General features: G+C 41.6%; 3 protein-coding genes across 3 annotated transcripts; all 3 read right to left on the bottom strand.

Moving 5' to 3' along the window:
• Positions 1-20,257: 20,257 nt before the first annotated feature.
• Positions 20,258-32,928, bottom strand: alkbh5.L (alkB homolog 5, RNA demethylase L homeolog). Its single transcript, XM_018234326.2, has 4 exons — positions 31,670-32,928; positions 25,424-25,504; positions 21,986-22,126; positions 20,258-20,947 (listed from the first exon to the last, which is right to left on the bottom strand). The coding sequence occupies exons 1-4, from the start codon at positions 32,341-32,343 to the stop codon at positions 20,761-20,763; spliced, it is 1,083 nt and encodes a 360-aa protein (XP_018089815.1). The 5' UTR covers positions 32,344-32,928; the 3' UTR covers positions 20,258-20,760.
• A 4,615-nt stretch (positions 32,929-37,543) lies between these two features.
• Positions 37,544-100,357, bottom strand: myo15a.L (myosin 15a L homeolog). Its single transcript, XM_041576677.1, has 62 exons — positions 100,254-100,357; positions 98,603-98,677; positions 97,606-97,696; positions 97,475-97,480; positions 97,207-97,310; positions 96,407-96,470; positions 96,054-96,167; positions 95,505-95,666; positions 93,113-93,226; positions 92,481-92,539; positions 92,098-92,221; positions 89,743-89,838; positions 88,459-88,590; positions 87,001-87,126; positions 86,742-86,819; positions 86,172-86,326; positions 84,866-84,911; positions 83,617-83,741; positions 81,693-81,813; positions 77,984-78,159; positions 76,349-76,433; positions 75,881-75,934; positions 73,685-73,763; positions 71,052-71,182; positions 70,435-70,530; positions 68,175-68,410; positions 67,177-67,355; positions 66,879-66,951; positions 63,786-63,974; positions 63,361-63,464; positions 63,072-63,166; positions 61,682-61,802; positions 61,346-61,407; positions 61,013-61,192; positions 60,794-60,866; positions 59,767-59,914; positions 59,202-59,334; positions 58,868-58,976; positions 57,743-57,864; positions 57,469-57,528; positions 56,238-56,313; positions 55,026-55,141; positions 54,824-54,942; positions 54,470-54,611; positions 54,121-54,232; positions 53,246-53,320; positions 51,366-51,571; positions 50,231-50,409; positions 49,030-49,102; positions 48,614-48,686; positions 47,590-47,663; positions 46,605-46,687; positions 46,371-46,501; positions 45,961-46,055; positions 45,621-45,698; positions 45,148-45,244; positions 44,198-44,358; positions 43,941-44,074; positions 42,887-43,020; positions 41,484-41,617; positions 40,131-40,271; positions 37,544-38,020 (listed from the first exon to the last, which is right to left on the bottom strand). Exons 1-62 carry the CDS (start codon positions 100,334-100,336, stop codon positions 37,919-37,921), a joined length of 6,915 nt encoding a protein of 2,304 aa, XP_041432611.1. The 5' UTR covers positions 100,337-100,357; the 3' UTR covers positions 37,544-37,918.
• Positions 100,358-100,783: 426 nt separating this feature from the next.
• On the bottom strand, positions 100,784-113,818 carry LOC121397979 (unconventional myosin-XV-like). The gene is made up of 3 exons (XM_041576303.1): positions 110,549-113,818; positions 102,971-103,053; positions 100,784-100,871 (listed from the first exon to the last, which is right to left on the bottom strand). Exons 1-3 carry the CDS (start codon positions 113,774-113,776, stop codon positions 100,784-100,786), a joined length of 3,399 nt encoding a protein of 1,132 aa, XP_041432237.1. The 5' UTR covers positions 113,777-113,818.
• Between the last annotated feature and the right edge of the window lie 11,658 nt (positions 113,819-125,476).

The raw sequence follows: 125,476 nt of genomic DNA, 5'->3' as shown, positions 1-125,476 counted from the left end.
AGGCACAAGGCTGCAGGCTGAGTTATACAGGGAACTCTGAGTATCACTCATGTATTATAAGGGATAATGTACCCCCTACTGTAAATGATAAGGATATTAGAAGTCACTGAGGGGTTGTTCTGTGACCATATAAAGGCACAAGGCTGCAGGCTGAGTTATACAGGGAACTCTGAGTATCACTCATGTATTATAAGGGATAATGTACCCCCTACTGTAAATGATAAGGATATTAGAAGTCACTGAGGGGTTCTGTGACCAATTAAAGGCACAAGGCTGCAGGCTGAGTTATACAGGGAACTCTGAGTATCACCAGGCGCGTTTCTGAAATCAACGCCGCCCCCAGGCTTACCATAAGATCTCCGACGGGATATCCGGTGAGGGGCGCCTTGCTAGCGCAGAGTGCGAAATATCGCTCTCAGCGCTAGAAAAACCGAATTTCCGGTTTAATAACCGGAAATTCGGCTCTTAAAGTTACCAGGAGCGGCTTTTTGCCGCCCCTGGTAACTTCTGGGGCGCTGCCGCCTGAGGCAAGGTACTCACCTTGCCTCATGGCAGAAACGCCCCTGAGTATCACTCATGTATTATAAGGGATAATGTACCCCCTACTGTAAATGATAAGGATATTAGAAGTCACTGAGGGGTTCTGTGACCATAAAAAGGCACAAGGCTGCAGGCTGAGTTATACAGGGAACTCTATGAGTATCACTCATGTATTATAAGGTATAATGTACCCCCTACTGTAAATGATAAGGATATTAGAAGTCACTGAGGGGTTCTGTGACCATATAAAGGCACAAGGCTGCAGGCTGAGTTATACAGGGAACTCTGAGTATCACTCATGTATTATAAGTGATAATGTACCCCCTACTGTAAATGATAAGGATATTAGAAGTCACTGAGGGGTTGTTCTGTGCCCATATAAAGGCACAAGGCTGCAGGCTGAGTTATACAGGGAACTCTGAGTATCACTCATGTATTATAAGGGATAATGTACCCCCTACTGTAAATGATAAGGATATTAGAAGTCACTGAAGGGTTCTGTGACCATATAAAGGCACAAGGCTGCAGGCTTGTCAAGGTCTAAAGCATAAAGGAGCCATTCTCCTTATTGGAGACAATTTTATGGGATATTTGGGGTGTAAATGTGATTAGATTCCTTTGCTTTTACTCAACTGTCCGTTTCCAGTCCCAGGTCATGATGGGAGCGAGACAATAGTCTGGCTTTTCAGATGACATACGGCAGGACTGGATTCCAGAATAACAAGTATAACAAAGGCAAAACTGATGGATTCAGTACATGTGAGAGCACAGGGTATCTGTTAGATAACTGACATATAAATCACCTATAAATCACAAATTCTCACATTTTTAGGTTTCATGCTCACAGACATTTTACAATGTGCTTTGGGACCAGTGCAGGGCCAACAGAGCCACAGGTGGGGCTACAAAGAAGTTTTTCATAAAACAGTTCAATCTATATACATGTGAGATATCCAGGGCCCAGCAACTGCCAATAAATAGGGCAGGCTCTGGGCAGGCTAGTAGTCTCCAATACATTTCTCTTGGACTCTCTAGGGGACCAGTGTGCAAACAGGAGAGACTGCTCTGGGATCTGCTCCTTGTACAGAAACTACATGGAAAGATACAGAGTAATGAAACACATCTGCGATCCACCCATTTCTCTTATTTTCTGGGAATGGGATGGAACTGCAGGATAGTGTGTATAGTAAGGCTCCCAGCATTGTGCTCCAAATAAAACAATGTGTTGGATGGAGTCAGCATAACAGTCCAGTTCATTTAATGAGATCAGTATGGCAACACATTACATCCTCACAGCTGGAAACGTATGAAAGCCAGACGGACATGCAATGTAACCCTACTGATAAACTCCTGCACCCCTGGCCGGCTGTTGGGGTTTGTGGCACAGGGCGGGGAGAAATAAGTGGTTGCCTTGTGTGAGAGGGAGAACTGACATTGCTGGATGTTGGGGAGAGTCTCAGTGAGGGTAGGAATTCCAGAGGGAAGGGCGAAGCTCCAGAGGCATCCGATGCACGGAATTTTAGTTTCAAAGGAGTGTATTTTGAGTAATAGATACAAGTTCTACATTATCTCTCTCTCTCTCTCTCTCTCTCTCTCTCTCTCTCTCTCTCTCTCTCTCTCTCTATATATAGTGAGGGATAAAGTACCCCCTCCTGTAAATTATAAGGATATTATAAATTACTGAGGAGTTTCATGACCATATAAAAACACAAGGCCGAAGGTAACTTCTAATATCCTCATATTTTGCAACGGGGGTACTTTATTTATTATATTAAACAAGTTTTAATGAGTCATGTGACAAATGACATCACTGCTCACCGTTTATAACTGATGACATCAGTACTCACCGTTTATAAGGCTATCATTTACAAGATATTCATGGCCCTTTGTGTATTCTATATATATAATACACAAGAGCCATGAATATCCTGTAAATTATATCCTTATAAATAGTGCTTAGTGATGTCATTGTTTATAATTGGAGCTTAGTGATGTAATTTCACATGACTCCCTGAAAGTTGTTTATTATAAAAAATAAAGTACCCCCTGTTGCCAGGGCTGTATTTAGGTCTGATGCCGCCCTAGGCACACAAGTTTTAATGAGTCATGTGAGACAAATGACATCACTGCTCACCATTTATAACTGATGACATCAGTACTCACCGTTTATAAGGATATCATTTACAAGATATTCATGGCCCTTTGTGTATTCTATATATATAATACACAAGAGCCATGAATATCCTGTAAATTATATCCTTATAAATAGTGCTTAATGATGTCATTGGTTATAATTGGAGCTTAGTGATGTAATTACACATGACTCACTGAAAGTTGTGTATTATAATAAATAAAGTACCCTCTATTGCCAGGGCTGTATTTATGTCCGATGCCGCCCTAGGCATCGAACCTAAAGACGGGCCTTACGCTGTTCGCGTGATGTCATACTGCGTGTTGTGCGCGTGACGTCACTTCCGCACAATTCTTCGGGCCCCCCTACCCCTCACCACCCCAGCTCCGTCACCGGATTTCCTATGGAAATCTGTGGCGATGGGTGGGGGGGATTTAAAAAAACCCGTAAAAAATAGGCCCCCGGGGGCCGGCCCCAAAACCGTGCCGCCCTAGGCACAGGCCTTGATATAAATACACCCCTGCCTGTTGCAAAAATAAGGATGTTAGCAGTCACCTTGGAGTTCCACGACCTGTATAAAAACACTCTGCCTCAGTAACTTACAATATCCTTATAGTTTACAAGAGAGGGTACTTTACTCACTAAATATTTATCTACATCTATATATATATCTGTATATTATATAACTGCAGTCCATTAAAACATGGTTGCAAATACCATGCTACAGACCTCCTATATTTTTATCTTTCTGCCCTTATAATAGCATTCCAAGAAAAATATCAGGATTGCACACTCAGGGGCAAATTTACTTATGGTCGAATATCGAGGGTTAATTAACCCTCAATATTCGACTGCCGGATTTACCGCAAATAGTTCGATCGAACGATTAAATCCTTCGAATCGTTCGATTCGAAGGATTTTAATCCATCGATCGAACGATTTTTCTTCGACCTAAAAATTGTTCCAAAGCCTATGGGGACCTTCCCCATAGGCTAACATTGACTTCGATAGGTTTTAGGTGGCGAACTAGGGGGTCGAAGTTTTTTTTAAAGACTGTGTTCTTTTGTTGTAGGGAAACCCTTTTGAAATAAAAAAATAACAAAAGTGGTATAAAGGTGATTCCTTTATTGGCTAACTAATATAATCATAGCAAGCTTTCAGAACATTACCTTGGATCAGCTTGTAAAAGGAACTACAATGTTCTGAAAGCTTGCTATGATTAAACGAAGGCCAGTTGAACAGTTGCTTAGAATTAGCCATTCTATAACACACTAAAAGTTAACTGAAATGGGAACCTTCCCTTTAAGAGCTAAACACATGAATCTGAATTCAAGGGATGAGCATGTATTCTTTGTGCAAGGAGATCCCCGGAGACTGCCCTGACCTCTCACATATTTGCACAGTGTAACTGTGTCCTTGTTTGCACTTAAGCAATCTCTCCCTTTTTTTTCTTCCTATCAGGTCTTGTCCCGAGCAGAGCTGCATATTCAGGAAAACACAATGCAAGCTTCAACCAACATGGCATCTCCTGGGAGGCCAAAATGAAGTAACAGAAAAGTCCCTGGGTGTTCAAGTTTCATGTTGTTACACAAGTAGGTTGACTTCAGGAGAGTCGTTTTGGTAGATAAGTCTTTACAATGGCCTGTGATGGCTCCACGGTATAGAATGTCAGATTCAATCATCTCTGTGCACCAGGGTTGCTGTAATGAACAACAGGGTCCCATATACCCACCTGGCCACTCCTTGGACCCACCCAAACCCAATCTCTTTCGCAATCGTCTTCGGTACCTTCTATTACGGCATCCCAGCCCCCTATAATGGTAGCCCAGCTTGCACAGTGACAATCTGTATTATAATCTCACAACAAGCTCAGAGGAGAGCTCCGCGTGAGAAATTCAGCTGATGCCACAGGTTGATAATGGCCACTAACTCATCAGGAAAGTATTTTGGTTGTATTTATGCAGCAATTAGTTGTTTTGAGAAAACCACCAGCCTGCCCTTGGCCCAATGTTTTTGCTTTGCTCTACAAGTTTTGTAGCACTTGTGTTCTTTTGCACCCCACCAGCAGTTGTTGGACATTTCTAGTTCAAGCCCCCACTTAGACATTGGGTCAGATCCGCTTTAGTTCATAACAAGGTGACAGGCACAGGGAATTATTAGTGTTTTCAGCCCTAGTTACTCAAATATCTAGATGAGCAAAAACGTATTCACCCCAAATCTCACCCCTACTGGCCTTCAGGCTGAGACTTTATTATGATTATTATTATTAACATGTATTTATAGAGCGCCAACATATCGCGGAGTGCTGATACTTCTTTTATTGTTCCTGGCCCCACAGTTTGGAAACCATTGCTTTATACTACACCAACTTGCTCTATACCTTACCGAAACCATCTCTATACTCAACCACAAACCAGCTCTATACCCTACCCAAACCATCTCTATACCCAACCACCAACCAGCGTTATAGATTACCCCTCAACCAGCTCTGTACCCTACCTCCAACCAGCTCTATACCCTACCCCGAACCAGCTCTATACCCTACCCGCAACCAGCTCTATACCCTACCCCCAACCATCTCTATACCCAACTACCAACCAGAATTATACATTACCCCCAACCAGCTGTATACCCTACCCTCAACCAGCTCAATACCCTACCCTCAACAAGCTCTATACCCTACCCCCAACCAGCTCTATACCCTACCCTTAACTGGCTATGTACCCTACCTCAAACCAGCTCTATACCCTACCCCAAACCATCTCTATACCCAACCACCAACCAGCGTTATACATTACCCCCAACCAGCTGTATACCTTACCCTCAACCAGCTCAATACCCTACCCTCCAACTAGCTCTATACCCTACCCTTAACCGGCTCTGTACCCTACTTCAAACCAGCTCTATACTGTACCCCCAACCAGCCCTATACCCTACCCCTAACCAGCTCTATACTCTGGCTCCAACAAGCTCTATACCCTACCTCTATCCGGCTCTATATCCTTCCCCCAAAACAGCTCTATACCCTACCCCCAACAAGCTCTTTACCCAACAACCAACCAGCTCTATACTCTACCCCCAACAAGCTCTATACCCAACCACCAACCAACTCGGTATCTAGGGCCCACTTAGACTCCCAGTGTCTGGGTACTGACCACCCAAGTGTGTTCATGCCCACCCGCCCCAATTCTAACAACATTTTTCCCAACATAGACCCATCCCAGTGGGCCAATCTGACACTGATTTCAGGAAGATTGCAGGGATGGGACCAAGCAGCAGTGATGAGTGGTAGGAGAGCAAGTTGTGTAGGTGGCAGGTAGATATGGGCACAGGGTAAATAGTATTGCTTTCAGCACCAATTCTATTTGGCCCAGCGCTGCCAACCAGATAGCACCTATCCTTTATTATCTATCAGTGTGCAGATGGGAACCAGCACATCTATAAGCACCAGGCAAAACCTACCACATAAACATTCCTTATCAGAGATCTGCAATTTGCTTCTAGGAAACAGTCAGTTAAATAACAATGGTCTTATGATTTCCTTGCACTCGGGGTGTGAATCAGTAGCACGATGGACTGGGTGCAGAAGCAGCAGAAGCAGCAGCAGGCGCGTGACATGACAATGATAAAGAACAATGTCTGGGAAAGCAGCGCCAGGAAGTGCTACTGTGCCAATCCCCCCCCCCCCGAAACCGAAGATGATTAGGAAGTCATTCTGCAATTCTATGATCGTTACAGTGATGTTAAAGGGAAATCTCAAATCTAGATGTTTAAATGGACAGCAATGGAAATTCCACATCTAAATGTTATTTCTATTGTCTGGCTGATTCTATTCTCTGCGCTGCTGGCTCTGACACCTGAAACAATGTAGCAGAAGCCAGCTGATTAACAGGCCTGGAGGAGAAGTAGTGACTTCTGCTGTATTGTTTCAGGAGTCAGAACAGGGACGTAACTAGATGTTGCTGGGCCTCACAGCACATTAATTTGAGGGCCCCCAACATATCCAGAGGTTGTCCTGTTTTACAGACAGAAACTGCTTATTATTTGGGCATCATGGGGCCCCTTATACCTCCCGGGACCCCCTGCAGCTACAGGGTCTGCTTCCTCTGTAGTTACGCCCCTGAGTCAGGACCTGCTTTCAGTAGAATGTTCATTCGCAAACAACTTTCAAATGAATTGAACTGGATTAAAATTGTTTCAGAAAGTCTGAAATGACACTGCAGAGCAATAGTGTAGCTTTTAGTTCCTACCTTGCTCTTAGTTCTGTTGCAGCAAGAGCTGCCTAAAGATACAATCAGAACTCCCCGCACCCCTGTTGATGCAAAGGACTGCAACATTCCAGGCGTCGTCTAGGCAACCGGGGATCGAAAAAAGGTCTCGGTTTAGTGTATCCATGTCAACGTCGCCGGCCAATGACATTGCTGCGTTTCTTAAAGTTCTGACGTTTCTGCAACGCGCCAGACGAGCGGCCATTACTGCAAGCGATATGGATTCTGATTGGCTGCGTTATTTTAATACTGAATTCGGAGTATGAGATCCATGGAGCCATTCTGCTTACTGGAAGCTGACTTGGCTGAGGTCAACATCTGCATCCGATTGTAGAAGCAGAGAGTTTACGAGCTCTGAGGATTCTTTGTGGCACCGTTTCAATTCCACATTGGCCACTGCGGCTTCACGACGGCCAGACGTCCCCCCCATGTTTGCATTTTTAATGGCAATAACATTTCGAAATCAATTTTTTCCTCTGTCCTGTAATCAATGTAAGCCGAGCCGCTCGAGCACGTGAATTATGTAAAAAGTAGGACAATTTAACCCCTATGTAATGAGACCACTCCCAGTTAGGTTGCTATGGGTTACTAGACCTGATGCAAACTGAGTCTACATGAATCTCAAGGCTTGTTTTTAGGGTAAAAAAAAATACGATACTCCGGTGTTGTAGCGCTCGCATGTAAATATATGAAAGTAACAGAAAGTTAATACAGGTATGGGACCTGTTATCCAAAATGCTCGGGACCTGGGGTTTTTCCGGATAACGGATCTCTCCGTAATTTGGACCTTCATATATCAAGTCTACTAGAAAACATTAAAGGCAGAGACATACGCTCAGATTCTGGGAGATTTAGTCGCCTGGCGATAAATTGTCTCTTCTTCGGGCAACTAGTCTCCCCGAACTGCCGTCTAGAATGTAAATCGCAGGTGGGATGACACTCAGAGTGCGTTTTCCGAAGTTGCCCGAAGTTTCCTCATGAGGCAACTTCGGAAAACAAATCGTTCCGATTACCATCCCGCCGATGATTTACACTCTGGCCGGCGGGGAGGCAGTTTGTGAAGATTAGTCGCCCGAAGAAGAAGCAATTTGTCGCTGGCCGACTAATCTCCCCACGTAGCTTTGTGTGCCCCTGCCCTAAATGAACCCAATAGGCTGGTGTTGCCTCCAATAAGGATTAATTATATCTTAGTTTGGATCAAAAACAAGCTACTGTTTTATTACTACAGAGAAAAAGAAAATCATCATTTAAAATTTGGATGATATTGAATAAAATGTAGTCTATGGGAAATGGCCTTTCTGTAAATCTGAGCTTTCTGGATAACGGGTTTCCGGATAACGGATAACTGTGCTCGCAATTGACTACACACTTGGAACCCCAGTTGTAGGGAGAATTGCTATTGGAAATAGTGAAGAGTTTGTGCAGACCTCCATAAAGTAGAGCAACAAAAATAATCTTCTGTATTTCCGGTTGCTTTTTCGTTTTGATCAGGCCCCAACCTAAGAGGGGCTTGAGGCTTCTGTAGAATGCTGGGAGTTGTAGTTCAGGAGTAGTTGAGGTATATCCCCAAATTGCATACTTTCCCTCCCTTTAGAATGGGGTTGCAGCTTCATGAGCCTCATATCTCAGCCTGTGGCCCTCTAGCAGCAATAGTGGCATAGTGTCATTGGTTGTTCATATAATAACACCCTGCACGTGTTGTTAAACTAGAAGTCTCACTGTACCACTAACAATTAAAGCAGTGCAGGGAATCTTTGAGGCTGCAGATTGTTTAACTCATTAAAGGGGTGGTTCACCGTTACGCAAACTTTTAGTATGTTATAGAATGGCTTATGCTAAGCAACTTTTTTATTGGCCTTCATTTTGTATTTTTTTTTATAGTTTTTAAATGATTTGCTTTCTTCTTTGGACTCTTCTAAGCTCTCAAATGGGGGTCACTGGCCCAATTTAAAAAAAACAAATACCCTGTAAAGTTATAGATTTATTGTTTTTGCTACTTTTTATTACTCATCTTGCTATTCAGGCATTTCCCTATTCATATTTAAGTCTCTTATTCAAATCAAGGCATTGTTGCTAGGGTAATCTGGACCCTAGCAACCAGATTGCTGAAATTGCAAACTGGAGAGCTGCTTATTAAAAAGCGAATTAACTCAAAAACCTTAGATAATAAAAAATGAAAACCAATTGCAAATTGTCTCAGAATATCACTCTCTACATCATACTAAAAGTTAATTTAAAGGTGAACAACGCACACAAAGCACATACATCGGAATACAAATGCACTCACATACTATTCTGGGCCGTCTGGAAACAACTCTGAATAGTGCACCATATACAATGTATACACAGCACCATCTGCTGGCTAAAGGTAGGGTTGCAGCAGATAAAGTTGTCCTATTTTATTTAACTAAACCTCAATATTATCCCATGTATTGTGTAGGATAGAGATATTGGGTTAGGGTGGGACAAAGCTCTGGGCACCTCCATAGCTTTAGGGAGCCTCCTCAAACAAATATCTCACGCTCCTCTGTGGGGACCCTACACCATGGGGGTGGGGGGTGGCGGCATATCCAAAATCACTAAGAACATGTTAGTTGCTAAATTATGTAAATAGATAGTGCCATTCACTTTTGAGTTTGTGCTATTATGAAGTACCTTCAGGTCAACATTGACAACTAGAGCCTATAATAGTTTTTCCCCTTCTGTTTGGGTCTTCCGACTTCTCAATAGCAGGTTGAGCTGAAGCCCCATATTTACACTCTGTACCTTTACAACTTTGGGGCTATCTATAGCCTCATCTTTACTCTGTTCCTTAATTTCTTTGTGGTCCAGCTGTAACCCCATTTTTGCACAATGTTCTTTAATATGCTTTGCAAGGGTCTTCAAGTCGAGCTGGAGCCTCATCTTTGCACTATGTTCCTTAACATTTCTTTTGAGGTTCTTCAGGTCTTGCTGTAACCCTATCTTTCTACTCTGCTTCTTAATGTCCTTTGTGAGGGTCTTCAGGTCTAGCTGTAGCTCCATTATTTCACTCTGTTCCTTAATGACCTTTGTGAGGGTGTTCAGGTCTAGCTGTAGCTCCATCATTTCACTCTGTTCTTTAATGTTCATTGTGAGGGTCTTCAGGTCTAGCTGTAGCTCCTTCATTTCACTCTGTTCTTTAATTTTCTTTGTGAGGGTCTTCAGGTCTAGCTGTAGCTCCATCATTTCTAAATGTTCCTTATGAGGGTCTTTAGATCTTTTAGCCATAGCCCAATCTTTGCATTCTGTTTCTTAATGTTCTTTGTGAAGGTTTTCAGGTCTAGACGTAGCCCCACCTTTGCACTCTGTTCCTTAATGTCCTTTGTAAGGGTCTTCAGTTCTAGCCGTAGCCCCATCTTTACACTCTGTTTCTTATGGTTCTTTGTGAAGGTCTTCAGGTCTAGCCGCAACCCCGTCTTTGCACTTTGTGGCTTAATGTTCTTTGTGAAGGTCTCCAGGTCTATCTGAAGTCCTATCTTTGCACTCTGTTCCTAAACATTCTTTGTGAGGATCTTCAGGTCTAGCTGTAGTCCCATCTTTGCACTCTGTTCCTAAACATTCTTTTATTTCACTGTTTCCTAATGTTCTTTGTGAGGGTCTTCACGTCTAGCTGTAGCTCCATTAATTCAGTCTGTTCCTTAATGACCTTTCTGAGGGTCTTCAGGTCTAGATGTAGCTCCATCATTTCTAAATGTTCCTTATGAGGGTCTTTAGATCTTCCTTTTCTATTTAGAGGAGAGCTTGGTGTTTTGAACCTCTACCGGCCCACCAGTTCCACCATGTTCTGGATGAGTTATTTGTCTGATTTTGACACTCGGTACAGAATAAGTACAAACCAGCAGGATTCTGGAGGAGGATTCTACATTCCCTGACAATGCAGGAGGTCTGTGGATGCCCTACATGTGTACCTGTGTATAGTGTGTGCTATAATCCAGAGGGGATTTGCCCTCCACTCCCTCCTGAGGAAACAGATTTTATTTCTTCACCTGTTCAACCGTGTCCTGGAGCAATTTCACTTCTAACTTACATGGTTTTGGGTCAGGATTTCATCTTTCATTCTGATACATTAGCATCTGCCTGGTTGTTAGGGCCAATCAGCATAGCAACCAAGGAGCAGTGTAAAGGCCATAATGAGGAGCTGCAGATGAGAACAAATAAATATACAGTCTACAATCACTGTAACCTTGTGTGAGTGCCCCTTAAAGGCGAACTAAACTGTAAAAATTTCATAATTTATATACTGAACTTATTGCACAAGGCTAAAGTTTCAGCTTGTCAATAGCAGCAATGATCCAGGACTTCAAACTTGTCACAGGGGGTCACCATCTTGGAAAGTGTCTGTGACACTCACATGCTCAGTGGGCTCTGATTGGCTGTTGAGAAGCTAAGCTTAGGGCTCGTCACTAATTATCCAGCAGAAAATGAGCTTCCCCTGTAATATAAGCTGATGCTACAGGTTTGCTGATTATTAAATTCTGATGCTAATTGCACTGGTTTCTGTGCTGCCATGTAGTAATTATCTGTATTAATTACTAATCAGCCTTATATTGTGACATTTCTATTCTATGTGTACTGTATATTGTGAGTGGGTCCCTAAGCTCAGTAAGTGACAGCAGCACAGAGCATGTGCAGTGAATCAGCAGAAAAGAAGATGGGGAGCTACTGGGGCATCTTTGGAGACACAGATCTTTACTGCTAAAGGGCTGTGGTTGCCTTGGGCTGATGCAGAAGCACAAAACGAATGTGCAACATTTCTACCTCCTTAAAGGAGAAAGTTGATGCCATCACGAGAGCGAGCTGTGTATAACCTTCAGGGCACTTTATACAAGTTTCTGAGCCCTGGCCTCATATTCGCCTTGATGAAGGCAATGAGTGAGCCATTGTGTGCTGCTCGTCACTGTGAATGGCACAAGGGGGGATTGGGATTAGGTCACCTGACCTCTGGGGTGCGTGGGAAGCAATTAGCGGCAGTCTGACAGCTCCCGAGAGTGGTACTGCTGGGTAATTTCCTTTTTTAGACCTCAATTTCACTGGATATGTGGGTCTCGCTGCCAGGTTAACTCCTTATTGGCAGGCCAGGCTTGTAGGTTTAATATATTCAGTGTTTGGGGGGTGCAGGGAGAAAAATGTAGGTCCCTTACGAGGTTGTTGTTGGACTACCACTCCCAGAATCCCTCTGTAGTTTAAAGGGTTGGTTCACTTTAAGTTAACTCTGTTATAGAATTATAGACTAATTTCAAGCAACTTTTAAACTGGTCTTCATTATATTTATTTTTTAATTATTGGCCTTCTACAGATTTCTTCCAGCGTTCAAATGGGGGGGTCACTGACCCCATCTAAAAAACATATGCTCTGTAAGGCTACACATTTATTGTTATTTCTACTTTTTATTACTCATCTTTCTATTCAGGGCCTCTCCTATTTATAGTCCAGTCTCTTATTCAAATCAATGCATGGTTGCTAGGGGAATTTGGACCCAACACTGTTTAGTGTGGTTGGACGCTTCATTTCAGTGGGGTGTTGGTGCTTGGTATAGATGAGCAGCTCACTGAACACTAACACCCATCCCAGGGGCGCTCCGCCAATGAGGCGAGCTGAGCCGCTCGCCTCAGGCGGCAGCGCCAGACAGGATTCCAGGGGCGGCAAAAAGTCGCTCCTGCACCTTTAAGAGCCGAATTTCCGGTTCCGCAATCGTGTTCCTGCCTCCCCTCGCCGACAGGTAAGTCGGTGCGGGGGGGCGGCATTGCAGGCGGCTCCTTCCCCAGAAACGGCGCTGACCCATCCGTATCGTTAATTACAGATGCAAAGTGCATGCCTGGTATTATTATCGAACAAGTGATAATTACTCCTGATATACCATTACCCAGGAGCCCCAGTGCTACCGGTAACTCCGAGATCTGTAGTGCTTTGGTGAAAGGTGGGGGTATCAGCATTTGGCACTGTTAAAGCAGCTGTCAGAACATTCACAACAAGACACAAACATGTTTCAGCAAACTTGGCAAAGGTGTAACGATTTATATTTAGGATAATTAGGTTTCTGGAAATACAAGTTTCCCTTTAAAGGACTATTATACCTTAACTAGGAAAATGCTGCTTGCGGGAACTCTAACACTTCATATTGGATGTGCTTTTACTTGGATATTGTGAGCAATCATTGCTGAAATAATCCAGCGCCACCTAGTGATCCGATATTTTGCAGCAAATAGGGAGATTGACATTATTTTGCTGTTATAGCACCACACAGGGGCCAAGTTGTTTCAAAATAATATATTAGATGACTTATTCTTTAAAGGAGAACTAAAGCCTAAAGAAGGAGGTAGAAATGTTGTACATGATGTTTTGTGCTTCTGTACCAGCCCAAGGCAACCACAGCCCTTTAGCAGTAAAGATCTGTGTCTCCAAAGATGCCCCAGTAGCTCCCCATCTTCTTTTCTGCTGATTCACTGCACATGCTCTGTGCTGCTGTCACTTACTGAGCTTAGGGACCCACTCACAATATACAGTACACATAGAATAGAAATGTCACAATATAAGGCTGATTAGTAATTAATACAGATAATTACTACATGGCAGCACAGAAATCAGTGCAATTAGCATCAGAATTTAATAATCAGCAAACCTGTAGCATCAGCTTATATTACAGGGGAAGCTCATTTTCTGCTGGATAATTAGTGACGAGCCCTAAGCTTAGCTTCTCAACAGCCAATCAGAGCCCACTGAGCATGTGAGTGTCACAGACACTTTCCAAGATGGTGACCCCCTGTGACAAGTTTGAAGTCCTGGATCATTGCTGCTATTGACAAGCTAAAACTTTAGGCTGGTGCAATAAGTTCACTATATAAAATATGGCATTTTAGCCATATTAAATTTTAGGGTTTAGTTCTCCTTTAAAGGATAAGTAAACCTATAAAATAAGTGAATGTAAATAAGTGGTCATTTTCCCACCAGTCTGACCACCAAGTAGTCAAGGACATTGTCAGGAGAAAGAAAGAGGCTGCTCTGATGTTCTTCTGCTTAGGAATAAAATTAGAAATCTTTCTCAAATCTTTCCTAAGCAGAATAACATCAGAGCAGCCTCTTTCTTTCTCCTGACAACTTCCTTGACTACTTGGTGGTCAGGCTGGTGGGAAAATGACCAGCAGGTGGCGCTGTTGTAACAAAATTCATTCATATTAACAGTACGTGTATCCCTTAATATCTTGGAATGAAAAGAAAATAAATAATGAATGCAAATCACAAAAGTGCTTATTAATTTTACATTCACTTTTTAAAGGTTTTCTTATCTTTCAGCCATATGGCAGCACCCACCAACAGAACATGGCGTCAGGGTGATATATGTAGTATATAAAGTGTCTGAATGCACTGCTCCACCTTGTGTGGGAATATAAGTGCCCCTCTCTTTAGCCCAAATAAATTTATACTCGCAGCTGCCTTTCCATGTCTTATGTTATCGGGCAAAGCTGTTCCATGGACTCATGTCAGTCATTGAATCATTCATGTTGGCAGGGAATCTTGTGTTTACTTAAAGACAATACTAACCCCCAAATGAATGTCAAATTGTACTAAGTGCCCTCCCCCCCAAGATATTATGAGTTTTTACACTGCTAATAAAATGAATGTGATACAACAGCGCCACCTGCTGGTGATTTCGGTTGACTGTCTACCTGAGAATGAATTTGTGAGAAAAGCAAAGTCTTGTGATGGAAAGTGTATGGAGGCAGCAAAGTGTCCATCACTGTCAGAGCTGTTCTTACAAGCGGAGATGAACCTGTATTTATTACTAGTGATGATGATGATGATGATGAAGTAGCTCTGATAGTGAACGTCCATAGTAGTGATGTGTGGTCTGGCCTGAAGCCCACGGGCGAGTTCAAACGGACTAAATTATTCGGGCCCCACCCCCATTGTCACGGAGGGGGCGGCCACAGATATATAAAAGAAAACATGGAGCAGCAGGTTGGGTGCAGGTTGAAAATTTGTTGACCCCACATCACTAGTCCAATGCATTGGCTTATCATTTAGAAGCACAGCTGCACATGTCTGTTTACAGGGGTGGTTCACCTTCAAACAACTAGTTGTTTTCAGATAGATCATCAGAAATAACGACTTTTTCCAATGACTTTCTATTTTCTATGTGTCACCATTTTTCTAATATTAAAGGAGGGGGGGTCGACGACCCTGTAAAAAAATGGATACATTTAGTTGATACATTTCTTATCTTTGTCCCTGCTGAGCAGAATCTCTGGGTTTCATTACAGGCAGCTGTTAGAATTGATACAATAGTTGCTAATACTCCAGAGATGCTGCTGAGAAATGGATCAACTAAATGTTGCAAAATTGTAACAGTTTTGCACCTGGATCACTGAGCTGCCAGACTCAGACACCAACATTCAACTTTACACTTAGATTTTGGAAAAATGGTAAAAAATAAATAATGGAAAGTAATTGAAAAAATGGTGAACAATCTAAAAACAACTAGGGATGCACTGAATCCAGGATCAGTTTCGGGATTCGGCCAGGATTCCGCCTTTTTCAGCAGGATTTGTCTGAATCCTTCTGCCCGGCCGAAACGAATTTGCATATGCAAATTAGTGGTGGGGAGATAAATCACATGACATTTTGTCACAAAACAAGGAAGTAAAAAATGTTTTCCCCTTCCCACCCCTAATTTCCATATGCAAATTAGCATTCGGTTTGGTATTTGGCCGAATCTTTCGCAAAGGATTCAGGGGTTCGGCCGAATCCAAAATAGTGAATTCGGTGCATCCCTAAAAACAACTGAACTGAAAAAAGTGTTTGGACGATGAACAACCCCTTTAAAGTAACAGTTCAGTATAAATATAAAAACTGGGTAAATAGATAGGCTGTGCAAAATAAAAAAATGTTTCTAATATAGTTAGTTAGCCAAAAATCTAATGTATAAAGGCTGGAGTGACTGGATGTGTAACATAATAGCCAGAACACTACTTCCTGCTTTTCAGCTCTCTTGGTTTACACTGATTGGTTACCAGGCAGTAACCAATCCGTGACTTGAGGGGGGGACACATGGGTCATATCTGTTGCTTTTGAATCAGAGCTGAATGCTGAGGATCAATTGCAAACTCACTGAACAGATATGTCCCACGTGGCCCCCCTTAAAGTTGCTGACTAACTCAGAGTTAGAGAACTGAAAAGCAGGAAGTAGTGTTCTGGCTATTATGTTACACATCCAGTCACTCCAGCCTTTATACATTACATTTTTGCCTAACTATATTAGGAAACATTTTTTATTTTGCACAGCCTATCTATTTATCTGTTTTTTATTTTTACACTAAACTGTTCCTTTAAGACAGAGACTGCAACTGTCTGGCAAGGGACAGCACACACAAAGCAATGGCGCCATTGATAAATATGAATAAGCCGCCGTATTGCTTACTGGGGCGGATGTCATCTCCCCAAATCTGTACACACACGACTGTAGCCAAAGGAGAGGAAGAAACAGACGCTCACCTTTGTAATGACGCAGATGCCAGACACAAGGGGGGGGGAGAATGTAAAACTTGGCAACTGCAGCCTGGGCACAGAGATGAGCCAACTCCAAATATGTCTCAAAGGAAAAGCAAAGCTAAAATGGAACTTGCTGCCATACAGCGATAGAAGGGCCTTGGTTCCAGATTAAACATACCTCCCAACATTTTGGAAATAAAAAGAGGGACAAAAAAGTTGCCGCACGTAGCTGTTCAGGGAAGAGAAAATTGGGACTTTCCAGTACAAATGAGGGACTGCAGGTTGGGCTATCAAAAGAGGGACTGTCCCTCTGAAAATGAGACAGCTGAGAGGTATGATTTAAACAAGCCTTACATGGTGCACAGATCCTGTAAGGGCTATTTGGGGGGTGGGGGGGAGGTTCACAACAGCTTGGCAGCACATGGGTTAAAGGAAAACTGTAGCCCAGAATAATATGTATAGAACTGTTGTATTTTATATACTGAACTTACTGTACCAGCTCAGATGTTCAGCAGCCCTATAACCGTAATGATCCAGGCCTTCAATGTTAACGCCAGCAGCTCCCCATCTTGAATCTGTTTAGGCATCTTTTGTGAGTCAGTGGCACTGCACATGCTGTGTGCTCTGGGCTGCTACTGAGAAGGTAAGCTTATGTGTTGTGGGAAATAGATAATATATTAGCAGAAAGTCCAACTAAAATCAGTCTAGAAGCTGATGCAGATGCACTGATTTATATGCTGCCAGGTCATGTGAATTTGAATTAGTAATCTGTTTTATATTGAATATACACTGTATATTGCAAGTGAGTCCCTAAACTAGAGTGACAGCAGCCCAGAGCATGTGCTGGGAATCAGCAGAATAGATGGGGAGCTACTGAGAGCAGCTTGGGGGGCACAGATCTTCCCTGTAGAAACCTCGGCCTGATATAAAAGGCAATGACAATAAAGGGCAGCATTTGTAGCCTATCACTTTGTTAAGCTTTACTTTTCCTTTAACTCATCAGTGTCTGTGTGTCTGTCTGTCTGTCTGTCTGTCTGTCTGTCTGTCTGTCTGTCTGTGTGTGTGTGTGTCTGTGTCTGTCTGTCTGTGTGTGTCTGTGTGTGTGTCTGATGTTATTTAAGAACACATGAAGTCTACCCTCTTCCTTGATTTCCCAGCAGAACAATGTTGCTTTATGGCCAAATACAAAAATACCTTCAGATGTTTGTGGCATACAAAGATCTAATAAAGAGGCAAAGGTCAACAGCAATATAAAAAAAGGACAGGACCGTAGGTGCTGCTGTTCCGCAAGGTGTGAAAAACAGAATTTATTGGAACTTGTCAGCTCATGTGCCAAAAGTAGAGAGAACAGGAAAAGATCTGTACAGGAAATAAACGTCCTCGTCCTGCCGCTGCTACAAGACCGTAACCCTCGAGTTCTGTCAAGTTATGGAAACCTTTAAACTCAGTGACATCAAATTTGTTTTTATACAAACCTAATTTACATTTTAGTGCTAGTCCTGAGCTGACGGAAGTGCAAATATGATTACTAACCATAATGGGAGAAACCAAGTCTAAACAGAAATAGAAAAAAAACTGCTGATATCTCATGAACATTGCACAGAATGGAATCATCCAGCCTGGAGTAGGGATATTCCCACAACCATTGTTTAATTACAGTTTAAAGGGGTTTGGCTGAATATTGTACATCTCAGCGGTAGGCGGGGGGAGGGGAGGTGTTTTTAAATGCCACCATTAGGTACCTGTCCTGCGGGCGTCAAGCTTTAGAGGGTCTGTCCACCAAAGAAAAATGCAAAGGATAAAGACTTTGAGGGCAGAGACACACGTGGAGATTAGTTGCCCGGTGACAAATTGCCTCTTCTTCGGACGACTAATTTCCCAGAACTGCCTTCCCGTCGGCTAAAATCAGAATCGCCACGGGATGGCACTATAAGCGCTTCTCTTTCCGAAGTTGTCTCACAAGGAAGCTTTAGAATCGAAACCGCCGGCGATTTAGCCTCTAGCCGACGGGAAGGCAGTTCTAGGAGATTAGTAGCCCGAAGAAGAAGCGATTTATCTCCGGGCGACCAAATCTTCCCGAATCTCCACATGTGTCTCTGACCCAATAGTACTGAATTATTTCTAGGGCTGCACCAAATCCACTACTTTAGGATTCTGCCGAATCCCAAAGCCTTTGCGAAAAATTTAGCCAAATATGAAACCCAAATTTGCGTATATAAATTAGGGAATGAGGCAGAAAGAGAACCATGTGCACCGCACACTGTTAAAAAAACAAAATAAACATTGACTTCCTCGTTTGTGTTTCCAAACGTCACATGATTTTTCAGATTTGGTTCGGCCAGGCACCTGGATTTGGCCGAATCCTGCTGAAAAAGGCAGAATCCTGGATTGGGTGCATCCCTAATTATTTCCGAAGCCTTTAAGACGTTGCTAGCATACTGTAAAAAGAAGGCCATAAGTATGGAAACCTGCACATAGGCTCGGGAAGCAGTGGCGGCTTCTATACTGTAATTAGTAGGAGAGAGGTGGGTGAGCAATTAAATATGCTCAAACTGTGTGCTGCTTAAAAACAGGGGCAGCATGGGTTACAAGTCAAATATAAAGGAATAGTTCAGTGTAACAATAAAAACTGGGTAAATAAATAGGCTGTGCAAAATAAATAATGTTTCTAATGTAGTTAGTTAGCCAAAAATGTAATGTATAAAGTCTGGAGTGAGTGGATGTCTAATAGAACAGAACACTACTTCCTGCTTTTCAGCTCTCGTACACCGAGTTAGTCAGTGACTGTAAGGGAGGCCACATGGGACATAACTGATCAATGAGTTTGAAATTGATCCTCAGCATTCAGCTCAGATTCAAAAGCAACAGTTATGTCCCATGTGGTCTCCCTCAAGTCACTGATTGGTTACTGCCTAGTAACCAATCAGTGGAAAGCAAGGGCGCTGCAAAGCAGGAAGTAGTGTTCTGGCTATTATGTTACACATCCAGTCACTCCAGCCTTTATACATTACATTTTTGCCTAACTATATTAGATACATTTTTTATTTTGCAGAGACTTTCCATTTACCCAGTTTTGATTTTTATACTGAACAATTCCATTAAAGGTTATTCCCATATAAAATATCACCTGCCAGGGACCACATACAGTGTACACAAGGCAGGGAGTGCTCCTTCATATGAGGAACGTGTAGTTTCCATTTAAAGCACGGGAGAAGAGAGTGAGTGACTTGGTCAGCTGCATTCCCAAGTCAGCAAGATGATCCATAACCTCCCTGGCATCTTGATACAACCAAACACATGGTCTGACTGGGGAGGGGGGTGTTAAAGGAGAAGGAAAGGTTAAAACTAAGTAAGCTTTATCAGAAAGGTCTAGATAAATACACCCTCAAAATAATGCTGCTCTGAGTCCTCTGTCAATAGAAACACAGCATTTCTTTCCTTCTATTGTGTACTCATGGGCTTCTGTATCAGACTTCCTGTTTTCAGCTTAAACTTCCAGGGCTAGGGCTTGAGCATGCTCAGTTTGCCCCTCCCTGCTGTAATCTGAGCCCAAAGCAGGGAGCAGGGAGAGACTATGGCAGGAAGTGATGTCACAGCAAGCTAATATGGCAGCTGCTATCCTAAACAAACAGTGTTTACTCGGGTATGGTAAAGCATTCTGAAGAATAAAAATGGCGTTCTAGCTTGCACTGTTGTGGCTAATCTATTGCCAATAAAATGCCTTGGTAACTTCCCTTCTCCTTTAACACACAGGGTCTGGCTAAGCAGAGTTGTAGCGCAGCCGCCAAATAATTCTGGGTTGTTCCCCTGATTCGTGATTAGAATAGTTGCTTTTATTTGGGGGAAACAGAAGAAAAGGGTGCAGGTTGGAGAAACTGCGCTGAACAAAATATTGAAACCACAACCAACTATTCCCACGGGAGCCTTTGTATATTGTACTCCGACGCGTTCCGATCCCTCGTTTGCAGCTGCCGCACGAGCAACAGGAATCCTTATTATACGCCAATGTGCAGCGATAACTGCAGCGCTGAGACTTCCTGGAATCACCCATTGCAACAGTATTCAGGGTGACTAATCCCTCGCAGCCTCCCCCTCAAACAGTGTTCATGGTAGCCACCGGCTTTTACTCCAATTCTAGAATGTGAAGGGTGGAATAAACATGAGCAGCAGGGGGAACCATCATTTCCGTTGCGTCCCCATAGCCGCCGGGCAAAAATCACAGAGAAACGGTGGAGAGCCAAGTGGGAGAAAAAAATTAGAAAGTCTGAAGAAAAAAAAAAAGTCAGGACTTCTTGGGATGAGAAAGTGGCCGCCTCAGTGTCGTCTCATTTTAACTTTACGGACTGGGCTGCCCTCGTCTTCTCCCGTTTCTGTGTAGGTGTCCACATGGTCATGTGACCTTCGCCAATAGTTCTCGGAGCTGAAGTGGCTCCGCCTCCTCTGTTTTGGTAAAAGTACCGACCTTCTGTTCTCCTCTTTGTCCATTTCGAGGATGCGAGGTCTGTGGACAAACACAGCCAGTTTAAAGGAAAACTTTACCCCAAAAATTTATAGTTAAAGGGGTAGGTAACTTAATATGTTATAGAACTGCCAATTCTAAGCAACTTTTCAATTGGTTTTCATTATTTCTTTTTTATAGTTATTTGCCTTTTTCTTCTGACTCTTTGCAGCTTTCAAATGGGCGTCGCTGACCCCTTCTATAAAGCAAACGCTCTGTAAGGCTACACATGTATTGTTACTTTTTATTACTCATCTTTCTATTCAGGGCTCTCTCGGTCTCTTATTCAAATCAATGCTTGGTGGCTAAGGTCATTTGGAACTTAGCTACCAGATTGCTTAAAATGCAAATTTAAGAACTGCTGAATAAAAAGCTAAATAACGCAAAAACCTTTAATAATAAAAAATGAAAACCAATTGCAAATTGTCTCGGAATATCACTCTCTACATCCTACTAAGAGTTATCTCAAAAGGTGAACAACCCCTTTAAGCAACAGATTAAGTGACTTATTAAAGAATCTTACCAAACTGGAATATACAGTATATTTAAGTAAATATTGCCATTTTACATCTCTTGCCTTGAACCCCTATTTAATTATGGTCTGTGTGCTGCCTCAGAGATCACCTGATCAGAAATACTGCAGCTCTAACTGTAACAGGAAGAAGTGTGGAAGCAAAAGACACAACTCTGTCTGTTAATTGGCTCATGTGACCTAACATATATGGTTTGTATGTGTGCACCGTGAATCCTACAATCACAGGGGGCGGCCCTTATTTTTTTTAAATTTATGATTACCCAATGGCACATACTACTAAAAAAGTATATTATTAAAAAAATGGTTTATTTACATGAAGCAGAGTTTAACATATGAGCTGTTTTATGCAAATATATTTTTTATAGAGACCTACATTGTTTGGGGGCAGTTTTCCTTTAAATAGATTATCCTTCTCTACATATTACATAACCTCCCCAAGAGAGTTTAGGCAGGAGTGGGTACAGTTCCAATGGAGCTCTCAGGATGATTTACAAATGGCTTCTTACCTGTGAGCAGCATCTGGGTCAGCCTTGCGATGGGAGCGCTTTGGTTTTAGGATATGTTGCCTGTTGCTGCCCTGCAGGCGCTCAGGTTGGTAACTGCTGCTCAGGGATTTCATTTCCAGTCGAGGAGCCTCTGTTCTTGTTCTGTTGGGAGAGAAAAGATAAATGAAGAAAAAAATTCTGAAAAATGTATCGGTTAAAGGGGTGGTTCACCCAGTTAAGTTAACTTTTAGTATGTTATAGAATAGCCATAGGCAATTTTTCAATTCTATAATCTTCTGACTCTGTCTAGCTTTCAATTGGGGGTCACTGACCGCATCTAAAAAACAAATGCTCCGTAAGCCTACCCATTTATTGTCACTTTTTATTACTGATCTGTCTAGTCAGGCCTCTCCTATTCATATTCCGTCTCTTATTCAAATCAATGCATGGTTGCTAGGGTGATTTGGAACCTAGCAACCAGATGGCTGAAATTGCTAACTTTAGAACACAATTAATAAAAAATGAAGACCATTTGGAAATTAGAATATCATGGTCTACACCATAGTAAAAGTTAATTTAACAACCCCTTTAAAGGAATAGTTTAGTATAAAAATAAAAACTGGGCAAATAGATCGGCTGTGCAAAATAAAACATGTTTCTAATATAGTTAGTTAGCCAAAAATGTAATGTATAAAGGCTGGAGTGACTGGATGTCTAACATAATAGCCAGAACACTACTTCCTGCTTTCCAGTTCTCTTGGTTTCCACTGATTGGTTACCAGACAGTAACCAATCAGAGATTTATGGGGGGGGGGGGGCACATGGGCCATAAATGTTGCTTTTGAATCTGAGCTGAATACTGAGGATCAATTGCAAACTCACTGAACAGTTATGTCCCATGTGGGCCCCCTTCAAGTCACTGACTAACTCAGAGTTAGAAAAGCAGGAAGTAGTGTTCTGGCTATTATGTTAGACATCCAGTCACTCCAGCCTTTATACATTACATTTTTGGCTAACTAACTATTTTAGAAACATTTTTTATTTTGCACAGCCTATCTATTTACCCAGTTTTTATTTTCACACTGAGCTGTTCCTTTAAGAGAAACAAGCAGAGAGCTCACGTGTGATTGCTTGGAGTGGGTGCACCCATAAAAATGCCATATACAGTGCACCAAGTTGACTACGGTGCATGCAGCAACCGAACATCTGCCTTGAACAGGTGATAAATACAGTAAATAATAAAGTAAAGTAATGCTGCTCTGTGTCCTCTGTCAAAAGAAACAACATTTCTTTCCTTCTATTATGTACTCATGGGCTTTTGGATCAGACTTCCAGTTTTCGGCTTAAACCTCATTGCCCTCGGCGTGAGCATGCTCAGTTTGCTCCTCTCTTCCCCTCCCTGCTGTAATCTGAGCAGGGAGAGACAGACAGGAAGTGATGTCACCGCAAGCTAATATGGCAGCTGCTATCCTACACAAAGAGAGCTTCTAGAGCTTTTTACTCAGGTATGGTAAAGCATTCTGCAGAATAAATATAGTGTTATAGCTTGCACTATTGAGGCTAATCTATTGGCAATAAACTGCTTTGGTAGCTTTCCTTCTTCAGTGAGCCCATAATAGGTAACCATATTGTTCAACAACCTTTCAGTGCCATAGGATGATCTGCATATAGTTCTTGTGCTGTGGCACCAACAATGTTAATAAATAGGGCTCGGGGGGGGGGCATGAGTAACATTGCAGCAGTAAAACATTTTTTGCTAGGAAGCAGGAGGCACATACTACATTCTGTCCTGTCCTGGGGCAATGGTTTCTTGTTCAGCCTTGCTGTAAATCAAGAAAAACTGCTGTAAATCAAGAAACAAAACTGCTGTAAATCAAGCCATGGGGCATGTTGGATCTTGGCTGGGATGTACAGGTGTGAGGACTCAGCTTGCACAGGCAAAATGAAAAGCAGTGAAGCAGAAAGGGAAATTGCTCAGCTATGTGCTATGGAAATAAAGCAGGGAAAGCAAATAAAACAGCTGCAGGGACTGCAACATGAAAGGGGAATTTAATGTCAGCAAATGAAGTTGTTGTTGTTGTGCAAGTATAAAACATAGGAGAGTATTCAGATCAGGGATAGGCTGGTTGTCCATGTGCAAAAACACAAGAGGAGGCTGTGGGGAAAGCAGTTATATAACAGATCAGTCACGTTCTATCACCTCTGACATTGTTCTGGGATAGAGATGTGGTGAATTCATCCCTCCATGAGCCCCGGATTTTCTCAAATGTGTCTGGCCAGCCTCAGTTTCGGTGGGTCAGCTGACAGAGGGAAGGCCGTGTTTATTAAACATGTCCAACATTAAGGTGGCTGCTATGGGCAGTTTCCGGGACAGGACGATTGTTTTCCTGGAAGTGTAGAAGCTTCAGAAGGGGGCGCTGGTGTCTGTAAGGGGCTGTGCTCTTAACCAATCCCAAGTGGCACGCCTCCAGCGATTGTACATTCCGCATGTTGAGCTAGAGGCCTGCATCTAGGGTTGCCACCTTTTCTGGAAAAAAATACCGGCCTTCCTATATATTTATCTTTTTTCCCTATTAATAACATTGGGATCAAACATCATTTTTACCGGCCAGGTGGCAACCCTAGCTGCATGGGGTCGGGAATACCCAGAATGTGAACTGCAGTTCTGCACACTGCCTGCACAACAGATGGGGAGTGGTTGGTTATGTATATGGCTCGGAGCATTTCTTTTACGAGAGATTTTCAATAAAAGGCAACTTTTAATGGTGCATTATATTTTAGAGTGCACAATGGCAAAATATTGATCCCAACACCAAATTTCCTCTTTAAAGTAAAGTTTTTAAGCATTGCTACAATGTCAGCCATGTTTCCTATTCTGTTGATAAAACGGAGACAAGTCTAACTACAGCTCCTTTCTTTTCCCTTACAGGACACACATTAAAGGGGTGGTTCACCTTTATGTTGTTTTTTTTTATGTTATAGAACGGCCAGTTCTAAGCAACTTTTCAAACGGTCTTTTAAACCGGGGTCACTGACCCCATCTAAAAAACAAACGCCCTGTAAGGCTACACAAATCACTGCATGGTTGCTATGGTAATTTGGACCCTAGCAACCAGATAGCTGAAACTGCAAACTGAAGAGCTGCTGAATAAAAAGCTAAATAACTCAAAACACACAAATAATAAACAATTAAAACCAATTGCAAATTGTCTCAGAATATCCCTCTCTACATTATACTAAATGTTAATTTAAAGGTGAACTGGAACGGCACAGAGTTATGCAAAAAATGTCAGTGATGGCTCCCCTCCCTCTCTCCATCTCATGAAATTCCCTAGTGACATCCCTGGCTCCTGGCACAAAGAAACCATTATTATGAGTCCTGAGATAAGAGCTGACATGGGAGGGTGCAATACTGACGCTCAAATAGAAGGATTTAAAGAGACACTCGTTAAAACTTACTTCCTAAGTATGACAACGGCTCGTCTTTCCTTGATGTCCTGTGGTCGGATGCAATGAGTGATTTCATCGGCCGCGTAGCCACTGTAAGGGAACAACAAAGTGAGTAAAATCAATCATCAGTTAAATATCGGACTCGTCTCTTCATTGCTGGCAGGCAATAGGAAAGCAATGCAAGAAATGTTGCGCATGTCCTTAAGTAAGGATTAAAGTCCGTTTGCCATTCCTCCCCCCCACCCGGTAATAAACTCAGTTAAAGTCTATATGGAAAAACCCCTTTTAAAGCAAGGAGTGGTTCACCTTTAAGTTAATTTTTAGTATGTTATAGAATAGCCAATTCTAAGCAACTTTTCAATTGGTCTTCATTATTTGCCTTTTACTTCTGACTCTTTCCAGCTTTCAAACGAGGGGGGGGGTACGGTGTCACTGACACTCTGCTCTGTAAGGATAAGGCCACATTGGGCATTTTGGAGAGATTTGGTCGCCTGGCGACTAATCGCCTCGTCTTTGCGGCGACCAATCTCCCCAAAGCCTTCCCTGACTCTGCGCCGGCTAAAATTTAAAAAAACAAACAAAACCCTGTCGCTAATCACATGCGGCAATTTGTTTTCCAAAGCCGCCTGAAGTATTGCAGCGTGTGATTAGCGCCGGCGGTTTTTAATTTTATCTGCCGCAGTCAGGGAAGGCGTTTGGGGAGATTGCTCGCCGCAAAGACGAGTCCATTAGTCGCCAGGCGACAAGATCTCCCCAAAACGCCCAGTGTGTCCTAACCCTAAGGCTACAAATTTATTGTTATTGCTACTTTTTATTACTCCTCTTTCTACTCAGGCCTCTCTTATTCATATTCCATCTCTTATGGAACTCAGTGCAGGGTCGCTAAGGTAATTTTGACCCTAGCAATCAGATGGCTGAAACTGCAAACTGGATAGCTGCTGAATAAAAAGCTAAATAAGTCAAAAACCACAAATAATAAAAAATGAAAACCAATTGCAAATTGTCTCAGAATATCCCTCTCATAATCCTGCTAAAAGTTAATGTAAAGGTGAACAACCCCTTTAAGTACCTTGTACTGTAATATCAAGCCCTTAATAGGCATTTTAAACAGAATTATATCCTATACGGCACTGCAGTAACGGAGACAAACAAAACAAGTTCTAGATCCTCTTATTCAAATCAGTGCATGGTTGCTAGGGTAACATGGACCCTAGCAATCAGGGTGCTGAAATTGCTGATTAACAAGCTAAATAACTCAAAACCACATATAATAAAAACCAATTGCAAATCGTCTCAAAATATCACTCTCTACATCATACTAAATGTTAATTTAAAGGGGAACCACCCCTTCATGGTGCGCCACCTGTCTGCATACATTGCCACAAAGGGTTAAGAGCTAGAAGTAGCAGAGGTGCTGAAAGAGATACCCAGTTCTATTTTGTCCTCCCTGCTAAATGATATTCTGCTTGGAACCCGGAGCTGACCCCGAGCCGCTGACTCCTACAGGTGGTGAGATAATAAATCAGTCCCCCCCCCACACACTAATGAATGAATAAGCCACAAAGTCAGCCAAAAAGAACAAAAGTGGAAGTTTCACAAGGAACAAAGTGAGATATTTCGGTTCTCCTCTGTTCCGGTATGGAGGGCGGCATTTAGAAGACTTGTGCCTCCAGCTTGATGGATCACGTGCAGAACCAAATGCTGAACTTCTCAGATCCAATTTCACTGAGTTAACGTTCCTATTCTAAGTTACAGAGATGAGGAGGCAGAAGCCTGATCGTGTTAACATTGCCCCCATAATAAATAAGGGCTGCTTCATCTTTGCGTTAACTTTTAGTAAGTTATACTAACTTTAGATGGGGTCACTGACCCCATCTAAAAACAAATCCTTTATAAGGGTTCAAGCACACGGGCAGATTCGGGGAGATTTAGTCACCTGAACTGCCTTCCTCCTGCTATAATGACAAAACAGTAGCGCCAATGCACTCGCGGCGCTTCCATTTCCGAAGTCGCCCGAAGTTTCCTCGTGAGGCAACTTCGGAAATCAAATCGCCGCGAGTGCATTGGCGCGGACGTTTTCTCATTAGGCAAGGGGAAGTCAGTTGGGGGAGATTGTCGCACCACAGAAGAGGAGATATGTTGCCAGGCGACTAAATCTCCCCGTGTGCTTGAACCGTAAGGCTACACATTGATTGTTATTTATACTTTTTATTACTTATTCTATTCAGGCCTCTCCTATTCATATTCCAGTCTCTTATTCAAATCAATGCATGGTTGCTAGGGGAATTTGGACCCTAGTAACTAGATTGCAGAAAATGCAAACTGCTGAATAAAAAGCTAAATAAAAAATGAAAACCAATTGCAAATTGTCTCAGAATATCACTCGAAATCATACGAAAAGTTAATTTGAAGGCAAACAACCCCTTTAACTACAGGTTGGCATCAAAGGGTAAGTTCATCTACAAATTTAAAATGTAGAGAATCACGCAACCTATGACAAATGGCTTCCAGTGCACAGACAATCGCATCACTTGCCTGGAATTTCTGGCTCTGCCTGAAGACGTGTCCCTCTAAGGGTGACCATGCAATGGCCGATAGTTGACTGGATCTCTCAGGAGACTGATGCCGATGAGTGGGCAGCAAAACAAATGTTGGTTGCCATGGCATGCTGACCAACTAGCCACTAAATAAAATCACTTTTTAGATGTTTGTCTCCCACCCAAGGCCATGGCTCTATAAAAATGTAATCATACTTAAAGGGGCTGTTCATCTTCCAAACACTTTTTTCAGATAGTTCCTCAGAAACAAAGACTTTTTTCAATTACTTTCCATTTTTTTCCCAAAATCTAAGTTTAAAGGGGAAGTAAAGTCTGAAATAGAATAAGGCTAGAAATGCTGTATTTTGTATACTAAGCATAAACATGAACTTACTGCATCACAAGCCTAATCAAACTAATGATTTATGCTTTCAAAGTTGGCTACAGGGGGTCACCATCTTGTAACTTTGTTAAAGACTGTGCACATGCTCAGTGTGGTCTGGGCTGCTTAGGGATCATCATAAATTATCAAAACAGGGAAACAAACAAAGCTGCTTGAGTTCTGCATGACTGGGAAGTAAGGAGGGGGCTCCCCCTGCTGTTCATAAGTATGATTGTTTCCCTGCTCAGCAGTTAGGGGCCGTCTGACAATTCCTATCCACAGCAGTAAATGAAGGGAGACTTTCACTGCATACAGTCAGGTTTCTTATAAAAACGGTACACATTTTTTAATTAAAGTATATTGGAGATAGGCTTCTTTTTCATTTTGCTATTACATGCCCTTTAATGTCCCCGTCTCTGGTGTTTGAGTCTGGCAGCTCAGTAATTCTGGTGCAGACTCTAAACTGTTACAGTTTTGCAAAATTTAGTTGATCCATTTCTCAGCAGCATCTCTGGAGTATCAGCAACTATCGCATCAATTCTAACAGCTGCCTGTAATGAAACCCAGAGATTCTGCTCAGCAGGGACAAAGATAAGAAATGTATCCACTAAATGTATCAATTTAGAACAGTTTACAGGGTCGGCGACCCCCCTCCCAGAGCTGCTTTTGAAGGTGAAAAATTACACTTTACACTTGAGTATTTGAAAAACTGTAACACATAGAAAATTAAAAGTAGTTGAAAATAAAGTCTATTTCTGGTGAACGATCTGAAATTGAACTGGAAAAAGTGTTGGAAGGTGAACAACCCCTTTAAAACGTTATCTCGGAGCAGAAGTCCATTTCCCCAGTGAGACGAGCCTGAGGTTTATCGGCAATTACAGTGGCTCCTTATTGGATTACATAAGTACTAATAAGGTTGTGCCATGTTCCTACGGTACAGCAGCACTCACTAATCGCGCTCGTCAGGATGGCATAAAGATATTTGTTCTGACAATAGAAGAGTAAATGGGAAAGTTGAAGATTTAAGAAACAGAAACTGAGCACCAAAAGGCAGACACTGGCACCCAATAAAGGTTTCTGAGGGGCAGCAGATAGTCGTCGCGGGTGCTGAGTAAAGTCTGAGGAGTCTGCAGGAAGAGATCGGCCCATACAGGGGACTGTGTTCTAATAATCCCACACAATACAGTAACTATTATACACAGCAATGCTATTTCCTGAGGCCACTGGGAGGGACTTGCAGTCTGACTCAGTGTGATTGTGATTTCCCCTCACTCATTTACCGGCAAACTCATCAGCACAGAAAGAAGCGAGAGATCATAGAAAGAAGTGAGACATCATGCTTATGCAATGTGAGAGGCAGCTTCCGTGAGGTTCATAACAAGACCAAATATGGCTCATCCAATCAAAACACTGCTTGAGCCTAAAACCGAGTCATTTTTAACGGAGGCTGATTGTAAACGTGAGAACAGCATTGGGCCTTAGAGATGCCACCAAGAGGGTGAGTGACCCCTTAGCAACCACCCCAACCTGACCAGATTCTTGCCAGATACTGTTGCCAATGGAAACTACAGCCCCAGTGATGTCTGTTGCAACTCCTGGATTCTTCATACAGTGCTGGCTGCAACTTTCTACTCCCACTGCCCATCACGGTTATCCTGCAATTTACACATCCCCTCTGTGGGCCACCATCAGGGAATGGCGGGTATATAAAGAAAAAAAGAATGAATTGCTAAATATTGTAATTTTATCTACCATGCTACCCAAGGGCAACCACTGTGATGGCAACGGCACAAGAAAATCCCTCTATGCCGACCCTAAAACCAGTCCTGATCAGCACCAATGTTTCTTATGACCCATTCCCTGCCCACCAGGATTTCATGCTCTGTGCCATTAAAGGAAAGCCATTCCCCCAAACAATGTAGGTCTCTATAAAAAGTTATTGCATAAAACAGCTCATATGTAAAATCCTGCTTCGTGTAAACAAACCATTTTCATAATATACGTTTCTAGTAGTATGTGCCCCCTGGGATTGTATGATTCAAGGTGCACACAAACATGCCAAACAAACTATACTTGTTAGGTCACATGAGCCAATTAACAGACAAAGTTGTGTCTTTTGCTTCCTCACTTCTTCCTGTTACAGTTAGAGCTGCAGTATTTCTGGTCAGGTGATCTCTGAGGCAGCACACAGACCATCACGAAATGGTGGCTCAAGGCAAGAGATGTAAAAGGGCAAGATTTAATTAAATATATATTCTAGTTTGGTAAGATTCTTTAATATGCCACTTAATATGATATAAACTGTTGCTTAAGCATTCATTTTGGGGCTAAAGTTTTCCTTTAACTTGCATGCCCTGTCCATGTTTTTGGTTACCATTACCCTGCAAGTTATGGACCCCCCTATGTTTCTAGGTTCCCTTCCATGTTTCTGGCCACCCTTCCCTGCATTTAAATTGTCCCCTACATATTCAGGTTTACTCTTAACCTACTGGCCCTGGATCGCCAGCATGTTTCTAGATTCCCTTACCCAGCATGCCATGGACCCCCCCCCATGTTTCTAGATTCCCTTACCCAGCATGCCATGGATCCCCCTGCATGTTTAGTCACCCGTACTCAGAATGCTATGGATCCCACCCGTTTTTCCTTACCCAGCATGCCATGGATCACCCATATGTTTCCAGTAAACCTTACCCAGAATGTCATGGACCCCCCATGTTTCAGATTATTTTTACCCAGAATGCCATGGATCCCCCCATGTTTCTAGTTACCCTTACCCAGAATGCCATACATGGACCCCCTCATGTTTCAGATTATTCTTACCCAGAATGAAATGGTTCCCCCTCATGTTTCTCGTTACCCTTACCCAGAATGCCATGGATCCCCCATGTTTCAGATTTTGATTACTCAGAATGCAATGGTTCCCCCCATTGATTACCCAGAATGCAATGGGCCCCCATGTTTCAGATTATTCTTACCCAGTATGCCATGGATCCCCCATGTTTCAGATTTTGATTACCCAGAATGCAATGCCCCCCGTGTTTCAGATTATTCTTACCCAGAATGCCATGGATCCCCCATGTTTCAGATTTTGATTACCCAGAATGCAATGGTTCCCCCCATGTTTCTAGTTACCCTTACCCAGAATGACATACATGGACCCCCTCATGTTTCAGATTATTCTTACCCAGAATGCAATGGGTCCCCCCCATGTTTCTAGTTACCCTTACCCAGAATGCCATGGACCCCCCATGTTTCAGATTTTGATTACCCAGCATGCCATGCACGGATCCCCATTGCCCCGCACAAGTCCCAGCAGGGCCCCGCCCCCGGCATTACCTGAGTACAGTGACGCTGCCCCTCCGCACGGGCAGGAAGAAGACCGGTTCGGACACGCGGATGGGTTTGAACTGAAACTTGCAGCCGAAGCAGAGCGCCGAGTCGCTGAAGAAGGACACGGAGACGATGGGCCGCTCGAAGATGTGAATGGGATCCACGTGGGACACGATGCAGCCGCCGGGCTGGTAGTCGTTGATGACGGCGCTGTTGACGAAGCCCTCGGGGATGATCCTGCGCTCAACCAGGCGGCGGATCACCAGCTCGTGCACCCAGCCCGGGATCTCATCCACCTCGCCCTTGGGATAGAGTCGCTCCTGCCCGGGGCCCCTGCGCTGTAACTGCGCCCCGTACGTGTAACCTTCCCCGAAGAAGTACTTGTTGCGGAGCGGGGCCCGATCCACCGTGTGTTCCTGGTACAGCCCCTTATCAGCGCGGGACACCACCTCGTCTATCTTCGACTCAATTGTGGCGCACTCGTCCGGGCTAAACAGCCGCATCTGGCGGATCCCCCTCCGAACCTTCCGCGCTTCCTCCTCCTCTGCTTCCGGCTCGGACCCCGCTTCATCTTCCTCCTCCGTGTCCGAGGCCGGTTGTTTGCGCTTCCGCACTTCCTTCGGGCTGTCCCGGTTCAGGGACTGCAGCTTCTCCCTCAGGTCAGTGTAAGTGGCGGACATGGCTCGTGCGGGGGAGACTCAGCCAGGACCGGTCTGCGGGGAGCAGGCGCCGGGCATGGCCCCTCTGAAGAAAGGGACACCGAGAAGTCACAGAGCGGACGGAAACTTCATGCTCCGGTGACCCCCACCGCCGAGACAACAGGCCGGCCGCGCCGTGTGTATGTGTGTCTCCGCTGCGCCAGCAGGGTATGGAGGCCTGGCTAGTGACAGGGGAAATCCTGCTTTACGATTGGTCGGCCAGACGTTCAGTCAGCGAAAGAGGCGGCTACCAGCTATGACGCGGCGGCCAAAATGAGGACCCCGGAGATAAAGGGTTGCCTCAAACTACGCCTGTGTATAGCGAACTATGGAAAGGAAAATGGAGCGCGTACTTCTCTTATTCAGATTATTTCCATGAAACATTGTCAACCTGCGAAACGTATCCCTATCGGGTGCTGGTGGAGAGGGCAGTCTAGGAGTTTTAGTCAGTTAATAAGGAGAGGGTTACTTATTTATTCTTTAGGAGTGTGAATTATACCGTGAGCCACTTTTGCTACTTCCTTTAAGTTCCAATAAAAACAGGCGGGCGACGGGCACCTTTTATTTTGGCGTCAGCTATACTGCTGACGTGACTGGAGTAACGTTTGCTAGGGCTTGGGAGGACAAAGATGGCCGAACTTGTGTGTTGCGCTAGTTAATGGGTGTACCAAGATGGCGGATTTTCCCCCACCCCTCATCTTTTAACCACGCCCACTCCCTCCACGGTCACCTGTAGCTCAGGGCTTTACTGGAACACCTAGCAACGCATTGCACGTAAACAAATGGACAGTTTAACCGGGTTAAAAGCTGAATTGTTTTAGAATGGGAGGGTGACACGTAGAGGAGGAAATAAAGGCCACCTTTATATTAACTTTTGGGAACTTACAGATGGACCAGTCGCTTATTCTCCTTAGCATTTCCATTTGTTTTCATTTTTAATGGATTTTCAATGTTTGGCCACTATTAGTCAAAGTCTGTGAGACATTTTTTTTTAATGACTTAGGCAACAGCTTGTTCATTTTCTATTCTAATTTCAAGATCACTTCTTGGTTGCTAAGGAAAGTCCGCCTTAGAAACCAGATATCCACCGACGTGGAAGCAAAAAAAAAAAAAAAAATACACAAAAAAAAACAAAAAAACAAGTGCTATGTGCAATAAAGTGTATACGTGCCTGGAGGGACTATAGAGGGTGGAAGTATAGAGGGAACAGACCATACTGTTGTGTGTGTGGGGGGGACTTGAATGCACATTTATTACAATCTTGGGTCCCCCCTTCATTATCAAGTTTAGGGTCAGGGCACACAGGCAGATTTGGGGATTTTAATCGCCCGGTCACCAATCTCTTCTTCTTCGGGGTGACTAATCTCCCCCAACTGCCTCCAGTTGGCTAAAAAGTAAATCGCCGGCAGGATGGCACTTGGATCGATTTGTTTTCCGAAGTCGCCCGAAGTTTCCTCATGAGGCACCTTCGGGCGACTTCAGAAAACAAAGTGCTCCGAGCGCCATCCCGCCGGCGATTTGCATTTTACCCGGTGGGAGGCAGTTCGGGGGAGATAGGCCCCCCCCGAAGACGAGGAGATTTGTCACCGGGCGACTAATCTCCCCGAATCTGAGCGTGTGTCTTACCATTGTTAGATATACAAGCAAGTTGGGGGCTGGGATCAGTCTGCACTAGATGAGGGTCGCACATGAACACAGTTGTGCTAATTTGCACCCATTAGAGGCAAATCATTTGCTGTTGGCCTGTGCCAGAATTACGCCAATCTCCAGAGGTCTGGAAGGACAAGTATAGAAACAATACAAAAAGAAGTTATCAGACCCCAGTGCCTATATCTGGTATCAGACACCTCTGGGCTCCAGTCAGCCCCTAATAGTCACTGGGTCGGCCTTTGTGTACAAGTAAATGCAGAAAACTGTTTTTCTCTCCCACAGACACTGAGCTGCTTCTGGTAAATAACTGCTCTCTTCCCTGGGGCAGTTTAATTGTAGGACAGGGATGTGCCAGCCTGATTTATCAGACATAACTGCACCCGCGTCAGAGCATGTTGACAGTTCCCTTTCTCTTCTACGTTGTTCCACAATAGACCCAGAGGCAGTAAAGGGAGAGTCAGATTTACCTGCGATACATTCCAGGAGGCCAATCATCCAGCAACATAGAAAGATTTACAGTTTTGACTTTATATCTCCTGCACATTTATCACCCTGTGGCTTTTTAGGAAGTTGTGCTGATTTAAAGGCATACTGTCGTGGGAAAACATGTTTTTTTCAAAACGCATCAGTTAATAGTGCTGCTCCAACAGAATTCTGCACTGAAATCCATTTCTCAAAAGAGCAAACAGATTTTTTTATATTTAATTTTGAAATCTGACACGGGGCTAGACATATTTTCAGTTTTCCCAGCTGCCCCCAGTCATGTGACTTGTGCTCTGATAAACTTCAATCACTCTTTACTGCTGTACTGAAAGTTCCCTTCCCCCAGCAGCCTAACAAACAGAACAATGGAAATGTAACCAGATAACAGCTCCCTGACAGAAGGGACAGCTACCTGGTAGATCTAAGAACAGCACTTAATAGTAAAATCCAGGTCCCACTGCGACACCGTCAGTTACATTGAGTAGGAGAAACAACAGCCTGTCAGAAAGTAGTTCCATCCTAAAGTGCTGGCTCTTTCTGAAAGCACATGACCAGGCAAAATGACCTGAGATGCACCTAAACACCAATATTACAACTAAAAAATAAACGTGCTGGTTCAGGAATTACATTTTATATTGTAGAGTGAATTATTTGCAGTGAAACAGTGTAATTTATAAATAAAAGCTACACCATAAAAATCATGACAGAATCCCTTTAAGGATCTTTAAAGGGGTTGTTTACTGTAAATAACCTTTTAGTAGGATATAGAGAGTACGATCTGAGACAGATTTTTATATTCTTATTATTTGTGGATTTTGAGTTATTTAGATTTGTATTCAGCAGCTCTCCAGTTTGCAGTTTCAGCAATCTGGTTACTAGGATCCACATTCCCCTAGCAACCTGCATTGATATGAATAAGAGACTGGAATATGAATAGTAGAGGCTTGAATAGAAAGATGAGTAATAAAAAGTAGCAAAAACAATAAACAACAAGAGAATACATGGCAGGTGCACTTAGATACATTTGTAACAATTTAAGATGAGCAAAGAAACAATTATAACAATTTAAGATAAGCAGATCTCTTGGGGAAACTGATTTGCAGCTTAAAGGGCAATTCACCTTCATTAGCAAAACTGTAATAACACCTAGGGGCAGATGCATCAAGGGTCGAATATCGAGGGTTAACTAACCCTCGATATTTGACTGGGAATGAAAATACTTCGAATATCGAAGTCGAAGGATTTTGCGCAAATACTGCGATCGTACGATTGAAGGAATAATCGAAGGATTTCAATCCAACGATCGAAGGATTATCCTTTGACCAAAAAAACGTAGACAAGCCTATGGGGACCTTCCCCATAGGCTAACATTGGGTTCGGTAGCTTTTAGGTGGCGAACTAGGGGGTCGAAGTTTTTTCTTAAAGAGACAGTACTTCGACTATCGAATGGTCGAATAGTTGAATGATTTTTAGTTTGAATCATTCGATTCGTAGTCGAAGGTCGAAGTAGCCCATTCGATGGTTGAAGTAGCCAAAAATACACTTCGAAATTCAAAGTTTTTTTACTTCGAATCCTTCACTCGAAGTTAATGAATTGGGCCCCATAGAAACCACAAAAATGTGTTAAAACTTGGCGTGGTCAAATTTTCTTTCCAAAATGTTGAGAGGTGTGGAATGGGGTCAACATAACCCTCTCTTGAGATTCTAAGACCACCCAGACAAGTACCTGTATCCCATTCAACGGGTCATAATGAATCCTATGGACAGAAAGCAGCTCCGGACGGTACCATTTTCTTAAAAGGACTTTTATTTATACATTTTAAAAAAACAATGCAAAAATATTACAAAACTGTATCTCGTGGGGATTTTAAAATACAGAAAAATGTATGGGAAATATTTATAAAAGCCAAAACTGCTAAAAAAAAAACAACAACAACACATCCACAAAGAACCTTTGTTCTTATGTATTAGTGAAGAGGGATGTGTGGTTCCAGGGGAGAATAGACTGTGAATGTAAATTTTAATAGAAATATCGACAACACTGACATTACATTACACTAAATACACACACACTTGCTGCTTTAGCCAATAGTGCAAATGGAATTTATGAAGCACCACTGTAATGTTATCTTCCAATGGAAATATTAGGAGTAAAGGTATAACTGTATTTCTTTCCATGGAAAGATTCTATGAAACTATGTCAGCATAGGTATCCCCTGTACTAAGTCCCTGTACACAATTCAGCAGGAACGGCCCCTAAATTTGCTCATAGTCTGTACAGAGAGATCCCATAAAACTATGGCAGCATAGGTATTCCCTGTAATAAGCACAATTCAGCAGGAACAGCCCCTAAGTTTGCTCATAGTCTGTACAGAGAGATCCCATAAAACTATGGCAGCATAGGTATTCCCCTGTACTAAGCACAATTCTGCAGGAACAGCCCCCTAAGTTTGCTCATAGTCTGTACAGAGAGATCCCATAAAACTATGGCAGCATAGGTATTCCTTGTACTAAGCACAATTCTGCAGGAACAGCCCCCTAAGTTTGCTCATAGTCTGTACAGAGAGATCCCATAAAACTATGGCAGCATAGGTATTCCCTGTACTAAGCACAATTCTGCAGGAACAGCCCCCTAAGTTTGCTCATAGTCTGTACAGAGAGATCCCATAAAACTATGGCAGCATTGGTATTCCCTTGTACTAAGCACAATTCTGCAGGAACAGCCACCTAAGTTTGCTCATAGTCTGTACAGAGAGATCCCATAAAACTATGGCAGCATAGGTATTCCCTGTAATAAGCACAATTCAGCAGGAACAGCCCCTAAGTTTGCTCATAGTCTGTACAGAGAGATCCCATAAAACTATGGCAGCATAGGTATTCCCCTGTACTAAGCACAATTCTGCAGGAACAGCCCCCTAAGTTTGCTCATAGTCTGTACAGAGAGATCCCATAAAACTATGGCAGCATAGGTATTCCTTGTACTAAGCACAATTCTGCAGGAACAGCCCCCTAAGTTTGCTCATAGTCTGTACAGAGAGATCCCATAAAACTATGGCAGCATTGGTATTCCCTTGTACTAAGCACAATTCTGCAGGAACAGCCACCTAAGTTTGCTCATAGTCTGTACAGAGAAATACCATAAGAGAAATGACTGATGTTCAGCAATTATATAGAGGAAGCCCTCTGTATAAACTACCCCCTCCCCTTTGTTAGGAAGCTCCTTCTATACAGTAAAAGGGGTTAATACCCTTGAAAAAAAGGGTTATTGTTTTCCTTTAAAAAGTTTGTTTATGTTGGGGATAGAATAATCCATTTTCCATAGCTGCATTGAATCCTGAGCAGTGGGCACTTTTCTCAGACTAGACCCAGGGGAGTGTGGGTGTCCAGTAGGGTAGGGCTGGTGACCAGCAGGTTGTACCATTGCTCAGAGCAGGGTGATCTCGCTGGGTGGGAGGGTGAGGCGTTTATCTCGGCTCTGAAGGAGATTCTCCATGTGTGTAGCGACCACCCTGCACAGCTCCAGGCCCTGGCAGGACAAGGGAAATGATACATCAGTGTGTGACGTCACAATGTACAAGCTGAAACCAGTGGGGACATTCAAGATCAGATGTGGGAGGACATGATAAACTGCAATTATTACGCCCAAGGAAATTTGTAAAAGGGGACACTATTTATCATCCACGAAAAGGTAACCCTATTAAAGGAGACTACACTTGTACATCCACGTTTGTAGTTTACGCCATTAAATGCCCCTGTGGACTCCTGTATGTGGGACAGACCACTAGGATTGTTAATCAAGGAGCATAAATCAGGCATCAAACTTAAGAAATATGGGTCAGGTTGTTTTGTCACATTTCACTGATAAAGGTCATGAGGGTCCAACAACTGAAATTTCAAGTAATTGATAATGTTCCTGTATTTCGTTAAGGTGGCGATAGAACTAAAGAATTTTTAAAAAAAGAAGAAAAGTGGAATCGTACCTTTAGAAACGTTGTAACCCAATGGCCCAAATCAGGAATATGACCTACACCCCATTGTCATTTAGATGATTCTGTTTAGCTCTAGGTGAGTTTTTATTTAGGTTTTTTTTTTAATATCTGTATATCGCATTTTATCTTTTTCAGATTTTAGATTGTTCGGTGTGGATTATCATACCAAACCAGATTTATAAGGATTTATAAGAAACAGGAATCTAAATGTAGCTAAAAAAGATAAGTGATACTTTTGTTTGACTCATTGTGGAACTGTTGGGAAAAATTATACATTGTAGCCAAAAGATGGCGCTGTTTGAAAGAGTATAAATTGTAACACAGTATGGGGGTTCTATTCTAATCTCCGAATGCAAAAATAACGAAAACATTTTCACTATTTTTTTTTATAAAATCTGACTTTAAAAAATCATTAATTTTTTGGAATTTATTAAACCCCAAGGATGGAAAAGTCCGAATCAGAAAATCCGGCATCTCAGACCAGCTGAGGTCGCATATAAGTCAATGGGAGAAGTCCCAATGATTTTTTGATGTGTGCTGGATTACATGCAAAACCCCGAAGTTTTCGGGCAAAAATCGGATTTTTCGGTCAAAAATCCGGAAACCCCCCCGTGAAATTCAGATGAAAAATTCGAAAAAATCTTGAAAATCAGATGAAAAATTCGAAAAAATCTTGAAAATCAGATGAAAAATTTAAAAAAATCTTGAAAACCAGATGAAAAATTCGAAAAATCTTGAAAATCAGATGAAAAATCCGAAAAAAATTGTGAAAATCAGATTTTTTTTCCCGCAAATTTTTGGCAAAATGTAATAATAAATAAGCACAAAAAACCCAAGCGGATTTGATCTGAGTTTGTAGCAGAAAATGAGATAAATTCGTACTTATAAATAAGTACTTAGTGTATCAGTGTATCAGTAACTTGATAAAGGGCCGGGAGCAGGCCAGAAACATTGTAATCGTTGCAGATCATAAAGCCATGTGTCAAATAAAGGCTTTTTAAATCTGTAACTTTGAAATGTGCTGTGTTGGGACACACGCTGGTTTAATTTGTGTTGCTTAGTAAAATCAAATGTCTGGGATAGATTAATAATGCCTATGAAAGTGTAAGGATAAAGCCAGACGTAGAGATGGTCTAGAGTCTGTAGTCTTGCCCTCATCTAACAGCTGATTGGAGCATAGGCCAAACCTGGCTACAATAACTGAGCAATATAAATGACATTGTAACGTGAGTCTTTGAGGTTATTATACTGGATTGTCTGGCACCCCCTATATGTGACTGTACAAGTCATAGACTCATAAATCCATCAGAGCCAGGCCAAATAGTTTTGGTGGCCGAGGCAATATTACTTAGCCTGGCACCCTGCTTGCACCCAAAGCACAGGCCACACTGGGCCCAGAACCCCTTTCCCTCCACCAAGTGGTTAAAAAATATCAGGCATTTCAGCTTTAACATTTTTAGAAGCCTCCACTTTACAGCGAGGATTAACGGTTAAGAGGGGTGTTAGAGCTCAGTACTTTTTCTGAGCTCTAACGCCCCAGGAGTCTTGTGTTAATCCTGGTATTTAGCATAGATCTTTTATTATGGCGCATGCTTTATTCCTGCTTTACATTGTCCTCCTATATAAATAATTACTATGGCCAATTACCTGCTCCAGCTGGAGCTGCGTAACTCTCTGTGACGTCACATCACCCAGCATGATGTCAACATACGGGTAGCTGAACCCTGAGGCAGGCCGCTGGGTCCTAGTGCTCTGGATGTTGTTTAGTGGGAATGTCACAACCAGATCCTGGAAAAAAAGTAGAACAGAGTTCAGAAAACTGAAGGCAATGAGCAGCAGAGCTGAATATTTCCCCTTTCCACATTATGCAAATAAAGATGGTAATAATTGTATGTATAACATATATTATATATAGTATATCTATATATGATATAATATAAATATATATATATATAATACACAAAGCATGAATATCTTGTAATTATATCCTTAAAACGTGATTCTGATGTCACAGTTATAACGTGAGTTCTGATGTATCAGTTAAAACGGTGAGTTCTGATGTCATCAGTTATAAACGGTGAGTTCTGATGTAATTTCTGTCACATGACTATGAATTTGGTTTATAATAAATAAAGTACCCAGTTGCAAAATATGAGGATATTAGAATTACCCCGATTCCATGACCTGTATAAAATTATGGTCATGAAACTCCTCTGTAACTTATAATATCCTTATATTTCACAAGAGGAGGTACTTTATTCACTATACTGTATATAATATACAAAATATATAAAGTATATATAAAATAATTGTAATATAGAACGGGTTTTGCTGGTGTTCTACAAGCGGAACTATTATCATTAGGCAATGGCAGGCAAGTTCTGGCATGGGGACGGTGCATTTTAATGATGCTTAGGCCATGTGCAATATTTTGGGTGTTTTGGTGCCAATTTTTAAAAAAATGCAGCAGACAATGCACCCAAATATCCCACCCCCTGTATCCTAGATCATCTCATTGGAGCATCGTTTTCAATTTGTAATAAGGTTTAAACCATGTATTATGGAAAACTAGAGGGTACGACGGGAGAGTTAAAGATTCGCATCCCCTTTAAAAGTCACATTATCTTTAAAAGCCATAGGAGTATTGGAAGCATTGGAATCACTATTGTTAACAGCATCTAAGCATCATTAAAACACCACAAGCTCTGGTTTGCTTCCCCTTGAACAGCGGTTATTGCTGTGGGACAACAGTGCAGTTCTACCTATATTTATCAATGGGGAGCGACTTATGTGTGTGGCTTAGCAGGGGCAATATAAAGCCTGATATTTGTGGCCTTTACTGATATCATAAATCGTGAATGTTTCATTTCTGCATACCCCTGACTCATGCTGTCTATTCCTATGAGGCAGATGTAGATATATATAAATACAGTATATATTATATATAAATATTGAGCTATAGCCTGACAGGCGCAACAGTCGCTGCCTTGGGACACATACGTGCGTTTCCTTGTTGAGGAAGTTCAGTCCATTCTGATTGACGGCCAAGATGCAGGGGGCGATGATGGTGTTGTTGCTGCAGCTCTGGATGTAGAAGAAGGACGAGCCAAACATGGGGAAAGCGCTCACTAGGCCTATGGGGAAAGAAACGCAATGGGCTTGTCAGCTAATGAGAACCTCAGCCCCCCTGTTGCTCATTTGGGTGACTTACCCCAATATAATCACTGCCAATCCAAATCAATTGGTTGGCACCCACAGCCATTCCTTATGCAGGAACTTAGGTTGGAGGCAGCATGGTAGTAAAGTATTACTATGGGCGCCTTGTACTGAAGAGGTCCTGGGTTTGATTCTGACCAGAGCATGGCTGTTCTAGTTTTTTACCCGCCCCCCACCTATGCTTTTCTTTCCTGCACTCAAATAAAGTCAGGGGGCATGAGCAGTGCAGCCAAATGTACATTGGCTTAACTGAAAGGAATAGGAACGTATAAAAAATTTTTTATGTATAAAGGCTGGAGTGACTGGATGTGTAACATAATAGCCAGAACACTACTTCCTGCTTTGCAGCTCTTTTGCTTTCCACTGATTGGTTACCAGGCAGTAAGCAATCAGAGACTTGAGGGGAGGCCACATGGGTCATAACTGTTGCTTTTGAATCTGAGCTGAATGCTGAGGGTCAATTGCAAACTCACTGAACAGTTATGTCCCATGTGGCCCCCCTTACAGTCACTGACTAACTCAGCGTTAGAGAGCTGAAAAGCAGGAAGTTGTGTTCTGGCTGTTGTTAGACATCCAATCACTCCAGCCTTTATATATGACATTTTTGGCTAACTAACTATATTAGAAACATTTTTGCACACTATATAAGAACATATTTACACAGTTTTTATTTTTACACAGACCTGTTCCTTTAAAGGAGAAGGAAAGATACAGAGGAATTTTATTTACCATACCCGAGTAAAAAGCTCTAGAATCTCTCTGTTTGTTTAGGATAGCAGCTGCCGTATTAGCTTGGTGTGACATCACTTCCTGCCTGTGTCTGTCCCTGCTCACTCATAGCTCTGGGCTCAGATTACAGCAGAGAATGGGGGAGGGGTAGAGGAGCAAACTGAGCATGCTCAAGCCCTAGCCCTGGAGGTTTAAGCTGAAAACAGGAAGTCTGATACAGAAGCCCATGAGTACACAATAGAAGGAAAGAAATGCTGTGTTTCTTTTGACAGAGGACTCAGAGCAGCATTACTTTGAGGGATTACTGGTGTATTTATATAGACCTTTCTGATAAAGCTTACGTAGTTTTAACCTTTCCTTCTCATTTAAAAGGGGCTAGTTGGCTTTACCTCCCATTCCTGTACAATACAGACTTCCAGACATGTAGGTGCAATAATGACCATTTATATTCCCATTACCTAAAAACTGAGAACGTCCTTGGTGGGGGCTGAGAGGTTGGATTTGCTGCATGTGCTGCATGACCATATTAAGCCAAGACTGGGGCTTCAGGGCCTTGTAGAACTGGCTGGGGATGTAGTCTTGAACTTCCCGGCTGCAACACAGACCAATAGAGAAGAAAGGGATAAGAGAGATAAGAGAGACAAGAATACTGATTGTTGGCACAGAAATTGTTAGACATAGACTTTCTGCTAATGTTGACGGAGCCTTGAGCTCACTGAGCATGTGCAGTGCCACTGACACACGAAAGATGCCTAACAAGATCCAAGATGGGGAGCTGCTGGGGGCAACTTTGAAGGCCTGGGTCATTACTGTTATAGGACTTTGGGTTTGAGCAGGGAGCAGTGCAGAAACCTGTACCCATTAGCTGACATGGGGAAGCACATTTATCAAAGGTCGAATTTCAAATTCATATGAGTTTTTATAAACTAAAATCAAAATGTATTAAAAAAAAAAAAACAAATTTGCAAAACTCGGGTGAATAGCATCAACCCGAAAACTGAATTCGAAATTGAGTTGTAAAGACCCGATTCGAGTTTTCACAGTTCCCACAGGCATTCTCCGAAAAAAAACTCGAATGTCAGGAAGGCCGCAAACAACTCCAAATTGATCCAGGACGCCTCCCATTGACCAAAACAACAGTAACGTAACTAGAAGGGGGCGGGCCTGGGGGCCCTGAGGGGATCCTGGCCCAATCGCACCCCCTGCTCCCCTCGTAGTTCGCCACTGTAAAGCAGCAATTTGGCAAGCTTTAGGCGGCGAATAGTTGAATCTGAGTACGATAAATTTTGAAAACCGAATTAGAATTATTTTAACAAAACTAAAATAGAATTTGAACAATTCCCTAGTCGAATTTGACCGCTCAGGCCATAAAAAAAAAAAACTTGAATATAGTAAATTTTCAATTCGACTCTTGATACATCTGCCCCGTAATGTAGATGTGCATGGGAGAGAATAACACAGGCTGCTCCTACTCCCTGTGGAACAAAGCAGTTGCAGAGATGGCAAGCTTACGCAGTGGGTAGGTAGACGCTGTCTTTAGCCCGGTGTTGCAGGGCCGCTAGCCTTGAGATCTGTTGGAACTGCTGCTCGGTGGGCTTCATGTGAGCCACAACATTGAATAACCCCTTCAGGTAATCTGGGAGCACCTGCGAAAAGGGTGAGAGAGTGAGACAAAATAGGAAGAGGTCAGTTTGATTCTGGATCCACAGCTGTGATTAGGCTAAGGAGTCTACCCTAGAATTAGATATTGCACTGCGGTGCCTCAGTACCTGGTTATAGTGCATTGTCACATACAGCTCATTCTCGAATTTCATCTGCTGCGCCCAGATAATGCGCCTGAACCAGAACATGTAGTTGCTGTCGGTCTGTTCCATCTCTGCAGACACGTCCAGGATATATTCCTTTCTGTTCAGTGGCCTCACGTTCTGCCCTGGTAAGAGAATGGGCAAAATATAACTATGTGCCAGTCTGTTATCCCTTAGCCCAGAGAACATGATTGGACTGAAACTCAGAAATCACTGGCACAGCTCAAGCAGGTGACCAGCAGATCACATCACTGTCCACAAGCAGTTGCATTTGGTCTTCCTTAAAAACGGAGATTATTCTTACAAATGTGACACTGTCTGTCTCCTCTAATGTAATGCAGTGAAGTTACATTTCACCATAGCAGTGTAGCACCTAAAGTCATGGACCCTGATGCTGATAACTTCCGCAAAGTAGACCTGAAATTGATAAAGTCTTGGAAGGGAACCTCCAAAGTAGAGGATATGCTGAAATGTGAGTTTGTTTTAGCCGCAATGTTCAGCACAAAGCAGCAGATGGCACTGCTGCTTTAATAACCTTTTCCAGTTAAAGGACCAGTAAAGCCGAATATGAAAATATTTTAAAAAGGGGGTCTGGGAAAAGGTCTCATTGGCCTGACATAACATCTTGGATGGAGGCAAAAATACTTCCCCTAACTAAGACTGGTGGGCGCAGGCTGACTAGCGAGTTTTGCATTGGTTCGTTTCAGAGGTGTGAGCAAGCCAGGTTAGTTAGCAATAAAGGCAACCTATAAACCTGTGCCCAGATAAGCAGTTATTAAGCCTAGGTTAGATCTTATAAACAAATGGAGTGCTTCTGGGAACGGGGCTGTAAGTAACACCTGAACGTGTATTTAGCTGCCCAGCCCATCCAACCCCCTTACTCATCCCCCCCATTCTATGAACCCATAACTCACCCCTGTTCGTAACGGCAAATATGGCGTATTCCTGGAAGGCTTCCTCCTTGTGCACCCCCATTTCCATACAGATCTCCTCGATCACATCAAAGGCCACCTACAAGCAAACCAAGTGACTTATTCTACTAAATCTGAAATGCCATTTGCTTACATTACTGTATGCATGAGCTGCTGCTGGTGAGTTCATGGGGACACATTTCTCTGGGCACATCCTGTAAGTCAGTAGTCTAAACCGATAACCATGAAGAGTAACTTGCAGCAAATAGCCCTCCAGTGGCCCATGGCTTCTAACAGTGGTATATATATATATTTGTGCTGAGCTTTGTACAGTTACTATAAATAAAGGCCTATAGGTTGAGCAGCACTGACTCCCACCTGTCCCCTCCTCAGTATCGACTGCACCATGAAAGGTTGTGATGCAGCCTCCTAATTGTAGCTTTCTCCCTACCAGAGCAAGGCGCTCATTCACTAACCGAACATGTTTTGATCTTCAGGTGTCTCTCTATTCCTCCGGGCAGAAGGAACAACTGTCGCTTGGAGCTTCTTCCAGCCTGTGGATAAACAAACAGCAAGAAGAAAACACATAAATCCCATCCAGATTACCAGTGGAATGCCTGTGGAACTGTGGGAAAAAGTTATCTGGCTGGAGGGGTATATGGGGCACAAATATTGGAGGTCCCAGGACCCTGCAATACTTAATAAGGGGTTGTATGTCACAAGGGCACCACATATGTTGGGCCGGTATGTGGTCCATGTGAAAAACTGGGTTTTGGATAGTGGCCCTGTACATCACTATAAATCCCATGTACCTACCACCATGGCTTTTAGCTCTATGGCACTCGGATATTCGGTGCGCCCTCCGTACTGAAAGGTCTTGCGCAGATTCTGCTCGCATGCCTTGGCGATTCCTGCCAAAAAAAAAAATAACATATAATGAGCTGGTCAGATCCCTGGCAGAGTAGAATAGCAGTGATGTCTGCTTGTCTTAACCTGATGCCTCCGGCCTTTGCACACTTTGTGGCTCACCGGAAAACCTAAAATCCAAGTTTCACTCTCATTAGATGTGGATAGTGCTAAATGTTATAGGTGTTATATAGTTCTCTGGTGGAAATAAGCAACTGTCACTTGGTTGGGGCCCATTGGGAGATCCTCTGATACTTGGGCAGGCCGGTCTGACCATAATTTGTAGGCTTGAATGGAAATGAAGGGTGGATAAGCCTTACCTTGGTAGTGCAACCCAGGGCTCCTGCAGGTATCCTGGAGGAACTTGAAGAGGTATGGTTTCAGCACTTCTGAGCACTTATAGTAGGCCGTAAGGATGAAGAGAATCCTCCACCCTTTCTGGCAGCTGTCCCTGTATAACACAGAATGGTATGAAGGTCTGTGGCCAAACTACAGCTGAGCCATAAACAAGATAGTGCCCTGCATGGCACTGTGTATAAGCCATAATCACTCACGTGTTGCCGCTGGTGTTGTCCGTGATCTGCTTCATAATCTGGCAGTAGCCTTCATCCTTCATGACTTCATGTTCCCCACAGAGCTGCAATCACACAGAACAGTGAGAACACTATGAGCAAACTTAGGGGGCTGTTCCTGCTGAATTGTGCTTAGTACAGGGGAATACCTATGCTGCCATAGTTTTATGGGATCTCTCTGTACAGACTTTGAGCAAATTTAGGGGGCTGTTCCTGCAGAATTGTGCTTAGTACAGGGGAATAACTATGCTGCTATAGTTTTATGGTATCTCTCTGTACAGGCTTTGAGCAAACTTAGGTGCTGTTCCTGCTAAATTGTGCTTAGTACAGGGAATACCTATGCTGACATAGTTTTATGGTATCTCTCTGTACAGACTATGAGCAGACTTAGGGGGTGTTCCTGCTGAATTGTGCTTAGTACAGGGGAATACCTATGCTGCTATAGTTTTAGGGTATATCTCTGTACAGACTATGAGCAAACTTAGGGGCTGTTCCTGCTGAATTGTGCTTAGTACAGGGGAATACCTATGCTGCCATAGTTTTATGGTATCTCTCTGTACAGGCTATGAGCAAACTTAGGGGGCTGTTCCTGCAGAATTGTGCTTAGTACAGGGGAATACCTGGCGTGTGGGCCACACAAATAGAGCTGTACATAGAACTCTTCATACCAGAAATTTGCTACTAGCCTGTTCAAAGAGATCAAACAGATTGTCAACCCATTATAACACAATAAGAGGACTATGGGAAGAGGACAGTCAGAGACAATTTGGCTCATTTACTTGCAACCACTATGTGTACTAAATGGTGCCAAATTGCACCTGAAGCTGGTGGGGTATTTGGGTATGACCCGGCAGATGAGAGGGTGAAGGCTAAAAAGTTTCTGATATTCCTATTTCTTTTCACACTGGCAGCTATATGAATTGCAGGTTCATTACACAGCCATGATGTAGAGAATATTCCTACTGACCCTTAGGATAGAACAGACGGCATCCAATTCAGACTGTCCTTTCAGAGGCAGATCTCCCATGAACTTCATGATGCCTGCAGAAAACAGAATTACGCTTAATTCATTACAAGGAAACGTCACCCAAAAAGTCTTTTTTGCATAATGAAAGAAATGGGAATTCTAAGCAACTTCCTACTATACATTCATTCCACCTTTTCACTGGTTTTAAAGTTATTTGTAAATGTAATTACTATAGAAATCAGTATATAACCCATTATCCAGAAAGCTCAGAATTACGGAAGGGCCATCTCCATTTTATGCAAATAATTTAAAGTTTTAAAAACAATTTCCTTTTTCTGTGTAATAATAAAACAGTAGCTTGTACTTGATCCCAACTAAGATATAATTAATCCTTATTGGAATCTTATTGGTTCTTCATACCTAAAAAATCATGTAAACATTAAATAAACCCAATAGGCTGGTTTTGCTTCCAATAACGATTAATTATATCTTAGTTTGGATCAAGTAAAAGCTACTGTTTTATTATTACAGAGAAAAGGGAAATTGTTTTTAAAACTTTGGATTATTCGCATAAAATGGAGTCTATGGGAGACGGCATTTCCATAATTCAAAGCTTTCTGGATAATGGGTTTTCAGATAACGGATCCCATACATGTATAATATATTGGCTGTCTGACTTGAAGATGGGTTGCACTTATGGTTGTAGATGACCTGTAAAATATAGCAGCTAAGGAGTGTTATAACATGTAGGGTGTTATTTACTAAACTCCGAATTTATCTGGTCGGGCATTTTGGGGCAAATTTTTCAGTTTTTTTTTAAAACCTCGTATTTTTAGAGATTTTTAGAGATTTAGAGATGTTGCATAATAAATACGGTAAAATCGGGTATTACAGTTTGGTCATGGTTTTTTTTATTTAAAAAATTAGATAAATTCGGATTTTAGTAAATAACCCTCCCGAGTCTCATTTCCGATTTTCACATACATTCGAGCCATTTTGTTTAGAGGGCTGCGCTCTGTCTTACCTGAGAAGACCTCAGCTGCGATTCTGTTCATGCTTCCGTCACTGAATTCAATGAGTGATTCCTGAATGGGAGTCTGCAAGGAGAGAAGGACCAGGAATGAATTGATGTAGAGGTAGGAATTTAGCTCCACCGTAAAAAATAAGCATGAATGTTAATGTCTTTTACTCAAGTAAAGTATTGTATCAGGTGTATGCCACACAAGAATGTAAGCTTTATGGGTAAGGGACCTCCTTTTTGATATATCTCCTAACACCTCCCACCAGATTTCAGATCCTGCACCCCTAGACTGTGCTAAATGCTCAGACCTTTCTCCCTTTTATCCCCCCTTTTCTTCATCATTGATATGTATATACTAAGGTATAATCCAGAATGAACTCTGTGGACCATGCCCCTTATACCAAAGATCCTCTAGTCACCTTAGTGAATTTCAGCATTTCCTCTGGATCTTTGGTCTCTTTGGTCTTCTTTGAACTCTGTTTAATAGAGTCACTGGAAAGAAAGAAAAATGTATAAGAAGTAAAGCCAATCCTGTGCTAGAACCTGAGACAAGATTTCAGTCACATAAGAGTGATTTAACACCATATAGCGCTCAACCTGATCTTGAAAAGATAGGAAGTAAACTACAAAATTAGCAAACAAAGATTTTTAGAATGAGTTTGAGGATTCGAGGGAAGCACTGTCATGAATGTATAATCAGTTTAGAGCACAAATGAAATATGAGGTTCTTGATGGCAGAAGGCAAGAGAAATCAAGTCAAGAAAGGGAAGAGGTCATGGGTGAAGAAGAGAAGGAGATGCAAGAGAAATCAAGTCAAGATAGGGAAGAGGTCATGGGTGGAGAAGAGAGAGAGGGATGCAAGAGAAATCAAGTCAAGAAAGGGAAGAGGTCATGGGTGGAGAAGAGAGAGAGATGCAAGAGAAATCAATTCAAGAAAGGAAAGAGGTCATGGGTGGAGAAGAGAAAGAGATGCAAGAGAAATCAAGTCAAGAAAGGGAAGAGGTCATGTGTGGAGAAGAGAAAGAGATGCAAGAGAAATCAAGTCAAAAAAGGGAAGAGGTCATGGGTGGAGAAGAGAAAGAGATGCAAGAGAAATCAAGTCAAAAAAGGGAAGAGGTCATGGGTGGAGAAGAGAAAGAGATGCAAGAGAAATCAAGCCAAGAAAGGGAAGAGGTCATGTGTGGAGAAGAGAAAGAGATGCAAGAGAAATCAAGTCAAGAAAGGGAAGAGGTCATGGGTGAAGAAGAGAAGGAGATGCAAGAGAAATCAAGTCAAAAAAGAGAAGAGGTCATGGGTGGAGAAGAGGAGTGAAGGCCAGAAGGTCAGAAATCAAGAGCTTGGTTTGTCTTGTATTTTCCTATTTGTCTGTGGAATTATATGCAATGTTTTGGTATCCCTCTTTTTTGTCCCAAACTTTCAAGCACCCTTCAAGAAAGCCTGACTGACTTCTTCAAAGTCAACTTATCACGATGAACCCTTCAAAAACAACCACAGTGATGCACTATATGGTGTGAATGGGTGAACTGTGGGTGGGCCATAGGCTGTCTACTGAAGCCATGAAAACATGCATGCCGAAATTAGTCCATGGGAACTATACACTGGCATTGATATTATTCCTACCCTGACATCTTCTGAGACTTATCATCTTGTGATTGTGTGGCCAGCCTTTGACCCTCTCTAAAGTACTTCTGGGCAAATTCCATCATGTTGTATGGACTTCCCTGAAGCATAATCTCTGACGTGTTGGGGTCTATGTATTCGTCCAAACTCTCTGCGTATTCGCTGGGGGTAGGAGAACCCTGGAAGGGACAGGGAGTCAGAAGGAGAGAACCTTAATAAATACATTTGGATAAATAAAGAGTTGAGATTTCATGATATACCCATATAGTTATGAAACAAGCATGTTGTACTCTAACTTCAAGATGAAGACGAGGATACCTTTGCTTTAATGGCAACAGGTTGCCTTCAGAATTTTGAGATCCCTTATTCAATATCTTTAGCATCCTTAAAGGAGAATTAAACCCTAAAAATGAAAAAGGCTTATTGCACCACCCTAAAGTTTCAGCTTGTCAATAGCAGCAATGATCCAGGACTTCAAACTTGTCACAGGGGGTCACCATCTTGGAAAGTGTCTGTGACACTCACATGCTCAGTGGGCTCTGAGCAGCTGTTGAGAAGCTAAGCTTAGGGCTCGTCACTAATTATCCAGCAGAAAATGAGGTTCCCCTTTAATATAAGCTGATGCTACTGGTTTTCTGATTATTAAATTCTGATGCTAATTGCACTGGTTTCTGTGCTGCCATGTAGTAATTATCTGTATTAATTACTAATCAGCCTTATATTGTGACATTTCTATTCTATGTGTACTGTATATTGTGAGTGGCTCCCTAAGCTCAGTAAGTGACAGCAGCACAGAGCATGTGCAGTGAATCAGCAGAAAAGAAGATGGGGAGCTACTGGGGCATCTTTGGAGACACAGATCTTTACTGCTAAAGGGCTGTGGTTGCCCTTGGGCTGGTACAGAAGCACAAAACATAATGTATAACACTTCTAGCTACTTCTTTAGTTAGACTTTTAGTTCTTGAATCTTGAACTGCACCTATTTCAGTTGGTTTTATACCATTTTTGTTGACCTAACTTCTAGTTCATACAGAGGAACATGTGACCAAACTGTTTTTTTTTGTTCTTAACTACATGCAAGGTCAAGTCCCGAGGAATGAAGCAATGAGTAATGGACCCAATGGATTCCACTTACATCCATCTTTCTGTCGAATTCATGAGCAACAGCCGTAGATGCGACCGCAACGGCCACCGCTGCAGATGCTGCAGCCCTGCTCTGCCTGTTTCGTGGCTCTTCCTTCCTATCTGCTGGGAGATTGACAAAGTCTGGAGCTGCCACTGGTTGCACACACTCTGCTGGGAAGAGGCCTGCGCGGCTATGTATGGCACCGAACTTCCATCCTACAGGAAACAAGCACCAGAGATCCTACCAGAGATCCACACAATGTGGCACAGCAAAAGGAAAGGTCGTGCTACGCAGAACATTCAACAAAGATGTATTTTATTTACAATAGCTCTTCTATCAGTTTATAAGTTGATATAAGAATTGTAATTCCACCCATGTAAAGTTTTAATTTAGTGGTGAGAACCCCGTTAGCTCATAAAACAACGGGGCCGATTCACTAACTTCGAGTGAAGGATTCGAAGTAAAAAAACTTCGAATTTCAAAGTATTTTTTGGGCTACTTCGACCTTCGACTACGACTTCGAATCGAAGGATTCTAACTAAAAATTGTTCGACTATTCGACCATTCAATAGTCGAAGTACTGTCTCTTTAAAAAAAACTTCGACCCCCTAGTTCACCATCTAAAAGCTACCGAAGTCAATGCTAGCCTATGGGGAAGGTCCCCATAGGCTTTCCTAAGTTTTTTTGATCGAAGGATATTCCTTCGATCGTTGGATTTAAATCCTTCGAATCGTTCAATCGAAGGAATAATCCTTCGATCGTACGATCGCAGTATTTGCGCTAAATCCTTCGACTTCGATATTCGAAGTCGAAGGATTTTAATTCCCAGTCGAATATCGAGGGTTAATTAACCCTCGATATTCGACCCTTGATGAATCGGCCCCAACATGTACTGTATACCATAGGATAGGCCAATATATTGATTGGCTAAATACACACAGAGTGAAACAATAACACATGCTATCTAAGCTTTTCATTCATTCAGGTCATGATAGATAGAGACTCTTGTAGAATTGAGTCTAAATCAACTGAGTTTTCTTCAAGAAAACTCAGAAAGTCCATTGGGTCAGGGCACAAAGGCAGATTCGGGGAGATTAGTCGCCCGGCGACTCTGCTTCTTCGGGACGACTTACATTTTAGCCGATGGGAAGGCAGGGTAGGCAGTTCAGGGAGATTAGTCGCCCCGAAAAAGAGGAGATTTGTCGTCGGGTGACTAATTTCCCCAAATCTGCCTGTGTGCCCTGACCCTTAGGGGCAGATTCACTAAGGGTCGAATTTCGAAGTTAAAAATACTTCGAAATTCGACCCTCGAATTGAAATCCTTCGACTTCGAATATCGAAGTCGAAGGATTTAGCGCTAATCCTGCGATCGATCGATCGAAGGATTTTTCGTTCGATCGAACGATTAAATCCTTCGAATCGAACGATTAAATCCTTCGAATCGAACGATTCGAACGATTTTAATCCAACGATCGAAGGAAAATCCTTCGATCAAAAAAAGGTTAGCAAGCCTATGGGGACCTTCCCCATAGGCTAACATTGACTTCGGTAGCTTTTAGCTGCCGAAGTAGGGGGTCGAAGTTTTTTTTAAAGGGAAAGTACTTCGACTATCGAATGGTCGAATAGTCGAACGATTTTTACTTCGAATCGTTCGAATCGTTCGATTTCGATCGAATTCGATCGAATTTAACCAATTCGATGGTCGAAGTACCCAAAAAATACTTCGAAATTCGAAGTATTTTTCATTCGAATCCTTCACTCGAGCTTAGTGAATCGGCCCCTTAGACTTTCTAGTTCTACTAGATACAATAACACACACTGTGCTACTGGGTGCAGCATTTCACACATAGATGGATATACAGAAAGCAGGAACATGCCAAAACACCCACCAAAGTCCTGAGTGCCACGTTTAAGTTCTTCCAAATACATCACCTTCTTTCTTACAACACAGCCATAGTTTTGACCTGTCAGGCATCCATATTGCAGCATGGAAATTAATAGTACAAGTTAGCGTCGAAAAATGAGGTTACCAAATGAAAGTATTACAGGGCAGGAGGTCAGATTCATGGAAATGGCAATGCAGAAAAGGCAGAATGTAGTATGAATGGATCATGGGGTTATATAACAGGCTCCTATTTCTATGGCACAGAATGGGCAAGTCTTAAAAGATAACATGTTTATGGAGCCTTATGAGCAAGGTTTATGGGAGATCAGTGCTGGTCTATGTTGATTGTGGTATGGCCACCAATGTCCTGGTTTATGGTATATCTCTAGACAACAGTAGCCCTTTACAGTCATATACATAGGTCAAGTTTGGTCATCCATGTGCTGTCAAATCTTGCAGCCTGACAAATAACGATGAAATAAAATAAAGAGTGGCCCCTATATGGTTACCTTAAGAAAGCAATTGATGATGGGTTGCCTTGATCATAGATAGATATACATTTATAATCAAAGCTACAGCAACATATCATCAATTTCATTTTTAAGGTGGCCAACCATAGGACCAATCAGTCTGCAAGTTTGAGGTCATGCAGATAACCAGACAGGCCAATGACCTCAATGAGTAGATCTGAGAGGAAGTGAGGAGAAGCTGCACCACCTTTTCCATTATCACGCCCCTTTGCTCCATTCAGGATCGCATGATGATCTGCCAAAAAGGACCCCCAAAGTATAAAGACTGTTGGTCAAACTACTCAACCAAACCTGGATATTTGGTTTCTCCATGATCCAATCAGAGTTAAGGGGTCACATAATTACTGACCTTTCTTAAGTCCATCTAGTGGCTGCAGGCGGATAACGTCTCCTTTATGGAAACTCAGAAAAGACTTATCTTCCGTCACATAATTTTGCACTGCAACAACATAGTTTGAATCCTGGAAACATAAAGATAACCCAATCATTGGATGCAAAGGCTTGTACAGTCAGCCTCTCAAAACTGCAGTTAGACTTGACTACATGTTGTGTTTTTATTTAATAAACAAGGGTTTCTCAGCTGGTGGTTTGGGTGCCCCTGGAGTTTTGCTTATGCTAATGTGGGAGGTTACCGTAGCTTCCATATTTGCCAATGGCATTGGGATATTATCAATAGAAGCATCCAACACCCATCATACCTTCTTCAGTTCCATCAGGAAGCAGTCTATCATGGTCTTCACCTGACTTGAGCGCGATGAAAACAGGATGAGCTTCTCATTGGTCAGGTTGAACTCCAGCATGTTCTTGGAGAGGACAGTGACGAACATGATGTCCGTGTAACTATAAGAAAAATACAGAATATATTTTTTTAGGGCATTGTGGTCTATGGAAACACTATCATGAAGCATGCACCACCCATGACATTGATTTGTACCTAGGCAGTAATTAATGGCAACCATCAAATGATTTCTTTTTTCAGTTTAGTAAGAAGAAATAAGAAGAAAGAATACGTCTAAAAATAAATATTACATATCTCTGTCTGTCCATCCTACCTGTAGCTTCTTAACACTCTGAGCTGCTCAGGGGTGGGACCACCGCTCTTCAGCAACTTCAGCAGTTTTATCCCAACATGCGACACTCCGAGGAACTGAACACCTGTGCCCACGCTTCCCTATACAGATGGTACAGTCATGAGTAACTTATAGACTTAAGCCTGTTATTTTACATAACTTCTTTACTTTCCCTGAGACTTACCGCAGCTGGGAAAAGGCGTGAGAAGTATACCTCCAGCTCCTCCCTGGCAACCGTGACAATCTTTTTTTTCAAACTTTCATCAGCAATGGCATTGATGGAGTCCAGCCTGAAATCAGCTGTTCAAAACAAAGGTAAGGCTTTATTTTTTCAGTAGTAATCACATGGGTCAATGCAATGAATGGCTTGAGGGCCAAATAATTAGATTGGGTAGATTCAGGCCACCCGGATGATCAAACTGTGCAAAGATCAGCTTCTTGCTAATTAAATGGATCTTATCCATATCTGTGTGGCCATAGGTTGGGGTCTGGACTAGAACACTGGTGAAAGCCTACAAGATTTTTAGCAATTAAAAGAAATGCACTCTTTTGGGTTTAAAACTAGATACAAGGGATGCACCGAATCCACTAATTTTGATTCAGCCAAATCCCTGAATCCTCTGTGAAAGATTTAGCCCAATAATGAACCGAATGCAAATTATAATTTGCATATCCAAATTAGGGCCTGGGAAATTCAGATTCGGTTCAGCCAGGCACAAGGATTCGACTGAATCCGAATCCTGCTGAAAAAGGCCGGATCCTGGCCTAATCCTAAAACAAATCCTGGATTCGGTGCATCCCTACTACATACAACTGTTTTGTCTCCTTTAGCCCCCAAGATAAGTTGATACAAACTTCCTAAAGCACTTTCATTTACTACAAGATTCTAATTCCTCATCTTTCATGCTCATGAGCTATTCTCCCACCATATTAAAGGAGTGAAGTGGGACTTGGCCCTCACAGACAGACATGGCTTTGTTCTTTATGACCAGGAAACGTATTGTTGTTTGGACAAGGTAGAAAGCTTAGACAAAGTAGAAAGTTCATTATATGTATGTATGAAGTAAGTCATTTCTGAAAAGTGTGGGGTCTTAAAATGATTTTGCTCTGGGGCCCAGTAATTCCTAGTCAACTCACTGCACAAAGAGGTTTCATTTAAAAAGATTTTCTAGGTCAGCCCGCAATGTACCATGGTGTATTTCTCCCAAAACTGTGAAATTCTAAATAAGGGAACTAGTAACATACACGAAGATACTAATGTACTCTACATACACTATCACAATCCACGAAAAATACACAAAAGTGTAAACATAATTTAAAATGAAGACTTTGCATATGTGAACCCCATAGAAAGTCCTTTATTATAAAGACAATTTATGGCTTTGTAGAGTCTCACCTAGCAGGGACCTCATCTTTTGCCTCTCTTCCTTGGACATCCTGATGCAGTTCTCTGTGAGGGTGTCATTGATTATCTTTGAGTTCAGAAAAAAAATTTGAATTAATTATCAAGGCAAATGGGCTATGGGTAGAACTGTAGTGTAGATGTGGAACAGATCCAAGGCGGCAGTCAAACTGCAAAAAATCCGTTTATTGGGGAGTGTACAACATGTTTCGGGACAAGCCCTTTATCAAGTGTATACACTTACACTTGCTTACACTTGATAAAGGGCTTGTCCCGAAACATGTTGTACACTCCCCAATAAACGGATTTTTTGCAGTTTGACTGCCGCCTTGGATCTGTTCCACATCTACACTACAGTTCTACATATTGATTTGGGTAATCGGACACAGGATACCCGTGGACAGGTCTGATCTAAGTATGTGGTGAGCTCCTTTCATACTAAAATGGGCTATGGGGATGAGGGAACAAAATATCAACAATGGAACACTTGAAACTATGAAGCCACTGGGGTCATTTATCAACACTTGTCAAATTTGGCCTGGGCACCTGTCCGATTTGTATGATCGGATCTTTGCGTCTATGGGCAGCTTAAATGAATCTTAGCTTTAAAGGAGAAGGAAAGTCTTCTTCCACTTGGGGGTGCCAAATGTTAAGCACCCCAAAGTGAATGTATTTACTTACCTGAAACCCAGCGCCGGCACAGTTTTCTGCTGATAGGAGCACTGGCTGGGGTTCTTCCAGTGAGCAACACAAAGCGATACTCTTCCGGCTTCTTCTTTCTTCTCAGAGCTGTGAATGCGCAGTAGAGCGAAAAGTTGGCTATTTCATTCTTCTGCGCATACATCTGCCCCCCGGGAAATTTGAAGAAAGAAGAAGCCGAGAAGAGGATCGTTCCATGTTGCTCGCTGGAAGAACCCCAGGCCGGTGCAGTTTTCTGCAGATAGGAGCACTGGCCGGGGTTTCAGGTAAGTAAATACAATCACTTGGGGGTGCCTAACATTTGGCAACCCCAAGTGGAAGAAGACTTTCCGTCTCCTTTAACTAATCATCATAAACCCTTTTTGCCAAAGGCATATTGAAATGATCCTTTGCTGCAGCCCATGGAAGCTGGAATACTCACACCATAGCAGATGCTTCTGCCTAAAATTATAGTTTGTAACACCTCTAGTGAAAAAAGCTCTACTAAACATAGTACAAAAACAGATACATATCACAAGTGTCTTACCTGCTTGAAGATAAGATCAAGAGTCAGGGGGTTGTTAAAACTGTCTCTAGGGTAAAATACCTGCAAGAAAAAGGCACAGGTCTGAGATATTATACTCCAATGCCGAACATCATTCTACAAACGAATCAGTCACAATACCATACATTGGCCTCCACCTCCAACCAGGGATGAACTTCTAAAACTGTTGAGTTGCGTTCTTTTAGAGTTACAAATATTGTAACTGAAATATAATATCCATGCATTTTATTTATGTTAAAGATCAACCCCTGCTCACCTCCTTCCTGATATATATCCGCCATGGAACATTAGTGTATGTGTAGTACTCTTCACTATACTGGCGATGCAGTTGGGTCTGGATGTTCTCCTGTTCCTCAGACAGTTCCCGGTTCACAGTGACTGAAGAACAAAAACACCATGACATGTGGGAAGAGAACCACTAACCATTATATAAGGAGAGCATCAATCAAATCAGTCCGAAATAGTTACCTGTTCCCAGTGCTCCCAATATCTGCCCACGTATGGGAACGTTATGGGAGCAGTAACACCAAAAAACAGTTCAACATCATCTCTAGCTTTGCATAATTTAATTTAATTCTCTGATGGTTTATTAGGCCCTGGCACTAATATTGGACTCCCCCATATTCTTAGTCTTAATCCAACAGCCACTTTTTTATCTTAATTGGAGGGGTCCATAAATATAGGCAACTAAGGGCATACATTTTACTTTTCAGTCGCAGACCATAGCAACCCATTAAACAGGTGTAATAACGCTGACCAAGCAATTCCTATCCAATAAAGACCCTACTTGACTTGTAAGAAGGTTTCCTGGACAATCTCAAGCTTTACATTAGGCCCCTTAGACAAGTACTGCAGGGAAATCTGCTCATGTGTTGGTGTATTGATATCAAAAATATACTCACAATATGTAAGCTCAGATGTCATCATAGTTCTAAGTCACTGACTATTTCATGTAGGGATGCACCGAATCCACTATTTTGGATTCGGCCAAACCCCCGAATCCTTCGTGTAAGATTCGGCAAAACCAAATACTAATTTGCATATGCAAATTAGGGGTGGGAAGGGGAAAACATTTTTTACTTCCTTGTTTTGTGCCAAAAAGTCACGAGATTTCCCTCCCCGTCCCTAATTTGCATATGCAAATTAGGATTCGGATTCAGTTCGGCCGGCCAGAAGAAATCGGTGAATCTGAATCCTGCTGAAAAAGGCAGAATCCTGACCAAATCCCGAACCGAATCCTGGATTTGGTGCAACCCTAATTTCATGCTAGGATATCAATATTATATTAAATCTTCTCCTTAAATAAAATCAGTAAGGAAAATACAATACATGGCATTTTAAGAGCAAACAACATATAAAACTAGGACTGTCTTATACGGACCTGTAGGTGCAGGAGTTGGTCTGACATGGCTTACTGGTGGTTGGGCTACAGGTGTCTTTGTCTTGATGCTAGGAACAGGCTTTACTAAGGCCACAGTGTCTCTAGGCGCCTGTATAATAAAATACATGCTTGATCATTACTTATTTATAGCCCTGTTCACTCATTATACAATATCCAAAATATTTTTTTGAATGGAAACGACTGATGGATTCTGTTAACTAAGTATGTATGTTCATACAGTAGTTTATATAGTATGTAATACCTCTATCTGATCAACATTCTGTTTCTGTTTCCTACTTTCTCTGACCAGTCGAGTTAAGTCTGGTAATGTTACCTTGGGCACATAGGACATATTGGATACTGGTGTTGGTCCAGTGAGTGGTTTGGACGGCATCTGCCCCTTCAAGATACTTAGGGCCTCTTCGTGCGGATCTATTTTTCTCCCGAAAATTTTTGCTGGTGGCTTCCTGTAAGAAGGTAACATACCGTAAAGCTGTTATCAGTCACTGTCTGTGAATGGATCAAATGCACAAAGTTCTTGAAAACTCCAGTAATGTAAAAGTAGGTAATACAATCTGAATGTATTCTATTATTTCCATGTTTTCCCTCTGTATTGGTTGTCAATACTTCACATCTGACCAAGCTTATCTGACGTACACAAAACATCTGTCATGGTGCCACCATGGTGTTTGTGAATACTGTGAGAGGGTTGTATTGTTTATATGACAGTGCTGTCCTCCCTCTTCCATATTGTGGGCCCATAAACCATGTTTGAGGTTCAAATTATATTACAATGTCCTAAAAGGAGGTTTATGGAGTCCATGGGCATGCCTTGAAGAACTGCACCCATCTTACTATTCTACAAGACCTATAGTTGGTTGAGGATATCCTGTACTTACCTTACAACAGGCGCTGGTTGCCTGGTGGCACCGGGCTGCTTATAACGATTAATTATGTCCTTAATGTTGTGGCTTGGCTCTGAAAAGTGCTCAGAATTAATTGCAGATTGTTGTATAAGGTCTTCTGGGTGGTGGGGGTTGGATGGACCTGCGCAAACAAGCAAATGAAAGAGATATAATTGTGGCCCAGCAATTATTTTGCACACATCATTTGATGGAGGTCATAAAAATGCCTTGGCTGACCACATTCGGCCTTCAGTTTGACAGCTCTGCTAATGATGATTGCCGCACCTTTTGCATGTAGTGAGCCAATTAATGCAACAGTATGTATCTGAAGGTATTTTATTTAAAATAAAGATGTGATACAAAGAGACTTGTGGAGCCCTTGAGCTTGCTGAAGGTCATGGAAACTCTTGGAAGACCACATCCATCAATGGGACTAAAGTTGGACAGACCTACTTTAGATCACTTGTTTTATAAGGTGATGTATGTAGAGGGGAAGAGTTCAAGCTGCAGTTAAGGACTGATATCTTCTAGCTCTAACACCATGAAATATGAGAAGATAGTGATAGTCAAATTTATCCCATTTTTTAAACAAAGTCGACTTATGGCCATCCATGATTTTAACTAATTGATCAAAAAATCAGCTAGAAAAAGTGTGGGAAAAGTCTCAACAAAATTCTAATCGTACGTCATTTTCGAATTTGATGCTCGAGTCGTACAATTTTTTTGACTTGTTACCCGAAAACCCCAGACTTTTTTGGACTATCGTATTATCGTACGAAAACCAGCGTAGGTCACGATGCCAAGAAACATCTTTAGATTGTAAAAGGGACATCTGCCATTGACTTATACATGACCTTGACAGGTTTTAGATGGAGTATGTTCGGTTTTGGATTTTTAGCAGCTTTTGGGTATAATAAATCTCTAAAAATGAGAGTTTATTTTTTTCTATAAAAACTTTTCCCCCTAAAAAACTTGACCAGAAAACAAATTGAGGCTTCATAAATAGGCCCCTAAATCTCACCAGGTCTACGTTGGGAGCTCTCTCTGGCGGTTGATATCTGTATCCTACTTGGAGTCCCATTAACAACTTTTTTCTGTGAACAACAGATAGAGTCAGATGAAAAACATAGACATACATGTAGCATTTTATACCTTCTAGAGGGTGTAAACATTGACTCTAAGCTGAGGGATGTCATATATTTTCATTACAAAAAGAATAAATGTATAAGTGACCTTATACCTGGAATGGAGACCCAGTTCTGGGCATAGGTGCTACTGTTGGGGTTACTCGTTGTGAATTTGAGTGGGTAGGCTGGGCTGTCATGCTGGGTCCGGAGCTGTTGGTCATTGAAATTTCAGCAGAAGGATTGTTCACCATCTGTTGCTGAATAGCCATGGCCTGCATAGTCATCTGCTGGGCCTGAGGTGTAAGATATATTGATGATGTACAGATGGAGCATATGGCCATTACAAAGTTTGCTCTTCAGGCAATCAACTTTATGGTAGGCAAGCTAACATGTTTATATTCAATAAAAAGTGTAGTAAGACCACACAGTCTTATGGTGTTGCTTACCAACAACATGGCTTGCTGGTTGATGTAGGCTTGCTGTTGGGCATACATACTCTGGTCCAAACCTAAGAAAGGAAGCATAGACCTTAAAAAAACAACACAGTAACATTCTTATGTCTGGCAATTCTCATTTTAGCTATCACTGTCTGTAAGATACATCAGTTAGTACAGCAATGGTTACAGCAAATGTTAATACTGGAAAAATGCTAAAATGTATATTCCGATCACAGTTCAGGTAGAGACTGAAGTTTATTACTAAGAGGGTGCTATGGTTTATTAATGTGCCCAAGGTACAAATGAAATGAACCCTTCGCAGAGGATATATAATACCTGCCTTACCTGCACTTTGTGCCTCATCACCAGAAAAGTTGGAGTCTCTGGGGACCTCACGTCCATCTCTTCCTCCCACCCCTCCACCGCCCTTCATCTTTTGGGACATTGCAGTTAACTTCTCCAGATCCTGCAAAGGTGAAGGGAGTCAGTGACTGGGACGTGGCTGCTCTGCATGTTTAAGCTGAACGTGATACCTGAGAGAGGCTGCTGTGCTCAGAGGCCGGGATCAAGTGACAGTGGGCCAAGAACACAATGCGGCAGTGAATCTTAAAAAGCAGCTGATGTAAACTAAGCTGCTTAATACACCAGGCTCAGTCAACTGTATAGGCAGCAATACATATCATAAGGTGTCTTCTGCAATCATAATATTTACAGACATGATTCAATGGCACTGGCTGTGTTCATAGAATAGAATGGTAACAGTGGATAATAGTCTCTGGGAAGGGAGTGTGACTGTGGGATAGCAGGTATAGTAGGGAGAGATGGTGCCTATAGTAACAGTGGGATAATAGTCTCTGGGAAGGGAGTGTGACTGTGGGATAGCAGGTATAGTAGGGAGAGATGGTGTCTATAGTAACAGTGAGATAATAGTCTCTGGGGAGGGAGTGTGACTGTGGGATAGCAGGTATAGTAGGGGAGAGATGGTGCCTATAGTAACAGTGGGATAATAGTCTCTGGGAAGGGAGTGTGACTGTGGGATAGCAGGTATAGTAGGGAGAGATGGTGCCTATAGTAACAGTGGATAATAGTCTCTGGGAAGGGAGTGTGACTGTGGGATAGCAGGTATAGTAGGGAGAGATGGTGCCTATAGTAACAGTGGATAATAGTCTCTGGGAAGGAGTGTGACTGTGGGATAACAGGTATAGTAGGGAGAGATGGTGCCTATAGTAACAGTGGATAATAGTCTCTGGGAAGGGAGTGTGACTGTGGGATAGCAGGTATAGTAGGGAGAGATGGTGTCTATAGTAACAGTGGGATAATAGTCTCTGGGAAGGGAGTGTGACTGTGGGATAGCAGGTATAGTAGGGAGAGATGGTGTCTATAGTAACAGTGGGATAATAGTCTCTGGGAAGGGAGTGTGACTGTGGGATAGCAGGTATAGTAGGGAGAGATGGTGCCTATAGTAACAGTCGGATAATAGTCTCTGGGAAGGGATTGTGACTGTGGGATAGCAGGTATAGTAGGGAGAGATGATGCCTATAGTAACAGTGGGATAATAGTCTCTGGGAAGGGATTGTGACTGTGGGATAGCAGGTATAGTAGGGAGAGATGGTGCCTATAGTAACGGTGGATAATAGTCTCTGGGAAGGGAGTGTGACTGTGGGATAGAAGGTATAGTAGGGAGAGATGGTGCCTGTAGTAGCAGTAGATTAATAGTAGTAAGTAGCTCACTTACCCCATTGCCATAGGATAAAACAGGATCAAACAGACTGTCGAGGTAGTGATCCATTCCCTTCTGGGACTGAGGTTCACTGACAGAGTCCGAATCTGCTGGGGAGTAGAAGGTGAGGCAGGAAAGGTGTTATTTGTTGTTTATCTCTAATTTTTCTCCGCAAGACTAAAGGGTTTCAATTTCCATATGCCAAAGAGAAGTTTCCAAGTGTATTTGTTGGCTCTGCCAGTGTATGGCCACATTTGCACTCATGCAGAGAGGAGCACACTCACCTTCTATAGCAGACACTCACCATTGTTGTGATAACCTTCAGAATCTTGACGTGGTAAAGAGGGAGCCTTTGTTGTAGGTGGTGGTGGAACTGTTTCCCCAGCTTCTCCTCTGTTCCCAAATACTCTAAGGAAAAAGCAAAGCTAGCACTCTGTTTGTGGTTGTTCATTGGTTTAGTCTCTAATCGTTCATTGCCTTGGGCCCATAATGAACTGCTTACCCATGCCCAGGATATTGCACCTGTGGCAGACAATCTAATAGTAATATTCATATTGTCATTACCCGGCCTCAAAAATAGATGTCATTAAAAGAGATATGGCACCATTTTAAGATCAACAGGGCTGCCAGGTGGACTACTGTGATTGGCTGCTTACAAGCTGAAATGTAAGAGTTGTTGTAGCCAATTGCATAGGTGCGTGGAGCCAGGCTGCATGGTTAGATACCTACGCACTGGGGTGGCTGCTGTTCTCATGGGCTTCTGACGCTGTGATGAAATAAGACTTCTGTTTGGGGAACCCTTTTGGCAGTTCCATATTACAGATTAAATCCAAGACATAATCTTGGCCAGCGAGTTCGGTCCATTGTCCTCCTTCTTTTAGGGACACTGACCAACCCCTGTAGCCTTCAGTCACACCCCTACGGAGAGACGTGTTAGACAGAACCATCAGACAGACACAGGAGAGTTAATCAATAGCTAAACACTTTTGATTGGTTCAAACAGCCTCTGATCTATGAGATCTCTCGTCCAAATGCCAACTCCAGCTGCTGAAATTATAGGGTCACTGTATCTTTATTTATGATGCCCCTTTTGCAGTTGTCTAATGGAAATATCCAGAGCTTTTTTTACAACATGTTATTGCTTCAGTTTGTAGTTTTAACCTTGTCTAAACTGTCATTGTCCTTCTTGCTGGCTAGTCTCAAGCTCTTCCTATTATGTTATTATCCCCTAACACAAAGTCAGATGGGGTTAAGGGTATGGAGTGGGCAGAAATAAGATTTGCATGGCAATACAAATGGGGCCATAAAATGGATAATTCCCTACGTCAGACTGTGGGGAGAGATTATTGAGATGGGTTGTCCAACTGGAAGCCTGTAGAATGGATTTGGCCATCCAAGAGATATTTATGACCATCCCCAAGACTGTTCTACAACTCCACTGATCTCTTTGAATAACATCATCATTTTATTATTTGTAGTAGAAACTTTTTGGATTCAAGCTCCAACAATGTGCTTGTCTGCTTACTTTAGAAAAAAAATTGTGTCATTCGCCCTGCTATGGTTCCAAAATAATCTAGGTCCCTACTAGATGTTCATACTGGACTTCCAGGATTATTTAATAGAGCAAATAAGCATGGGGGCAAAATCTATAATGTTCTGCTTGGCATAAACAAACAGTGTCGGACTGGGATACCAGGGGCCCACCAGAAGACCTTAGGTTGAGGGCCCACTTTCCAAACTATTATACCTCCTCTCCTCATTCAACGTCTTTATTCTCCTGAGTCTCTTTTCTCTACATACTATTCTTTTTGCACCTCTACTTCAGGAACCATCCCTGATGACTGGCTGGGCCTGGGGACCCTTCAGTCCGGCCCCAGATACCCCAGCCCAACACTGAATAACTAGGACAACAAATAAGTGTTTACTGAAAACAAGAAAAAGCAGTAAAACCCCACACTACCTTACTAAAATTAATCTAAGATCTAATTATATAAGTGCTTAGTGCTGTTATAAACATATGCTTAGTTCTCAATCAATTTAGCACCAACATACAATTAATGGTATTTCAATCGATTGTGTTATATATGAATAATTAAAAAGATTAAGGTGCTCAAGTGCTACAAATCAGGTGACCTGCAATAAAATCTATCTACACACAATTGATGAATAATCTAAAAGTTCATGGTTCTTATAGGAATTAAATAAGGTGCTAGTGCTGTAGTTATAATTTTAAAGTGAGTTCATGGTATCAAACAATTAAAAAAAAAGCGTCAGCAATTCATGAATAGAAATTAGAAAATAGTACAGAGGTGGAGTTGTCCCGAAGAAACTGGCTGCGTTGTTCTTAGCACTGGGACACCACACGTGGGAGAAAGGTGAGCCTTCAAACCCTTTTTTTTTAAAAAAAGCTGATTATTGAAATCTTACCTTTTTAAACTTTAATTGAATCTCGGATCGAGAGAAATTTAATGGAATTGTAGCGCTACTAGTGCAGCATTCCTTTTATTCTCTTTTATCTCTAAGGCACTGAGGATTTGTTGGGTTTATAGCAAAGTAAGCTCTCCTTACAAGACAGTTAAACGTAGTAACGAGACCACAGTCCTCAGTGTTCTGCCTTCCTCCCACGTGTGGTGTCCCAGGACTTAGAACCAGTTTCTTTAGGACAACTCCACCTCTGTACTATTTTCTCATTTCTTACTTTTATTCATGAATTGCTGACGCTTTATTTTTAATTGTTTGATACCATGAACTCACTTTAAAATTATAACTACAGCACTAGCACCTTATTTAATTCATATAAGAACCATGAACTTTTAGATTATTGATAATTGTGTGTAGATACATTTTATTGCGGGTCACATCACCTGATTTATAGCACTTGAGCACCTTAATCTTTTTAATTATTTATATATAACACAATCGATTGAAATACCATTAATTGTATGTTGGTGCTAAATTGATTGAGAACCAAGCATATGTTTATAATAGCACTAAGCACTTATAGAATTAGATCTCAATTAATTTTAGTAAGGTAGTGTGGGGTTTTACTGCTTTTTCTTGTTTTCAGTATCCCTATTCTGGTTTATATACCTCTACACAGCCTGAATTTGAGTAATACAAGTGAGTGAACATTAATTACAAGTGAACTATATTTTTGTTTGTGAACAAATAAGTGTTTGTCCCAGTTCTCATCATATCTGGCCATCAATCTGGTCTTTAGTGTGTTTCTACCTGAGCAATTTAACATTCTCCTCTAATCTGCTTCAGACTAACTTCTAGGCAGAGCCTACCCCAGGGGAACCTACCTACAGTCTGGGAAGTACTACTATAAATATTCAGAGGGAACAATCTACAGTGGCCCTGTGCTGACTAATAGTGGATAGCACAAATATTATTTGACTGCGTTAGTGCCAGGGGCGTAACTATAGAGGAAGCAGACCCTGTGGCTGCAGGGGGGCCCAGGAGGTATAGGGGCCCCATGAGGCCCTAATTCATATACAATTTCAATAAATATTGGAGAAACAAGTCAACCTCTAAACATTTTGGGGGCCTGAAAAATAATTTGCTGTGGGGCCCAGTAATATCTAGTTACGCCACTGGTTAGTGCTCTCGCTACCTCCAATAATCTGCATTATAAAAACAAGGCAAATGGTAGTTTCTGGGTGTGTGGCTGCAGTTGGATTAAAAATACACAGGCTGTCAATTTCTGCAAATGATTTCAAGTCTATTCTTAGTTCTTCGATTTTTTTTCTTCTACCAAATATCAAACATTACATCAGCCCCAAAGCAAACATGACCAGGACACGCCCAGTCCTTGCCTACCTGTGCCTGAGTACGTCACCAGCTATCTCCTCTCCATCAGTCCAAGAATGAATAGGACAAGAGATTTTCACACCTTAAACAGTACAAGAAGTGATCAGTTTTGGAGAGAGAGTTAAAGAGTTAGGATATATCAACGTATTGTAGACATTACATGTATTTAGTTAAAGGTACACTGTTATCCCAAAATACAGGTATAAAATTCAATGGGGCTGTAAAAAGGGGTTACTATATTATAATATCTTCATATGTTTGAGCATAATTTTACAGTCTTGTACATTTTCACCGGACACCAACTTACTGTCAAAGCAATGGACGTCCATTGCCATATTTGCTCGCTCCCGGCTGGCTGTCCACTCCAATAGGCTTGGAGGGAAATTCCTGGCTGTTTCAGAGCCTTGCTGGGACTTCTGTATTGCCTGGATGAGTTTATGCTGGCAGACAGGTTTATATCCATTGTACGCATAATCAGAAACATACCTGAAACACCAACAGTGAAAGTATTTGCACACTTGCTTTGCGACCGCCATGTTTTTTCAGACCATACACATGTTATACAAAATAAACCATAAGCCACATGAAGGTAAAGGCATTGAGGTTGATGTTAGGGGCATCTTTAGTGTTGGCTAGGGTGGAAATGTAATAAATGATGGGAAGTGTGCTACAGTTTGGGAATGTATAGCAACCAACCAGCTGGTGGCATTTATTTGTCTTTAGAAGAATAGATCTAAAAGGTTACTATGGGTTACTAGTTGTGGAGAAGACTTTACATCTATTACTAAATCCCTGCCATAATCTTAAAGTGGCTATACACAGGCAGATTAAATCTTCTGATTCGGACCCTCTAGACTGATTTGGTTTATTTGCCCGTGTAGGGGGACCTCAGACGGGTCCACCCCACTGATATCTGGCAGATCAGGCACGTTTGATTTTCCCATCGGATTGGGGACCACATCAGGTAGATGTTGCGGTCCTCCCAACAAATGTTTGTATACCCCCCGTTGTAATCCAATCATTTGGCAATGGGCTAATGATTGGATTAAAGCCCAATACAGGTGAGAATATCAGACATTGTCAAACGAGTGCATCTTATCTCGCCAAGCGAGCAGCTTCTTATAATGTATGGCCATTACAAATTAGATTGTGATGTGTCATCTTTTGTCATACTAGTAGACATTTTGATTGATGTGTTTCAGTAGAATTGGCAGCTGGTGGACATGTTAGAAGCCTAACGATGGACGCACAGCCATAACATACTCTATCACACTCATTAATGTGCAGGGATGTCTGTGTGCTCACTTGAGAAGATACTTGTCCAGGTTTGTGGATGGAGCGAAGGTGCTTAGACAACAGGCCAGAAGGTACCAGCCACGCTCTTCATTGTTTGGGTTGGTGTTTCTCCACACTTGATTGGCGATCTGAGCCAGGATCTCGTCCCTTAACCCAATATTTGAGAGGCCTTTCTGGACTATGTAATTCCCGAACAATATCTCCTGGGTTCCTCCGAGAAAGGGATCACCCATGAACCTCAATATCTGAAATGTAACAAAAAAGGGAGAAATAAACCATTTCAAACCAAAAAAAACTATATGTGTCTAGCTAAGGATAGCACCTTATCATCTTACTATGTTCCATGAGTCTAAGTAGTGGTCTCCTTGCTTGATATACTTTATGTATAGGATTCAGTTTGGGATTCAGCTAAATCCAAGCCATTTTCAGCAGGATTCAGATTCAGCCAAATCCATGAGTCTGGCCGAACCAAATCTGAACCCTACAAAATGCAAAAATTCTTTGTGTGCATCTTGGCAATTTCTGCCTGATGTGAGGGTTTGGATTTGGGTTGGCGTTTGGTTGGACCCCAGGCAGGGCTGGTCCTTTCAAATGTGGGGCCCAATTGGGACCATGTTGGCGGGGCCCCTAGACAAAGTGTTGCTGGCTACTGACACACCAAGTATTTAGGAAAATAAGGGCATACAGGCACAAAATAGAAAGGAAAGGGGCAGACAAGGTAAGAGAGTGAGAGGGATGAAATAGGGGCACATAATAGGGGCACACAGGGTAAGAGAGAGAGGGAGGAAATAGGAGAGTGGACTGGGCCAATTAGTTTGGGGCAGGCTGGGCTGATTCAGCTTGGGAGCAGGCTTGGTTGGATTGGGGGCAGGCAAGACCTATCAAGGTTGGAGGAAAGCTGGGCCTATGAGAGTTGGGGGCAGGCTAGACCTATGGATTTGGGGATGGGCTGGACTCTCAAAGTTGGGGGCAGGCCAGGCAGCATCATGTGCTGAGGGAAATATTATCTGTGCTGCCCTGTGGTGCGGGGCCCCCCAGAGGTGCGGGGCCCTATTGGGCCCAATTGGTCCAATAGGCCTAAGGCCGGCCCTGACCCCAGGAGTTCCTTCAGCGAGGAGGGTCCAGGATTCAGAAAAATCTGAAAAGAAGGGTTAGGTGCATCCCTAAGGGACACACTAGGGCTGGGCTAATCTGACCCGAAAATTCGCCAACGCCCATTAAAGTCTATGGGTGTCCAAAAAATGTTGTCGCGCGGCGAAATTATTTTGACGCGCGCCATACAGGTCTATGGGCATCATTTTTGAGGCGAAACAAGGCGAAACAATTTGCCCATCCCTAGCTAGACACACGCTCAGATTCGGGGAGATTTAGTTGGCCGGCGATAAATTGCCTCTTCTTCAGGGCGACTAATCTCCAGCGAACTGCTTCCCGCCGGCTACAAAGTAAATCACACTGAGTAAAAGCATCAGAGCACTTCGTTTTCTGAAGTCGTCTGAGGCAACTTTGGGTGACTTCGGAAAAGGAAGCACACCGATTGTCATCCTGCCAGCAATTTACATTCTAGCCGGCAGGAGGCAGTTCGTGGAGATTAGTCGCCCTGAAAATGAGGAGATTTGTCGCTGGGTGACTAATCTCCCTGAATCTGAGTGTCTCTGCCCTAAAGCTTGTAATTGTAAATGCACCAGAGAGACAATTATGCCATTGACCTATTCTGATGAGATTTGTGACTCTAGCTCTACCAATTTAAAAAGACAGTGGAAACAGTAAAAGTGACTTAAGGTGGCCATACACGGGCCGACAAAAGCTGCCGACAGACCGATTCGGCAGCTTATTGGCCCGTGTATGGGGCCCCCCCGAGGGGCTTCCCCAATCAAGATCTGGCCGAAAGTTGGCCAGATCTCGATCGGATGGGACTAAAAATCCCGTCGGATCGCGGCCGCATCTGTTCGTTGATGTGGTCCCGCGATCGGACCGCCCGTTCCCATTCGTTAGGATCCGATCGTTGGGCCCTAGGGCCCGCGATCGGATCAGCCCGATATTGCCCACCTCAAGATGGGCATATCGGAGAGAGATCCGATCGTTTGCCAACATCGCCAAACGAGCGGATCTCTCCGTGTATGGCCACCTTTAGTCACACTCTCCCTCCCATTGTAAGGATGGAGAAATAAACTCTTTATAATAAGCGTCTTTATCTCTTGCACTTCTTGTGTTTCAGACAGCACAAATAAGGAGCATCCGACAGCAAAATATAGCTTTCAAGACCCCCTACCAGTTTAAATGAAGAGATAGCATACTGTCGCAGATCATCCTCCACTGGAAGCAGAGAGGACCCAAGTGGCACTGTTAGCATCCCAAATAATGGCTCCTGCAAGAGGAACAACAACCATGACTTGTGTTCTTCCCTCAAATCCTGTAGCACAATACATACAACAAGTGACATACAGCCGTACACATACAGGAAGGTATATGGTTCAAGATTATTATTCACTAAACAAATAGAATGTTAAATTAAGGGTTAGAACACCCTGCACCCTGTTTTTTTTGTACTTTGGCCTGCGGTGTGCTCCCTGTGGGTCACTATGGAGTGCAGGCGGACACAGGGTAATGTAGCTTGTGTCACATGACTCCCTGAAACTTGTGTATTATTAATAATAATAATAATAATAATATTAATAATAATGTACCCCTGCTGTAAAATATAAGGATTTTTAAGTGCCTTCTGACATCCTGCAATACGGGGTACATTATTCCCTGTATAAATATTAGTTGGTGTTACAATTATCGCATACATCATTTCAGAGCAGTGACATCATGTGATAGAGCTGGACCAACCATATCATCGCGTGGCAGTAAAAAACGAGTTTGAATACCCCCCTGTTCCCTTACCTTAAAGAAAACCCGCACATATTTAAACATAAGGTAGTTGTTGATGTCCAGGGGCAGGGTTAGTTGGGTATCAGCCTCTACCCGGGGGCTTTGAACGGGCAGGACAAAGTCCAATGTGAGGTATTTCGTAGCTGGACAAGGACAGACCAAGGGAACGTAAAGAAATAAAGTAATATATTAGTAACACAAAAGGCCACTGACAAACGCTAGCAATTTTACCAATGTATAAAAATTAATACACAGGCACTGGGGTGAATAGGGATGCACTGAATGCAGGATCCGACCTTTTTCTGCAGGATTCGGATTTGGCCGAATTCTTGTGCCTGGCCGAACCGAATCTTAATTTGCATGAGAAGGGAAATCACGTAACTTTTTGTCACAAAACAATTAAAAAAAGTTTTTATCCACTTTTTACCAAACTGTCCCTAATTTGCATATGCAAATTAGGATTTGGATTCGGTTCGTTATTCGGCCAAATCTTTCATGAAAGATTCAGGGATTCGGTGAATCCCAAATAGTGGATTCGGTGCATTTAAAGGAAACTCACCATAAGTAGGATAGAAATTCAAGTGCACCTTATGTTTTGGGCTTTTTTACCAGCCCAAGGCTTCTATAGACTTTTAGCAGTAAAGATCTGTGTCTCCAAAGATGCCCCAGTAGCTCCCAATCTTCTTTTCTGCTGATTCACTGCACATGCTCTGTGCTGCTGTCACTTACTGAGCTTAGGGACCCACTCACAATATACAGTATATATATAACATGACACAGCAGCATAGAAATCAGTGTATTCTGCATCACAATTGATTCATATTCAGCCCTGTAGCTTTTATGACAGGTGGAACCTCACTTTCTGCTTGATGATTTCCCACAACCCCTAAGCTTAGCTTCTCAACAGCAGCCCAGAGCCCACTGAGCATGTGCAGTGCCACCGACACACAAAAGATGGCCTAACAAGATCCAAGATGGAGAGATCTTGTGGTCAACTTTGAAGGCCTGGATCATTACTGTTATCTTAAAAAACACGTTTAAATTGTTGCATTATGAAATGACTCTGACATATATAGGTCTAATAATATATAGGTCTAAGTCTATAGACTATAGAGGTCTAATTACCTCTAATTACAGCCCTGCTGATATATAATATATATATATATCTATATATATATATAGATATATATATATATAGATATATATATATATATAGATATATATATATAGATATATATATATAGATATATATATAATCAAAATGGTCAATAAACCGCACTTCCAGGACTTCCATAAGATGTGAAAAAGCAAAAATTATTTTATTATCAACGTTTCGGCTCCCAACTTAAGCCGTCTTCCTCCTGAAGACGGCTTAAGTTGGGAGCCGAAACGTTGATAATAAAATAATTTTTGCTTTTTCACATCTTATGGAAGTCCTGGAAGTGCGGTTTATTGACCATTTTGATTATTTATAATTTAACCAGCACCTAGGCAGTGACGACTACTTGGGAGTGCTCCAGATTGCGATTTCTAGATATATATATATATATATATATATACACTAAAAAGTACCAAGCCTGTTTATAGCTGTTTGGCAAAAAATACTGATGTATATAGAGGCTAATGAGCCTGATGGATACCAAATATTGGCAAAACGCAAGTAACTTATAGGAGAACTAAACCCTTAATTTAAAAAACCCCTACCCTACATAGACCCCCCTCCCTGCTCCCCCAGCCTAGTTGTTACCCCTGGTAAATGCCCCTAACTCTTTACTGCCTCGGTGCAAATTCAGGGCATCAGAGTTCACGGGGGCCATCTTCTTCGGTAATCGGGTCTTCTTCCGGCGATTCTGCAATTTCCGTGATTTTTGGTGCATGTGCAGTTGTTGCAAAACGGAAGATTGCTCCAACTGTGCACGCGCCAATATGCTGTTCTCTTCCCAAAGATTACCGAAGTGAACAAGATGGCGCCCGTGAACTCCAATGCCTTGAATCTGCTCCGAGTGTTAAGTAAAGAGTTAGGGGCATTTACCAGGGGTAACAGCTAGGCTGGGGGAGAACAGGGAGGGGGGTCTATGTAGGGTAGGGGGGTAGGGTTTTTTTAATTAAGGGTTTAGTTCTCCTTTAAGGGTTATGGCATGTGGGTATTTTGTCGGTTGGTGAACCATAGCCCTTATCTTACAATCATTATCACTTTTTGCCAATATATCCATCGACTCATTAACACCAATAACCTCTATTCAGCACCTTAAAGGGGTGGTTAACTTTTAAGTTCACTTAAAGGATACACACTTATTGGTAATTTTTATTTTTTCTATTTAGCCCCTCCCCTATTTATATTCCAGTCTGTTAATCAAATCAATGCATGGTTGCTATGGTAATTTGGACCCTAGCAACCAGATGGCTGAAACTGCAAACTGGAAAGGGGCTGAATATAAAGCTAAATAACTCAAAAACCACAAATAAAAAATTAAAACCAATTGCAATTTGTCTCAGAATATCCCTCTCTACATCATACTAAAAGTTAATTTAAATGTGGACAACCCCTTTAATTTGTCACCTTGCCTCCTGGCATCAGTAGCCCTTCCATGGAGTGTACATCAATAATATCATCTGCTTGTTATAAAGGAGTAGGGACTGTTTACCTGTAGAGCGCAGTAGCCCTGCCAGTTCTGCCGGGAGTTCCAGGTGGGTCACATTCACCACTTCTCTCTTAGTGAGCTCCTAAAGTGGAACAAAGAATAGTTTTTCACCTTAATGGGCCAAGAAGACAGCAGCAAAGAACTCTAATTAGCTTGCAGGGATACTGTCAGTGTCACTCAACTTTACTATAAGAAAAGACACCCCTCGAAAGCAGTTTATGGATTATGCTGCACTGGAAACATTGGGGAGCTTTGAGTAGGCCAAAACCACAGCACCAAAGTGCCTAAAAACCTCCTATTGACTTGCACAGCAATCACCCCCAAGCTCTTGTGCCTCGAAATAACTGACCAACAGATCTGCAGCAGCTGTTTCTACATTCCCCTTCATCCGGCATCAGTTCTCTATTCCCTATAGAGCTCCAATGGCTGATATTGCTGGAAACACAGGTTGTGATTCCTGATATTTGTTCCTTGTGTGCCAGGGGGCCTCAGCTTATAGTAGTTAAAGGGATACTGTAATGGGAAATTTTTTTAAAAAAAAAATGAATGAGTTAATAGTGCTGCTCCAGCAGAATTCTGCACTGAAATCCATTTCTCAAAAGAGCAAACAGATTTTTTTATATTCAATTTTGAAATCTGACATGAGGCTAGACATGTTGTCAGTTTCCCAGTTGCCCCAAGTCATGTGTTTGCTCTTTTGAGAAATGGATTTCAGTGCAGAATTCTGCTGGAGCAACACTATTAATTGATGTGTTTTGAAAAAAAAACATGTTTTCCGATGACAGGATCCCTTTAAGTCTTTCAATAGCACCTGGAAGGAGTTCATTGTTGGTGCAATGAGAAATTCGCAGGGTAACGTCACGTAAGGTAAGCAATAGGAATGAGTGAATTTTTTCTCCATGCATGGATTTGGAGTGAGAAAAAAATGCCCAATGACTTTAAAGGGGTGATCACCTTTAAGAAAACTTTTTACAATGGCCCGTTTATTTCTATAGTTTTTTTAAATTATTTATCTTCTTCTTCAGACTTTTTCCAGCTTTCAAATAGGGGTCACTGACCCCATCTAAAAAAACAAATGCTCCGTAAGGCTACACATTTATTGTTATTGCTGCTTTTTGTTACACATCTTTCTATTCAGGCCTCTCCTATTCATATTCCAGTCTTTTATTAATATCAACGCCTGGTTGCTAGGGTCATTTGGACCTTAGCGACCCGATTGCTGCAATTGCAAACTGGACTGGACAAACTGGAGAGCTGCTGAATAAAAAGCTAAATAACTCAAAAACCACAAATAATAATAAATGAAAACCAATTACAAATTGTCTCAGCATATCACACTCTACATCAGGGATCCCCAACCTTTAGAACCCGTGAGCAACATTCAGAAGTAAAAGGAGATGGGGAGCAACACTAGATGAAAAATGTTCTTGGGGTGCCAAATAAGGGCTGTGCTTGGCCATTTAGTAGCCCCTATGCGGCTTGTCAACCTACATTGAGGCTCTGTTTTGCAGAACATCTGTTTTTATACACCCAAAACTTGCCTGGAATTCAAAAATAAGCCCCTACTTTGAGGCCACTGGGAGCAACATCCAAGGGATTGAAGAGCAACATGTTGCTCACGAGCTACTGGTTGGGGATCACTGCTCTACATCATACTAAAAGTTAATTTAAATGTGAACAATCCCTTTAATGCAATTGGAGTGAAGAAATGTATTTTGCTACAAAAAAAAAGTTGCCCATAGACTCCAATTTAATTTGCTACAAAAAAGTCACCCATCGCTCATCACTAGAAGGCAATATGGCAACTCCAATTGCACATGTTTAATTGCGATTCAGAAGAGAACGGAATGTTGCTAACATGCAGTTAGCTCCATGTTGGCACATAGGGTTGCCAATTTTTTTTTTTGTCGAAAACGGGTAGGGGCAGGCCGTTGGCATGGGGGGGGAACCGGTGACGTGGGGGGGCGGACCGGTGACATCAGGGGTGGGGGGCATGATGTGAGATGGGTGGTGACATCAGAAGCAGGACTGATGATGTGGCGATCTGCGATTAGCTGATCTCCAGGTCATTCACTTCAATGTCAAATCCGGATTTCCTAATTTGAAAATCCGGACAGCCCTTCTAAAAACCGGACTGCCCGGGTGAAATCCAGACAGGTGGCATCCCTATTGGCACGTTAGGCGCCTAATAGCACTAACCTGCTCCGCTTTCTTGCGTTCTTCTTCCGCTATCCTGCGAGCCTCTGCCTTCATCTGTGGATAAGAAAGACAAAGAGCATGTGGGGTGACAACAGAAGGAGCAGACCCCACCGCTATGGTGGCCCAGAAAGTTCAAGTCACACCTTTGGTAAACTGAAAACATGCACAGCCCAGTAGTAAATACAAGTCATTCACATTTGTTAATAAAATCCCTACTCTATATTCAAAACTCTAATACGAGTCCCACCTGTGCCTATTAAACCCCAAGTACTTACCTGTGGGGGAGGGACAAAGCTCACCTCCGGAGCAAAGCGTACAGATTTCATGCTACCTAGTGATCCCTTAGCGAGATGTGCCTGTCATTTTCACAGCAAATTTAGGTGTGGCTCAGCTCCGGCCATGCCAATATAATGTTTATTTATAGGTGTCTTGTGCAATTCTCTGTTTCTCACTCAATGAGATTCTTACCCTCAGGTACTTCCTCCGGTTCACATAAATGCGGACCACTGCCCTAAACTTCATCATTATCTTCCTCCAGTTGTAAAATTTCCTCCTGAAAACAGAAACACAAAAATGAAGCGGGTGGATGTGTCCTAGTGGATAATAGGACTTTTACCCCATGTACCTCTGTATCTTGGCCAAATTTGGGCAGAGGAGCTCACATAGGGGCATGATGGAGTATCGGACTCAAGATTTGCCCAACATGATTGATCAGTGGTCATTTTTCTCAGTATTGTTTGAGGAAAGTAATGCACCTGCTTTATTGCCCTGATTCTTAAAGGAACAGTAACACCCAAAAAAATTAAAGTGTATTAAAAAAATGAAAATATCATATATTGTTGCCCTGCACTGGGAAAACTGATGTTTTTGCTTCAGAAACACTACTATAGTTCATATAAACAAGCTGCTGTGTAGCAATGGCGGAAATTGAAAAAAGGCTATATGGCACAGGTTAAAAAGTTGATAACAGATTAGATAACACCATTATGTTCTACAGAGCTTATCTGCTATCTGCTGTGTAACCCGAGCCTTTTCTCCTTTGAATGGCTGCCCCCATGGCTACACATCAGCTTGTTTATATAAACTATAGTAGCACTGATCTGTTATCTACTGTGTATCCTGTGCTTGAATGGCTGCCCCCATGGCTACACATCAGCTTGTTTATATAAACTATAGTAGTACTTATTTGTTATCTACTGTGTATCCTGTGCTTGAATGGCTGCCCCCATGGCTACACAGCAGCTTATTTATATCAACTATAGTAGTACTTATCTGTTATCTACTGTGTATCCTGTGCTTGAATGGCTGCCCCCATGGCTACACAGCAGCTTATTTATATCAACTATAGTAGTACTTATCTGTTATCTACTGTGTATCCTGTGCTTGAATGGCTGCCCCCATGGCTACACAGCAGCTTGTTTATATAAACTATAGTAGTACTTATCTGTTATCTTCTGTGTATCCTGTGCTTGAATGGCTGCCCCCATGGCTACATAGCAGCTTATTTATATAAACTATAGTAGTACTTATCTGTTATCTACTGTGTATCCTGTGCTTGAATGGCTGCCCCCATGGCTACATAGCAGCTTATTTATATAAACTATAGTAGTACTTATATGTTATCTACTGTGTATCCTGTGCTTGAATGGCTGCCCCATGGCTACACAGCAGCTTATTTATATCAACTATAGTAGTACTTATCTGTTATCTACTGTGTATCCTGTGCTTGAATGGCTGTCCCCATGGCTACACAGCAGCTTATTTATATCAACTATAGTAGTACTTATCTGTTATCTACTGTGTATCCTGTGCTTGAATGGCTGCCCCCATGGCTACACAGCAGCTTGTTTATATAAACTATAGTAGTACTTATCTGTTATCTACTGTGTATCCTGTGCTTGAATGGCTGCCCCCATGGCTACACAGCAGCTTGTTTATATAAACTATAGTAGTACTTATCTGTTATCTACTGTGTATCCTGTGCTTGAATGGCTGCCCCTTGGCTACACAGCAGCTTGTTTATATAAACTATAGTAGTATGCACAGTATACGTCTTGAGCACAGTGACATCTACAGGCCATTTATATAAAAACCACATATTACCTTGCCAAATAACCCCGGGCAAGAGCCTGTAGCTGGATGATCCTGTATCTCAGGGTGTAGAAGCGTTTTCGGGTCAGGTAACCACGACTGTAGCGCTGTAGAGTGACTGCCGCTCTGTTCATGAGCTGATCCCGTTTGCTCTCCAGCAGCTGGTAGACATTCTCCTTAATGAACAGCTCCATAGGAGACATAAAGAAGAAGCACAGTTACTCTACGGATCTGGCTTTTCATTATCATTAGCAGGGTCTGTTTCTCTTTTTACTCCATCTGATTATCAGACAATCAGGGACAAAGATTCATATGATCTGTCCCTCTAGGCCTGGTCCTCTCTATACACCCTGTCCTGAACCGCACTACATTCAGAATATATAGAACCACCAGGTCTAAGAGAGGGGATATAAAATATTCTATCTGCCTTTTGTGCTTAAATATATAGACATCTATTATATTCTAATATCTATCCATATCTATCTCTGCAATAAAGTTTTAATAACAAAAAACAGTGCCTATTACAGCAAAATTCCAAATTAGGAAAACCGGGCAGGCTTCCCAGAGACTGACGTGGTGGTTGGTGATAGATCTGCCCAACTGTGTCAATGACCCGCCCTCCACAATGTCACTGATTCGCCCTACGATTTCATCGCCCCTGCCCAGTTATTGGCGGGGAAATGTGGCAACCCCAGATGTATCGCTAGTGCAGAGAGCGTAATTGAGCTCTGCAGGCCCGGATTTTGTGCTGCGGTGCCCAGAGGCCACTGGGTCCTAGTGCCGGCACCCGCGCTCACACCACCCTGCCTCTGCGTGCCAGTGCACATGCGTCGGAGCACTGGGGATGATGTTTACAGGTGTACGTGTCCCCAGTGTTCCCTTAGATTGCAGCTGGGCGACATGCCGCCCCTAAAATTGTGCCACCCTAGGCCCGGGCCTTTGTGGCCTCGTCACAAATATGTGCACTTAAAGTGCAGAATTTCCGCATTATTATCTGGAAATTAATCTTAAAGTTACCAGGAGTCAGTGGCGTAACTACCGGGGGAGCAGGGGGTGCGATTGGGCCAGGGCCCGCACCCCCTCAGGGCCCCCCCGGCAGCTCACGTGCCACGATTCCCGGGCGTTTCCAGGTGTACGGAGGGGGCGGGGGGGCCCGGCAGCGCGTCCCGGGCCAGGGCCCGTCCCCCTCTAGTTACGTCACTGCCAGGAGTACCTTTTTTCCTGCCCCTAGTAACTTGCGGGGCAAAGTAAAGGTGCCATTACTCCTGAAAACAAACACCTGAAACCTTAAATTCCTTGTGCACGCCTGAGTGAGTGCTACACATTCCGATACCCGTAGGTGAGGCATGTGACATTCGCTTTGTTCCATATGCAGCAAAATACAATAAAAAAGTCATTAATCATATTTGCTCCCTAAGGGTGTATGCAAATGTCCAGATATAATGCAACTGGGGAAAAAAAAAGACTATTGATCTTTATGAACACCAGAGCAGTTCCTGGATAATTAGGAACCTTGTATTCTCTTGCTAAAAAGCTTTGAAAGTATCTATTACGTATTGATTATTGCATTAACTCGACTAACTAATGACCCTTTAACAGCTAAACCTAACAATCACTTCTCACTACTAATACTGCTTGATCTCTCCCCTGCATTTGACACTGTGGACCATCCTCTCCTCCTCCAGTCCCTCCATTAACTTGGTCTTCGTGACACAGCCCTGTCCTGGTTCTCTTCTTACCTCACTAATCATTCCTTCAATGTCTCCTACAATAGAGTAGCATCTTCTCCCCTTTCTCTTTCTGTTGGGGTTCCTCAAGGCTCTGTTCTGGGCCCCTTATTATTCTCCCTCTATACTTCCACCCTCGGCAAACTAATCAACTCGTATGATTTCCACTACCACCTCTATGCTGACGATACTCAGATCTATCTCTCCTCTCCTGATCTCAACCCAGAACTCCTAAGTCAGGTCTCCTCCTGCCTGTCCGCTATCTCTACTTGGATGTCGCAACGCTACCTTAAATTAAACCTCTCCAAAACAGAAATGTTATTTTTCCCTCCAACTAATACCATTAACATCCCAGAAGTATCCATCATAGCTAACAATATCTCTACTTGGATGCCGCAACGCTACCTTAAAGTAAACCTCTCTAAAACTGAAATGGTTCTCTTTCCTCCAATTAACACCAGTAACATCCCGGAAGTATCCATCATATCTAACAATTCAACTATCACCCCATCTCCCCAGGCCTAGTGCATTGGGGTTATCCTAGATTCTGCCCTGTCCTTCACTCATTCACTTCAATCATGTCACTTCCAACTTAAGGAACATATCCAAAATACAATCATTTATCACCCAAGATGCTGCCAAAATTATTATTCACTCTCCCGTAATATCACGTCTAGACTATAAAAAGAACTCTCTTTTAATTGGCCTTCACCTCCAGAGACTGTCACCTCTCTAGTCCATAATGAACACTGCCGCGAGGCTCTTAAAACCTCAGCAACCGCTCCTCCTCTGCCTCGCCATTCTGTCAATCCCTGCACTGGCTTCCCCTTCCTTTCAGAATAAAATTCAAATTAATGACCCTGACATTCAAAGCACTTCATAACTCTGCCCCACCCTACATCTCTGAACTCATCTCTATATACTCACCCCAACCACTTACTGCGCTCCTCTACTGACCTGCTACTCAACTCTTCTCTCATTACCTCCTCACATGCTCGCATTCAAGACTTTGCAAGGGCTGCACCCCTCCTCTGGAACTCTCTCCCACAGTCTGTCCGACTTTCTCCCAACCTTTCTGCTTTTAAAAGATCTCTTAAAACGCACTACTGTAGAGAAGCCTACCCTCACTCTGCTTAACTACCAAATGCAACACCACATACAGTACTACATCTCTCACTCATTTAATTCTGATCTTGCCCACTCCCACACCTTGTGTATTACTCCCTTCCCTTTAGAGTGTAAGCTATTTTTCACAGGGCCTTCCTCACCTTTTGTACCTGTATTGATTGTGATGTATGTAACTCCATATGTTCTATATGTTCTATGTATATAATTAATGTGATTTAGTTGTATAAACACATTTACTTTACAGCGCTGCGAAATATGCCAAGGCTATATAAAATAATAATAATAATAATAATATTGTGTACAGGTATGGAACCCGTAAACCTAAATGTTCAGGACCAGGGGTTTTCCAGATAAGGGGTATTTCAGTAATTTGGATCTCCACACCTTAAGTTTACTAAAAATCATTTAAACATTAAACCCAATAGGTTGGTTTTGCCTCCAATAAGAATTAATTATGTCTTAGTCGGGATCAAGTACAAGCTATTATTTTATTGTTACAGAGAAAAAGGAAATACATTTAAAAAAATTTAATTATTTGATTAAGATTAAGTCTATGGGAGCTGGCCTTTCTGTAATTACCTACTGTCCTCTGGAAAAATCTATTGGTGAATAATGAGCCAGAGATCTTACTGAAGTGTTCCCTTTATGCAAAGTGACCATAAGCCTCAGCCTTTCTCCATAACTAGCACATTGTATTCCCTTTATTAACTTAGTTGCCTGTTTCTGCACTCTTTCTTTAGAGTCATTAGAAAACGATAAGGACTTTGCTGATCTATAAAGATAAAGCAGCTTTGGTCGTTCTGCTCCTCCAATGTTCCCATGTTGCACATATTATCCGCTTGTCAGAAGAAAAGATGAAGAATTACCTTGCTCACACCAATGCAGTACATGGAGGGAGTAGCCGATGGGCAGAGCTTCTTTAGAACAGTGACACATATCTGTCCATCTACACGGACATTCGGCCCAAGATCCATGACACAACGGTACCTTAGCCAAAGAGACAGAATGAGTGGCTACATCAGTATTTGTATGTCTGGTGTAAACTGGATCAGGAGGACATGTCTCTCTTTCAGGTGTGATCAGATATGTCTAACAACCCTCACATTATAGTCATTAAAATACATATATATATGATTTTGTGATCTGAGATGCATTGGGGATAGAACATGAAATACTGAGCCTACACCTTGGCCAGACGTGGCGATTCAGGGAGATTTAGTCACCCGGTGACAAATCGCCTCTTCTTCGGGCAACTAATCTTCCCAAAAAGCCTTCCCGCCGGCTAGAATCTAAATTGCCGACGGGATGGCACTTGCAGAGCTTCGTTTTCCAAAGTCGTCCGAAGTTTCCTCGTGAGGCAATTTTGGGGCGACTTTGGAAAACAAAGCAATCCGAGAGCCATCCCACCGGTGATTTATATTCTAGCCGACCGGGAGGCATTACGGGGAGATTAGTCACTCGAAGAAGAGGCCAAATAGTGGGCCTCTACCCTTAATGGTCAGTGTGTTAATTCAACAGGGTTGAAAGGCATAGAGGAGAACAATGGTGCAACCTAACAAAAAGCGGGAAGGAATTGAAAAGGATGAGGGTTGTGGTTAGGGGACACAATGCTAATTTCGGGAAGATTCGGGCGTGGCCTGTGGTTCCACCTAGGTTACACAGTCCCATAAAGCTCCCTTAAAACCTGAGCCTGAGGCCTTTAATGAATAGGAAAGAAAAGTAGCACACTTCATGGGAAAAATTCAGCCCGTCTCCTGCTCTTTACTCATGGGGAGACACAGATGTATCAGTACACTGCCCACTGGGGTGATATTCTGTTTGGCCCATGCACCCTGGTGTGAACAGGAGAAGGTAGGCTGCACTGGAGGGATTTAAAATATAAGTGGTCAGCAAACAAAGATGCAACCAGCAGGTATGGCAGTCATAATTATAAGGATATTAGCAGTCGCTGAGAAGTTATAAGGGATAATGTACCCCCTACTGTAAATGATAAGGATATTAGAAGTCACTGAGAGGTTCTGTGACCATATAAAGGCACAAGGCTGCAGGCTGAGTTATACAGGGAACTCTGAGTATCACTCATGTATTATAAGGGATAATGTACCCCCTACTGTAAATGATAAGGATATTAGAAGTCACTGAGGGGTTGTTCTGTGACCATATAAAGGCACAAGGCTGCAGGCTGAGTTATACAGGGAACTCTGAGTATCACTTGTGTATTATAAGGGATAATGTACCCCCTACTGTAAATGATAAGGATATTAGAAGTCACTGAGGGGTTCTGTGACCATATAAAGTCACAAGGCTGCAGGCTGAGTTATACAGGGAACTCTGAGTATCACTCATGTATTATAAGGGATAATGTACCCCCTACTGTAAATGATAAGGATATTAGAAGTCACTGAGGGGTTCTGTGACCATATAAAGACACAAGGCTGCAGGCTGAGTTATACAGGGAACTCTGAGTATCACTCATGTATTATAAGGGATAATGTACCCCCTACTGTAAATTATTAGGATATTAGAAGTCACTGAGGGGTTGTTCTGTGACCATATAAAGGCACAAGGCTGCAGGCTGAGTTATACAGGGAACTCTGAGTATCACTCATGTATTATAAGGGATAATGTACCCCCTACTGTAAATGATAAGGATATTAGAAGTCACTGAGGGGTTCTGTGACCATATAAAGGCACAAGGCTTCAGGCTGAGTTATACAGGGAACTCTAAGTATCACTCAAGTATTTTGATGTAGTTGATGTTATTTTTTATTTAGCTGGGAGAACTCTTACCTGCTCAGAAAAAAGGAGAAAGGTATCCGCACAGGAAAACCCTCCTTACGAATTCGAATGGTCTCTAAAATGCCAGAGTACTTGAGCTGACTGGTAACAATGTCTGGTTCAAACAGATTTGGTTCCTGATGGAGGGATACATATGACACTGTTATACTTTTCTTTCCATATAACAAAATAGAGCTAAACATAGTTCATATGTTTTCACATAATGTATAATAATGTTAATATAATGTTGAATTTGCAGTATCAATAGCATCATCTATTTATTACCACTAGGAATTCTGTTGGCAATGATGTCTCTGTAGAACACCCCAGCAAGAGAAAACCAATATTGATGCTCCTGCTTATATCTATAATAAATAATATATACTATAATAATATATATATATATAAATAATCAGAGAGGGATTTCTCTTTCTAAATTTAGTTGTATTCAGTGGCGTAATTAGATGTTACTAGGCCCCACAGAAAATACATTTTAGGGCCCCCAAAAATCCAGAGGTTGTCCTGATTAGCAATAGATAATGAAATTGCTCATTAATTAGGGCTTAATTGGGCCCCCTATACCTCATGGGGCCCCCCTGCAACTGCATGGGCTGCTTCATCTGTAGTTACGCCCCTGCTTGTATTGCTAAATAGTGTGAACCGAACTTGCAGATAGCCAGGGGCGTAACTATAGAGGAAGCAGACCCTGCGGCCGCAGGGGGGCCCAGGAGGTATAGGGGCCCCACGAGGCCCTAATTCATATACAATTTCAATAAATATTGGAGAAACAAGTCAACCTCTAAACATTTTGGGGGCCTGAAAAATAATTTGATGTGGGGCCCAGTAATATCTAGTTACGCCACTGCAGATAGCTGTTGTTTTCCCTATGACATATGAATGTACAGGTATGGGACCTGTTATCCAGAATGCTCGGGATCTGGGGTTTTCCGGATAACAGATCTTTCCATATTTTGGATCTACATGCCTTAAGTCTACTATAAAATCATGTAAACATTCTCAATAGGCTGGTTTTTCTTCTAATAAGGATTAATTGTATCTTAGTTGGGATCAAGTACAAGCTGCTGTTTGATTATTACAGAGAAAAAGGAAATCATGGGAGACAGCCTTTCTGTAATGAGAGCTTTCTGGATAACGGGTACTTTGTTTTAAAACACGCAGACATCCTGTGCGGGCATTGTAGAAGCCACAAGCATTGTTTACAAACCAATACACCAGGCAACAATGTTTATTAGTTACTTACCTTCCTGCTGTTGGGTTTGATACATCTCACAAAAAATGGGTTACACCTGCAGAAGGGGCATAGAATATTGTAAATGTCACATGTATATACAGTCTAATTTGCGTATATATATTATGTTTGTGTTTAGCCTCTGCCCCATAGTGCCATGCTCAGAATTATCTTTAGAGGGGTTCAAATAAGAGCTATGGAAATCTCATCTTCGGACACAAGAAAAAACACATTTACCTGTTCCAACCTTTCCCTCCCAATACACTTTCCTTTTATCCTTTTCTTTTAGATATTCTTAAAGACTTAGGGGCAGATTTACTAAGCTCGAGTGAATAGTTTGAATCAAAAAATATTCGAATTTCGAAGTAATTTTTTGGGTACTTCAACCATCGAATTGGTCAAATTCAATCGAATTCGATCTAATCGAATGATTCGAAGTAAAAATCGTTCGACCATTTGACAATTCGATAAGCGAAGTACTGTCTCTTTAAAAAAAACTTCGACTTCATACTTTGCCAAATTAAAGCTACCGAAGTCCAATTTTAGCCTATGGGGACCTTCCACAGCACTTTTCTTAGTTTTTTTGGTTCTTTTTGATTTTTGATTTTATCGTTCGATCGAACCTTTTGCCCTAAAATCCTTCGAATTCGATACTTGAATTCGAAGTATTTTACTTCGAGGGTCGAATACGAGGGTTTTTTAACCCTCAAAATTCGACCCTTGATAAATCTGCCCCTACATATTGCAATTTTGACGTGATAATCTTATTGCTTTATATGGGCTTTTAGGGAGTACAAAAATATCCAGTTAGGTCTGAACAAGTAGATGGTACAGGTATGGTACTTGTTATCCATAATGCTCAGGACCTGGGGTTTTCCAGATAACAGGTCTTTCTTTAATTTGGATCTTCATATCTTAAGGCTACTGTACTAGAAAATCATGTAAACATTAAATAAACCCAATAGGTTGGTTTTGCTTCCAATAATATTAATTATATCTTAGTTGGGATCAAGTACAAGCTACTTTTTTATTATTACGGAGAAAAGGGAAATCATTTTTAAAAATTTGGATTATTTGGATATAACGGGGTCTATGGGAGACAGCCTTTCCATAGTTTGGAGCTTTCGGGATAACGGGTTTCCGGACAACGGATCCCATACCTGTATATGTATGAAATCTGGATCATTGAAAGTGATTTTTCCTGGCTCCCATATTGTTATCCCATAAGTATTTTTGTCATCAAGTTTTAATACAAACAGGTATATTCAATAAAATTCGATCAACATTATGGCTTTTTGGCTACCACTTGGTTTCCCACCTCTCCATCTTTTCCACAAGCTCTAGGAGGGATTGTTGGAACTTCGCAGCCACGGTGGAGGCCTTGTACTTCCGGGTGACTGTGTTGCTCTTCCCCATCATGGTTTTCTGCTGGGCCAGTACCTGGGCATGGCTAAAGAACAAGTTGGCAACCACCTAGAAGAGTAGAAGCAAGGTATGTATCTAGGAACTGGTGGACTCTGACCTGAGAAGATCTCTTCACCCTGATAAACTAACCCTTAAATGATTCATCATTTCTTTTCAGTCTTAATAGGGAACCAGACACTTAATTTACGCCCCAACATGTCATGTTTTTCCACGCATCCAGTATTTCTGGTTGGCCAGGGATTGTTTTTGCCCTCCTACTACCTAAAGGCTGGCAAAATGAATATGTTGCCACAATAAAATGGTCTCTAGGCCAGGGTTTGAGATGAAGGGTGTATAATCTCTGTAAAATGCTGCTTTAAAATGTTGGAGCTATATATAATAAAATAAAATAACTTTGGTTCTTCCAAGACAATTGTCAGAGGGTGGAGGTAAGGGATATCTTTTTGGTGTTATGGTTTCTTACCTTAATTCTGCTGTTGACAAAAAGATCCAGGACATCTTGTCTAACCTGGTCATAATTTTTGTCCAAAAACTTGTGAACCTTGAAAATAAAAACAGCAATATTATATTCACCATTCTAATAAAAGGGAACAGAATATGTCTTATTACACTATTAACATTACATGAGATGAATGAAAACAGAGCGGTGGAACAGAGAAATGCATCTATACTGCGTGCACTATGTTTTGTATGTTTCCATCTAGACTTAGCACTATACTCACCTGGTAAGTTACTTTTCCAGCAAAGTGCTTGATTCCAAACTCAGGTAAAGGCATCTTTGGCTTACAGTACAAATCATTGGTGCCGTGGTGGTAATGGCACTTCTGTAGAAAAGTGTGATCTGTGGCCTATAATTAGCATCAATGGGACAAAGTGAGGTAACGTCTTGGCAGTTGGTTTGAACATACAGAAGGTTGGACAATCAGAGTTTCACTTTTTTTAATTTGCTCTGGGGTCTATAATTTTACCGGAACCTTGAACAACCACAACCAAAATACAGCCCTAGGAAGCACAGAACTCAGGCAGCTCAGATACTCCATATCCCTTCAAACAAAGGTCCATTCAGCAGAAAAGAGGTACCTAGAACCCACTACATTGAGCAGATGCCCTCTTGTAGAGATTAGGAATGAGCCAATTCCTGTACATCTAGCTCTGAAACTCAACCTTTCTTCATAGAGTGCAAAACCAGAACAGGAAAGTGGTCCGAAGCCAGTGCGGTTGCGTTTTACACTCCCATAATTCCAGAAAAGGTCAACATTACTCCACAGATGCTTCATGTTTTTCCAGATTTCCTCAGAATACATGTGCAGAATACCATTATCCTCATGTTTTTGTTCTGGTATCACACATGAATATGAGTAAAAGAATAAAAATTTGGCTGCCTCCGTTATTAGAAATAATATGTATCCATCTCTCTTTGCTTCCACAGCCTTCCAAGCCCAGAACTTGGCACAGGATGATGAGAGATGCATGGAACTACATTTCTTGAAGCAGAATGCAAGCCATCTCATGTTTTAATTACTGTTACAGTTTTAATTACTGTTACAGTGTTGCTCAGATATCACACATTCGGCTCTCTCTAGGGAACAGTGAAAGATACAGAGTGCCCTTCAAAATAAGCACCTGCTTTGAGGTCACTGGAGTTGGTGAGTAAAGGTGGCCATAGACTCAAAGATCCGCTCGTTTGGCGACATCGCCAAACGAGCGGATCTTTCCCCGATATGCCACTAAACTGCGTGGCTATATCGGGGGTAATTCGAGCGTTCGGCTGTATGGCCGAACGATCGAATGACGATGCGCCAAGTGGCTCCGACGGGTCGGTCGGGTAAAAATCCAACCTTCCCGATCGATATCATGGCCAGATATCAATCAGGAAGACCCGTCGGAAGCCCCCATACACGGGCAGATAAGCTGTCAAATCGGTCCAAACGACCAATATCGGCAGCTTTATCTGCCCGTGTATGGCCACCTTTACGTGTTGCTTGTGAGCCACTGGTTGGGGTTTTCTGCCCCTCAAGCTTCAACCAGTGTTCCTCAGGCTTTAAATATAACCTCTGTCACATTGTTCTTCTAATATGGTTTTATATATCATTTTGAAAATGATAACCTTCAAATGGGGCAAAATGTAATATTTAGATTGGCAGCAATATATACAGATATATATAAAGACTTGTGTTCACCTGTGGAAAGCAGCTTTGATCATCCAGTATCCTGAGAATTCCATGGGGCTTCTGGGAAATAATGTCTATACAGGCTTGATTGTCATTGAAAGAAATTTCCCTCCAGTCGATCTGCTCACGTATGTACTCCTCCTACAAAGACAAAATATTGCTGGCGTATAAAAAAAAAAGGTAATAATAAATATTGAAGTCAATTCTAGTTGTATGAATGTGGAAATCACTTGCTCTAAGGTCTGGTATTGAAGATGTGCCTGATTAATGTATGGGGTGTAATTCACAAAAGTGCCTAGATACTTCCTAACCATAGTAATTTACAAAACCGCTGCATCCAATCAAAATGTTGTTCTTGCCTTTCATACTAATCTTGATTTGTAAGAGCTCCTTTTTGATTCATTGTTATGGGTCAAAGAGCATGTAAAGGCAAAAAAATAAAATCCCATTTTTACTTTCCTTAAAGAAAAAGAAGCCTGTCTCCAATATACTTTAATTAAAAAATGTGTACTGTTTTTATAAGAAACCTGCCTGTATGCAGTGAAATTCTCCCTTCATTTACTGCTGTGGATAGGAATTATCAGATGGTCCCTAACTGCTCTGCAGGGAAACAATCATACTTATGAACAGCAGGGGGAGCCCCCTCCTTACTTCCCAGCCATGCAGAACTCTAGCAGCTTTGTTTGTTTCCATGTAGAGCAGTTGGCGACTGTGTAGAGATTTGTATCCAACTCCAGCTGCAGGGACAAAGATCATGGAGCCAGATTTAAACAGATAAACTGGGATTCTATTTGGAGGATTATTTTGCTGCAGCCACTGGTTCTGCAGAGTTGGAGAAAGTTTCTATTAAACAATACAAACACTATAAAATCCACATTAGATTACATGACAACACAGGACCCAGTGCAGTCTGTATATTCTGATTATTAATCAGTCTTGCTGTATCGGCTTCTGGCAGATATTATTTGACTTGTGCTGTTTTGATAATTAATGATGATCCCTAAGGCAGCCCAGACCACACTGAGCATGTGCACAGTCTTAGTCTTGCAAAGATGTATAACAAAGTTACAAGATCGTGCCCCCCTGTGGCCAACTTTGAAAGCATAAATCATTTGTTTAATTAGGCTTGTAGTGCAGTCAGTTCATGTTTATGTTTAGTATACAAAATAAAGCATTTCTAGCCTTATTCTATTTTAGACTTTACTTCCCCTCGTTACCAATATATATATATAATGATTGCGTCCATTCATTGGTGACAGTGTCAAACAAGTTCAGAAAGTAATGAGCACTCACCTGTTCCTCCTTGAATATAATCTTGTTGAAGAAGAATTGCAGGTATTCATTTGCATAATTAATGCACAGCTGCTCAAAGCTATTAAAACTGAGATCCTGCATGTAACAAGAGAGGGTTATCCCTGAATCCCATGGACTATTAGTGGTGTGCAATTAGAATGAATGAGTATACTAAGGAAAATATTGGAAATATCAAAGGGCTGACAGAGCAAAACGCAAGGGCAAATTTACTAAAGGCGAAGCGGAGAACTCGCGAAAAAGCTCAGCGCTAGAAAAGTTTCGCTACATTTCGTCAGGCGAATTTTAGCTCAAAGCAATTGTTACTCTACAAATATATCAAAGTGCAAACTTTCCAAAATGTTACTCTTTTCGCCAGAGTCTGTTTCGCCAGGTTATTCCTGGTGAATTGATAAGCTACATCCTTAACATTATTATGTCAGTGACATCATATCATGGATGCCAAAAAAGTCATAAAAAAAGACAAAACCCTGGTGTTTTTTCATATTTTAATGTGGGATTATGTTTAAAAGTTTTAAAAAATTTGAAAGGGGTGGTTCACCTTTAAGGTAACTGTTATTATGTTATAGAACAGCCAATTCTAAGCAACTTTTCAATTTCAATTGGTTTTCATTATTTTTTTTTATAGTTTTATTGTTATTGTTACTTTTTATTATTGATCCTTCTATTCAGGCCTCTCCTATTCATATTCCAGTCTCTTATTCAAATCAATGCATGGTTGCTAGGGTAATTTGGACCCTAGTTACCAGATTGATTAAGATGCAAATTGAAGAGCTGCTGAATAAAAAGCTAAATAACTCAAAAAACACAAATAATAAAAAATGAAAACCAATTGCAAATTGTCTCAGAATATCACTCTCTACATCATACTACAAGTTATATCAAAGATGAACAACCCCTTTAAACATTTGTAAAAAATTTTAACCATTTGAAGCTCCATTTTTTTTAGGGTGGGCTCATGTCTAGGACAATAGAAGATCTCTTTTGTCTTTATTTTGCTTCCTTGGACATTTTTACTAATAAGTGGCCACTTCCAGAAATTTCACCAACACTCCCTAATAAAGACATATATATATAATGTGTATGTACCCGCCATATTTGAATTGACGTAAGTGTAGGTATTTTGGTGAAGTTTCATTTGTAAGAAAGTAACGCTAAATTCGCTTAGAAATGTCCGTCCTGACGAATTTTCGTTGGTGAAACTTCTCTAGCGTTCCTCTGCCCAGAGAAAACTTTGCATTATGATAAATATGCATATTCGCTGAGAATAAACGTCTGACAAGGTTGCAGAACATTTGGTGGACCCTTCCAAGGAGAAAATTCACCCATTAGTAAATTTGTCCGGCTGAGTGAAGGAAGGAAACTATAGATAGACGGATCCCAGAAGATATCCAGGACCAGATCCATGTTTGTTCACATCAAAACAGGGTTGCGAACACAGTGTAGGGATAGTGGCTGGAGTAAAGTAAAGGGATACTGTCATGGGAAAAAACATTTTTTTCCAAAATGAATCAGTTAATAGTGCTGCTCCAGCAGAATTCCGCACTGAAATCCATATCTCAAAAGAGCAAACAGATTTTTTTATATTCAATTTTGAAATCTGACATGGGGCTAGACATATTGTCAATTTCCCAGCTGCCCCAAGTCATGTGACTTGTGCTCTGATAAACTTCAATCACTCTTTACTGCTGTACTGCAAGTTGGAGTGATATCACCCCTCCCCCCCAGCAGCCAAACATAAGAACATGGGAAAGTAACCAGATAACAGCTCCCTAACACAAGATAACAGCTGCCTGGTAGATCTAAGAACAACACTCAATAGTAAAAACCCATGTCCCACTGAGACACATTCAGTTACATTGAGAAGGAAAAACAGCAGCCTGCCAGAAAGCATTTCTCTCCTAAAGTGCAGGCACAAGTCACATGACTTGGGGCAGCTGGGAAATTGACAAAATGTCTAGCCCCATGTCAGATTTCAAAATTGAATATAAAAAAATCTGTTTGCTCTTTTGAGAAATGGATTTCAGTGCAGAATTCTGCTGGAGCAGCACTATTAACTAATGTGTTTTGAAAAAAAACATGTTTCCGATGACAGGATCCCTTTAAGCAGATGGTGATTGGAGCAGAGTTCATCACAGTCCATGAATCACAACGTAGGATCAGTACACAGTGTAGGGGTAGTAAAATTAAAGAGATATACTACTATGAGCAAATTTCAGAGACAGTTCATGGATCAGAATGGAGAGAAAGAGAATTGAAAACAGTGAAGAGATTGACCATGGAGCAGAGTATGGGCACAGTGGACAGAGCAGATGTTCAGGGCAGGTTGTATCTCACCTCAAACCCGTATATATCTAGTATAGCAATGGATAATGCATCCTGCTTGGGATACACCAGCTTGTTGATCCTATCTGTGAGCCAGCTGAACAACAGCGAGTATAAAATCTTGGCAATAGCATCTCTGCAAGACACAAAAACTGTTCCAATTAGTCACGGTACAGGAGAACCACCACTAGCTGCTTTAAATCACTATAGGTCATAGGCATTGCAACCCAAGGTTGCCCTATATGGATACACAAGAAAAAATGTAGTGTGAAAACAGATCTGCCCACATTACCATAAAGCATCAAGGCATATGGATGGATAGAGGAATAAGATACTGATGGGGAGTGGGTAACCCATGACCAAACTCAAAAGAAATCCGGTGGATCCCTGGTTACCTGGAATCAACAGCACTGTCCACCGTCAGCGGAGTTAAGATTTTCTCTCTCATGGTTTCCTGTTCAATGAGCAAAAAATATTGAATTCCTCGAGTCTATATGAATAACTAGTCTGCGCACTCATCCACTGTTATTACCCACCTTTACTCCTGCCCTGTATTATTCCTTCTAAGTTTCCTTCTTCCATTCATCTTTCCATTAAAGCAATCTTCTATATTTAATTACTCAACATGTTTCACCTTTCCTTCTTCATTATTCTAATACCATCTCAGTACTTCTATCCCTCTGTTTCCTTCAGCCCTTCTTGTATCTCAGCTACCAGATCATCCCTTTCCTTCTATAACTCCATCCAAGCTCACTTTCTTCTGTACTTTCTTGGCTTCCTATCCAATACCTGTCCTTTCATCCCTTTCCTTCTTTGTGCACTTTTGATGTTTGTATGGTCTCCTTTCTCTCATCTCTTCCCTGTTCTTCCATTCCATCCCTTCCACCATTTCTCTCAGGTTCTCTCCTTCAAAGGTTCCTATGTGTCTCCCTTTCTGCTAAGTAATGCATTCCATAATATCTCCTTTTTCTCCTTCCTTCCTAACATAATAAATCCTAATCTATGACATTGGCCCTCTATAACTCACAGTCACTTTGTAGGTGATGGCTTTCTGGAGCCCCTCAGGGGAGATTTGCAGCAGCTCAGACACCACACGGATCTCACTCGCACTCACCACCGATGCAATCTCTTGGGACTCTGTCTGCAGAACCAGAGACATAAATACAATAGAGCTCTCTTTGTCATCTCAAGGCACCTACATTAGGGGTATATCTATTTCTGCACCTATTGACACAGGGGAACCCTGAAGCTAGCAGCACCTACAAACCAGGCAATGGCACTGAACCATTAATGTAGCTTTATGTAGACAACTGCAAATTCCATATAGACTGATGTCACCAAACGAGCGGATCTCTCGACAATTTGCCCTCATTGAGGTGGGTGATATTGGGCTGATCTGATCGTTGGGCCCCAGGACCCAACACTCGGATCACAATGCAGTCCATACGGGCGGTTGGATTGCGGGACCGCATCAACCAACAGATGCAGCCACGATCCAATGGGATTTTTTAACCTGACTGATCGAGATCTGGCCGGGGAAGCCCGTCAGAGGGCCCCACACACGAGCCGACTTGATCTGTCGGCAGCTTTTATCGGCCCCTGCATGGGGATCTTTAAGCATGTCAATAAATTCAGATACACAGAGGCCAACACTTTGGTCCTATTTCATAACATTCCAATTTTTTTTTTTAATCACAAATCAATTTTTTTCTCTAAAACGTTGTGTTTTTTCTTATTTCTCTAAAACGTAAAATTTATGAAGCGTAAAAACCACGGAAAACTCTATTATATAATGTTGGCAAGTGAAAGAATTCAAGGTCCTATAGAAGTCAATGTGAACTGTACCGATCATGTTTGACCTGTTTTAGCCATTCAGACTTTTAGAGGTTTTCTTTTTTTTTTCAGTTTTTTTTTTTGCATTTTTTTTGCATTTTTCATTCCTGCTTTTTATATTTAGATTTTCAATACATTTTTCAAGAGAAAATAAGTTTATTTGTGGTTTCAAAAAGCACTAAAATGAGAATGTTGATAAATGGGCCTTCTCGTGTGCTTCCAGGTGTTATATCAGATTATCTGGATTTATGGGTAGAAACACAATTGATTTCCTCCTATTGGCAATTAAACTATCATATATATATGTGTATATACATACACATATATCCCTTATCCGGAAACCTGATATCCAGAAAGCTCCAAATTATGGAATGGCTGTCTCCCATAGACTCCATTTTATCCATAAAATCCAAATTTTTAAAAATGATTTCCTTTTTCTCTGTAGTAATAATAAAACAGTAGCTTGTACTTGATCCCAACTAAGATATAATTAATCCTTATTGGAGGCAAAACTAGTCTATTGGGTTTATTTAATGTTTAAATGAATTTCTAGTAGACTTAAGGCATGAAGACCCAAATTACGGAAAGATCTGTTATCTGGAAAACCCCAGGCCCCAAGCATTCTGAATAACAGGTCCCATATATATATATCTATATATCTATATATCTATATATATATATATATATATATATATATATATATACATATATATATATATATATATATTATATATATATAGATATATGACATTAATGGGTGACTGTTGTTAATATTTGTCGGACATAACTTTTGTACGATTGCTGTCTGTGAAGTAATGGTCAGATCATCGTCTGATTTCTTCTTTTTACTACTTTATTTAATCTGAATGGTTAGTGGTAGGTCGGGAGATTGTAATGCACAATCGTTCATCGGACATAAGGATATATCTGCAGGTCTATGGTCAGCTTTAGGCAGCCTTTTTTCCTTTGATCAGACATGGTGACGAAAGAAGAGGCAACTTTTGTCCAGTCTATTGATCCCTTTGGGGTAAAACTAAAATATACTGCCTTATGCTGATTCCTCTGCCCCCACAGAGACCAATGCAAATGGAAAGCCTTTGCAGCATTTTCAGATGGGCGGCAGACACTCCCTTTTCCTGATGACAGGATAAACATTATAGGATAGGTAATACAAAGACTAGTGTTGTATAAGTTCCCAGCAACTTTGGAAACATTGATTATTTGGAGCTCAGGGACAGAGCTAGTCAGAAAGGACAGGATTGTGGTATGTTGACTTGAGGACACACAATAGGATTGGCTTAGGTTGTAAATGGGGGGGGATTTATAAGGTAATAAGTGAGAGCAGAGATGGGAACAGCCTGTAGTTCATTTTCACTTTTGTTTTTGCTTATGGAGAACCAGTATTTGCTCGCCAATTTTAAGTGTTGAGACCAGGCAAGATTCCAGGTACAGTCACCAAACCAGAAAGTAAACTGTTCCCCTTTAGTACATAGACTTTGGATATGGTATGTCAGCCAAAATCATAAAAATACTGCACTAAGTATTCAACCCTCCCCACTCCCTTTCACATTGCCTCGTCCCAGTACCTCGTATTTCTCAAAGTAGACATTGCCCAGGTGCAAGATGGAAGAAAGGATTCGGAAGATGCTGTCCTGGTCCTCCCCAGTGAAGCTGAGAGATTCCATGGCATTGAGGAGTCTCCGAAAATCATCCGCGTCGCTCTTTGCGGGAATGTCACAGTTGCCGCCCTAAACATAGAAACCTTCCAACATTGGACATATGTTTTTTCCATAGTATTTAATATTAAGTATAACAGAAGACTACCTTAAGGCGTATACAGATAGGCGGAGAGAAGACGTGATTCCCTAACTCAAGATATAAAGATGGCAATGGCCTTGGAATATACTTGGCGTAAAGACAGGAAAAAAACCTGCCCTTATCAGGAGGTCAACAAGCCCCCAGAAAGGGATTGGGTCAATTACAACCTTTAGGTGGGTCTAACGTAGTACAGGCCCTGATAATGATGATAGGGTTATTGTCAATCTTTTCATAGTATATAGAAGGGGCTATGTATATTCACGACATACAGAACAGTTTAGACATACAGAACTTCTTTCCCCATTCTGTGTACTAACCTGATTCAGGTAGTAATACGTCTCGGCATCCTGTAGGTAAAACATCTGCTTCTGCTGAGAGGGGAGTCCAGCCAGCATTTCGTAAAATATGTGATAATTCCTCTCGTTTTTGGCCTAGTAGAAAAAGGAGGGTCAGAATAAGTAGATAGTTTGTAGGCTCCAACCATTAAAGTCTTTGGGGTGAAGGCGGGAATGAGTATAGCGGTTGCAGTGCTGTAGTGATGTACAGTTGAAATATATGTGCGGAAAAAACAATTGTCATTACCAAAGCTTGAAGGGATGGGCCCCCAAATAAGATTTTGTTGTGACACCCAGTTTTTCAAATACTAGTAGTTGCCAAAAGGTCAGTTTACCTGAAATACGATTCTGGACTTTTCAAGCAGGTACTGTGAAGTTATGGCACCACAAATCACTCCCCTGTATAATAGAGACATGAACATATTGTCATGGAGTTGAACTGGAGAACTCTGCTGTAACAAGTGAGACAAGTGAGCGGCAATAGACCCTTCAGTCCAACCTTATCAGGTTACAGTTTCAGGTGACAGAATTCTGATGTTATCCCATATCTATTACCCCCCAAAAAAATCTACTATATGAAACTGGAACCCAGACACAGGCCGTACACAGCTACACAGGACAGGCAAATGTTCAAACTTTTTTGCCAGGTACAGTTTTGTGGCAAAATTTGCAGTTTCGCCGGCAGCAACATTTTTGTGAATCTGCACTAGAATTTTGCAAACCGGGAAAAAAATTTGGTCTTTTGTGCCAGAAAAAAATGCAGCAGAAAAGCTGACAACATTATTACGTGACACTTGCCTTCCACATTAATCAGTGGGATCGGAGCCCATCCAAGCCCCTCTATCTAAGGAGCTGTCGGGTGCCATGTTTGTAAGAAATTGGCAACAGGGAGCCTTTGTTTCCGATGAGGAACAGTTGTAGTGTAGAGGAAAGTAGATTTTCCAACAAGGTAGCACAATGTGTATGTATTTAATTTTGCCTTCCCATTGACTCCAATGAAGTTTTGAAATGGATCATTTTTTGCTCCTTCATTCCCAAAATACAACACTGTCTACAAAATTGCTCAATGGCATATTGGTTTCAAGGTAAATCTAGTTTATGGTGCCAATCTCTATGGCAAAAATGTGTTACTCACTCCTCAAGATAGATCTCTATGAATTTCCCGAATCTGCTGGAGTTATCGTTCCGGACGGTTTTGGCATTTCCGAAAGCTTCCAGTAGAGGGGTGGCTTCTAGAATCTGTGGAAGCCAATATGATTATCATTAAAAGAACCTGCTCTCCCCTCTGTGAGTATGCAAAGTAACTAGCGGAGTACTGCACAAACAACAAAAACATAGATAAATACAAACGTATAGAAGAAATGAGCATGCAACAAAGGCAAAACAAATACAAATACACCTACCTCTATCTGGAACGGAGGAGTTGGAAGAGAGAAAAGAAGGCAATAACATCAATTGGTGGATCACATTTACTGACATGTAGTTAACTAAGCAGCAAATGAGATGGAGCAATAATAGATGGAGCAGCACTCACCTTATTGGTTACACCTCGCCTCTGGTTTACTGCTACCAGGTATCTCAAAACCAGCTTTGTGGCTTCTGTTTTGCCAGAACCACTTTCCCCACTAGTGTATGAAGAAAAGTTAAAGGTAACGTCATCAGCAGAAATCCAGTATGTAACATATTTCTATGGTTTATGAAATATAGTCTCTACTTGGGGACAGTTAGAGTTAATGAAAGTAACATCTTAATTTAAGGGTCTTTGGGAACTTTAAGAGACAAACCCAAAATTTAAAGGTAGAAGTTTTATGTCCTATAGAATGTCATAATTAGGGATGCACCGAATCCAGGATTCGGTTCGGGATTCGGCCTTTTTCAGCATGATTCCGATTCGGCCGAATCCTTCTGCCTGGCTGAACCGAATCCTAATTTGCATATGAAAATTAGGGGCAGGGAGAGAAATTGAGTGACTTTTTGTCACAAGGAAGTAAGAAGTGTTTTCCCTTTCCCACCCCTAATTTACATATGCAAATTCGGATTCGGTTTGGTATTCGGCTGAATCTTTCGAGAAGGATTTGGGGGTTCGGCCGAATCCAAAATAGTGGATTCGGTGCATTCCTATTTTTAATGCAATAATTCTTACAATAATTCATACAAATTCATTGTTTTCATGAAAAAAAGAATTCTGATACTACCCTTTAACAGCTCATGCAGCTTTACATAGAGTGTAATGTACCACTGGTGAATTATATTAGTAACAAAATGTTTTCATAATATAAAGTTTCCCTGAGTCATGTGGCACAAGTGACATCACTAAGCAGTGATTATAATTGATGACATCACTAACTGCCATTTATAAAGTTACAGTGTCTTGGGTAGGTACTAACCGAAATTAACTTTACACCAGTACAAAGGAAAGCAGAATAAGCCATTCCCCTATATGTGCGGCAGTTCTGCTTCTATCCATTTAACTAATCCAGAAAAGCCAATTAAAGCAGAGTGTTCAATCATCTTAAGGCCAATTCTCTCACCTGATGATAATACACTGGTTGTTTTTGGCATCCATGAGTTTGGTGTACGCAACATTCGCAATAGCAAAAAGGTGTCTGCAAGACAAACAAGACCAGGAACCCCACATTTAATGTACATTCACAATGTGAAACATATAGAAAAAAAAGAATAAGAAACCAAAATGGCACCCAAACCAATTATTGGCTTAAATGTAATCTAGAATAGAATAAGAACCAAAATGGCCACCTTATTGCTTATCACTCCTTTCTCCAGTGTCTTCTGAAATGTCTGTCCCTGATCTACAATAGACTCTGCTATGTAGATAAATCTCGGTACCCATCAGTGCCTAAAAGGCACCAGCACAGTGTATAGTGCCCCCATAACATTCTTCCACTTATGCACAGACTCACGATTAGAACCTTAATGGTTTAAGATATAAAACGCGTGGTGGAACCATTACCCTTGTACACAGGTTGTCAAGTTGCGGACTAACCCTCCCGTGGGGGCCCCAAAGTGTTTACAGTAGGTGAAGTCTGAGGGACCCTTAGGGTTAGTTTAGGGTTGAAAGTTTATTGTCTGTCCTAGATATTCTTGGAAGCCCATTCTGAAGGACACTTAGGGTTCGTTTAGGGTTAAAAGCTTATTTTCCATCCAAGAAATTCTAGGAAGCTCATCCTGAAGGCCACTTAGGGTTAGTTTAGGGTTGAAAGCGTATTTTCCATCATAGATATTCTTGGAAGCCCATCCTGAAGACCAATTAGGGTGAGTTAAGGGTTGAAAGTGTATTTTCCATCCTAGATATTCTTGGAAGCAGATCCTGAAGGCCAAATAGGGGTACACTCGAGTGAAGGATTAGAAGGAAAAAAACTTTGAATTTCGAAGGTTTTTTTTGGCTACTTCGACCATCGAATTGGCTACTTCGACCTCAAACTACGACTTCAAATAGAACAATTCGAACTAAAAATTGTTCAACTATTCGACCATTCGATAGTCGAAGTACTTTTTCTTTAAAAAAAAACTTCGACCCCTACTTCGCCACCTAAAGCCAGCATTTGTCATTGGCGCACAGGCTGCCGGGGAGGGGCCCTGGGGGGTGCCCTGGCCCGCTCGCACCCCCTGCTCCCCCTGTAGTTCCGCCACTGCTAGATATTCTTCTTGGAAGCCCATCCTGAAGGCCACTTAATGTTAGATTAGGGTTGGAAGCTTATTTTCCCTCCTAGATATTCTTGGAAGCCCATCCTGAAGGCCACTTAGGGTTAGTTTAGGAATGAAAGTTTATTTTCTGTCCTAGATTTTCTTGGAAGCCCATCCTGAAGGCCACTTAGGGTTAGATTAGGGTAAAAGCTTATTTTCTGTCCTAGATTTTCTTGGAAGCCCATCCTGAACTTAGATACCCATAAAGCCATAGGAGGATGAGGTAATAGGTGCTTTGAAAAAAATTGACCCAAAACATCTGAAAACTATTACCAATACCTTGGTACCAAGCGGTAAAATTCCAGTGCTGATGGCAGTTGATTCAAAACTATTATGTTATCTTACCAAGACACTGTCCCTGAGAGAGAACCACATGCACATGTATGTTCCAGAACAATACTGGATAATTAAACACATTGAAGCTGCTACACAATCTTTAGTATCGGATAACAAGGGAATGTTGGGAAAGATACTCACGGTGGATTCTCTCCTAGGGTCTTCCCCTCATACTTGAGCACATGGTCTGTCCCATACATATTCAGCATCTTGTATGGGTTCATTGAGAGCAGGATACTGCCTATATATGTCTGGAAGAGACAAAAAGTTGGTTATAGGGTTACTACCTTCATATAATGAATCCCTCTTATAATATTCAATTATAATGTAGTATTAATTCTTGTCACATTAGCGGTGGGTCATAAAGCCCCACTCTGAACAGCATTGGGACCTATATGGTAAGAATCACTGCAATAAAGGGTAATTTATCTGTTTTGCATTGTCTTTGAGTGTATAGCCATAAATCAAGACAGGACTGCTGCTGCTTGCCAGAAAGGAAATAACATTACTTGCCAGGAAATAGATACATAATACAGTAAAAAAATGCCAATATCTTTGTCTGAATATAGTCTTTCCGCCCCAAAACGACATTGCTTCAGACATTATTGTTCTCAGGCAAAAATAACTCAGTTTTATTCTAATAACAGTATCCCTTTAATTTGACTTCTGTGTCACATGACTTTATAGGTACTCACGTAGATTATTTCTCTGTCAAATCTTTTCCGCAGGTTACCCAGCACCGAAGCCTCTTGAAGGTCCCTGAAACACAAATACACACAATGAGAGTACCCAAAATAAGACGTTCAAGGGGAAGGAAATCCTTAAAGGGGTGGTTCACATTTCAGTTATAAAACGGGTAATTCTAAACATTTTTTCCACTGGTCTTAATTTTTTTCTATTTTTTTTTAAGTATTTGCCTTCTTCTTCTGATTCTTCCACTTTTCAAATGGGGGTCACTGACCCCCCACCTAAAAAGAAAATTCTCTGTAAGGCTACAAATGTATTGTTATAGCTACTATTAATTACTCATCTTTCTATTCAGGCCTCTCCTATTCATATTCCAGTCTCTTATTCAAGTCAAAGCAGGGTAGGGTAATTCGGACCCTAGCAACCAGATTGCTGAAATTGCAAACTGGAGAGCTGCTGAATAAAAAGCTAAATAACGCAAAAACCACAAATAATAAAAAATGAAAACCAATTGCAAATTGGTATATCTCTCCCTTCATCATATAAAAATTTGATTTAAAAGTGAACAACCCCTTTAAAGGGAATCTTTAACCCTGGACACTGCAGACCTCTTTAAAAAAATATATCACATAAAACAGCTCATATGTAAAACACTGCTTCATCTGAATAAAGTACAGTATTTTCATAAAAAATGACTTTTGTAGAAGCATGTGCCATTTGATAATTCCAAATAGACAAGATGCAGTTTTAATAAAGGAAAACTATACCCCCCGAACAATGTTGGTCTCTATAAAAAGATATTGCATAAAACAGCTCATGTGTAAAACCCTGCTTCATGTAAATTAACCATTTTCATAATAATATACTTTTTTAGTAGTATGTGCTATTGGGTAATCATGAATATAAAGCTGCCATTTTAAAAAACAAGGTCTGCCCCCTGGGATCATACGATTCACGGTGCACACTAACAAACCAAACATGTTATTTCACATGAGCCAATTAACAGACAGAGTTGTGTCTTTTGCTTCCACACTTCTTCCTGTTACAGTTAGAGTTGAAGTATTTCTGGTCAGGTGATCTCTGTGGCAGCACACAGACCATCATGAAATGGTGGCTCAAGGCAAGAGATGTAAAAGGGCAAGATTTACTTAAATATATATTCCAATTTGGTAAGTAATATAAAACTTAATTTGACTGTTGCTTAAAGGAAAACTATACCCCCCAAACAATGTAGGTCTCTATAAAAAGATATTGCATAAAACAGCTCATTTGTAAAATCCTGCTTCATGTAAATAAACCATTTTCATATTAATATACTTTTCTAGTAGTATGTGCCATTGGGTAATCATAAATAGAAAATTGCCATTTTAAAAAATAAGGGCCGCCCCCTGGGATCATAGGATTCACTGTACTCACAAACATACCAACAAACCATACATGTTAGGTCACATGAGCCAATTAACAGACAAAGTTCTGCCTTTTGCTTCCTCACTTCTTCCTGTTACAGTTAGTGTTGCAGTATTTCTGGTCAGGTGATCTCTGAGGCAGCACACAGACCATCACGAAATGGTGGCTCAAGGCAAGAGATGTAAAAGGGCAATATCTACTTAAATATATTTTCCAGTTTGGTAAGATTCTTTAATATGCCACTTAATATGATATGAACTATCTGTTGCTTAAGTGTTCATTTTGGGGGTATAGTTTTCCTTTAAGTATTCATTTTTGGGGTATAGTTTTGCTTTAAGTACTAAGGGCCATCCCCCTGGCTTGTCTGATTCACTGTGCTCACACAACCAAGGGCATACATACAAGCATGCTAGGTTACATCAACCAATGGATGGACAGAGCTCTGTCACTGCTCCTGCGCTTCTTCCTGTTACAATCAGAGCTGCCTTATTTCATGTCATGTGATCTCTGAGGGAACACCCAGACCATGACAAAATGGTACCTCAAAGTAAAAGATGCAAACTATGTACATGCCAGTTTGATAAGATTCTTTAATTGGCCAGCTATGGTGTAAATGATCTGTAGGTTAATTATTCATTCTGATTCTGGTTTTCCCTTAACATATACACAGAGCCCATGGGTAGCTAACCTGAATAAAAGTCCCACAGAAGCCGTCCTACCTCTGGCAGCCATATTGTTTTGCAAAAACAACCAACAATACTTACTCCAGCTGAGTCATGTCATGGAAGCCATACTCGTCGTTCTGCCCCTCGCGGCCCATGCTCTGAGGGTTCCGCGCAGGCTGCATCTGAAATCAAGTACAGCAGAAACTCTGGATTTATAATCTTTCAGCCTCCCTCCTAAGGTTGGCACATTTGCTGGTGCCTAAACCGGAACAAAGGGGGAGGGGCGAATACCGAGACCGAGTTGGCAACTTATTGGCCTGTGTGTAGGGTTGCCACCTGGCCAGTATTTTACCGGCCTGGCCAGTAAAAAAGATAGTTGATCCCAATGTTATTAATAGGGAAAAAAAAGTAATAAATATTTAGGAAGGCCGGTATTTTTTTTCTAGAAAAGATGGCAACCCTAGCTGAGAGTGGGGCCATCCGACGAGTGCCCCCAATCGATATCTGGCTGAAACTCGCCAGATATCGATCAGATGGCCCTAGGGCCTACAATCGGATCAGCCCGATATCACCTACCTCAATGTGGGCATATTGGAGAGAGATCAGCGCATCTCCCTGTGTATGGCCGCCTTTAGATGCAACTAGCTGGCTTTCCATACAGTTTTCTCAATGTTGTAAACCGGACAGAGAGTTTTGATGTCCACCACACTGGTGGCAACCCTATCTCTTATCTATATTCTTATTCCTGATGAGTAAACCCAATCAGATATGGGATCTATTATACACAAATCAGTACTCCAGAAAGCTCTGAAATACAGAAATGCTAATTTAGTATAACAGTTTCTTATCTCTGATTGATTTGCTCTTTTTTGTTGTTTCTGTAATAAGACGTTAACCTCATTTGTTAATTTATTGGTCAGATTAGTGTTTGGTTTTCACAAGGCTCAAAACCGAACAGAAACTGGAGACCTTAGAAACAGACCTTAGAAAAATTGAACTGTTCTGCTCAAAACCAAAAAGGTGGCAACCCTACTCCCTCCCCACCACAAATCTTTATCATATATGTCCTTGGATTTTAGGCAGGACCCACACCAGTGGCTTTCTCCCAGGCCCTTCGTCTCAAACTTCAACCCTGGCCACCTTCATTTTTTATTGCATTTTACTGGCCTGACTGGTACAATACCAGGTCTGGTTTTAACAAGGAAGGAGAATCTGATTAAAGAGGTGGTTCACCTTTAAGGCAACTTTTATTAAGTTATAGAATGGCCAATGCTAAGCAACTTTTCATTATTTCTTTTTTATAGTTATTTGTCTTTTTCTTCTGACTCTTTGCAGCTTTCAAATGGGCATCGCTGACTCCCTTCTAAAAAACAAATGCTCTGTAAGGCTACACATGTATTGTTATTGCTACTTGTTATTCCTGATCTTGGTATTCAGCTCCTATTCATTTTCCATTCTCTTATTCAAATCAGTGCATGGTTGCTAGGGTCAATTGCACCATAGCAACCAGATTGCTTATTATGCAAACTGAAGAGCTGCTGAATAAAAAACTAAATAACTCAAAAACCACAAATAATAAAAAATGAAAACCATTTGCAAATTGTCTCAGAATATCACTCTCTATACTAAAAATCTCAAAGGTGAACCACCCCTTTAATTGACAACAAGGAAATACACCACAACAAAAAGTGGACAGGGCACTCCCCAAAAAGTAGATCACAGTCCAAATGAAGAAGTTCACTACAGAAGAGGGAAATGTCTCACAGTTCCCTCCAGACAAGGGTCCAGAAATTGTAATAAAGGCAACATGATCTGAGTTTCCCCCCCAAAACAATGTCAATAAAAAATAGTTAAAAATACAAAATCAGGACATGTGAAACGAAAGCCTAACGTGTTTTGTGTCTCTTGGGACACTTACTCATACGCTGTAAGTGCTTATGAGTGCCCCAACAGACAAGAATCTGATTCAAGGGGTTCACCTTTAAGTTAACTTTTAGTATGTTATAAAATGGCCCATTCTAGGCAACTTTTCAATTGGTCTTTATTTTTTCTTATTTTATAGTTTTTTAATTATTTGTCTTCTTCTTCTTTGAAATCTCGACTCTTTCTAGATTTCAAATGGGGGGTCACTGACCCCATCTAAAAAACAAATGCTCTGTAAAGGTGGCCATAGACTTAGAGATCCCCTCGTTTGGCGATGTTGCCAAACAAGTGGATCTCTCCCCGATATGCCCACATTGAAGTGGGAGCGATATCGGGCTGATCCGATCGTTGGCCCTAGGACCCAATGATCGGATCAGAACGGAGGCCAAACTGACATATGGATCGCGGGACTGCATCAACGAAAAGATGCGCCCGCAAACCGACAGGATTTTCTAACCTGCCCGATCGGCATTTGGCTGACTTTCGGCCAGATATAGATCGGTAAAGCCCATTGGGGAGCTCTACACACGGCCGGACTTGGTCTGTCGGCAGCTTTTATCGGCCCGTTTATTGGGGCCTTAAGGCGACAAATGTGTTACTTTTTATCGCACATCTTTCTATTCAGGCCCTCTCCTATTCATATTCCATCTCTAATGGAAATCAGTGCAGGGTCGCTAAGGTAATTTGGACCCTAGCAACCAGATGGCTGAAATTACAAACTGGAGAGCTGCTGAATAAAAAGTTAAATAACTCAAAAACCACAAATAATTAAAAATGAAAACCAATTGCAAATTGTCTCAGATTAGCCCTCTTTACAACATGCTAAAAGTTAATGTAAAGGTGAACACCCCCTTTAAGTACCTTATATTGTAATATCAAGCCCTTAATATGCATTTTAAACAGAATTATATCCTATACGGCACTTCAGGTATGGAGACGAACAAAACAAGTTCCAGATTGCCTGAGTCTGTGTGTCACTGTGTTAGCAGGGAGTGACACGGGAATACAATCGTTCCTATAGCTCATACTTTATACCGGCAGTCTGGGGAAATACAAGCAGCGCCGGCTTCTCTGTAACAAGACTGTGTTACAGGTCTGTGCTTATAGAATTACACGGACGTTCCTTTGTTGAAGGCCAGAAGTCTCTTTGTATGATAAAGGGTTAACCAGTCACTGAATCACAGGTATTCATGGCACAATCATCTCATTGCAACCTCCCATGTAGTCGGAGTTATCATTGATGGTGATAGAGCAATACATGTAGCAGTTTAAAGGGGTTGTGCACCTTTAAGTTAACTTTTAGTATGATGTAGAGAGTGATATTCAATTTGTAATTGGTTTTCCTTTTTTTATTATTTGTGGTTTTTGAGTTATTTAGCTTTTTATTCAGCAGCTCTCCAGCTTGCAGTTTCAGCAATCTGGTTGCTATGGTCCAAATTCCCCTAGCAACCATGCATTGGTTTGAATAAGAGACTGGAATATGAATAGGAGAGGCCTGGATAGAAAGATGAGTAATACAAAGTAGCAATAACATTAAACTGTAGCTTTATAGAGCATTTGTTTTTTAAATGGGGCCATTCCAAAACTGGAAAGAATCAGAAAAAGGCAAATAATTCAAAAACGATAAGAAAGCAAAAATTAAGACCAGTTGAAATGTTGCTAAGAATAAGCCATACTAAAAGTTAATTTAAAGGTGAACAACACCTTTAACTAAAACTTAAGGGCCACAGAAACAAGAGGACAACAGTAGGGCAAGGTGGAAACAACATGGAAACAAAAGGGCAAGATTACATCATTGGGTCAAGATTACAATAGCATAGCAAAATGGGTGTTGTACAACTCCCAGAAGCCCCAGGAGCCAAAGGGGGCAGATAGGAGTTTTAATGTAACAGCTAAAGGGCTATAGGTTTGTAGTTTTAATTCGTACAATTTATACAAATTATATACCTAAATGTAGCCCCATATGTTTAACCCCAAGTTTCTGCTTTCCCAAAGGCAGACTTGACAACACTATGGGGCAGATTTATCAAGGTTCCAATTGAAAATTCGATTTTTTTTTTTATGCTCAAAACTGTCAAATTTGACTAGGGAGTTAATCAAATTCGATTCGAGTTTTTCAAAAAATTTGAAGATTTTCGAGATTTATCATACTCCTTTAAGAACTCAAATTTGACTATTCGCCACCTAAAACCTGAAGAATTACTGTTTAAGTCAATGGGAGAGGTCCAGGACCAATTTGGAGTTGTTTGCAGCCTTCCTGACATTCAAGTTTTTTTCAGAGAAAAAACTTGGATCGAGTTTTTAAAATTCAAATCGAATTTGATTTGAGTTTTCGGCTCGATTTAATTCATCCGAGTTTAAAAAATTGGATTTTTCAAATAAATTTCAATTGGTCGAATTTTGAATTTATGGGCGTTTAGGGAGTTTTTAAAAACGTACTGAATTTGAAATTGGACCTTTGATAAATGTTCCTCTATATGTGGCTTAACTTTCTGATATCGTAGATCAAAGATAACTGTCCTGTGACCCTTCAGCTGGAGGGCTGCACAGATGAGATCCGTTTGAGGCTGTAAAGGCGTTTATCCTGTGTCTCCAGCGTGAGAGGGACATAGTGGGGTGAAAAAATAGTTCAGTTATTGGATCCGATATCCGGAAACCCAATATTCAGAATGCTTTAAATTATAGGAAGGCTATCTCCCATAGGCTACATTTTAAGAAAATAATTCAGATTTTTTTTTTTTTTAAAAAATGTCTTTTTCTCTGTAATAATAAAACAGTACCTTGTATATTATCCCAACTAAGATATAATTAATCATTATTGGAGGCAAACACGATCCTATTGGGTTTAATTTATGTTTAAATGATTTTTTAGTAGAATTAAGGTATGGTGATCCTATTGATGGAAAGTTCCCTTATTCAGAAAGCATTCTGGATAACAGGTCCCATACCTCTACTGAAGAAGTCATAACTGTAGCCCTCAAGCTGTAAAATACTCTTATCTGTATAAACTACCCCCAGAGATATGGAACCTAACTTTCTTGCATTGCCAGGGACCCCCGATCCTGTCCTGTTTACATGGGGAATGGTATTGTACCATGGTTCTCAAGCATGCATGCCCTCAATTGCACAGGACATATGTACCATGCCAGACTAGAAGTTATTTTGAAAGATATGGGCAAATGTACAATATACTGTACTTTATAAGAATATTAGAAGTCACTGAGAAATTCTGTAAACATGCTTCTGTGTGCCCTGCACCTTATGAATTAAGCCAGTCTAAAGTGACTTGAGAGCAACATTATGCAATTTGCCACCTTACTTAAGTAAATAAGCCCTCAGATGTGCATACATAACAGAATATAGTCTTACCTTGTCATTCCACTGGGGCATTTGGTCCATATTAGCCATTTGTTGAAAGTTCCTTGGGGACATCCCACCACGATGGGCAAGGTAACCAGATTCTCTTCCTCTGGCCCTGTTCGACTCTCCTCTTATAGAATTGGACCTAGGCATATGAGCAGATTTATTGGATGACCAAGTCCCTTGCATCTCATGGAAATTTACTGTGTTTTGCCTTTGCCAGGGTGGCTTCCTTAGAGTTCCACGTCCTTTAAAAGAGCCCATTCTTTGTACCTGTGGCATTACTACAGCATACCTCCCCACCCCATCTTCACTCTCCCCATTGTAATAGTCTATGGGTGCTCGTATTGGGCCTGAACCCATGTACATGCCTCTTGGATGTGGAAATCTTGGGACTGAATTGCTAGCTCCAGCCATAGTTGGAGGGCCTTGATATTTCATAAAAATACTAGGATTTGTTTTAGGAGAACCAGGGAGAACTTGGTTTAGTGATTCAGCCATGAAGCCACCTAAGGATTTTAATCTCATCTGTGGAGATGGTAATCTAGAAGGATTTGATGCCCCCTTATAAAACATTGGACCTTGTAGTGATGTTGCAGTGGGCGAGCGCCTCAAGTCATCATAAGATATACTTTGTGGTGGATCATAGGATCCTGATATTGAATCCATGTCTACCATTGATCTCTGTGTTTGCCCAGCTGTTAACGGTTCATAACCATCAAAGGGTGGGTCTGTGATTATGTTTTTAGGGGCACGGCTCACTGGTGGTGAAAGTTTTCTATGCATTGATAGTTGTGCTGGGGAGGGGGGAGCCTGAGACAGTCCCACGAGAGGATGGCCAACGCGCTTCCAAAACGGTGTTGAGTTTGATGGGGGTGGCACAGGGTTTCCTCGTAAACTGTTATTTTTCTTCATTGTAGACATAGGTCTTTCAGAGACATCTTGGAATTCTCTGGAGTTCAAAATACTGTCTTGCCTGTGTAGCATTTCTGTTCCTGTATTTGGCCGAGGTAAACTTGATGTTCCCCTTATGGTGTCAAACCTAGTTTTATTTGGTGATTGTGGTTGTTCATAGAAAGTGGCAGATTGTAATGATGCAGGCTGAGGTTTCCTTGACAGAAAGGGACTACTTCCTTGATTTTGTAACATATGTGATATGGGGCTAGATGGAGGTCGATTACTGGTTCCTCTCATGCTATCATATCTTCCCATTACAGGTGATTTTGGCTGTTCCGGCTCTCTAGAAAACAAATTATGGTTTCCTTGCGGTGCCCCTATATTTGGTGATGGCATTCTTGTGGTTCCACCCATAATTCCATGTCTTCCCATAACAGGTGATTTTGGTGACTTCTGAGACTCCCCTAACAATATATGCTGGCTTTCTTGTTGGTTTATCATCTGTGTCATGGGATTGGATGGGATTGTTCTGGAAGTACTTCTCATGCTATCATATCGTCCCAAATCTGGCAATATTGATTGATCAGAAAAGGAACGAGATGGTAAAGGGGACCTTTGTGATTCTCTGGCCATGAAATTGCCAATTGCTTGTCTTTGAGGGGGTGGGGATGTTCTGGTGTTCCCTTCTCTAAACATAGACATTCTTGACACTGATCCTTTTTGTGGTATGGTATTTGATGGTGCAGTCACACCGGATTGTTTAAGATGCCTCATCAATGAGCCCCTCATTAATGGCTTCACTGCTTCAGTAGGGGGTTCATTATCTCTTGGCCAACCTTGAATAAATCTCTCTTGTTGATCATCCACCGTGCCACCTATTGACCCTGACATTTGTTGTGAGAAAGACATCTCATGATCTGATTCATTTGCATGGTAGTAATCTGAGTTTATATTGTCTAAATTCCTTCTTGTGGGCTGAGGTGATGCCGGCATCCCAAAACCCCTTTGCAATTTGCTGTTACTTCTTTGGAGCACTGGGCTTGACTGAGGTGATGCTGGATAGGGTGATACTGTACGGTCACTCTGAGGCCTTAATCCAGGCAGTTGATGAGCATTAGTCCCCACAGATTTGATAGACATTTGAGGAGAGGGATTCTTCACTTGTTCACCTCTAAAACTATTTCCCATTCTTACTGAAGGTTGAGGGGATGGAGGTGCAATATTTGAAGGCATGGAATGAGATGCAGATGAAGTATTTTGGGCATTAGATGACCAGTGGGTCATTCTTGTAGGTGATGGGGACCTTGGAACAGTAGCCATATGCGGGGAAGAATAAATATCTTGCTTTCTCATTGAGGAATGAATTGGATGTTTAATTTGTCCTTGTTGGCTGTGTGAGTTTGCATTTGATTTGTTTAAGCCAAAGGCATTCATAGCAGGCTTTGGGGAAAGTGGTCTCTGCCTTGTGGATAAATTAGGAGATGGAGGCATTTGTACATCTCTTTCATGCCAAGTAGGCTGAGGAGAAGGCTTTGCGTCAGTGTTATTATTGTTAGATGATGAAAACTTAAGCTTTCTGTTGAAATTTGATGAATCCATACCAGCCAACTTATGACCAAATCTCTTATGGTAAGGCTGCACTGAACCTTGATCATCTGCTAGATTTTGCTGGAGGTCTTCCAACTGCTGAGCAGAAGGTGTATTCTGTTTCTGGAATCCCCCATGGTTCATTGGGCCTTTCATGAATTTTAGGGATGGCTGTGGAGAAGGTGTTCGTGGGACATTGCTTTCTACAAAAGCATTCCTTGTTGGAGGTTCAGAGGGTGGCTGAGTATTTCTTTGACTCCAGTTCTGCTGAGCAGAAGGTGTATTCTGTTTCTGGAATCCCCCATGGTTCACTGGGCCTTTCATGAATTTTAGGGATGGTTGTGGAGAAGGTGTCCGTGGAACATTGCTTTGTGCAAAAGCATTCCTATTTGGAGGTTCAGAGGGTGGCTGAGTATTTCTTTGACTCCAGTTTTGCTGAGCAGAAGGTGTATTCTGTTTCTGGAATCCCCCATGGTTCACTGGGCCTTTCATGAATTTTAGGGATGGTTGTGGAGAAGGTGTCCGTGGGACATTGCTTTCTACAAAAGCATTCCTATTAGGAGGTTGAGAGGGCGGCTGAGTATTTCTTTGGCTCCAGTTTTGCTGGGCAGAAGGTATATTCTGTTTTTGGAATCCCCCACGGTTCCCTGGGCCTTTCATATATTTTAGGGATGGTTGTGGAGAAGGTGTCCGTGGGACATTGCTTTCTACAAAAGCATTCCTATTTGGAGGTTCAGAAGGCAGCGGAGTATTTCTTTGACCCCAACTTTGCTGAGCAGAAGGTGTATTTTGTTTCTGGTATCCCCCATGGTTCAGTGGACCTCTGAAAAGTTTTACGGATGGTTGTGGAGAAGGTGTTCGTGGGACATTGCTTTCTACAAAAGCATTTCTATATGGAGGTTCAGAGGGTGGCTGGGTATTTCTTTGATTACCACTATGCTTTAAAATTGGCTTTGGGTCAAGTGTCTTTTTCATAAACTGTCCCAAAGGACTGCCAAATGCTCTTGGAGAGAAGTCCTGTGATTCATTTTCTTGGTAATTTTCCTGATAATTTACACCGAATCTCTTGCCCACTGGTTTTCCAGAGAGTAACTTTTGAACACCTCTTGCACATGGCTGTGCATAATTTTTTTGCAGAGACTTTGCAAAAATTGATTTGTTAGGAGGTTGCCTGTAATTTCTTTGTTGTTGTGCAGGAGGAATTAAGGGCTCATCTTCTTCCTCCTCCTCCTCCTCTTCCTCATCATAATCAGTAAAAGAAATATGAGGTGATGGGGGTAGAGGGACATCTAATTTTTCTCTGCCAAAAAGTTTTACTTGAGGCCTCGGGAAAAGCTTATATTTTCTATTTATTGATAATGTGGAAGCAGTTTCTTCTTCCATGTCTTGATCCTCATAATAAGTTTCATCACGCCCTGCCATTGCTTGATCCATTTCCATGACATCATCCATGGGCTGGGCATATGGGTTTAATGGCTCAGCATAAGGAGACACCAGGTAATCGTTGTAGTTAGGGGCATTTGTAGAGTTGTACTCATCCATATCATTAAAGTCAGAGTAATTGCTCTGATCACTGAAAGATAAAAATGGTTTTCTTTCATTTTCCATTGTGCCATAAGGATTCATTGCATCTTCATAGTATCCCATTCCATTTTCTTCAAAATCGTAGCCTGAATAAGCATTTGGTGAGTTATGAACATCTACCTGATAATCAAACCTAGAATTCTGACTCTTCAGCAAGTGGCTGTCCTCGTCATAATACTCCATGTTCTCTTCATATGAAGGATAGTCCTCATCCATTTGGTATCCAGCATAGTTATCATAGTCTAGTTCTTCTCCAGGATATGAGTCATAGCCATAGTTCTCATTGCCTAGGTATCCCTCATCATCAAAACCATATTCTTCATCACCGTAGTCATAATATTCCGTGGATGGGTCATCATATCTGCCAGGTCCTTGTGGTGTATATCTTTGAGTTGGAAACCTTTGGTGGCGGTATGATTCAAAGTTTTTGGGATGCCCATAAACATCCTCATTCTGGCCATAAAATCTGTGAGCACCAGGAAATCTTTGCAAGTTTGCCTGGTACTTGCGAAACTCATCCTGCGTGGGGAAAGGTAGCTTCTGTGCCCCCATTCGAGACATCCATGCCTCCTGTATGGCTCTGTCATTCTCTGAATACCCCCTTTTCTTGGACAGAAATTTTTTGGTTAACCAGCTAGCAGCAGCAGATACTTTAGTAAGTACCTTTGCTTTGGGCTGAAACTTTTCCTTTGCTTTTTTCCTCCCAAAAAGGCCACTAAGCAGACCCCCTGGTCCCTTCTTTTCTGGCTGGTCTGTTTTTGATGCATTTCCCCCAAGCCGTATCAGCATGAAAGTGGGTTTTTCCTTGGTGCCATCACTTGGCTTGGGCTTAGGAGGCTGTTTCTTTGCACTTTTCCGTAAGCCCAGCATGAGTTTGGAAGTGTTCTTGAGCATTGCAGCGGACTTCTTTTTTTTGGTCAGTAGAGATGATGCCACAAATTTCTGCCTGAAACCTGTAAGAAGCTTTGAAGCTGCTTTAAAGTGACCCTTTTTAGATCTCCTTGGATTCATTTGCCGGAATTTCATAAACAACCTGGATGCTGCCTTCAAACTCTTCTTCTTTTTGGGCGGCGGGGCAGGTTTTTTTGCCAGCCCTGAAATTGCCTTTGTTGCCCCTTTTAGTTGAGCTCTCGTAATATCCTTTCTCAGTGGATTCTCCTTGGGCTTTGGTTCTTCTTTAGCCGCTGGCTGACCTCTCCTCCGGTTGCCCTGATTCATTCCTGCCATTGCTTTGGATGCTCCTTTTAAAGCCGCTACACCCTTCTCTCTGCCTCTTCTCCTTCTGGCATCTACTTCACTTTCTTCTTCTTCTTCCTCCTCATTTTTGCTCTCTTCACTTGCCTGCTTGATGAGCTCTGCATCAGAGGCCTCCTCTGACTCGCTAGTTACTTCTTTCTTTGCTTTCTTGGCATCTTTCCCTTTCTTTTTGTCATCTTTTTCCTTGCCTTTCCCTCCTTTCTTTTCATCCTTTTTGGGTGCAGGTTTAGAAGAAGCAGCAGGTTCTTTCCCTCCTCCTTTCTTAGCTGGTTTGGTATCACCTTTCTTTCCCCCCATTATGAGGACCTCCTAAGCTCATACTAAAGCAACTGCTTGGATTTGCCGTTGAACGCAAGTCTCCAAAGTTCCTCCTCTCTGTGAATTTCGGCACGGCAGTGAGCTGAAGAAACCTAGGCACAGGACACAGTCAAGCAACTGCAGCACTAGCACTGTGCAGACCTGAATGCTCATGCTGTTAAATGATACTTGAAAAGGAAGTAAATAGTAATTCAAGTACAACCAATGTCTTCACATTAATTAACAAATATACGCTGTGCTCCTAAGGTGCCTTCAGAGAAAAATGCTCATGAATATGAAATTCTTTCTAGATCGAGCATATTTTGTTACCTTGCAAGGGGCCGTGGACTGGTGATCCAGAAACGCATCCTCTGTCCTTTCCAGACATAGCATCCAAACTTTGAGGGAAATCCTTAAAATATCCAGAAGAACAAATAGTGATCTAGACAACCAATCCACTTAATGTTAATTGACCAGGAATCCCTTGAAGTAAAGTCTCCATGTAAGATCTATAGGTTTCGCTGTGAAACCCCTGAAGGGGATTCCTATTACGCTTTAATCCTCCGGCACTGTTTTGCTTCTGCTGGGCAATAGAATAAAGGAGCCAAGATATAGTGGCGAAGCCCTTGTGCTGTAACATTATCTTCTTGGCTCAGTTTAGTATTAATAATGCAGGTAGGCTGTACCATTGCTATTTTACCACTCTGAAACTTTTCCAAAGAAATGAGCAAATGACCAAAGGAAGAAGCCACAGATGATACAGCATAATATACTCGGTGCTGCTCTATCAGGATGAAAGTACTTCCCACCATTAAGGCAAACACTGGGAATAATTTGTCACTTAATTATATCGTGCCAATTGTCAGAACCTGATACAGGTCATACTGGCCACACAAGCCGTTACTTAGATTGGCTCTGACACACCCAAGAGAAAATCTACAAGCTAGTTACACTTGATCACACATTATACAAGGCAATCATGTTACACTGGCTAATTATCCCTACTCAATTCGGAATAAGAAAACACGGATAGGTTAAATAAATAGGGCAAATTTATATATGTGTTTTTAAAATGTAATTTTTTTTTTTGTTTGCAAAACAAGGGCAGGTTTTAGACGTGCAAGGGCTAATTATTATGCTTTCTGACAGCAGGGTGAGTTCACATGGGTATCATATGGCTTCTGACTCCTTGGGTGGGAGGGTATAGGATATCCATGGGGATAACTTACTTTGCTGTCAGAAAGCACCGTCAGAAAAAAACCCCCAAATAATCAAATATTAAAGTATTAAAAAAAAAAGACATTCCTTCCTATTTATTGTTGTAGCTGGCTAAGGATTCTGGGAATTGTAGCTAATAGACAGAGAACAGTTTTTACTTGATGAGCAAAGGTTATTCTGCAATATTTATTACATTATATTTATTGCTATGTTTGGGAATTGCCATACTGACGATAAAGTTAAATACTGAGCCTCTCAATTGGAAGGTCACTGTGTGCCAGAAATATGCTTCACGGCTACACAAACTGAATGTACTGTTCTAAAGTGCCCATCTGCAATAAGGGACTTGCTTGGCTGGTGCAACGTGTAAGTGGTACATATGTGAGGCCCATGGAAGTCTATATGCAAAGGCATGTATGCAACTGTACTGTGCTGTTTGCTCTGTTATTGTTCTTGGGAATTGCCATATTGCAGCTAAAATTGAACACTATTAAGGGCTAGGCCACACGGGAAGATTTCAGGGAGATTAGTCGCCTGGCGACTTTAGCGCTAGCGGGTGCGAGATACCAGCGAGCCATTCAGGGAGATTAGTCGCCTCAAAGACGCCGCGATTAGTCGCCAGGCATCAATCTCCCTGAATCTTCCTGTGTGGCCCTAGCCTAAGTTTCCCTTGGAGCTCACAGTGTGCCAGAAAGCTGCACAAACAGAACTCTGTTTTTATTCCAAGTGCTGAATTGCAATAAAGGATTTTACTAAGCAGGTGCAAATGGGGTGCACATGTGAGGCCCATGGAATTCCACATGCACAGCTCACGAAAATACACTTTTGTATACTCTGTGTTCTTTTGCTATGGGAACCCGTCATCCAGAAAGCTACGAATTACGGAAAAGCAGTCTCCCATAGACTCCATTTTATCCCAATAATCAAAATTTTTTAAAATAATTTCCTTTTTCTCTGTAATAATAAAACAGTAGCTGTACTTGATCCCAACTAAGATCTAATTAATCTTTACTGGAGGCAAAACCAGCCTATTGGGTTTATTTAATTTTTACACGATTTTCTAGTAGACTTAAGGTATAAAGATCTAAATTATGGAAAGATCCATTATCCGGAAAGCCCCAGGTCCCGAGCACTCTGGATAACAGGTCCTGTACCTGTATTTGGAAATAATATTAAATGTCAAATTGGAGTTCACCATGTGCCATAAACAATGCTTTCTGGTTACACAAGCAGGGCGCTCTGTTCTAATTCCAACTACAATAAGGGATTTTGCTCCGCAGATGCAACGTGTCTGGTTTAATGTAACATTTAAGGGGTAAAATGAAAGGGGTGAATATGTGAGGCCTATGGAAGTCCACAGGCACAGCTCATGCAAGTCTTATACCCCAACAGCAATAAGGGATTTTGCATGGCAGAAGTTCCAAAGAATATCTTTCTTTTGTTGTGATTAATTGATTCATATATTTAATATCCAACAGCTCCCTGACCCCGCGGGACAGTGAAATATTAATGGTAGCTCTGAATTCACGTCCCCGTGGAATTCATGAAATTTTAAGCAGAGATGTTTCTAAATTTGTCACTTCTTTTGTGTGAACAGATCAAATTCTCATCTCAAAGAAAAAATATATTGTCTAAGACAATGGGCAGGTGCGCTGCAGGGATCTTCCTTGCCTGGTCAGTTCTCAGGCCTCCTGGATATACTGCACTGGCTTATAAGGGCTTTTACAACAAGTCTTTCACATTTTCAATAACTATCATTGGGTTTGAAGCCAGGTATAAGTTGGCCCTTTAATTGGTTCGTATAATTAAAATAATGTGAAATTTTAATATGTTATAGAATAGCCAATTATAAGCAACTTTTCAATTGGTCTATGTTTATTTTAGTTTTTTAATTATATGCTTTTATCTTCTGACTCTTTCCAGCTTTCAAATGGGGGTCACTGACCCAATCTAAAAAGCAAATGCTCTAAAAGGATACACAAATATTGGTATTGCTACTTTTTTTTATCACTCATCTTTCTATTCAGGCCTCTGCTATTCATGGTTGTTAGGTTAATTTGGACCCGAGTAATCACATTGCGGGAATTGCAAACTGGAGAGCTGCTGGAAAAAAAAACTAAATAACTCAAAAGCCACAAATAATAAAAAATTAAAACCAATTGCACATTGTCTCAGAATATCCCTTTCTATTAGTGATTCTATCATATTAACTGGAAATAGGAAGGGGACAGGGAGGGGGACGTGGATCAGGAAGGGGGGGGCGACAACCGGAGCCAGCCTAGGGGTGCCCAGTTTGTAAATTCGGGCCTGGGTGCATATGTGAGGCTCATGGGAGTTTGCAATGGCCTATGCAAGGCAGGTAATAAATGCAGGGTATGCGAAGGGAATAGTATAAGACTAGTGATGTGCAGCCCTGCGGGTCTGGTGGGTCTGGACCAACTCTCCCCACCCGCGACCTTAGACTGCCGGCTTCTGACTTCTGTCTTCCTGCCCAACCCCATTTGTCATTGGCGGGGTGGGTCAGCACGGGTCTATAAATGGACGGAGCAAGGGGTCAGGTCGAGTTTTTCTCGACCCACAAATCACTATGCGCTGTTTTGCCGCACAGGAAGACCATACAAACTGGCTGGAATCAAACTCAGGACCCCAGTGATTTTACTAGCCCATAACAAACAGAAGATGTGGCTGGATTTTTAGATGGGGCTATAGCAAACTTATTAACCCAGATGCTACATAGAACCAGTGTCTTTGCCCAGAGTAACTAATTAGATCTCTGCTTTCAATTCCTAACTTGTATTGAAAAAGATTGAAAGAAAGAGAGAGAAAGAAAGAAAGAAAGAAAGAAAGAAGAGAGAGAGAGAGAGAGAGAGAGAGAAGAAAGAAAAGAAAGAAAGAAAGAAAGAAAGAAAGAAAGAAAGAGAGAAAGAAAAGAAAGAAAGAAAGACATTGCTACTAACCCAGGTGCTACACAGAAGACAGACAGTGTCTTTATCCATAGTAACTAATTAAATCTCTGCTTTCCTCTTTCTAACTTGTATTGAAAACTATTGAAAGAAATAGAGCGAGAGAGAGAGAGAGAGAGAGAGAGAGAGAGAGAAGAAAGAAAGAAAGAAAGAAAAAGAAAGAAAGAAAGAAAGAAAGAAAGAAAGAAGAGAGAGAGAGAGAAAGAGAGAGAGAGAAAGAAAGAAAGAAAGAAAGAGAGAGAGAGAGAGAGAAAAAGAAAGAAAGAGAAGAAGGAAAGAAAGAAGAGAGAGAAAGAAAGAGAGAAAAAGAAAGAAAGAGAAGAAAAAGAAGAGAGAGAGAAAGAGAGAGAGAGAGAGAGAGAGAGAGAATGAAAGATCAGAGAAAGAAAGAAAGAAAGAAAGAAAGAAAGAAAGAAAGAAAGAAAGAAAGAGAGAGATCAGAGAAAGAAAGAAAGAAAGAAAGAAAGAAGAGAGAGAAAGAGAGAGAGAGAGAGAGAGAGAAAGAAAGAGAGAGAGATCAGAGGAAGAAAGAAAGAAAGAAGAGAGAGAAAGAAGAGAGAGAAAGAGAGAGAGAAAAAGAAAGAGAGAAAGAAAGACATTTCTACCCATACACAAGGTTCCTGAAGGAGGAAATACCATTTAAAATTCCCCACATTACACAGTCCCTGAATCTGTTGTCAGTATAGATCATAGATTCGCTCACACCCGGTGCCTTGTGACTACATGACTCTCAAAACATATCCCTCATGAAATATACACAGGGGTGATGTCAGGTGTCTCCTTATATTGCACAAAACAGAAAGAGCAGAGTTACAGCCTGCCCAGTGCACATATCTTAACACTATGAGTTTTCCTAATATACAGGGGGGTCCGTTTTGTTTGACTGACGACTCACACAAAGTTCTTTTAGGCATTTTGCCCACCACATTTGCAGTAACCAGCCACCACAGCAAGTCTATAAAAATATTTGGAAAACATCCCCATACACACAGGTGCAGTTGGACCCTTACAACACTAAACATGTTTTCATTCCTTAATAGAGAAGTGCAGAATAAAAAGTTAAGGGAGTATTAAAACCAAAAAAAAAACATGGCTAGAAATGCTTTCTTTTATATATTGAACTTACTGTACCAGCCCAGAGGTTCAGCAGCCCTATAACAGTAATGATCCAGGCCTTCAAAATTGTCCCCAACAGCTCCCCATCTTGTTAGGCATGTTTTGTGAGTCAGTGGCACTGCACATGCTCAGTGAGCTCTGAGCTGCTGTTAGGAAGCTAAGCTTAGGGGTTGTGGGAAATCATCAAGAAGAAAGTGATGTTCATCTGTCACAGAAGCTGATGCTATAGGGCTGATTATGAATCAACTCTGATGCAGACTGCACTGGTTTCTATGCTGCCATATTGTGTGAATTAATTACTCTACGAAACATGCTTGCATATGTGACTTTCATATTCTATCTATAATATACTGTATATTGTAAGTCCCTCAGCTCAAGTAAGTGACCGCACTCCCGAGCATGTGCTGGGAATCAGTAGAAAAGTAGATGTGGAGCTACTGGGAGCATTTGCAGGAGTAAAGATTTTCCCTTCGAAAGGGCTGCGGTGGGACTGGGGCTGGAACAGAAGACAGAACATAAGGGGGCAAATTTACTAAAGGGTGAAGTAACTAACGCTGGCGAAAATTCGGCAGCGTGATGTCATTTCGTAACTTCACAGATTTACTAACAGTCGCTGGCGTAACTTTGCTAGAGAAAAAAATAGACTCTAGCGGTACTTCGCTCCCTAACGCCAGGCGAATTTGCGATCTGGCCAATGGACATAACTACGCAAATTCACTAAGAATTAACTGAACGTTACCTCTTGCGCCAGACTTGCCTACGCCACCAGGCGAAGCGCAATAGAGTACATAGGAGTTCCTAAAAAAATAGTTGAACATTTTCAAGTCCCAAAAAACGCTACCGTCTGTTCCTTTTTTCAGGTTGATAGGCTGAAAAAGAGCGTATATTTTTTTGGGGTAACCGGCTTCCCCCCTACATTTCCTAACATGGCAGATAAACTATACACTGGGCTCATGTGTAGGGCAATATAACAACTCTATTTTCTTTTATTAAGGTTCCCTGGGCTTGTGTCGTGTAATGTATTTGCTGCAACATATACGTCCATTGAACTTTAACTTCCCGCCATATGCAAATTAGCCAACGCTAGCGCAACTTCGCTTCGCTTGGTGCAGTAACGCTAGCACAACAAATTCGCCAGCGTTCAGCGCCCTGGACACAGCTTCGGATTTTAGTGAATTAGCGTTGTCCTGGTGAGTCTACGCCTGGCAAAGTGTTGCGCTGTGAGCGAAGTCGTCACTGCCGAATTTTCGGAGGTTAGTGAATTTGCCCCAAGGTGGCCTGACTACACTACTCCTTTGTCAATCTTTTTAAACAATAAATAATAAACAATTCCCCTTCACTAAACTACAAAGAATCAAGGAAAATGACCAATTATACAAACAGCATTGTCTATATCATACAACAATGTCATTTTAACAAGGGCCTCCCCCTTTGAGTTACGTAATACTGCACTTGCTATATGTTTTACTGGCAGCTGGCTGAGCTATAATAACTAACCATTATGGTTGGAATGGGCCCAGTGTTAATAATGAAGGCTGCCTTTGGATTATTATAAAAGCGAGACTTGATTCCAATATTCCAGATAGGCCAATTGGATGTTTTTGTAGAATAAGTGGCAGGAAGAAGTACTTTATAGAACATGATGACTCCATGCGGTGCAATTAGTTTCATCTGGGGAAAGGGTGACATCCAGTGTTCATTTCAATTAATGCCTGTTCCCCAAAACACTCCATTGTATGGACAAAAGTGAATTAAGGAATCAAATGGACCCACTTATTCTCCCGTCATCTTGGTCAGTAAGTCCCAACACACTGATTGGCTCCTATACCCTCCAGCCTAAAGTCTTCATCCGACTCAAACACATTGACATGATATGTTAATATATAATTGATCAGATTGATATGTTAATAGATATCCAATTAGAATAATATGTTAATAGATATCCAATTAGAATATGTTGTATAGATACCCAATCAGAATATCTTAGTAAAACTGCTAATACCTTAGAAACCTAAACAGGAATAATAAAATAAAAATAGAGAATGAAAGTAAATGTAAAATGTTTAGATCCCTTTTAAGCCTTAGGTAGTTAGATACCCAGGCACGCCGCCATTACCTGAAATCTTTGCCTTTGTTGACCAAGCTGCCGGGAATTCATGGCTGTTGATTTATATGCATAGATATACCAAACTATGTGGCGCATAGAGACCCCCAAATGACAATAGTGTATATACATTTTCACGGCTGACGCGCTGGCTGCTGCACTATAAGCACCTGGTGTGTGTATTATGCGACATTAGACCCCCTAACAGTACAGAGACCCCAGAAAACCAGATATTTTCAGAAAGTACACATTCTGACGAATCCAATATGGGTAAATAAGTGTTTCTACTACAAACTGCCAAACTGCAAAGCAATGCTGAACATAACGGTTTTTATCAAATTTCTGAAAATCGTCACAAAGGTTGAATTTTACCCATTATATGCTCCACGTTTCGTAACGTATCAGCATAAAAACATCCTAAATATGAACGCCAGGGGTCTACTAAATAGTTTGATGCCCAATGTGCATAGATATACCAAACTATGTGGCGCACAGAGACCCCCAAATGACAATAGTGTATATACATTTTCACGGCTGACGCGCTGGCTGCTGCAATATAAGCACCTGGTGTGTGTATTATGCGATATTAGACCCCCCTAACAGTACAGAGACCCAGAAAACCATATATTTTCAGAAAAGTACACATTCTGACGAATCCAATATGGGTAAATAAGTGTTTCTACTACAAACTGCCAAACTGCAAAGCAATGCTGAACATAACGGTTTTTTATCAAATTTCTGAAAATCGTCAGAAAGCTTGAATTTTACCCCATTATATGCCCCACATTTCGTAACCTATCAGCATAAAACATCCTAAATATGAACGCCAGGGTCTACTGAACACTTTGATGCTCAATATGCATAGATATACCAAACTATGTGGCGCACAGAGACCACCAAATGACAATAGTGTATATACATTTTCACAGCTGACGCGCTGGCTGCTGCAATATGAGCACCTGGTGTGTGTATTATGCGACATTAGACCCCCCTAACAGTACAGAGACCCCAGAAAACCATATATTTTCAGAAAGTACACATTCTGACGAATCCAATATGGGTAAATAAGTGTTTCTACTACAAACTGCCAAAACTGCAAAGCAATGCTGAACATAACGGTTTTTATCAAATTTCTGAAAATCGTCACAAAGCTTGAATTTTACCCCATTATATGCCCCACATTTCGTAACGTATCAGCATAAAACATCCTAAATATGAACGCCAGAGGTCTACTGAACACTTTGATGCCCAATATGCATAGATATACCAAACTATGTGGCGCACAGAGACCCCCAAATGGATATATAGTAGATAAAATTTACAAGGCAAAACAAAATAAGGCAGTAAAGAGTGAAATGAAAAAAAATCCAATAAAACCACAAAAATCAATGTTTTTTTTCCAGAATAGTGTTATCGGCCGTCAGAATCACAGTTTGAATATTTAGCTGGGCCAAACAGGTTATACGGCTAGAAACAAGTGAACACAACATATGCAGAGCTGAAAATGCAATAAAATGGCTAAAAATTCAATAAAATGGCTAAAAATGCACCAAAATACCCAAAATTGCAATATAATCACCGAAATAACATACAAAAGATATTGCACAGTACGGTTAGCGAATACGCTATTCGTAATGGCAATAAAACATTTTTTTCAGCAAAATAAAGAGACGATGCGATAAGAAAAAAAAAAAAAAAAGCCACAATGCCATGTATGTGCGTGTGCGTGTGTACAAATGGTAAATTACATGTTATGTGCGCGTGTGTGCGTGTGCACGTGTGTGTAAGTGCAGTGAGTGTAAGTGACCCCCCCAATCCCCAAAAATGTATGTGTAAGTGTGTGTAAGTGTGAATCTAAGTGTGTATTACTGTAATAAGTGTGTGTTGGTGTGTTTGTGTGTGTAATTGTTGCACTAACCTGAAAAAGTCGCTGAAGACTGTTGCACACGATGTGGAGGGGTCCCAGGAAGACATCTGCGACGATCTGCGTGTCTCTGTGCTGTGGGGGCGGAGCTGATCGGCGCAGTGCAGGCTGCAGCAGCAGGACACGTAAGGAACACGTGCCTGCTGCTGTTTTTGGGCCCCTGGGCGATCGCGCCCCAGGGGCCACTCGATCCCCTGCTCTGCTCGTTGCCTAGGGGCAGGGATCGAAGCGGAACGGAGCGAGCGGCTCTAACAGCCGCTCCTCCGCTCCAGAACCCGGAAGTGCTGCAGAACGTAGAATCTACGTTCTGTGGCATTTCAAGTTACTTTTCCACAGAACGTAGATTCTACGTTCTGTGGCACTTAAAGGGTTAATAGAGAAGTGCAGAATAAAAAGTTAAGGGAGTATTAAAACCAAAAAAAAACATGGCTAGAAATGCTTTCTTTTATATATTGAACTTACTGTACCAGCCCAGAGGTTCAGCAGCCCTATAACAGTAATGATCCAGGCCTTCAAAATTGTCCCCAACAGCTCCCCATCTTGTTAGGCATGTTTTGTGTGTCAGTGGCACTGCACATGCTCAGTGAGCTCTGAGCTGCTGTTAGGAAGCTAAGCTTAGGGGTTGTGGGAAATCATCAAGAAGAAAGGTGATGTTCATCTGTCACAGAAGCTGATGCTATAGGGCTGATTATGAATCAACTCTGATGCAGACTGCACTGGTTTCTATGCTGCCATATTGTGTGAATTAATTACTCTACGAAACATGCTTGCATATGTGACTTTCATATTCTATCTATAATATACTGTATATTGTAAGTCCCTCAGCTCAAGTAAGTGACCGCACTCCCGAGCATGTGCTGGGAATCAGTAGAAAAGTAGATGTGGAGCTACTGGGAGCATTTGCAGGAGTAAAGATTTTCCCTTCGAAAGGGCTGCGGTGGGACTGGGGCTGGAACAGAAGACAGAACATAAGGGGGCAAATTTACTAAAGGGTGAAGTAACTAACGCTGGCGAAAATTCGGCAGCGTGATGTCATTTCGTAACTTCACAGATTTACTAACAGTCGCTGGCGTAACTTTGCTAGAGAAAAAAATAGACTCTAGCGGTACTTCGCTCCCTAACGCCAGGCGAATTTGCGATCTGGCCAATGGACGTAACTACGCAAATTCACTAAGAATTAACTGAACGTTACCTCTTGCGCCAGACTTGCCTACGCCACCAGGTGAACCAGGCGAAGCGCAATAGAGTAGATAGGAGTTCCTAAAAAAATAGTTGAACATTTTTCTAAGTCCCAAAAAACGCTCCCGTCTTTTCCTTTTTTCGGGTTGATAGGCTGAAAAAGAGCATATATTTTTTTGGGGTAACCGGCTTCCCCCCTACATTTCCTAACATGGCAGATAAAACTATACACTGGGCTCATGTGTAGGGCAATATAACAACTCTATTTTCTTTTATTAAGGTTCCCTGGGCTGTGTTCGTGTAATGTATTTGCTGCAACATATACGTCCATTGAACTTTAACTTCCCGCCATATGCAAATTAGCCAACGCTAGCGCAACTTCGCTTCGCTTGGTGCAGTAACGCTAGCACAACAAATTCGCCAGCGTTCAGCGCCCTGGACACAGCTTCGGATTTTAGTGAATTAGCGTTGTCCTGGTGAGTCTACGCCTGGCAAAGTGTTGCGCTGTGAGCGAAGTCGTCACTGCCGAATTTTCGGAGGTTAGTGAATTTGCCCCAAGGTGGCCTGACTACATTACTCCTTTGTCAATCTTTTTAAACAATAAATAATAAACAATTCCCCTTCACTAAACTACAAAGAATCAAGGAAAATGACCAATTATACAAACAGCATTGTCTATATCATACAACAATGTCATTTTAACAAGGGCCTCCCCCTTTGAGTTACGTAATACTGCACTTGCTATATGTTTTACTGGCAGCTGGCTGAGCTATAATAACTAATCATTATGGTTGGAATGGGCCCAGTGTTAATAATGAAGGCTGCCTTTGGATTATTATAAAAGCGAGACTTGATTCCAATATTCCAGATAGGCCAATTGGATGTTTTTGTAGAATAAGTGGCAGGAAGAAGTACTTTATAGAACATGATGACTCCATGCGGTGCAATTAGTTTCATCTGGGGGAAAGGGTGACATCCAGTGTTCATTTCAATTAATGCCTGTTCCCCAAAACAACTCCATTGTATGGACAAAAGTGAATTAAGGAATCAAATGGACCCACTTATTCTCCCGTCATCTTGGTCAGTAAGTCCCAACACACTGATTGGCTCCTATACCCTCCAGCCTAAAGTCTTCATCCGACTCAAACACATTGACATGATATGTTAATATATAATTGATCAGATTGATATGTTAA

The sequence above is a fragment of the Xenopus laevis genome, chromosome 9_10L, assembly GCF_017654675.1.
Source record: "Xenopus laevis strain J_2021 chromosome 9_10L, Xenopus_laevis_v10.1, whole genome shotgun sequence".
In the NCBI taxonomy this organism is placed as follows: domain Eukaryota; kingdom Metazoa; phylum Chordata; class Amphibia; order Anura; family Pipidae; genus Xenopus; species Xenopus laevis.
The sequence above is the reverse complement of the archived record's forward strand: the minus strand, read 5'-3'. Positions and strand labels throughout refer to the sequence as shown.

Excerpts from the sequence above, each read along its gene's own strand:
- alkbh5.L (XM_018234326.2), bottom strand. The coding sequence starts at position 32,343 with ATGTCCGCCACTTACACTGACCTGAGGGAGAAGCTGCAGTCCCTGAAC. Across the intron at positions 22,127-25,423 it reads GCCGTTGTCATACTTAGGAA|AACAAGAACAGAGGCTCCTC; the intron begins GTAAGTTTTAAC and ends CTCTCCCAACAG. Across the intron at positions 20,948-21,985 it reads GACCCAGATGCTGCTCACAG|ACCTCGCATCCTCGAAATGG; the intron begins GTAAGAAGCCAT and ends GTTTGTCCACAG.
- myo15a.L (XM_041576677.1), bottom strand. The coding sequence starts at position 100,336 with ATGAACCCATACAAGATGCTGAATATGTATGGGACAGACCATGTGCTC. Across the intron at positions 86,820-87,000 it reads CTGGAAAAGTAACTTACCAG|GTTCACAAGTTTTTGGACAA; the intron begins GTGAGTATAGTG and ends TTTATTTTCAAG. Across the intron at positions 75,935-76,348 it reads ACCGGAGGAAGTACCTGAGG|ATGAAGGCAGAGGCTCGCAG; the intron begins GTAAGAATCTCA and ends TCTTATCCACAG.
- LOC121397979 (XM_041576303.1), bottom strand. The coding sequence starts at position 113,776 with ATGGGGGGAAAGAAAGGTGATACCAAACCAGCTAAGAAAGGAGGAGGG. Across the intron at positions 103,054-110,548 it reads CTACTTGGCATGAAAGAGAT|ATGCAGCCTGCGCGGAACCC; the intron begins GTACAAATGCCT and ends ACTTGATTTCAG. Across the intron at positions 100,872-102,970 it reads CATGACATGACTCAGCTGGA|GGACCTTCAAGAGGCTTCGG; the intron begins GTAAGTATTGTT and ends TTTGTGTTTCAG.